The sequence below is a fragment of the Canis aureus genome, chromosome 32 (genome assembly GCF_053574225.1).
Source record: "Canis aureus isolate CA01 chromosome 32, VMU_Caureus_v.1.0, whole genome shotgun sequence".
Classification (NCBI taxonomy): Eukaryota; Metazoa; Chordata; class Mammalia; order Carnivora; family Canidae; genus Canis; species Canis aureus.
This window is the reverse complement of record NC_135642.1, coordinates 35,698,750-35,840,873: the sequence shown is the minus strand read 5'-3', so window position 1 is coordinate 35,840,873 and position 142,124 is coordinate 35,698,750. Positions and strand designations below refer to the sequence as shown.

At 52.9% G+C, this 142,124-nt stretch overlaps 1 protein-coding gene and 1 long non-coding RNA gene across 3 annotated transcripts; both read right to left on the bottom strand.

The window, feature by feature from the left end:
* Positions 1-36,003: 36,003 nt before the first annotated feature.
* SMAD6 (SMAD family member 6) lies at positions 36,004-111,519 on the bottom strand. The gene is made up of 4 exons (XM_077881585.1): positions 109,492-111,519; positions 101,742-101,798; positions 97,945-98,022; positions 36,004-37,099 (listed from the first exon to the last, which is right to left on the bottom strand). Exons 1-4 carry the CDS (start codon positions 110,306-110,308, stop codon positions 36,555-36,557), a joined length of 1,497 nt encoding a protein of 498 aa, XP_077737711.1. The 5' UTR covers positions 110,309-111,519; the 3' UTR covers positions 36,004-36,554.
* A 19,082-nt stretch (positions 111,520-130,601) lies between these two features.
* On the bottom strand, positions 130,602-136,380 carry LOC144303421 (uncharacterized). Of its 2 annotated transcripts, XR_013370482.1 has the most exons (4): positions 135,396-136,380; positions 134,586-134,812; positions 133,337-134,435; positions 130,602-132,194 (listed from the first exon to the last, which is right to left on the bottom strand). It is a non-coding gene; the product is annotated as an uncharacterized LOC144303421 (long non-coding RNA). The 2 variants fall into 2 exon arrangements; XR_013370481.1 differs by having other exon boundaries at positions 134,586-136,380.
* Positions 136,381-142,124: the final 5,744 nt, after the last annotated feature.

The following is a 142,124-nucleotide window of genomic DNA, read 5'->3' as shown; positions in this document are numbered from 1 at the left end:
CTCTCTCTCTGTCTCTCATAAATAAATAAAATCTTTTTAAAAAAAAAGTGTGCAGGAGGAGGTCTACTTGGCCTCTAGAATCAGCCAGCCCAGACTCAAGTTCCTGGCAGCTGTGTGACTCTAGACAAGTCACCTAGCCTCTCTGGGCCTCAGTGTTCTCATCTATCAACTGCAAATAACAAGGCCTACCCCACAGTCATCATAAGGAGCTAATGCAATCACACAGGTGAAGCTGCTGGCTCAGGGAACGGCAGTCATATAAAAATAGATCTCAGTGGGCTCCTCCTTATAGCAGGTGCGATTATTTTAGTTGCAACAGAAACTCTCCTAGCTATAGCAAGAAAAAGAAAATGTTGGGGGGAGAGGCAGGGAGGTTACCGAAAGGAGCCTGCAGGGCCTCCCAGATTCCCAGAGCAGGACCCAGTTGGTCTCAGGAAAGGGTGCCTGTCAGGGCTGAGAGCCCTGTGGGTGCTCAGCCGGCCCCCTCCGTCTCCTACCTTGCCGCTGTCTGCTGGCTCTGTCCACTCCTCCGGTCAGGAGTGGAAAGCACGGCTGTCAGCAACTCCCGGCTTGACGTGGCCTCTAGATGTGAAGACAGCTGGCCTTTCGCCAAGTCTTTTGGTTCCGATTCCAAATTCTCTGCCGAAGACACTGATTGGCTCAGCGAAGGTCAGGTGCTCACCACCTGGGGAGAATAATTGTGGCAAATCCCACCGGAAACGTGTGGTTAATGGTGGTGGGGAACAGTTCCAGCAAGGGGACACTAGGCCAAAAAAAGAAAAAAAGAAAAAAGAAAAAGAAAAAAGAAAGGTGTCTCATATGCTCCAGGCCCCGGGCCCCCACCCCACCTTCCATCACTGCAGCAAAGCAGATGCCACTGGTCCCAGGCTGGCTGATGTTACAGGTTTGGGAAAACATTACCCCCCGCCCCAACATGGACAGAGGAGATAGTGTCTTTGGGAATCCAAATCACAAGGCCTCCAACTGGCCGCTCTGCTTCCCTAGTAAGGGTGCTGTGGGTGCAGCGGATAAAAGCGCTTCGTTTGAATCGGGTGGCACGTGCCTCCCAGCTGGGCGCAGGCCACCGCCCTCGGCGCCACTTCCCCGCGGTGCCTGCCCCGTCCCTGCCGGCCTGTGGGGGTCTTGCCTGAGTACCCGCCCCAGCGCCTGGGCTTCCCGCCTCGCCACGTCACCTCAGGCCACGTCCCAGATGCCCGGGATCCTGGCCTGCCAGCAGCTGCCCCCTGGCTGGCGTCTGCATCCGGAGCTCTGCCCAGGGGGGTGGGAGAGGCTAGGGGGTGAGGAAGGGGTGCGCCTGAGACGCCAAGGCCCCAACCCAGGCCTGCGAGGGTGGGAAGAGGTGGTGCCATGTGGGAGGCCCTGCCTTCCCAGTGTCCACAGTAACACGCGTGTGTGTGTCTCCCACCCACCACCTGGAGGCCTCGTTATGCCCTTGGGAAGTGCATTACCACTTGGCAGATAGGGAAATGGAGGCTTCAAGTCACTCAGCATGTCCAGGGCAGAGGGGGTGCCACGCCTAGACCTCGTACCACCGGAGTCTCCCACTCTTCTGCCTCCAGGCCCAGAGCCGGGTCTGTGCTTCCTCCCGCTGGCCCCAAGATGCCATCCTCTGTGCCTCTCTTTCTTCTTCAAGAGCACTGACACCATGGTCCCAACCTGCCATGACCAGCACATTATGGGTGATGTCATCTGTAGGGACGAGGGCTCTCATCGCTCAAGCATGTGGCCTGTCAGGTCTCAGACCCCCAGAACTAGCAGGACAGCTCTCCTCACGGGCCACCTAAGTACCCTCCCAGCCACCTCCCAGCTTTTATTTACAGCATTCCCCTGGCCTAGGGGCCCTCACAGCCACCTGCTCTGGCTGCCCCACCCTGGGTCAGAGGCCTGGTGAAGGCCTTCAGAATGGGATGTAGGGAGGGACACCTGGGTGGCTCCATGGTTGAGTGTCTGCCTTTGGCAGGTCATGATCCCAGGGTCCTGGGATCGAGTCCCACGTTGGACTCCTTGTGGAGAGCTTGCTTCTCCCTTTGCCTGTGTCTCTGCCTCTCTCTTTGTGTTTGTCTCTCATGCATAAATAAAATCTTAAAAAAAAAGGGGGGGGGCTCTAGGGAAGCCACACAACTCCCCTCACCTTTCCTAGAAGAACAAAACAGAAAAAAAAAAGCCCTTGCCAGTTGTCTGGGAACCATGGGAACAGAGCTCAGGGCACTGGAGGAGGTGAGAAGTCACAGAGACTCCCAGAAACTAGGCATCTGCTAGGCCACCTGTCTCAGTCATCTCTGCCACGTAACAAAACAGCCCACAACTCAGTGCTTGAAATGACAGCACTGTACTGCCCGCCCTCTCAGTTCTGCGGGGGGCTGGGTGGGTCTCTGGCTCCACATGGGATTGGCGTGGCTGTGTTCAGCCACAGAGTCACCTCTACCATAACCTCTTCATCAAGGAAAGTCATGAGGACAGTTGGGATTCAAGGGAAGGGGACACAGGCCCTCCTCTTTCTGGGAGGAGCGTCGTGTATGTTCAGGCAGGGAGAAATTGTTGGTAACGGCCTTTGGGATAGTCCAATCTCACTCCCACATTGCCTCCTATGTGCCAGCCACACTGAGTGACTTGCCGTTACTCAGACACACCTTGCAATCGGACACCTCGGTGCCTGTGCCTGCCTCATCTGCTAGGACACCTTCTTGCCCCTCCATCAAGAGTCAGCTCTGTGTTATTGTTCCATGACTCATTCCCTGACCTCTCAGCTGGGAATTCATCATTCCTCCCCGGCTTTGGATAGACCTCCAGCCTTGCCCTCATCACCTGCAATCTAGAGTCACATTGGCTTCATACACGTCAGTATCTGCCATCAATTGCCATGTGATGCTGCCTAACAAACAAGCCGGACCTCAGTGGCAAACATCCATTTAGCTCACGTGTTTGTGGAGTCCGGCTGATCCTGGCTGGGGTCTTTCCCATGTGGGTGTCTGCTGGATGATCTAACATGGCCTGGGCGGGGATGACAGGGTAACTTGCCTCAGGGCCACAGGTCGGCTCATTCAGCAAGCTAGTTGTCACGTTCGCATGACAGTGGCAGAGGAGAAAGGCTAAAAGGGGAAATGTGCAAGCACTTTGTGAAGCCCCTGCTTACGCTAAGTCGGCTAACATCCCATTAGCCAAAGCAAATCACAGGGCTGAGTCCAGCGCCAAGGACTGCAGAACATTCTAGGAGAGCATTGCAGATTTACTGAGCAAAGCTTGTGGATACAGGGAGGGGTGAAAAATTGTGAGGCCATAAATATCATCGATCTTTCAATCTAAGTGGCTGATTTATCTTCACTGGGCTAGAAATTCTGTCCCAGGTTGGTTGGAGTTTGGTTGGAGGAGATGAGCCAGGAAACTCAGCCATTCCAGCTCTGCGACCTTGAGAAAAACATTGGACTTCCACAAAACTGTCAGTTTCTTTGCTTGTGAAAAAGGGAAGAGGGAAACCCCCTTCCCCAAGATGAAAATGACAGCAGGGACCCAGTGAGTCAACCTCAAGGACTCAGGCTACTGCCGGACACCCAGCAGGTGGAGGCCCCTGCTAGGCACTCCCCCCAACAACAGCTTTCCTTCCTGATAGTTGTTTTTTTGTTTTGTTTTGTTTTTTTAATTTTTTTTTAGTTTTTATTTATTTATGATAGTCACACAGAGAGAGAGAGAGGCAGAGACATAGGCAGAGGGAGAAGCAGGCTCCATGCACCGGGAGCCTGATGTGGGATTCGATCCCGGGTCTCCAGGATCGCGCCCTGGGCCAAAGGCAGGCGCCAAACCGCTGCGCCACCCAGGGGTCCCCCCTGATAGTTGTTAAATGGGAGTTTATACTGATGTGTGCCTTGTTGCAGCTCTTTCTCCCCCCACGTAAATAAAGCAAAAGCCCCATGGGGGCAGGCACCGTACTCAGCATGGTAGCCCCAGAGCCAGACACCAGGAGGGCGCTCGTGGAGTATTTGTGGAATGAGCGGCTGCATGAACACGTGGACAAATGAGAGGAAGGATGAAGGGGGGCATGGATGGAGACCCATTGGAGGGTTTGGCAAGACTAGAAGAGGCTTCATTATGCCTCTTTCAAGGTCCCTGAGCAAGCCCGTTTCTCTTTCCTTCTACAAATCTTAAATTGATAGGGAACTTGCTCCACCCACTCGCAGCCCCCACACCTGGGGATGCGCCCTTCTCCTAGGAGCCGATCTTTGGGGAGTGGCAACAACCCATTCTGCAATCCCATCCCTGACGCCCTGAGCCTGAGGTCTCTCCCCACAGCAGTAGAAGGATCACATGACCAAACCACTGATCACTCTCCCTACCGCTCACACCAGCACCCCCCACCCAGGGAGCTAACACAGTTGCTGTCCCCATTTCACAGAGGAGGAAACTGAGGTTGCTAAGTGGCCAAGCAAGTCAGTTCTACATCCCACAGAGTCAGGGCCCCTGGGTGGCTCAGTGGTTGAGCATCTGCCCGTGGCTCAGGGCGTGATCCCAGGGTTCCGGGATCGAGTCCCGCATCAGGCTCCCTGCGAGGACCCTGCTTCCCCCTCTGCCTCAGTCCCTGCATCTCTCTCTGTGTCTCTCATGAATAAATAAATTTTATTCATTTGTTTTTTTAAAGATTTTATTTATTTATTCATGAGAGACACACAGAGAGAGGCAAAGACACAGGCAGAGGGGGAAGCAGGGTCCTCCCAGGGAGCCTGATGCGGGACTCGATCCCGGGACCCTGGGATCACGCCCTGAGCCACGGGCAGATGCTCAACCACTGAGCCACCCAGGGATCCCCATAAATTTTAAAAAGAAAAGAAATAGCAAAATTACCCTCCCAGAGCACCCAAGTGAGTGGGCTCTGAGCTGAAGTTTGGGGATCCGCTGCCCTGCCTGTGCCTTCCCCCACAGAGAGAGAGAGAACCTCGGGCTGGAAGGGCTGACAGGTGGCCCCAGCCCCAGTTCCTGCCCTAAGAGTCATGATGAGGCCGAGTGGAGGAAGCTTCCAGCCGCTGCTCAAGCCCGGAGATGCTAGGCCCATGGGGCCCACTGGCAGGCCGCCCCCCGCTGTCTCGGTTACTTCTGCCAACCACAGGCTGATGGGCAGCTCTGATGGTCGTGGATTATTTAGAAACGGGAAGGGAGGATTTAATCCATGTCATTTGGGGCTAACATTGACTTGCCTCTACTGAGCGAGGCTCTTCTCTGCACATCGTATAGCCCTAAGCCTTGAGGCAAGGCTCAGTATTTCTTTCTTTCTTTCTTTCTTTCTTTCTTTCTTTCTTTCTTTCTTTCTTTCTTTCTTTCTTTCAGAGAGAGAGAGAGAACGAGCTGGGGGGAGAGACAGGAGAGAGAGAGAGAGTCCCGAGCAGACTCCGTGCTGAGCGTGGAGCCCGATGCGGGGCTCGATCGCACAACCCTGAGCCGAAACCAAGGGTCAGCAGATTAACCGACTGCACCACCCAGGTGTCCCTGAGGCTCATTATTTCCACGGGGCAAATGGGAATCTGAGGCTGGAGGTAATAAGTTATTGGCTCAAAGTTACCCAGAGAGGCAGTGATAGAAGCCGGGATATCTTCACAGGCGGTGACTTTGATCATTTCCCACTCATGGGTGCAAACTCAGTTGCTTGGTCTGCCCCGGGGGAGGAAAAGGGAGAAGGGGTCGCTCCTTTTTTTTTTTTTTGGGGGGGGTCGCTCCTTTTCAATGGTTCTTCTTTAACGATGAGTCTGGCAAACGCAGAAGCTTTTAACACACGGGCTCTGGTGGCCGGGGTGGCGCGAGGTGGGGGGCTCCTCGGTGGATGTCCAGCTCTCCTAGGGGACCCGGGTTCTCCTCTGGAGGCCCCTGGCCTTTGCTGTCCCCCGGGGTACTGGGGAGCCCCCTGAGGTCAGTCATCCATCCTGGCCAAGCGTGCTGGGTTTGCCCTCCCTGGGGCTCCCAGGCCCCGTCGGAAGCGGGGAGGCCAAACTGTCCCCCCCCGACTTGCCTCTCCTTTGCCGAGGCCAGTCGCCTCTCTCCTCCCAGGGAGACCAGATGTGCTCACGTAATGGGGCTGTGGTTTCCACTCTGAGCTCCAAAGGCAGACTCCACGGAGTCTCAAATATCCCCAAGGCCTCCGAGGAGGAAGGCCGCCGAGCCTGTCCAGGGAAGGGGCTGCATCTGGTCTGCGTTACCCAGTAGCTGCCACCGCCTGGAACCCCGTCGAGGAGCGGGGCCGGATGTGGGGAGACCCCGAGGGTGGACCTGGCAGGAGAGAGCCCGGCTGCCCGCTCGCCTGCCCCTGGCCAGCCCAGCCCTTCCCCGAGGACCGCGCCACAGAGAAGGCCCCCGGTGACACGCAGGCCCGATGTCCCATTTCTGAGGGTGGCACCGGTGGTTCTGTGGCGGGTTGAGAGGCGCTCGGGGCTGCTGACACCAGCCAAGAGTTCTGTTCTCTCCCTCACGCCGGATGCTTAAAACCTGGCGCGTCCAGGGCAGGGCCTCCTCCCAGAAGGGGGACCCCAGGCCTCCCAGTCTGTCCCTCCCACCACGTCCCCACGGCAGGGCGGGTGGCCTGCCTGGAGGAAGCGGAAGCTGGCGCTGGGGGTTCACAGGACTCCAGCGTGAGGTGGGGAAACACCAAGTCGGCAAGAAGAAGCGATTCACAGGCCTGAGGCTCCCAAGCCAAGAGCAGAACAAGGGTTTCTCCAAACACATGCTCTTTGACCTGCAAAAGCTTCCCGGGGCCCAGGCCCAGCCTCACAGCCTGGTTCGGCCCATGCTGCCCGAGCGCCTGGCCCGACCTGGTCCTTCCTCCCACCAGGCCCGTGTGTGGCCTCATTTCCCAGAGGAGAGCTGGGGGCTCCCCTCTCTGAGCATGGACCCTATGCTGGGTTAGGGGAGTCTGGCCTCTCCCTCCAGTTGCTTCTCTGCCCTTCTGAGCCTGAGCCAGGGCGCGTGGGGTCCCCCTCCCGGGGTGCGCTGGCTCCGCTTCCCCGTGCTCCCCAGGCCTTCGTTGTCCTGGGACTCCACCCAGGCTCCAGCTGGGCGAGGGGCAGAGAGCAGAATGGTTATGACCCAATTTTGTTTGTATGCTTGTTCTTTGGCCCCGAAGAAGCCTTCAGAACAAAGCTTTATATAAATAAGAAGGAGAGGGGGTGGGGGTGTGTTTTCGGAGCTAAATTTTCTCCCACCTCCCCATCCACACCCCATCAACCTAATGATTCGGCCTTTTTTCAAGTACAATAAGTTTAAACAGCACTGGAAAAATTCAAACAATGCTTGCTCTTTATCTGCCCTGTCTGGCAAAAAAGAAAGAAAAGAAAGTGAGAGGAAGGAAGAAAGAAGGCAAAAGAGAGACAGGCGCCTGCCTGGCTCAGTCGGAGGAGCCTGAGACTCTCGATCTCAGGGTTGGAAGTTCAATCGAGCCCCACATCGGGTGTAGGAATTACTTAAAGATAAAAATATATATATTTAAAAAAAAAAAGGAAGGGAGAGAGAGAAAAGAAGGAAAGAAGGAAAGAAGAAAAAAGGAAGAAAGAAGGGAGGGAGGGAGGGAGGGAGGGAGGGAGGTGGATAAAAATCAAAGTGTCTCCAAACTCAGGAAAGCACAGATTAGAAGGAAGGGCATCGGGAAACCTTGACATCGCACAGTCTGGACTGCGTCCTGGGGATACTGAGGTACGTGGGCTCCCTGTGCGCCAAAGGCTCTTTAAGAAACTGAAGTCCTCAGGGATCCCCAGGTGGCTCAGCAGTTTAGCACCTGCCTTCGGCCCAGGTCGTGATCCTGGAGTCCCGGGATTGAGTCCTGCGTCCGGCTCCCTGCATGGAGCCTGCTTCTCCCTCTGCCTGTGTCTTTGCCTCTGTGTGTGTGTGTGTGTCTCTCATGAATAAATAAATAAAATCTTAAAAAGAAAGAAAGACACTGAAGTCCTCAAGGCACACAGCCCAGTCTAAGGTTAATTTTCTAAACCTTTGGCTATATAGTTTTAATGTTTCCCCATTATGCTTATTTTTTTTTTAAGATTTTATTTATTTATTCATGATAGAGAGAGGATGAGAGAGAGAGAGAGGCAGAGACACAGGCAGAGGGAGAAGCAGGCTCCATGCAGGGAGCCCGACGTGGGACTCGATCCCAGGACTCCAGGATCACGCCCTGGACTGAAGGCAGACGCCAAACCGCTGAGCCACCCAGGGATTCCCCCCCTCATTATGCTTCTGAAACAAAATTAGAAATATGGAGAGAATTGGAAAAGTAAAGTGTTAATACTCTCACCATCTCATCGCAAGCACCTGCGCGCACGTGCACAATCACATACATATACACACGCACGAGATTCAGTCCGTTACCGACCAACAGACCCGCACTGAAATCCCAGCTCCGGGCAAGTCACTTCAGCCCCCCGCAGCCGGTTTCCACATCTGTAAAACCAGGTGACCGGTGCCACCGTGGAGGGCACAGCGATGAAGTGTGGGCAGCGTCCGGCCCTAGCGAGCGAGTGGCTGCATGGTGGTTGCTGTTACGACTGCTGCTGAGCTGGGCGCCACCTCCCCAGGCCCCCTGTGAGCACCGGGCAGCCAGAGGGCCCCGCACCCTTATTCATTCCGCAGACACGTAGAGGGTATGTGCTGTAGGCCAGGCCCTGCGCTGGGTGATGAGGGCACGGAAATGAATGTGACAGATCTTGTCCTCAGTCCAGAGCTCAGCCCAGGAGAGGGGGCAGATATATACACTGGCAGGTGAGAGTGTGGGTGATGACAGCAGGCGGCCACACAGACGGGTGCTGTGGGACTCTGCACAGAAGGTGATGGAGCAGCCGGCTCATGAGAGAAGAGTGAGCACCACCAACACCTGGGAGGAAGCTGCAGGCAGAGAAACCAGCATGTGCAAAGGCCCGGAGGCCCCAGAGAATATGCATTAGCAGGTCATCGACTCTGGCTAGACAGTGGATATTGATGAGAAACATGGTGCAGGGCTGATATGGGGAGGGGGTTGGGGTTCATCCTTATACCAACAAGGCTTTCAGTGGCCACAAGCAGAAAACCCTGATGCAACTGGCTTTGCAAAAAAAAGAGATATTAGGGCTCATGTGTCAAGGAGATGAGAGGAAGGGCATCTAGGTTCGGTTGATTCAAGCACCTCGACCACATCTTCCAGGACCCCATTAATTCCTGCCTCTGCTCTCTGTGGCAGACTCTTCTGAGACTTGTCCCCTCATGGACCTAAGGTGGCTGCCTTAGTTCCGACATCACTTGCAAACACCACAACGTCCAGAGGTGCTCCATGGCGCTCCTCCGCCAAACTCCATCTCTCTCAGTCAATCAGGGAACTCCTTCCAGAACTCGCCTAGCTTCCCTCCACCCATAGGAGGGCCAGGAGGCATCTCATACTGTCCCTGAACCAATCTCCATGATTGGCTGAGACCAGAGCCTCCCCTGGGGAGCTCCAGTGGTGAGACAAGGAAGTCAGAGGAACAGCATCGCTGCTCTATGAGCAAGGGAGACATTCTGGAGTGGATGTGGAAGAGGCATCCAGCAGTGTCTGGTAAAATCCTGAAAGCACTGGTGCCTTCGTTTCCTCAGCTATAAAATGAGAATAATAGTTTCTGCCTCACAGGGTTACTTTCGAGAACAAAATCACGTATCTCCTGGAAAGCCCTTCCTTCCGGGAGTCCCTGACACATATTTATCTGTCATCAGTATCCTCATCACTAAATTAGCCTTCTCCCTAATCAAACCTCTCCTTCTCTAAGTTCATCCAGGTCCCAGAGGGAAACACATGTAGCAGTACGACAACCGTCAGGGGTGGGGGGTCCCTTCTTCCCTCTCTTGGCCTCAATTTGCTCATCTTCAAAATGAGATGATTGTGCCAAGTAACCCCTGTGCTCTGACCTTCTCAGCCATGACCCTTTCTGGGACCCGCAACCCACACCAGACTGCTCACCTGTCCTGGAACACACCGTGCTTCAGCTCGCGCAGGCTGTGTTCTCAGTGTAGAGAGGACACCCGTCCTTGGGAGGCTCCCTCAGATGCCCCATGTCAGAAACACCTGCTCCCCAAGGTTGTACATGTGACGCATCGCCCCGTGTGAACTGGAGGGGGGCCTGTGTTTGAGGCCTGAGTCTCCCAGTGACCAGCAGGAGGTGGTGCACAGCAAGGGCTCCCTACCGGGTTCCCTCTTCCTAGCTCAGTGAGCGAGCAGAGAATATTTATGGAGGCCTCACCTTGAGCTGAGGAAGGCTTAAATCCGTGGAAGGTCTTATTTCATCCTTGTAACACCCTACCCAGGGGGTAGTTACCATTATCATCCCCACTCTGTAGACCTGGGGCTCAGAGAGATGAAGTGACGGGCCCAAGGTCACACAGCGGGTGAGTGACGGAGCCAGACTTGCACCCCATGCCTGTCGGGCTCCAGAGGCCCTATTCCCTAAACAGTAACTTGGTCTCTTGGGAAACGGAACCAAATGCCCATTCCCTAGATGTTCCCCTGATGTTGTTCTTTTTGATTTGTTAAGGTGGGTTATATGGTCCACTATGTGGTCTATCTCGGTGAATGTTCCACGTGAACTTGAGAAGAATGTGCCTTCTGCCATTGTTGGGTGACATATTCTATAAACTGAATCCAGTTGATTGATGGTGCTGTTTGGTTCAACTGTATCCCTATTGATATTCTTCCCACTGGATCTGTTTGTTACTGAAAGAGGGGTGTGAAGTCCCCAAATATAATGGTGGTTTGTCTATTTGTCCTTGCAGTTCTTTCACTGTTTGGCCTCATGTGCTTTGATGTTCTCCTGTTAGGTGCATGCACATTAAGGATTATTATAACTCCTTGAAGAATTCATCCCTTTATCAATGAGGCAACGCCCATTTCGTCGCTGATTCTTTTCCTCGTTTTGAAGTCTGCTTAGTCTGAAATTACCGTAGCTGCTCCAGCTTTCTCTGATTAGTGTTAGTATGGTATATCTTTCTCCACTCCTTTTCTTTTCATGTACATGGGTCTCTACTTTTAAAGTGGGCTTGGGACACCTGGGTGGGTCAGCGGTTACGCATCTGCCTTTGGCTCAGGGTATGATCCCGGAGTCCAAGGATCGGGATCAAATCCCACATCAGGCTCCCTGCATGGAGCCTGCTTCTCCCTCTGCCTCTGTCTCTACCTCTCTGTGTCTTTCATAAATAAATGAATAAAATCTCAAAAAAAAAAAAAATAAAGTGAGCTTTGTCAGACTCTTGGTTTCAGCTCAGATGGAGCCCTGTGTCGGGCACTGCACTCAGTATGGAGAGTGCTTGAGACTCTCTCTCCCTCTCTCTCTCTGCCCCTCCCCCATGTGCTGTCTCTCTAAAATAAATAAATCTTTAAAAAAATAAAAAATAAATGAAGTGGGCTTCTTACAGACAATAGATACTTGAGTCTTTGTTTTTTAATTGCTGTATTTATACCATTCATATTTAATGTGATACTAATCTAGTTGGGTTAATATCAGTCACATTTGTAACCCTTTTCTGTTTGTTGCACTTGTTTCTTTTCTTAATCTTCTCCCTTATTTCTGCCTTGTCTGGTTTTGTATGGTTCCTTTTTCTCCCCTCTTTTAGAATATCAATTAAATTTCTTTCAAAAGCTGTTTTAGTTGTTGCTCTAATGTTTGTAACATTCCTTTACCACAAATCTAAGTTCACTTTCAATAGCACGATACTGCTTCATGATATTTAAGAGCAGCATGCTCCCAGTCCCTCTCTCCCACCCCTCATAACATTACTGGAATTTATTTCACTTACACAAAGGCTATAATCAGCCATTACTTTTTTTTTTTTGCTATTATTTTTGCTATTTTTATTTTGAACAGTTATCTATTAGATCAATTAAGAATAAGAAAAATAAGGGGCACCTGGGTGGCTCAGTTGGTTAAGCATCCAACTCTTGGTTTTTGGCTCAGGTCCTGATCGCAGGGTTGTGAGATGGAGCCTGTGCTCAGCAGGGAATCTGCTTAAGACTCTCCCTCCCTCTGCCTCCACCTCTGCCCCTCCCGCCACTTGCACATTCTCTTTCTCTCTCAAACAAACAAACAAACAAACAAACAAATAAAATCCCTTAAGGGGTGTTTGGTTGGCTCAGTCAGTTAAGCACTTGCCTTCAACTCAGGTCATGATCCCAGAATCCTGGGATGGAGTCCCTCATCGGGCTCCCTCTCAGCAAGGAGTCTGTTTCTCCCACTTCCTCTGCTTCTTCCCTGGCTTGTATGCTTACTCCCTCTCTCTCAAATGAATAAGTAAAATCTTTTTTTTTTTTAAGATTTTATTTATTTATTCATGAGAGACACAGGGAGAGAGAGGCAGAGACACAGGCAGAGGGAGAAGCAGGCTCCATGCAGGGAGCCCAACATGGGACTCGATCCCAGGACTCCAGGATCACGCCCCAGGGCAGAAGGCAGACGCTCAACCACGGAGCCACCCAGGTGTCCCTGAATAAATAAAATCTTTAAAAAAAAAAAAAAAAAAGAAAAGAAAAGAAAATCTTAATAAGAAAAACAAAAGATTTTATTTGACCTTCATTATCCCTTCTTTGATACTATTCTTCCTTTGTGTAGATCTGAGATTCCAACCTACATATTTTCCTTCTCTTCAAAGAACTTATTTTAACACTGCTTGGAAGGCAGGCCTATTGGTGACAGATTCCCTTAGTTTCGGTGACAGGGTGTTTCCATCATGCACAGGTTACATCTGTTGTCATTGTCCCACAGTTCTTGGATATTCTGTTTCTTTTCTTTTTCCCCCCATTCTTTTTTCTCTTTGCATTTCAGTTTGGGGAGCTTCTATTGACATATCTTCATGCTCACTGATTCTTTCCTTGGCCACGTCCACTCTGCTCATGGGCCTATCAAAGACATTCTTCATTTTTGTTAGTGTTTTTGATTCTCACATTCCCTTTTGATTCTTTCTTAAAGTTTCCATCTCTCTGCTTACATTCCCCGTGTGTTCTTGCATGTTATTTCCTTTTTCCACTGGAATATTAATCATAGTTATTTTAAACCTCCTATCTGTTTAATTCCAAAAATCTTTGTGATATGAGTCTGGTTCCATTACTCACTTTGTCTCTCCAGAGTCTTTTTCCTTGCCTTTTATAATTTTTTGTGGAAAGCCAGATATGACATATCAGGTTATAGGAACTGAGGCAATTAGGCTTTTAGTATGAGGTTTTCCGTTAATTTGGTTAGGAGCTAGGCTATGTGTAAGGTTTGCTGTAGCCATAGGTGCCAGGGGCTTTGGCTTCCTAGAATTTCCTTGTCTGTTTGCTTCCTGCCCTGCTGTCTTTGGGTTTCCCTAAGAACTTCTTCTGAAAGAAAAACTGCGTCTTGCAGCTCTTTCCTTTGTAATCCACTATTAGTACTGAAGACCTGCTGTGTTGGTGGTAAACGCTGGGGAGGGGAAGCATTCTGTACTCTTTTATCATTAAATCTCAGATTTTTTTTTTCTTGGCCTGAGTTGCTGGGCTGTGACCTTCAGAAGCATATCTTAGCCTTTTTTGTTCTTCTTAAATGAGACGGGAAGGCTAGAAAAAGCTGAGATTGTCTAATTGTCCTTTCCTCCAATCAGACAAGGCTCTGGGAAAGCAGTTTCTTCTGAAGGGTAGGTCTTTGTTATGGAAAAAGCTCTGGGCATATTTCAAAGTGTTTATTTCTTCTGCCCAAGACAGAAGGAGTTTTTCTCTGATCTTCACCATGTGAACTGGATAGGGCTCCTGAGGGTAAAGCCCATGAAAGTATGGGCATGCCTAGGAGGGGGCCAAGTTTGTAACTTCCAATCCAGTCCATACTCTGCTTCCAGAAGGTCATCAAAATTACCATTTAATAGCAACAACAGAATAATAATAACATATTAATGAAGAGAATGGGAGGAGACGATGGGGATGTTTATGGCATAAATGGTGCTGATGGTTTCATGGATGCATACTTATGTGCAGACTCATCGAGCTGTATACACTAAATATGTACAGTTTTCTGTATGCCAACCATACCTCAAGAATGTGTTTTTGAAATTATCACTGGGGGAAGGGAGGATAAAAGATTACTATTTAAGTGTTCCTGAGAGTTACTGGCTCTGGTGGCTTCTGCTTCAGATGAGCTAATCTTGGGGGATTACTCTCTGTATTCACCCATTTCACCAGGTTTCCAAGGGGCGGCTTGCCCACTGACCCTCATTCTCTGATGCATCTAAAAGCTGTTGACTTTTAGCTTATTCAGTTTTCTCTTGTGGTGAGGATGGGAGTGACAATTTCCAAGCTCTTCATGCATCAGAGCTGAAACCAGAAGTAGCCCCATTGCTGGCATTTTAACACATCCCTCAAACGCCTGCCATCCAGTCGCAGAACAGAGGGATGGGCAAACTGCGCCAGCAGAGTAGATCCAGGAGCAGCTCGACCCACCACAGGTCCATTCAGCACACTTGCCCTGGTCCCTACATGAAGGAGGTGCACCCTGGGGAAACTGAGGCCTAGGGAAAGAGCCATGAACCATGTCCCCAGACCCCATCAGCCTCCCCATTTCTCTGCCAGTTCGAGCCTCTGGGTTCCCCTGTCTCCTCGTGGGACCAGACTGGGCTACATTGGAGGGAGAAGCAGGGGGGTCAGGTGAAGTGGGTAGGAGTCGAGCTCAGGCTGTTGGGGCAGATCCACCAAGCACTAGCTCCACCCTTCACTGGCTGACCTTGGACTGCTCACTGCATTTCTGGGGCCTCAATCCTTTGTAAATTCGGAAGGGAACAGTGCTTTCCAACTCTGGAGAGGAGGGAAATGCCTGGCACTGAGCCTGGCACATCACGGGTATCCTACAAACGCATTTCCTTCCATCCCCACAGGAGCCTCTGTCACTCCCAGAATCCAATCTAGGAGCCCTGCCTTGGCACTGAGCCCCACCCCCCCATCCCGGGGGCCAAGGGCTACTCAGATGAGGGAACAAAGGCAGGCTGAGAGCAAACAGCTTGTGTTAATGGGGTTATGTGCCAAGTACCGCTCTAAGTACTTCTGTGTATCCGCTGATTTAATCTATGCACACACAAAAAGTACGATCTAGGAAGCACTGTTACTCTTATTTTGCAGGAAAGGAAAGTTGAGGCACCAGAGACGCTCACAGCAAGAATCACCATCAGTAAATGACAGAGCCTGGGTTTGAACCCAGAAGAGAGGGTAGAGGAAGTGAAGATCCCTGACCTTGGGAGGAGAACCCCTGGCAGGGGTAGAGACACTCACACTATACTGGTTTGGGTGTGGGTTTTAAGGATTGACATCTCGTGCCACCCCCCAACTCTGGTGCCCTCGAGCTCCAGGGTTTGCTGGTGCTAATGGGGAGCTGGAGCCACAAGGCTGCTCAGGCTGGTAGGGATCCCAGACCCCGTTCTCCGGTTCCCCCACCCCCACCCCACTCTACCGCAGTGGCAGGTAGAGGCTTGGGGACATGCCTATGCACCCCACCCAGTGCTCCTACTGTGCTTCTGGTGCTTCTCAAGCTTGAATCCACACAGGAACCCCCAAGGATCTTGTTAAACTGCAGATTCAGATTTAGTAAGTTTAGAGTGGGGGCTCAAGATTCTGAGTATCTAACAGGCTCCTGGGGGGTGTTGCTGCTGCTGGTGTCAGGACCACACTTGGAGCGACAAGATTTTTGCAAGGCCCCACATCTCTCCAGCCCAGCTTCCTTCTGTCCCTTCTCATTTCTCTCCCTCCACCTGCCTGGTTCCCCCTGTATCCCCACTGCCACCTCTGAGGGGGCAGGGCAGCCTCTGAAGGGCACATAAGAAAAGCTACCCAGCTACATAGGGAAAGGCCAGCCACATAACCCAGCTCCCCAGCCCAGGCCAAGTGTGTGCATCGGGCCCAGCACCCTCCATCACCCCTAGATCCCAGAACACTGGCTTCTGGCTGCAAGGTGGCACTTATGTCACCTGTAAAATGGAGAAATGATCACAGAACCTGCTCTCACTGGGTAGATGTGGGAATTAAATGAGATAGCACGTGTCAAGCAGTTAGCCGGGTATCTGGCACCCAGCTAGCACTACTTAAGAATTACCTCTATAGTTTTTTTTTTTTTTTAGATTTTTAAAAAAATTTATTCATGAGGGACACACACACACACACAGAGGCAGAGACACAGGCAGAGGGAGAAGCAGGCTCCATGCAGGGAGCCCGACGTGGGACTCGATCCTGGAACTCCAGGACCACGCCCTGGGCCGAAGGCAGAGGCTCAACCGCTGAGCCACCCAGGCATCCCGGCCTCTATAATTTTTTGAATGAATAACCAGCACATGTGGGTTCGAGAGTGACTTACAGATCACTACATGCATCAGAACAGCCTGCAGGATTTGTTACAACCCGGGTCTCTGGACTCCACCCCAAGAGTTTCTGATTTAGGAGGTCAGGGCAGGGCTGGGGCCTAAGAATCTGCATCTCTGACTAGTCCCCAGGTGATGCCAGTGCTGCTGGTTCAGGGACCCGTGTTGAGAACCTCCGAACCGGGGGAACTCCCACCCCTGCCCGATGAAGAGGAGCCTGGAAGCCAGAGCTGGCAGGGCAAGGCAGGGTCACACCGGGAGCCGGGAGCCATCCCACTGGCCTGGGTTCCAGGGACACCAGTGAGGGGCTCCCCTGAAGCCAGAGGCCCCTCCACAGGCCTCTCCCCCAAGCCTGCCCCTCCTGTCTGGCCGGGTGCCTGGCCCTCAGAAAGCCCCCCCCAACTGCCTTTGTTTGCATTCCTGGAGACTGCGTCAGCCTGGGCAGTGGGCATGTCTATGCGGGCAGCCCGGTGCAGTCCCAGTGGCTGACCCTGTGCTCCAGGCCTCCCGGGCCGGGGGCTGCAGTGGCCACGCAGGGCTCACTTAGCAGGCCCGGTGACTCACGCTTCCTCCTGGATTCCGGGAAATGCTTTCTTGCTGCTGCTCCTGCCACCGCCTTTTTCTTGTTAAATGAGAACTTCTCTGCAGACTTCCATGGTAACCTCGGGATGGGGAGGCAACGGGAAAAGATGGACAAATCCATTCCCCAGAGGGGCCCCAAGAATTCCCATCTCTCTCTCTCTCTCTCTCTCTCTCTCTCTCTCACACACACACACACACACACACACACACACTCCCACCCTCTTGCCAGCCCTGGCCTGAGCCCCCAACCCACCACGGAGCTCTGGTCCAGCCGGGCCAGCCCCAGAAATGCTTGCTTTTATTAAAAAGGAATGGCCTCACAAAGGCACGACTGTAGGAAAGGTTGTAATTTGCCCAAATAAAACTTAATTTGATCCATGAAATAGCTGTGGTTTATTGTGTAATAGATGTGCTATGTGTTTCAATTTAATAGAAGCCAATATAATAGGGGGCCAGCTGGGGCCTCCGGAGTCCGGCCTCTTTCCCACCGCACACAGTAGGGCTGCACAGCCGCCCCGACGGGGGGACCCTCCACCAGGAGAGGATGCGGAGAGGCTGGCCACAGACTCCTGGCCCAGACCAGGGGTGCCCGTGGGAGCAAGAGCCCTGGGACAGACAAGTAAGAGTGTTTGAAGAGAAAAAGAAAAAAAAAAGGGAAAGAAATGAAAACCACCCTTTTTCCAAAGCAAGGCTGAGAGTGTGTGAGTCTGGGGAGGGGGCTGGGGAGCTGAGTCACTTGGCTGTCCCCTGCTGGGGTGGGTGGACCCCCGCCAGGGGCTGTGGGGGAAGGAGAAATGGTATGTCACCTGGAAGGGATGATTCCGGGGTGTCCCTCTGAGAAAGCCTGCAGGGACGGTCCCCGGGGCAGTGAACCAGGTACTGGGCCCCTCAGAGCCTCTGGGTGCAGGCGGCCTGGCCCCAGGCTCAGCATGAAGGGAGCTGGGGGTGGGGGGCTACCTCGGACCTGGCGAGGCTCCCCGAGACGGTCCCGTCAGCACCCCCTGACCCCAGCCCACCCTGGCAGTCCGACCAAGGCCCAGAATGGGGTCAGGGAGCCGCACAGGGTCCAAGAGGCAGGGAGTAGCGCAGCTCTCACCCCGAAAGCCCTTATGACACATGGGTGTGAGTCAGGGGCAGGCAGGATGGGCACCAGGCTGGTCTTCCAGCCCCCCAGGGGCGTTGAGGGGAACGGAGGGAAGGGAAGGGGCCAGGAGAAGTGGGACCTCATATTTGCCAGATGCCTCCCGGGAGCCTGGTGTCGCTCTAAGCATGTTGCATGTGTGACCTCATTTAACTCTCATGACGTTCTATGGTGGGTATTGGAGGTTGGGGCGGTGGCTTGTCCAAAATCGTAGTCACCCCGGACCTTCTGCTGCCTCCTGTGGGTGGAGACAGTGTCCCTGGAGCAGCCCTGCCCATTCCCTAGTCTTTTTGGGCTCTGGGGGCTCTGATCCTGGGTCGAGGTGGCTCCTGACTCATTCTCCCCAGAAAGCGTCTGTAAAAAGGCCTTCCTTTGGCTCTGTGTGATCTGGGACAAACCTCTGAGTCCCAGTTGTCTCATTTGTAAGATGGCAGTAATTACACATACCCCACAGAGGCCGTTCTGGAGATTAAATGAGATACCATATAAAAGCATCTAGGCCAGGGCTTGGCATTCAGTAGAAACGCATCGAGTCCATCTGTTTCAAACAAGTCGCCCAGAGACCACCATATGCCAAGTACGTTCTGGACATCAGCGTGGGAGAGGGAACCACCTGGATTTGAATTCTAACTCTGCCATTTGCTTGCCAGGTATCCAGACAGGTCCCTTCACGTGGGTCTCAGTTTCACCCCCGTAAAATGGGCAGAACGATATCTAGTTCACAAGGATGATGGACTAATTTAATGAGGTCAGACATGGCATACAATAGGTATTATCATCATTATTACTGTCTTCTAAACCCCCTTCCACGGCCTGACCTCCAGCGTGCACATGACCCATATGTCTAGAGTAGTGCTACCCCGTAGTCTTGCCTGTGCTGTCCCCCCAGCCCCCCACCAAGGATTTCTTAGTCTGTGAACTGGAGTTTCCGTGCTGAGGCTCAGAGAATCCTCTGTATCCCAAGAACCCCCAAAACAAATCACACATGAAAGAGTGAAAAGCAGTAACTCTGGAAGCATCTGTGGGACATGGTCTTCTGTTCTTTGAAGAAAATGTCACCTCTTTGCCAAAACGCTGAAACGAGGGGTGGGGGTTGGCTATGGGGCATCTGGAAAGGCAAGAGCCTCATTAGTCAGGGTGGGGTCCTCTCTGAAAGCCGAGTGAGGGTGAGATGCACCCCATCACCTCCTGAGGACTGTGGGCACCCTCCCCTCCGCCCCTCCTGCCCTGCCAACTCCCACTGCTGCCTACTGCGCTATGGGAGGGCAGAAAGCCCAGTTAGAAAGTCATGCTAAGGACTGGTCATCTAAAGCCACGACATGGGGCTTATAGCAGATTGGAGCCCTCCAGCACTGCGACTTTGCTCCAGGTCCAGCAGACGTGTGCGTGTACGCACGCGTGCGTGCCTGTGTGTACAGTCTTCCCATTATGTTTGGTTGAGTTCCCTTTATCTCAGTACCTTGCAAGGTGGCTACAAGGACCAGGGCAGGCAGGCAGTCGAGTGTGGAAGTGCCCCACTGGATGATACAAAAGTGAGGATTCCCTCCTTGTCATTTCATACAATCAAATTCCAATTAAGCAGAACACTGGCAGTTCTAAATGTTTAATTTAGGTTTAATGCCAAATCCCTTTTGGTGCAACATTTATTGCGGAGAATCTGTTTTTATAATTATATAATTATACGGAAGTTTAACATGACATAATAAAGCTAATACATGCTCACCACAGAAGATTTGGAAAATGTGGGAAAGTGTAAAAAAGAATGTGAAAACCAACCCTAACTCCACAACCCAGAAATATTCATAGTTATGTCCTATATATGTGTGTCAATACCGTAGCAGTAATAGGTATGCGTACGTACATCCAATGCTTTGTATGGACCAGGGACTGAATTCAATGCTTGCTGCATCATCGAATTATATAAGATGTACGTATATATGACGTATATGTATATCATCTGTGTACGTAATATGTGTACATGTTATACATAATATATACACATCATCTATATGTATCATATACCCTATGTAGGTTTATCCCCGGCTTTTTATCCATTCGAGCTTATAACATGGTAACTTTTCCAATTAATTAAAAATAATTCTAAAACATGGTATTTTCCTTCATTAAAAAAAACACACACAATTAAGGTAAATAATCCAGAAAAATACAAAGTCGAGGAAAACAAACCCAGTTGCACCTTGATCACCCCTCCCATCCTCCCAGGTGCAATTGCCATTAGCGGCTAAGCATGAATTCATTTGTTTGAATTTTAAGATTTATTTATTTATGTTAGAGAGAGAGAGAGAGCTGGAGGAAAGAGAGAAAGAATCGGCAAGACTCCTCGCTGAGCGTGGAGCCTGACGCCGGGCTGGATCTCAGGACCCTGAAGATTGTGACCTGAGCCTAAAACCAAGAGTCCGATGCTCAACTGACTGAGTCACCCAGGTGCCCCCAGTCACACATGAGTTTTAAAGGCTGTGTAATATTTTGTCACATAGATGTGCCATCATTTCTGAAATTCCTTGTAATTGAATATTTAGACTGTTTTAGAGTTTTTGCTACTATAATAATAGTAACAAAAATTCTCAGGAAAGATCCCCAGAGGCAGAATTGCTGGAAAAAAAGGGCATAAATATTTTTCAGGCTTTTGAGCTGTATTGAGAAACTTTTCCTGAGCATCACCCCGTTTAGAGTGTCATCGGCACAGAAGAACATTCATCTTGCTCTACTCGCTTTATCTCGTCGAGCACTATTTTTTTTACGTATACATAGTTAGGGTAAAGCAGTAAGTGAAAAATACCATCTCGCTATTTCAACTGAATCTCTTCTAACGAGGTTACACACATTCTTAGTTACTTACTTTGAAACATAAACTTAAAAAAAAAAAAAAGAAAAAAGAACATAAACTTAGTCACTTACATTTTTCCTTTTGCTAATTTTCTTTTCAGGTTCACTACCTATTTTTTTTTTTCTACTGAGGTTTTTGGATTTTTTTCTTCTTCTTGATTTGCAAGTGCTCTTTACATATTTGTTTTTGTTTTAATTCCATCTATGCTTTGCTTGGATGTCCAGAAGTTCCTGATCTTAAGTGAGCAGATGTATACATCTTTTCCATTACAATTTCTTCCATTACTGCTGTGCTTAGAGAAAGGCCTTTCCCATCCAGAGATCAAAATCACCAACATTTTATCCTAGTTATTTCACGGTTTCATTGTTTTCACATTTTGCAGTCTCATCCATCTGGGATTTTTTCTGCTCTATAGTGCGAGGTGAAGGTGTAGCTGCTCTCTTCATCCCCACCTCCACCACCCCCTGTGTGTCCCAAGCACCACTTCCTTCCCTAGCACAAGGGCACATTGGGAAGTACAGCAGCCCCCGGCGTTCTGCAGCCACCACCTAAAGACACACGCAGGCGCCACATTGTCAACTTCTATTCACCGTGCACCTGAGCCCTCTTCCTCCTGCTGGGGACACAGAAACCAGTAGGACACAGTCACCACCCTCAAGCAGCTCCCAAGCCAGCCGATCAACAGATGATCACAGTGAAATGTGCCCAAGACTTGAATGGGAGGCAAGTCTGGGTGTTGTGCAAGACTCAGCTGTTGGGGTTCACCTGAATAGCCGTCAGGAGATGGGTCCCAGAGGAAAGGGCAAGTGAGCTGAAGCATTGAGGAAGGAAGACATGAGAGGACACAAAGGCACCTGACAAACAGGTAACCCAAAGGGGTCTAGGTGGCTGGGGCCTGCAGGGGAAGAGACAATCCTCACTATTCGCTATTGTGTGCCATTGTGTCTCCTAATCAATACACGAAATCGTCCCAAGGATTACTACTTGAAATGAACAGGAATGAGTTTGAGAGTTAAGGCAATGGAGTCAGTGAAGGGCATCTAGGAGGAGGGAACAGCATAAGCCAAGGCTTGGAGTCACAAATCAGTCTGGCCCATTTAAGGAACATTCTTATTTAGGGAAGAGGTTTCCCCTAAAGGGGATGGGAGGGAGGGCTGCAGATCAAGGAGGGCCTTATACATCCCATAAGGGCTTGGACTTCAGTGGGCAGCCAACAGATAGCTTTCTGCAGGGGAAGGGCTGCATTCTAAGATCCCTCTCGCTGAGGTGTAGAGGGGAACACAAGGAGCTCCTGGAGACCTGCGGAGGGACCCACCATGAGACAGTTGTAGCGATGTCACGGAAAGGTTATGACCTACCCAGAACCATGGTGGTCTGGGGCTGCTCCTTCCAGCCCCTCCTTGAAGAGATAGTCCAGCCTGGGAGCACCTGGCCGCCAGGCACTCTGGAAGCCCCCCAGAGGCCTCAGGCTCAGAGTACTTGGCTTCTCTGGGGGTGAAAGCCAAGTGCACAAAAAATAACCAAGGAGCCCAAAGGCAACCAGACTGAATCAAGAGCAATCTCAGCCCAAACCCTGGCTCAGTCCCTTACCTCCCGTGAGACCTTAGGCAAGCTCTTGTGAACCTCATTTTCCACATCTGTAAACTGGGACAGACAGATATATAAAGAGGGTTAGTGAGTGTCCAGGGTGAGCGTTCCACTAGAGAGTGTATGTAGGCTTCCCCCATGTGCAAGGGGCTCAGGCTACGTAAGTACAACCCCACTGCCCTAAAGGAGATGAGTGTTTTAAGGGAAGGGTCTAGAAAAGGCACCCGCTTACTCCACAGGACTGTCCAGGATTTCAGACACAGGAAGGCGGGTGGCATCACAGCTGACAAACGACAGCTCATATGGGAATGTGGACCCAGGCCCTGTGTCTGATTGGCCCTTTCTGCTTTCTTTCCATCCCAGGCCCTCAACCCAGCCCTCTTCTCTCCTCTTGGGCCATGTCTCAGTCCATATCAATGTGCACATCAGTATGTCTAGTTTTCCAAAGCACTTTCTGCTCCTGGGTCCATTAGTCCTTTGCAACCTATCTGGGGTCTTAGACTCATTTCACAGATGAAGGAACTGAGACCATCCTCTCCATGTGGAGAGGTGGTAGCAGGGAGCCCACTGGCTGCCCCATGCTCCCCCAGCTGGCTAAGCCTCCCAACCACGGGGTCCAGAGCCAGGGCACAGGCTGAGAGGCATGAGATTCTATGGACCAAGTGTCCGTGAGTCACCAGAAGAATCCCAGCACCTCGGACAAGAGAAAACTAGTGAGGAACTTGGCAAGCGCAGACACAAGAGCCAGGTAGACCTGGTCTCTAGTAGCCCCACCACTTAGCTGTGTGACCTTAGGCCACGGCTTGACTTCTCTGAGCTTTTGCTTCTCACCTGTCAGGCAGGTATCATCCCACAGATGCCGAAAAATCGCTGTGAGCGTGAAACAAAAGAACTAATTGATGGTGCATTCGTTCTTTGTTGCCGTGTAACACATTACCTTGCATTTAGAGGGGCCACCTCCAAACCTAGGCAGTCCAATGTGTCCTGTCTGTCAGCACCAGGCGCCAGGTGGCACTCATCAGCCCCACCGATGCTGGAGTGTGGGGAGAGGGCTGGGGCAGCCATCTGGAGGGGTTGGCACTGGGGCTACCTGGCGCTGCTTCTCATAACGTCTTGGTTTGGGAAGACCATTCAGGAAAACAACTATCAAATCATAGAGCACCTGGCGGGGGCTGGCTCACCCCGCAGTCGGATACTGAAGGCGCCGGCACCGGAGTGGGAGGGCTGCACGGGCCCTGTCCCTGGTAAGGGAGGTCCCCATGTCTCAGGCGCTCCCTTCTCGGGCGCTGGGTTGGTGCTCTTCCTCCGTGGCTGGTGAATCCTGCACTTCAGCTTTTTGTTTGTTTGTTTAAGATTTATTTATTTATTTATTTGAGAGAGATTGAGAAAGAAAGAGCACGAGCGAGTGCAAGGCGGACAGAGGGAGAGAGAGAAACTTCAGCAGACTCCTCGCTGGGCCTGGAGCCCGACGCGGGCCCCATCTCACCACCCTGAGCCGAAACCAAGAGTCGGACGCCAAACCGACTGAGCCACCCAGGCGCCCCCGCTCGTCACCTTTTTTCCAATCACATCTATTTGTACCCAGACCTTTCTCTCAGAAGGATCAGATACAAGAGCGACAGGGCGTTTTTATGATATTTAACCGGAATTCAGTTTGCACCCTCCTTTGGCCAGACTCCCAAGCAGAGGTTTCGTTAACGAGGCTGGTTGTTCGGGGAATGTGAGAAGCAGCATGTCTGGGAATGGTTAGGGCGGACGGCAGATCCTCAGACTAGGCTTCAGGAAGCCCCCGCTCTTCTCATCCTGGTCATTCCCCAGCGGGTGGCGGAGCAGATGATCCCTTTCTGGGGACAGTCACAGTCCATGACCAACCTGCCTTAGGAGTTCGGACCAAGAGGAGGTGAGGTCAAATTGAGTTGGGAACTTTGACTCGCCAAGACCATTCCTGCGAATGGAAGGGAGCAGGAAAGGTCATCAGATGTCTTGACTGTCAGCTCTTTGTGGAGGGTCCTCCTGGAGGGCGAGGGACACGGCTGTCACACTGTAAATGGCCCAGAAAGCTGAGACTATGACACAATTAGTTTCAAGGGCCACAATGGTGTGGCTGGAATTGGTTGGCTGATCGGCCTTGAATATCACCTCTGTAAGCTAGAAACGTGCCAACAGCAAGGAGGCACCACCCAGAGCCACAAGACGGGGTCAAAGTTTCAGGGCAGTGAATCTGCCTCAAGCAGGCAGGGACCGCGCCCCCTGCGAGTGGGCCAGGTCAGCTCTTGGCAAGAGTTCCAAGGCCGGTGTGTGGTGGAGAAGCAGTCTCTGAGGGTAGGAGTCTGGCCACCTCTGGTAGGATGCTAGGTCCCGGCAGCGACGGGGGTGGGGGTGGGGGTGAAGTCTGTGCAGGGCAGACGTGCGGCAGGTCTCATCAGGGAACACGCCCTAACCACGACATCTATGGGACTGACCCACAGGCTTCATTCAGCATTGTCAACCTGTTCCCATAGCCTGTGACCCTGTGGAGGGGTGTCTTCAATCTACCAGCCTGTAGTTTCCTGAGTGATGGATGACACAGCCAGGTCATCGGCCCAACCTAAAGGACAGGAAAAATCCACAGGGCTTCATCCAAGGGAGTGGCTGGAGCTATGAGAACAGTCTTGACTTCTGCCCATGGAGCAGAGTGACAGGTGCCCCCCATTTTTGGTTCTGCAGAGCTGGCGCAGGTTGAACAGCCACAGCAGTCAGGGGACACCACTGGGACAAACCTGACCTAAGAGTCTTTGGGTCTCGGGCACCTGGGTGGCTCAGCGGTTAAGCATCTGCCTTTGGCTCCAGGGCATGATCCTGGGGTCCCGGGATCGAGTCCCAGGTCGGGCTCACTGCAGGGAGCCTGCTTCTCCCTCCTCCTGTGTCTCTGCCTCTCTCTGTGTCTCTCATGAATAAATTAACAAAATCTTAAAAAATATATATATTAAGAATCTTTGGTTTCCTCTGGGAGTTTGTGTATCTTGGGGTAATTTCCCCAAGAAGTCAACATTCCCTGATGGCAGCAGGACCCGCCAATAGGCCTTTTCTTGTTGTGTCTGAGTGGGTCTGAAGTTGGCACAATGGCCGGTGAGAGGGGCTGGCTCATGATTCTTCCTCAGCCACCCTCTTGTCTCCCCGTGAGCCAGCCAACGTTCTAAGAATCCCTTTGGTTTCTGTCCACAGCAGCCGTGGGTTTCCCTCCCGGGCCCCGGTGTGCGTGCCCATCTGTCACTGCCATCTGAACAGCAGCAGCCCCTCTGGCCCCGGGGCAATCCTAGCAGCAGCTGTTTCCACGGGGAGCAAATGAGACTGGCCATAGACTGCAAAAGAGGTGCCACCACCCAGAGGAGAGTCAGCCACCACCAGGACACAGTTTGGGTCACTCTCTGCACCTCTTCCCCGTGCTCAGCCTGCAACCGCCTCTCCAGTTCCTTCTGATCAGAAGGCAGAGGGTCATTTACCATTCATGGGGCTGTATGATTTGGTCAACATGCTTGCTACTGATTTTCATGGATTTCCCTCAAAATCCCATTAGCTATCTTGTGAGGCCTCGGCTTTCCTCTTCCAACAACCCATCTTTGTCACTGTCAAGAACTCTGGGGATCTGAGATTTTACCCTATTGATGACATAACAAGTCTGCTTGTCCCCTTCCTGGATGCTGGCCGAGGACCCAAGATTCCTGAGTCAGAGACAACAGGTTTCTACGACTCATGGCACAGAGAGTAGCAAGAGCGCCACACTTGCCTTGGCTTCCTTGTGCAAAGACAGAGGGTGACACTTGCACACTTGGTGGGGTGCTTTATAGGGGAGGAACCCAAAACTTTTACTACAGTGGGTGGTCACCAGGCCTGCCCTTTGCACAAAGGGGCATCTTCTAAGGCTGTTGGCTGTCATGCATCCTTGGATTCTAGAATGAAGGAAGTCAGTGCCTTTGTTTGCAAGATTTCCAGAGAGACCCATGGAGACTTGTCTCCCAACGCTACATGCTTTCTCATTTGGTCTCTACGTGGTAGAGGACGCCCTCACCATCTCACGTATGAGAAGAACAAGGCCCCAAAGAAGCACAGAAGGTGCCCGAGTTCACAGAGGCTGGGAAACGGTGGAGGCAGGCTTCAAACCTTTGTCTGCAGGCTTCCACTTCTGTCCACAGCTGGCCCTGCATCCTCCGCGGCAGCAGCCCTGTCATAAGGCCTGACGGAGAAAGTGGCGAAATCTCTGTGTTTTAAGATGGTCGTTAGTGGCTCGGTGGACTTCGGATCCTAAATACCCCCTCCCTCTCCAACCCTGGCAAATTCAAGAGCAGACTTACTTCAAAGGCCTGTGGCTTATTCTGATCCCTTGGGGGCCCACCCCCAAGGCCTAGAAGCTGTCACAGAAGATGTGTGATGACACCGCCTGCTTGGGCTGGAGCCAGGCCAGCCAGAGTCCTCCCCTCGCTGAGCACCCCTGGGACTCTCCAGGCTCGGACTCAGACAGAATGGGATCCCAAATATGTGAACTGATGGTTCCTCAACTTAAAACCCTGTGCGGCTCAAGTTGGCTCTTCTTCCCTGTAAACCATGGTGGGGACACTCTTAGCAGGGCTAGGGCATGGCAGAGATCCTGACCGTGGTCCCACAGGAGGCCAAGTGGTCCCAGGGGTCAGACCTCAGCCCCCCGAAGCCCCAGAGTGCGGAGAGCCCAGGAGACAGCCAAGGCCTGTTACCACGGCAGGCCCGGCGCCACTCGGCTTCCTGGGGGTCTGTTGTGGTTTTTGACGTTCATTGACATTATGTTTGAGGCAGCACAAAGCAGAGGGTTCTTAAAGAGTCAAAATAGCTGCTGCCGGGGCCAGGAATGGAGCCATCCCCGCTGCATGGGTAGAGGAGGATAGGAAACCGGGAGTGGGCGAGGTCACTGTTTCCAAAGGGTCTACTTCCTACACGTGAACTTAGAAAACACCAGAATGGGGCACCTGGGTGGTCAGTCTGTTGAGCATCCGACTCTCGGTTTCGGCTCAGGTCGTGACCTCAGGGTCCTGATCTTAGGGTCATGATGTCATGGTCATGAGACTGAGCCCTGCTTTGGGCTCCGCACTCAGCGGGGAGTCTGCTTATTCCTCTCCCTCCCCCCGCCACTTCCCCCATGCATACTCTCTCTCTCAAATAAATAAAAAATAAATAAAATCTTAAAAAAAGAAAACACTGAGCAGCCTGGGTGGCTCAGCGGTTTAGCACCGCCTTCATTCCAGGATGTGATCCCGGAGACCCGGGATCGAGTCCGGCGTCGGGCTCCCTGCATGGAGCCTGCTTCTCCTCTGCCTGTGTCGTTGCCTCTCTCTCTCTCTCTCTCTCTCTGAATAAATAAATAAAATCTTTAAAAAAAAAAAGGAAATCACCAAAATGCTGCCCATCTTAAGATCATTTTTAAAAAGATTTTATTTATCTGAGAGAGCAAGAGAAAGAGCATGAACACATGTGCGCACGTGGAGGGGCCGAGAGAGAGGGAGAGAGAATCTCAAGCCGACTCCACACTGAGCTCAAAGCCTGTCATGGGGCTGGATCCCTAAGACCCTGAGATCACGACCTGAGCCCAAACCAAGAGCCAACGCTTAACCAACTGAGCCACCCAGGATCCCCTCAGACAATTTAAAGAACTTGACCAACACTGCGTGACCTATGGAAGAGAACTTTTCTCTCTACAAAAGATCACGCATGGGTATGTTTCTGTTAAAACAATAAGAAAGTACATTTAGGGCTGTGTGCACGCATGCAGTGTTGTTTGTGTGTTTTTCTAGGCATTCCTAAAGCCACATTTTGTTCATTGCTCGGTGATGAGAAATAGAAAGCGAAACTATTAAAAATAAACATTTCCAATTTGCTGGTTCAAACAAAACTGACCAGAAAAGAAAAAAAAAAAAAAAAAGCTGGCGACAAACATAATATTTTAAAAATTCAACAAATGCTGAATGTTACTCACTACAAACAGGCCCTATTCTAATTGCTTCACAAGTATAAACTCATTTAATTTAATCTTCCTAGCCACCCCATGAGGTGGGTATTATTTTTATGTCCATTCTAACAAACGTCAAAACTCAGAGACTTTAAGTGACTTGCCCAACACTTAGCTGGAGGCAGAGCTGGGCCTGGAGCCCAGGGAGTTGCCTTCAAAGCCTGCATGCTCAGCATGGAAAAGTCAGGTTCAGAAGTTCTGCAGGGGGTAGGAACACCATCTCAAGATGGGAATCCTAGCTCGGACACCTACTAGCTGTGTGACCTTGGGCAACTTCCTCAACTTCTCTGAGCCTCATCTAGCACACAGGGATGAGGATTAGAAGCAATGATACAAAGTGCATAGAACATAGCACATCCCTCAGTAGGTGGCAACATTATTATGACTATTGCTAAACAAAGTAAGTGTTCTGTTACTAGGGACTGTCCCAGGGCCTCTCAGCAGGTCCAATCTGAAAGTCCGCCCCAGCTGCCCCTCTTGGGACATAAGATTTTGGGGTGAGCAGCAGGGGTTCTGTAGAGGCACCATTGAGCCCTCTAGTTTAGACCTTTTGTTTCCCAGGGGAAACAGGCCCAAAGGGGAGCTCACAGCACACTCAGCCAGGCCTCCTCCAGGCCACGGAGGGTCACATTAAAAACCATCTGCCTTGCACCCTGATGTTTCTAGCAGCAATGTCCACAGTAGCCAAACTGTGGAAGGAGCCTCGGTGTCCATCGACAGATGATGATAAAGAAGCTGTGGTCTATGTATACAAGGGAATATTCCTCAGCCATCAGAAACGACAAATACCCACCATTTGCTTCAACGTGGATGGAACTGGAGGGTATGATGCTAAGTGAAATAAATCAATCGGAGAAGGACAAACATATGGTCTCATTCATTTGGGGAATATAAAAATTAATGAAAGGGAATAAAGGGAAAGGCGAGAAAACGAGTGAAAGTATCAGTAAGGGTGACAAAACATGAGAGACACCTAACTCTGGGAAACGAACTAGGGGTAATGGAAAGGGGAGGTGGGCACGGGGTTGGGGTGACTGGGTGACGGGCACTGAGGGAGGCACTTGGTGGGATGAGCACTGGGTGTTATACTATATGTTGGCAAATTGAACTCCAATAAAAAAATAAAAAAATAAATAAAAATAAAAAACCATCTATCTCTCCAGTCGCACATTCAGGAATTCTGGGCATTTTTTAAAAAAAGATTTTATTTATTTATTTATGAGAGACACAGAGAGAGGGGCAGAGACACAGACAGGGGGAGAAGCAGGCTCCCTGCAGGAGCCTGACGCGGGACTCCATCCCAGGGCCCTGGGATCACGCCCTGAGCTGCAGGCAGATGCTCAACTGCTGAGCCAGCCAGGGATCCCCAGAAATTCTAGGCATTTTATCTCTATTCCACTAGCTTCACCACGAGCTGCTCTGAGAACAGTCAGCGAGGCTGCGAGGCTGTTCTAGCCTGTATCCCTGGTGATGGGGCCTTACAGGACGGCCCCTTCCCGGGCACCTTCAGCCGACCCCCCGACCGGGCCAGGGGAGCACACAGCTTCCTCTGGGTCATCTGGCTGCCAGAAGTCGGCAAAAGCCTCAAAATCCCCGGGTGGAGAGTTTTAAAACTTTGTCTTCATTTCCCTGTTATTACACAGCATAAGGATCAGAATAATGAGAATGCACTCAAGGCCACAGAACTGTGCATGTAAAAAAAAACTATTAAAGTAGCAAATGTTACATTACTCTCACTTTGCCACAATAACATAAAGAAAGGGTTTGGGGAAAATGAAACCATTCTAGAAGTGGTGGTGATAGTTGTACAACAGTGCAAATGTCCACAAGGCCTCTGAACTGTATCCTTAAAAATGGTCAGTCTAGCCCATTATATGTAATGTATATATTTTACCACAAATAAAAACAAGCAAAATAAAAAATGATCTGCGCCTCTGCCTTCTTGCCTCTCAATTACTTTGCTCAGGCCAATGCTGGCTTCGCAGAAGCCCCTGCAGCATCGCTGAGAGGCCAGCTCTGGATGGAGCTCCAGGTCATGGGCTTGGCCTCCACTGGCCACTGTCTTGCTGTGTGACCCTGGTTAGCATGCTGCCCCTCTCTGGGCCTCAGTTCTGTGACAGTGATGGAACTAGATGCACTCTGAGGCCTTTTCAGCTTGGATGTCCTTTGAGTCGATATCCTAAGAATTTGGGGGATATCTCTTTGATGGCCTAAGATAAGGATGAGTGAGGGTTCTCAGGGGTCTGTAAGGAGGAGCCAGGTGGCGTTGTCATGGAGACACATGAGAACAGTAAACACACCCCCCTCTGGAGGCCCTCTTGGTCCTTTAGAGTTTATAAAATGTGCCCACATCCATTACCTCTGTGACCCCTTTATTCCACAAACAGCCAGGGTGTCTGTGCTCAACATGGGGCTGACCCGGTGCCATAGGGGGGCAAATGGGACAAGAGACAGCTCTGGCTTCCAGGAGACTCCCTGGAAAGAAAAAGGGGACAATATGGCCAGAGCTTGGACTGGGCAGATGGGGTCATGGCAGGAGGAGGAATCAGCTTGGGCAAAGGCCCAGGGAGAGAGGTCTGGAGTGTGCCATTTGAAGGGGGTGGGCCAGGTGGAGCTGGGGCATCGCCAGACTCCCTAGGGCCCCCCAGGCACTCCAAGAGGCGATTCTCTATCCAGAGGGTGCAGGGGCATCAGGGAGGTCACCGTCCTGCAGAGGCGGGGCACTGCCACACCGGGCGCACAGCATCACTGCAGGTGGACAGTAGGTTGGAGCAGGCAGGAGGGGGGCAGGAGGCCCGGCTAAGAGGCCACAGGAGGGGATCCCCGGGTGGCTCAGCGGTTTGGCGCCTGCCTTTAGCTCAGCGCGTGATCCCGGAGTTCCGGGATTGAGTCCCGCGTCGGGCTCCCCGCAGGGGGCCTGCTTCTCCCTCTGCCTGTGTCTCTGCCTCTCTGTGTGTCTCTCATGAATAAATAAATAAAATCTTAAAAAAAAAGAGGCCGCAGCAGCTGTCTGGGGAGGCCCTTGCGTCCCCGACTACAGATGTCCCAGTGGATGGTAGACTTCCTTTCTCACTGAGGCACAGAGGGCCACACGGGTCGGGGGATCGCCCAATGCCAACAGCAAGTCGAGGGGTCTGGATCCGAGTTCTTAACACTCGCTCACCCCCAGCCAAAGCCTTCCTTATGGCCCCGAGCTCTGTGCCAGGCCCCAGATTATACTAGTGACTCTAATTTGTAAGTGTCCTTGCTGAGAGTTTGATCCATGTCGGTTCTGAGTGCCAAGCACGCATTCATGCAGTCGTCCTCCCAGCAATCCTAGGAGATGAACACTCTTATTAGCATTCAGATGGGGAAACTGAGGCACAGAGGTTAAGTAACTTGCCTCAGCTCACATAACTGGTAAGCAGCGGTCAGAATTCGAACAAGGCAGCTGCAGCCACTAAGCCCCCTGAACCGTGTGTGGGGGGAGGACGGGAGTGGAATGGGGGCTTCCAGAACAGGGGAGTTCTCGGAGGGGAACAGAGGTACACGCCTGCCCTCCGGAGCACCGATGGAATCTGCCCGAATACACGGGAAGTAGCCTGACCAGGAGACCTGAGACCTGAGGTTTAGGCTCAGCTCCGTCCTGAATTTGCTGTGTGACCTCAGGCTCCTCACACCCTTCTCTGGGCCTTGGGTTTTGTCACCTGAAGCAGGAATCAAGATCTCCAGCCCCCCACTTGCCTTTTTTTTTTTTTTAAGATTTTATTTATTCATTCATGAGAGACACAGAGACAGAGAGGCAGAGACACAGGCAGAGGGAGAAGCAGGCTCCTTGCAGGGAGCCCGATGTGGGACTTGATCCCAAGACCCCAGGATCACGCTCTGGGCCCAGGACAGATGCTCAACCACGGAGCCACCAGGTGTCCCGCCCCCCTTTCCTAGTTCTGCTTCTCTCCCTCCTAGATCAACCCCCCCACTCCCCTCTACACCCCCAGACACTAAGGTAGGGGAGGGTGGAGCTGGGGTTTCTGTGGAACGGAGAGAGGTGGCGGTGGAGGGACTCGCCCGTCTCCAAAAGCCTAGTAATGGCAGGAAATCCCTCCCTCCTCGTTCCAGGCCTGAGCCTGGGTTTGGAGGCGGTGAGGCCCCCCCTCTCCGCCCTGGCTTCCCAGGGCCCGTGGGGACCAGGCTCCCACCACACTCTCCGGAGACCAGGCCTTGTTTAGAAAGTGTCTCCTTTAAAGCCTGAGTCACTGGGTCCCTGGGTGGTCTGGGGGAAACCACAAAGTTACTGCGAGTACCTTACTGTGACTGGGGGAGAGGGGACGGGGTGGGGGGAGGGGGGCAGGCCCCGCCGCCACTCTGTGACCTCGGCTACTCAGCCTCTTATGTCTGGGACTCGGTTTCCCCACCTGTAAATGGAGGGGCTGGAGGTGGAGTCTCAGGCCACCCAAGGACCTCGGAGCAGTCTGCAGCCTTGGGATGGGGCTGGGACAAGAGCTGGGAGGTTGATGGTCCGGGGCCCCAGATCAGCCCCCCGTGCTGGCACACTGTCCCTGAGGGTCAGGTCCACTCCCGCTAAGCCGATGACATCCAGCACCCAGGAGGAGCCCCCAGCTGGCCCCTGACACAGAGGGCTTGTTCCGTCCTCCCGGAGTTTGAGCAAATGACAGCATTCGTGTAAGCCTCAGTCTTTCCATCTGCAAAGGGGGCATGGCTGAGACCCTGCCCGCGGAGGCGCTCCTGGACACCAGGTGCACGGTTCTGAGCGTGTAGAAAGGGCTCACAGTGCCTGTTGCCAGTTATTGACTTGAAAAGAAGAAAAACCCAGGGACTCCCCGCTCACCCTCACGTGGAACAGCTCAGCTCTGCTCAGTGCTCGAGAGGAGGACCAAGGCCTGGACAGTACTGGACGGCAGAGGGAGTCGGGCCTCTGGGAGGCGCAGGCCTGAGAGCGGTGGGGGAGAGTGAGAGGGTGTGGCCTGGCAAGGGAACCAGGGGAAAGTTGTCCTTGAGGAAGAGCATGGCCTGTGAGGCTGAATTCTAGAATTGACGTCATCCAGCCAATTGGGCACCCTGAGAATCCAGAAGGTGGCAAAAGGGTGTCCCTATCTGGTCTGCACAGAGTAGATCCGGTGGTCGGGGGTAGGCAATCCGGGCACATCCAGACATCCATGAGTACGGGATTGAGGGGAGCGCTTCCCTGCTCTGGGCCTCAGTTTCCTCATCTATGAAATGGGAGAGTTGATTCCTATCCCTCTTGCTCCCTGATAAAGGGTTTTGATGATTACTTCCACACCCTGGCATCGTGGGGTGACTGGCCACTTCCTCTGAGAGTGAAGAGTCCCTCTCGAGTCTGGCGTTGGTGAGCACCGGGTGCTGGGGAGCCAGGCTGGGCGCAGGGCTCAGCTCGCTCATTCGGCCTGCAGCCTAGCCCTCCTGCTGGGAAGCCCTTACAAGGAGCTTTCTAAAGGCCCACGATGATCTCCTCCCTGGCCCACTCAGAAACCAGCCCCCCTCCCACCTCCCACCTGTCACCCCAGCTCCTTGTCCTGACATGGGAGGGCTCCAGCCTCCCTCTCCCGTCCCAGCCCCGTATTACTAACAGCGGATACGCACTGATGATGGACCAGGAACTGTGTGATGTCCTTATTTCTCCCAATTTGAACCTACTCCCCGGGCAGGAACAATCCTATCCCCGTTTTATACCACCTCATGGTAACACCGAGGCACGTTGGGAGGTCTCTGGAGTCACTCTGTAGTGGCAGACGCAGGATTTGAACCCACGCAACCTGGCTCCAGAGCACGAGTGTCTGCAGACTACCTTCCCCTGCCTCCTGGGTGTTCCATGCAATGGACACCCCATGGTTTCTTCCATTCCCACGGCGTCAGCCCTTTGCTCCTGTCCCCTCCGCCACCCTTAGCCTGTCACTTGCCTGTGAGGACCAGGGCCCGAGAACCGGCTCCTTATTCCATCTCACACTCTGCTAACTGCCCGAGTCCGAAGCAGCCCCCACACCGACCCCACACCGACCCCACACCAAGAATAGCCCAGGAAGGCAAGCATCGCCGGTGGGCACCTTCAGGACAGGGCCTCGGTGTGCGGTCCCCGGTGCGCGCAGCAGCTGCCCGTGCCAGAGGCGCAGGAGGCCTGGGTGCGGGGACAGGATCAGCCGGGGTGGGGACAAGACTCCATCGGGAAGTAACTTGGGGAAAGAACGTAAAATGGTGTATTTCTCAGGGGATGCGGTGGCCACGGTCCCCCGCCCCGTGCCATTCATTCTCTCGTGCTCCCTCCCTCGTCGTTCGCAGGAGTGGGTCTCGGGATCAGTAGACTCTGGCGAGGAGACGCACGTCACTTTCGAGGTAAGGGGATAAAGGACGGCGGCTGCCCTCTTGGTCTCTCTCCTTTGGACCCTTTGCTCTGGGGGAAGCCACATCACGAGTGGTGAGGGACTGAAGCCTCCAGCCCACAGCCCCTTGAGGGAGCGTGGAAGCGGGTCGTGGGGCTGCAGACAAGCCTCAGATGCCTGCAGCCCTGGCCGACAGCTCGACTGCAGCCCACGGGACCCTGAACCCCAGCACCCCGCGAGCCCTCCTGCATTCTTGAACACAGAAACTGAGAGATAAGAAATGTCAGTTTCAAGCTGCTCCGTTTTAGGAGGATTTATTACGCAGCGACAGATAATACACACGACTTCTCAGAGCATTTAATATGCTAATGTAAATCTCCAAGAAAGAAGATATACAATGTGACATTCCCCTTAGTTATCTGGCCAAGGCAGCCTTTCTTTCTTTTTTTTTTTTCTTTTTTTTTTTTTTTTTGAGTTTTCTCAAGAGAGAAAACTGCTTTAATATGGCTCTGGTCCTACCATTAAATGTGACTTCTAACCCTGATCTGTTATGAGCTAGTCATTTGCTCTTCTAGAATCTCAACTCTCTTCCCTTTTATAGAGTAGAAAGAAACAACCTGCCTTTGCGTGAATCCTAAATACAACCCCCATGGCCTAGTTCTGAGCTCTTTGGTGAGGGGTGGGAGAGTGGCTTGTCTAGGTCCCAAAGGAGCTTCACCCTGGGACTCGGGTGGGTTTTTTGAAGGTGGCAGGTGGGCTCAAGGACCTGTCTTTCTTTCTCAGGCCATTTCCCCAGAGTGGTGAGAGTTAATGTCTTCTGGCTTGTGCACAGTTCAGAGATGGGAGGCATGGACCTGAGCCTCCTCCATCAAACTGGCAGAGCTTACTACCCAGGATGGGACTACCCAGGATGGGTTAGCTCCCCCCACCCCCCGGCCCCCTGCCCCAATCCTGAGGACACAGTGGGGCCATGGCAGGAGGGTGCATCAGAACCTTCTCTGACCTTGACAGTAAACACATGCGCTTCCTTCCTTCTCAATCTATCACTTCTACTCTTTACCTGGTAAAAGACTGAAATCAAGTTTCAGGATGCTGGATCCATAGGCCAGAAACCCACTGAAGCCCTGCATGCCCCCTCTTTGTTAAAAAAGAAGACATTAAAAAAAAAAAAAAAAGCTATAATGCGAATACTTTATTATCAACGAGTGACTGGTATTAGTTTTTTGTTTGTTTTTTGTTTGTTTGTTTTTTTTTTGTCTGGGCATGAGATTTCAAAAACCATACACCAAACCCAGGCTCTTCCACCTAGCTCTGCTGTATCATTTCCTTTAAAAAAAACAAAAAAAAACAAAAACAAAAACACACACACACACACAACGAAACAAAAACAAGACCAAAACAACAAATAATAATAATAATAATAAAGCAGAGGAGGAAGGAGGAGAGGAGAGAAAATATATTTGTATTGAAAGAATGATAAGCCAAAGTGCGTCTTTCTTTTGTCCATATACACACATTGCACCATACATAAATAATTACATTGTAAAAATGACTCCATAATTACAAGTATAATATATATTTCCATATAATATATAAAACTTTATATTAAATCTAGGTAGATGATATTTGGGGGAGGGGAGGGGAGGGGGGTCTCGTCCGTGGAGGGAAGGGGGGCTGTGTCTCTGGGCAGGGGAGGGGGGGGGCAGGCCGCTGCCTCGGTGGCCGCCACTATCTGTGGTTGTTGAGGAGGACCTCGAGCCAGCAGGGGCAGGAGGTGATGAACTGCCGCGAGTAGCAGGGCCCCCAGCCCTTGGCGAAGCTGATGCGCACGCTGTTGGGGTCGTAGGGGCCGTCGGCGGCGTCGGGCTCAGGCCCCTGCTGCAGCAGCCCCGAGCGCTCGAAGTCGAACACCTTGATGGAGTAGCCGGGGGGCACCTTGCGCACCACGAGGGCGCGGCCGCCACCGGGTGCATCGAGCGTCGGGGAGTTGACGAAGATGGGGTGCTCGCCCCGGTTGTAGGCCCACACGCCGTCGGGCTCCTTGCTGAGCAGGATGCCGAAGCCGATCTTGCTGCGCGTGCGGCGCACCGACTCGCTGCGCGGCTCCAGGTTGAGCTGGCCCAAGCAGAAGCCGCTGCCCTGAGGTAGGTCGTAGAAGATGCTCACGGCCTGGTCGTACACCGCGTAGAGGCGGCCCACGCGGGTCCGGTGCTCCCAGTAGGCCACGCTGCACCAGTGGCTCGGCTTGGTGGCATCCGGAGACATGCTGGCGTCTGCGGGGCAAGCACAGGGCACGGGGTGCGGGGTGGGGTTAGTGGGGGGCAGTGGGGTGCAGGTGCACGGGGGGAGAGGTGAGGAGCAGGAGGTGGCAGGGTGGGCTGCAAGGGGGGGGACGAGGGGCGGAGTGGGGGCTGTTTCCAGCATCGGGTGTGCAGAACAGCCCTGTCCCCACGTGAGCGAAGGAGGAACCGAAGGCCGTGTGTGAGCTCACAGGGAGGGCGAGTCACCCACTGTGTGCTCGCTGCCCCGGGTACACAAACACAAACCACACCCGGCTCCTGCCTGGAGAATTTTCCAAGCTCAAGCCAGCAGGGGCGGGACAACACCCCCCCGCCTTGTCACCCCTCTGCCCCACACACCCAAAGGAGGGGCCGAACACCGTGCACCCACAAGGTTGCAGGTGTTGCACACTGCACTTCTGACTCTACACCTGACCTCACTGGGTGTTCAATCACTCCACGACGAAGCCACCTTCTCCTCGGTTTACAGAGGAGGATCTGGGACTTGGCAGGCGGCAGCAGCCTGTCAAAGGCCACCCAGCTAGTGAGTGGCACCGCCAGGATCTGAAGCCCACCAGGCCGAGCCTCAACCTGAACAGAGAGGGGCTGAGCTGTTAGAAGGGGCATAAATCACCACTCCCAGGGCACGCGGGCATGGGAAGGCGCAGTGGGGTGGGGCAGATGGCCCCCAGAATCCCCCTTCCAGCCCAGACTGTTCCCAGCCTTGGCGCTGAGCGTGATGCCTTGTTTCTCAGTGACCCCCGCGGCCCACCCTTCAAGGCGGCTCTCCTGGCATGAAGTGCACATTTTCACCCAGACTGCGGCCCCTTCTGTGAGACACGGAGGCTGAGGGGCTCTGAGCCTTAAAGCAGATTGCCCCGCAGGGCTCCAGAGATGGCCAGTTCTCTCCAAGGTGTGTGCTGCTCCTCTCTGGACAGCCAAGGGGTGGCCTAGATGGCTGCGATCCCTTTCCCCTCCAGCTGGAGGCATTTCTACACGTCTGGATAATTTTCCGACCCCAGACCTAAGACCGGATAGAGACCAGGGCCTGAGCCCCGTCCTTGCTGCTCTCATGTGTGGCCAGCTTCTCAGATTCTGAAGCCTTTGAACATCTGGTCTTTCCTTTGAGCCCACAGCTCTGAGAGGCAGGTGGGCACCCCTGACCGCTCGGAGTGAGGCGGCACGTTCCCACACAGCCCCTGCATGGGGGCTTACTCCTTACGTGCACGGGGAGTTCTCCTGAGAATGTGATGGGAGCACAGCGAGGCACTTGAGGGCATGTCTGCCCCAAGAGAAACGGACCGAAGTCCAACCAAACCCGGGTTGAAAACACTAACAACTTCATTCAGGAGCCTGGGCGAGGTCAACTCCGTCTGCCTGTCGCCCAGCCCCGCCTAGAAGCCCCAGGGCAGCAGGGTGACAGGGCCCCTCAGATCCTCCTATGCGCTGGGAGGCCCGCCCAGCCACCTAGCAGGAAACCGGCTTCCCCAAGGGCCTCCTGTAGGCCGCCAACTCCACTGAGGCCTTGGACTGGGCACAGCCCCAAAGGGCGTGCCCCTCACCCTCTGCCTGGTTGCTGAGGTCCCAGACACAGGTCCCTAGGCCACCCCCTGGGAATGTATTAATTTGCCTCAGAGTCTCCTGCAGGCTCCTCCTGGTTCTAGCCAGTGGGGAGAGAAGAGACTCTGATCCTTGCCCCTTGGCCAGCAGGTAGAGCAACAGGTCTAGCCTGTGGGGGGTGACCGAGCTGCAGGCACTAGGCCAGGCCCAGCAGGTGGGCAGCCAGGGCACTCCAGGCCACCGCCCCTCTCTCCAGGCATCCATCCGGTACAGGTCTGAGAGTTTCTTTTCTTTTCTTTCTTTTTTTTAAAATCTATTTATTCATGAGACACACACGCAGAGAGAGAGGCCGAGACACAGGCAGAGGGAGAAGCAGGCTCCCTGCAGGGAGCCCGATGCGGGACCCGATCCCGGGACCCCAGGACCACGACCTGGGCCGAAGGCAGGCGTCAAACCGCTGAGCCACCCAGGGATCCCTGGTCTGGGAGTTTCTAAGTGCCAGGAAAGCGGTGCTGTCCCAGCCTGGCCGTGAAACCCCAGCGCCAGCCTTCTCGCGAGCGGTGACGCGGTGACGATTCCTCTAGTGCACGAGACCCGGAGAGGTAGGGAGGCAAACATCTGGGCCTGGAGAACGCTGGGGGATAGGAGAGGCAACGTGCATCGCCGAAAGCCTCCATCAGCCAGGCGCCTTCTTCCCAGCAGCCTTGGTTCATTTCTATCATCACCCCATTTTACAGGTGAGGAAACTGAGGCGCAGGGAGGGGCCGTGAGCTGGTCGAGGGTCCAGACGAGCGAGCACCAGAGCCAGCATCGGTGCCAGGCCACACTCCAGAGCGGGGCTCTTGCCCACGCTCCAGGCAGTCTCCCCCCTGAAGCCCCCCCTCCCCGCAGTCTTCCTGTGTGTAATGAGGCTGCTCTCACGGTCTGAGTCCTAGGGGTGCCCACCCACAGCCAGTGAGTCACTCCCCCACCCCACGCTGAAAGGCCTTCGCTCCCGACGGCTCAGCAGCCTCACTGAGTGAGACTTACTGCTTTCCCCACTTTACAGATAAGGCTCAGAGGGCCACCCAGTCGTAAAGTGGCAGCTCTGCCCCAGGGTGGAGCCCCTCCATAGTAAAAGGCAAAGAAGCACTTTGGCAGTCAGAATTGGGGCGGGGGTGGGGAGGAGGGAAGGAGGGAGGTTGAGAGTAATGGAACTCAGGGCAGGTGCGGGGGGGTGGGAGGGGGACACTCCCTGTCCCCCACCCCTTAGCTCCTCCCACCCCAGCCAGGCCAAATGCCCCTCATCATCTACCCCCACCCCAGCCCTGCCCCAGTACTCCTCACAGGACCGGATCCTGTGCTTAGGAGATGAACCCCACAGAGCTACCCAAGGACCCAGCCTGCCCCAAGTGTCTGGCTCAGGGACACTGGCTGGGCCAGGCCTCACCTCCTACAGCCTCTCTGGTTAAGCAGACTGGGTAACACTTCATCACGCCTGGGCTCCTGGCCAAGGCTTGCAAATTCCGGGAGATGGACTGCTGCCTCTGAGAAGCCCTCCCTGATCCCTCCCTCCCATGCACCAACAGCCTTCAGTATGGTCACTTCCGAGGCCTGGGCAGGTGTCTATGCTGCCAGTCAGTGCCCCTGGCTGGTCTAGACTTTCCAGTAGGAAAGGGTGGGCCTCAGTCCTCTCTACCTCTGTCCCAAGACTGCATGTATCACTAGGGTGCTTTTAGAACATGCTAAAAGGGAAGGAGGGAGGAAATAAAAATTCATCCTAAGAGCCCACTGCCCTCACCTCTAGCTCCCATTGGATTGGGGCCGGTGGTCGCAAGCCCCAAGGGATGGTGGACAAGGTCTGAGGTCTCCCGAGAGCAAGCCAGCAAATAAGCACATCACCATGGTCAGGACCTCCCGGTCCCCATCCAGCTTTTGGGGTCTTGGGGCTCCAGAGCTTGGGGGACCCAGTGACATCATCTTATCCAGGGAACCCCAACACTCTGGCCTTTCTCAAACCAATACATTAACGGAGGGATTGTGAATGTACAGGGTTACTACTGTTTTATTTTGTCACGTGTAGAGTTATTACAAACCCCAAGACCATCCACTACCACTAGCACAAAAGAAAGTGTAATTTGATACTAATAAAATAGATAGGGCCTATATCAGAAATGTCAAAGTTAACCAAGTGGATTACAAGAAATTTTCTTCTTTCCTTGTGAATCAGGGAAAACGTACTCCTGAGACTGGCCTGTGGGAACCACTAATTGAATCCAATGTCCTCACGCCACACAGATGGCACCCCAGGGGTACAGGGCGACTCACCTGAGCACACACAGCAGCAGAGGGCAGAACTGGGGCCAGAACTTGAGAACCTAGAATTCTAATCTAATGCTCATCACATGAGCTGAAGGGTTTCAGAGTGAGACGGACCTCAGGCTCTCACCACTGGCCGGATGTGTGGCCATGGACGAGCCACAGAGTGTCCCTAAGCCTCAGTCTCCCACAGGTAAGATGGATTTATTCATAATCCAGCGCCTCATTTATACAGATCATCTTTGGATTTTCGGGAAACTCCAGCAGGAGATCAATGGGGTGCAGAAAGACGTAGCTGTCCATTTACTGGCCCCAGTGCTGGCCCTAACCCTTCAAAGGCCAGGGCTCCTGAGGGGTGTCAGGGGTCACAACCCAGTGTCACCACCAGGGGAGGTTACAACAGGATAGCGGATGGCAGTTCCCCACCTCCACCCCCACCTTCACGAACTGTAACCCATGGTACTGGTACTGTCTAGAACTAAGTCGAGTGCCGCTGTGGCTCTGTTTACACACTTTCACACACACACACGTGCACACATACACACACGTGTGGATTCGGGTCTCATGCAGTGTGGCTGCCACAATCCGACATGCTCTCTGCGAGTGAGAAAGCAGGGCCCCCAAACCTTTGCCCTCCCCGCAGTGGCAAAGCCCCACTCCTCCGCCAGGCTGCCACTCAGGGTGCAAGGGGACAGTCTTTTGCAGAAGATCTTTTTCTCCTCGTGGCTCCAAGGCTGTGGTCCCGCCATCAACCTAATTAGGCACCAGCTCCTTAATTGCAAATAAATACCAGGGAGTCAGACCCGAGTGAACAACATCAAAGATGACCGCGCTCTGACCGAAACTCCTGCTCACTACCCCCTGCTCGGGGCCTGGCCTAGTTCCCAGCCAGGCTCTGGGTCCCGGCTGGGAGGGCTCTGGGGGGTGGGGGTGGGGGGGAGGCTCGGTCTGGTGCTGTGTCTGGGGCAGACCTAGCAGAGTAGCCCCGGGCAGGGGGTCAGGAGTCCTGCGGTCAGGGGTCCGCCTCTGGGCCTGATGCCAGTTCATCTTCCTTCGTGCCCGGCCTCAGGCTTCCCATCTGAACAATGAGCTCGAGATTGCTGTGATTCCGGGAAATGCTCACAGCAGCTCTCCGGCAGTCACCCAAACTCGGCAGAGAGCTCTCAGATGTCCATCAACGGGAGGATGGATATTATGGACAGAATATTAGTGAACCCCTGAAATTCAGATACTGAAATCGTAACCCCCCAGTGTGCCTTTGAAGGCAGGGCCTTTGGGGGGGGGTGCTTAGGTCACAGGGGGGTAGAACTCTCACTAATGGGATCAGCACCTTCATCAGAGGACACAGAGAATACAGCTGTCTAGGAACTGGGAGCAGGGCCCTCACTAAACTCCCAAACTGCCAGCACTTTGATCTCAGGACCACCCCCACCCCCCACCACCCCCCCCCCGCCCAGCCCCAGGAACCATAAGAAAGAAATATGTGTTGTGTAAGCCACCTGGGCTATGACACTTTTGTTCTAGCAGTCCAGGCACACGAAAAAGAATGGAAACGCAAAAATAAGGTACATCCATACAACGGAACACCACTCACCTATAAAAACGAGAGAATTAGTGAAACACGCAGCACTGCGGATGGATCTCAAAGATATTGCGCCAAGTGAAAGAAGCCAGACACAGAAGATAGGCTGTTTGTTTCTATTTATGTAACATTCTTGAGTAGACAAAACTAACCTACAGGGATAGAAATCAGACCAGGAATTACCTCCAGGGAGCAGAGGTGACTGGGGAGGGACGTGTGGGAACGTCCTGGGATGATGTACCTGGATTGGTACAATGGGAACTCGGGGGTATATGCGTGGTCAAAACTCACCACCTGTACCCCGAGGAGCTGGGCATTTCGCTGCAGGTATGATGCCTTGAAGGACTCAAAAGGCAGAGAGAGGGAATGTGCTGCCAGGCCAGCTCCCCGTGGCTGTCCTGGAGTGGCCTCAGCAGGGCTCTGTGGTGGCCCAGGGGACAGCCCCTGCGCTTCCAGACTAGGCAGGGGTGGCCCGGCCTCCCGGTGGTACCCACATTCCTGCCACCAGAGGGTGGTGGACGCCTGCGGTGGGCAAGAGGACAACAGGCCCTCTCCCCTACGCCGGAGCCAGCCCGTCGGGTGGTTGGCATGCCTTCCTCTTGGCCTCTCTGCCCAGTGAGTGTGCTGTGAGCCCAACGTGTAATTGGGGGCGGGGGGTACTAGGGCAACAAGGGGCCCACTGCAGCCTGGGGGAGGCGGGGAGAGCTGAAATCCCAAGAAGAGCCTTTAGCTTCTTCGAATCAGCAGTTTTCTATCAAAACAAAGGGCAGGAACGTTCCTGTGTGCTCCCCCGTGGGCCGCACGCTCCAAAAGCCTGAGCACACGCAGTGCAGCTTGTCTTCCTCGTGATCCCCCCCTTTCCATTTGGCCAAAGGGCCTCGGACCTGGCCATCCTGTGAAGGGAACCAGAGATGTGCCCAGATTCAAGTCTCTGGCTCTAAGAGAGGTGGACATGAGGGCTCGGAGCGTTTGCAGGCTGGGCCCCGAGTCCTCCTGGTCCCCAGGGGCCTGGCCGGGCCGCCCATACTCCTCCGTGTTTAAACTTTGTTGCTGCTTCACACGCTCAGGGCCACAGCAGCCTCCCTGCCTCTCCAGAGGCTGGATGGAAAAGGCCGACCTCAAATAAACACAGAGCAACGCTGGACAGACCCAGACCCCACTGAGGGCCAGGAAGGGAGACTCAGAGGCCCAGAGAGGTGAAGTGACTTGCCCAGGGTCACCCAGTAAGTTGGTGGCGGAAGCCGGAGAGGAGCCCAGCGGCTGGCTCTTCCAACCCCCTTTTCCTGGGCCGCACCGGGGCCTCCTGCCCTCCTGGAAAGCTCCTTTCTTCTGTCCCATGTCATGCCTGTGGCTTCAAGTTCCCGTCCAACCGGCAGCTTTTTCATCTGCGGCTCCCAGGCCTGGGAGTAATTATGTGGCCCTGCATCTGGTTAACCTAACACCCCTTTAAAAGCCCTGTTTGCCCATTAGATAAGTAGTTTTTGTAATCAAACTTAAGGGGGGAAAAGGAGTTTCCACTTAACCTTCCTTTGTCATTTTAAGCTGCAGAAATGGCTTTGGGTTTTGCAGCAAGTCCAGAGATGCAGCATTAATTAGAGGCTCTTTTTTTTTTTTCCTTTGTTAAGGGAGGGGGAGACTGGTCCTTTATCCACTGGGCTCTGGCAGTAGAAGCGGAGAAGGAATGTGCACGGGGCCATGTTAATGGTCAACAGCTTAGAACGAGCCTCTCTGCTGAACTCTTTCCAAAAGCAGGGCTCAGCTGACAGGAGTTTCCTCTTATTCGCTCCCACTCGCCCCTCCCCACCCCCCACCTCAGCTCCAGCACCTTTGGCTCCTAGAGGAAGCCAGGCTTCCAAGAGGAAGTTCCTAATCGGTCATTACATCACGGGCGGTCTGGCCACCGCTGCCGCCTGCACGGAGTCCACCTCAGGGGCTCTTTCAGCTGCTGGTCCCTGGGGCCGGGGACTGTGCTTGCCACCACCCTGCAGACAGTAGGCCGGCCAGCTGCTCTGCTCCGGGGTTTTTACCCCCAAGACAGGGACACGATGGGAGTACCAAGGGGGGATGACAGCAGGGGAGGAGGGAAGCCAGGAAACACAGCCGGGGTGGCCAAAAGTGACGATTTTGCAGATGCAAAAACGGAGGCCAGGAGAGGTAAAGTGCCGTGCCAAGGCACAGTGGAAATACGCCTTCCGGCTGGGACCCCTCAGGTCTCCGGCACAGGGCTGGATTTAAGAGCACAGGCTTCCTGCCTGTGAATCTCAGCTCTGTCACTCACCCGCTGGGAAATGTGGGGCACGCGACTTTACCACCCTGATCCTCAGTTTCCTAATCTGAAAAATGGGGATGCAATCATTGCTCACTTCGTGGGGCTGTCGGGATTCATGTCAAGGGCATCCAATAATGCCTGGTTCAACATGAGCCCTCCGTAAACAACAGCTGTCCTTACTCTTACCAATATTGTTAACCACCGTACAATCTTATCTCTATTATGTGTTATTTGTATATATTATTTAACTGACTGAGTCAGCTCCGTAGTTCATAAAGGTATTCACATTAGGTAATAATATCTACAAAGATAAGACTTGCCAATGGAGTTGAGAATCAAGGGGGAATAACAGTAGTAGGGATAATAATAATAAAAGACACCAGCCAGTAATACTAATAATCCTAATATATACCAGCCATCACTTAATGAACCTCTACCTAGTGGCCGCAGAATATGAAGCACTTTAAACACACTATTTCCGCATCCTGGCAAGTCACTTTCCACTCCCACCACTCCTCCCAGTCATTCGTTCCCATCTCAAGATGAAGGAAGCCAGGCCCGAACTTCAGCCCTCAGCTAGGAAGTTGCAAAGCTGGGATCTGAGCTCGACTACCTGGGCTCGGAGACGGTGGACTCTGCGTTACTCCTGTGGTTGCAACCTAGGACAGCAGGGTAATGTGACAGGGACTGCACGGGAACAACCTAGCCAGGGCCGCTAGGAGCTGGCGGGGAGGGCTCTATAAAGACTGGATATTAAAAGGGGTCCCTGGGGGCGCCTGAGTGGCTCAGTAGGTTGTGTCTTTGACTCAGGTCAAGATCTCGGGTCCCTGGGATCGAGCCCCCCATCGGGCTCCCTGCTCCTCCCCCTCTCCCATACTTATGCCTCCCCCCACCCCCGCCACCTCAAATAAATACATAAAATCTTTTAAAAAGATAGTCTTTAGATGCAGCAGTGCAGGGGGCCACCACCCCATCGTGTGCTGCCCACCTTACCATAACCAGGAGGGCAGTGGGGTTCTCATAGGGCATACCTTGTAACAGTTACCAGTGGCCCCCCGCGTAGTCCTACAAACACATATACCTTCTTAGTTTTTAAGTATAGTTTCTGCCACACACTCCCACCACTCCACAACCCAGTGAGCATCTTCTCGAGGCTACAGTGCAGAATGGTGGCCTTGGGAAAGGGCTACTAACCCAGGCTGAGCCCCTGGGGGTGCGGGGAGGGGCCGGGCACTTCATCCATTCTCTCCTTGGAAACTCCCAAGTCCAAGAGGTGGAATCACTCCCCCTTCTCAGAGGACGGAGCCCGGGATGGAGGGGCCACACGGCAATGCAGTGTGGGGATCCTGGCTGGCCAGCCTGACACTCTCTGCTGAGCCCTTCCTGTTGCCTCATGTGCTCCCTCTGCTCTCCGGGGTGCTCCCCAGAGCCTTTGCCCTGGATGGGCATGGGACGAGGGGTGCAAGGATAGTCGGTGGCCACAGGCCATAACCGGCCTTCTCTAGGGAAAGGCCTTTCTTCCAGCCTTGGCGCCCTGACCCTGGCCTGCCCGGCCCCATGTCTCTGGCGGAACAAAGTGGCAGCCCGGGCTGAGGTGGGTAAGGTTTCCATTCCTTTATCTCGGGCAGTATTCAAACAAGTCCTGAAAAGTGAACTCCTCGTGCACTCCTGGTGGAAAACAAGTTCCCACCCGGCGCCCTAACACACAGGCCTACTCTGCGTCCCCGCCCCCACTTTCCTGGGACCTGCTGCTCCAGGGGAGGCAGGGAGACCCAGCAGAGGAGCCACGCCGGGCCTGCTACCATCAGCATCCATCTCTTTCTCCCACCTGCCCAGAGATTGTTCCAGTCTCCCTGCACTAAGGGAGCTACGGCTTTTCTCCCTGGCTCTCAGTGCTCTGTGGTCCAAGCTCCCTTCAGACAACACCCTGCAGGCAGCTGCAGCCTCAGAGGGCCACCGAGGCTGCCATCAGCCCCGGGGACCAGAGGACACCGGTGTACCTGCCTGGACCAGCCTGGCCCTCCTCAAGGAAACCCAGCCAGCTGAGCCTAGACAGAAGACCCTGAGGAAGCAGGGCCTGGGACAGAGTCCAGGTGGGTGAATCCAGGTTCCCTGTGCCCTGCGAGGGAAGGTCGGAGAAGTGTCTGGAAGGGAGAGACAGCGATAAGCAGCTTATAAAATCAGCCCACACTTTTAGAGAAGGAACCAGTTTCTGCAACAAAAGCTGCTGAACTTTGCTCCCATTCCAAGTCCTCTTTTGTCTTATCACAAAGTCAGACTCTGAATCTGTTTGTTTGTTTTCTTAGCCAGAGACCTACTGGGGTGGGAAAGCCTTGCTTTTCATATTGCCCCTGGAAAGATTCTAAAATAACACTATTGGGGCAAGATAATAAAGCTGGGCACCTCGGTCCCCAGCAGAGAGGTGGTGGTTATGAGAAGGGGCCCCCAAATCCTCCCTGCCTGCAGGTGGGCAGGGTTGATGGCCTGAATTCCCAAATTCACGCGCAAACCAAGCCCCTCCCCACTCTTCAGGGTTCTAGGTCTTTTCATCTTCAGGCCTTAGGTGCCAACATTCACTGATTCAACTCAACCTTGACTCCCCCGTTGAATCCGAGACCACAGAGCACAAAATCGGCCCTGTGGGGGTTCAGACGGGGGTGTGTATGTGTGTGTGTGTGTGTGTGCGTGCGCGCAGCGGACAGCCTGGGCATGCAGCAGAGGGGCAGGGGTGCGGTATGCGGCAGATGGCAGGTGCTTTAGGGAAGCCCCTCTCTGGGCACATTCCTGTCCTGCAGGCTCCCAGAACTGGGAGAATTTGGGGCACCTCTACTTTTATTTCCCAAATACAATTGGCGTTTTTTGCTGGCAAACCTCCTGCCCCCACACTTCTACTCAGACCCAATGTAAAGCCAGAAAAACAAAGTACCTCAAAATCGCCCTCAATCAGCCCATCTCAGCTCGCAGGTGCAGGAACCCAATGCTGGTACAGACACAGCCCATAACCAGGTAAGGTCCCCACAGCTTGGGCCCCTCAAATCCCTGGCCCCGCCATCTCCCGCCATTGGGGTCCCTCAGCTCCCTGTGCCTTAACTCCCTACTCTGGGACTACTCTGTCCATCCTACTCTCGCTCAATCTGGCAGGCTCCTGAGACCACGGGCGGTGGAGAGGTGAACTGGTGCAAATCCAAACAGCTCTGTTACTGTGGGCAGGTGCCTACATCTCTGAGTGCCAGGACCAGCTACAAAATTCTTGGGCTCAATACAAAAATGAAAATGCAGGGCTCCTTGTTCAAAAATTATTCAAGGGGCACCTGAGTGGCTCAGTCGGTTGAGCCTTCGCCTCTTGATCTCAGCTCAGGTCTTGATCTCAGGGATGGGAGTTCAACCCCCAGCGTGGAGCCTCCTTAAAAAAATTATCCAGAATTTCAGCAGTGAAGGTAGTGCATTAAACTGAGCAGAGGCCCCTTCTGAGTGCAGGTCCCGAGCGGGGCACACGCTGCATGCCAGGAAGGTGTCTCTGCTGAGTACTAGCTTCCTCTTGCAGAGTACCTCACTCAAAGCGAGTCAGTGAAGGTCCTAACAACAGTTTCCTCCCCAACATTGGTCAGACTCCTGCTCAAACATCAAGACCCCTATGTCATCTCCTTTGAAAAGCCTTCCTCAAGTCCCTGGGTGTGACCACGTCCTATTTGATGCTGTCATCAGGAGGGCATGCGTCTCCACCCCATTTGTCCCGTGCAGGCTGGCCTGGGATTACGCTGCCCTCGGCTCTGCCTCTCTCCCCCTGGGCCCGACACCATGAGCCTGACAGAGTGCCCTCAATGATGGGGTACTGGGTGGATTTTTACATCCAAGAGCTGGGAGGGTGGCTGGGAAATATATGGGTCTCCCCTGGGTTTGAAAAAAGGTTGAAAGGGGGCAACCCTGATGTTCAGAGGCAGGACACCGAGGCAGGGAGGGAGAGGCATCCTTCCTATTTGCTGATCCTCATGAACCAGCCTGGTTGATGGAATCCCAGATGAGCTCGCTCTGTGCAAGGCTGGTTTCAGGGCTCCCCCTCCCCCAAAACGCCTACAGCCTACAGTCATCCGTCTGGCAATGGGGGTGGACTTAACTTTTCTGGCTTGCTAAGTCTATGAGGGTGAAGGGAACAGAGGGCATGGCTCTGAATGGAAGAGCCAAAGAACAGGGTGGGAGGCTTGTCTCCTTATTTGCATAGCTCTCAAAAATAAGCCTCATCTAATACTGGCCTGTTGTTATTTACCAACGACAGTGTCACGTGACCTCTGCACGTCAAACACACCTGCCTTGATTTACACTAAAGCAGCAGGTTAGGATAAGCACCCCCAAATTAAAGTACCAGAGGCAGGGGCATTCAATTCAAAAATAATCCTCGCATTAAATCCTTTTCTTTAAAATATCCTTTTGTGACATAAAAGTACATAAACCACACCTCTTCGGTGAATACAGAGTCCTGCCCGCTGGGTTCTCTTAAAATGAGGGCTGCCTGGATCATTCTTGTATATTTCTAGAACAAACAGGAGGGCTTTGTAATAAGCAAAAAACTAATATTGACTGGAGAGATCATTAAGCCACAATTAAATACTAATAGTTGCCGTGAAGAATGCAGTAACATGAGATTTAAATGTTCCCTGCAAAAATGTTGCAAAATGACCCACGGGCTTGGCAGAAGCTCACCTTGAGACCAGGTCTCTGGTTTGTGGCTGTGCTACTGTGCGGCTTGAAGCAGCTGAAGCTGCCCGGTGCGTCCCTGCCCAAGCTCCAAGCTCCAAGCTGCCTATAAAGAGCTGGCTTGTTTGATCTGGGGCTGGAGGTGCAGGGGAGGGAGGGAGCCAGTCTGTCTGTCCATCCCGTCAGGCTAGCACGTGGACACGGTCCCACAGACCTGGCCCCACGTTTCAACCCAAGTCTGACACTCGTTTCCACAATAGCAGGAGGCCAAGCTTGGTTCCTGCAGCCCCTACAACCCAGGCCAAGAAAGTGGCTCTATCCCCCAATCAGTGGGATACTGTTTTGTTTTTTTTTTAACTATGGAGGGTTTTCCAATTCTCCAAGCCCATTCATAAGTGACCCCGCTTTATGTTATGGCATCTAAAGCTCAGAGGGGTGGGCTGACTGCCCCACTGCCCAGGGTTAACCAGGAAGCGGGATCAGGGCTTGTCCATGTCTTCTGAGGCTGGAGGCGCTCCTCTACTGTCACTGCCTCCCGCCAGGCACCCCGGGAAGGTGAGCCATCCCCTCAGTAACAGCTTCTATTTCTCAAAGTAATTCTTCAACCTGTGTCTGAATACACACGGGCTCACACTATAGGAATCAGGTCAACGCATCAATGATACGAGAGCGATGTGCTTCACCTGGTCTCCCAAGTGGCTAACTTCAGCTAAGCGGGGCATATGGCTTATTTGCCACGATCCACTTCTTAATCCTTGATTTCTTCCAGAAAAGACAAGAAGCCCAGAAGACATCTGGGCTGAACCCAACTGATGGCAATGCCCAAGTGCCTTCTAGCACTACCTCCCCCTGTTGGGGGGCTGTTTGCAGCTGAGGAGACCTGAGTGCTAGTGAGAGAGACGAGTGTCTTTCCTGAATCACGGGCAGGCACGAAGGGAGTCTTGGGGAAGGAGGCTGAATAATCGGGTCTACCCTAACTAGCAGCACATGCCTGGCACGCATGGGCCCAGCGAACCCTAACAGGGATTTGCTAAGTAATGACCCTTTCGGTTGCCGCAGGTACCCTCTGCCCTTGCTGGGTTGTCACTGACACCTCATCTCGAGTCATGCTATGGGAATCCAGCTGCTAGGGAGCAGCTACTGTCTACGTGCTGCAACCTCATTTAACCCTGATGACAATCCCAGGTATAATCTCCCCGAGGAGCAAACGGAGGCTCAGGGAGGTGACACGGCCAGTTAGTGTGGATTGGAACCCAGGACAGCCAGACTCCTCCTCCACACCCACCATTCCTTCCGTTCCTCCTCAAAGAGCATGTCCCGGTGGGCACTCAACTAGCCCAGCCCGAGCCCCGCCAGGCGGCCGGTGCAGTCCTTCTCCCTGCCGTCTCCCACGGGTGTGCCTCGCGCCTCCTCCGCCGAGGCTGGCGCCGGCCACACTGCCCCCCACCCTTTCCTCCTCCCTTCCAGTGGGCACGAATGGCCCTGCAGGCCGCCAGCGTCTGCATTCCTGGAGCACATGCCCAAGTTGGGCCCACTAAGGAGGATCCCAAGTAATTCAGCCCATAAATCACGGCCATTGTGAATTTCCCTTTTAGCCACAGGCAAAGTCAAACTTTTCCTTCCCCCACTGTAGTTAACCACTCTTTGTTCACTGTATCTCTCGCAGCTCCGCCTGGCTGGGGGCCAGCTCTCAATTATTAATTAATCTGGGAGGCGCAGGTTGCATTCCTGGCCACCTAACCACTTCCTCCTCAGTCAGTTGGAGCTCCCGGGCCAGGCCCTTAGTCGCATCAAGCCTCGCACAACATCCCAGCCCTGTCTTGTGGCCATCGCTGCAAGAAAGGGCGCTTAAAACCAGTTAAAAATACCAGCGCGAACCCCAAATGCCCAGAAGTCTCCTTCTTTTCCAGCTCCACCCCAAGCTGGGTGCCACCATCACCATAACACCCTGACACGCCTCGGTTTCCTATCTGCGCAATGGGGAGATGTTCCCCCAGACATGCAAGGTTGCTGTGTGTGTGTGCACGTGTGCACACGTGCAGGAAGAAGGTAACTGGTGAACCCACCCCTGAGAATTCTCACTGGCCAGAAAAGGAGACCCCAAGACTTGAAGCTGAGAGGCCATGAGAGGCTAGGAAGGTGCTGCCTCTAATTGCACCTGCTCCCTCGCTCTGTCCTCACTGGAGGAAGGAGAAGAGCAGGCAGCTGGGTGACTGAAGGCAGGAGACGCTACAGTTGAGCTCAGGTTTGTTAAAGTCATTCAGGCACCTGCAGACACGGTGCGGAAGAGTATGGAAGTATGGGCCTCTCTTCATCTGGGTCAAGTCTTTGGGAGGCCTTTGCATGGCAACGCCCCAAGAAATCTGGGCATCAGCAGAACAAGATGACCATTCTTGGTGTGAAGTTGGGCCCCACCCCCATGACAGTGAGATCCAGGTGTGAAATCAGAGCACGGGTCTTCTACGACCAGTGCCACACCCTTGGACCAAGAAGGACCTTTAATTCCTAATGAGAAGTAGTGCTACCAGGCTGATGCCAGTGCTGGCTGGCGGGCTGAATGTCGACAGTGAGCCATGAAGACCAGTGAAGGACCAAAATGGTAGAGGAAACACATCAGATCATAAAAAAAAGGATGAACAGTTGTTGTTGCTGGAAAGTGCCATCAAGTATCCCTAAGTCATCTTCCTCCTTTTCTCCTTCCTCTACTGGCCCCATACACACCCCCACGATATGCCAACCTCACCAACAAGTATCCCTTGGTCATCTTCCTCCTTTTCTTCTTCCTCCACTGGCACACTGTTTTTGATCTGATAAAGACAGACAATCTGTCCCTGGAGTCTTCACATAACGTTGACACTCTAAGGAGGAAGGAACACTTTTTGCTTCCCTTACCCTCAGCGCTGAGGCTCTTGGATAAAGCACGCATGCTGCCAAGATAAATGATTGTGCACATACAATAAAGTACCATTAATTAGGACTCCTAAATCCAGAGTTTGTAATAATTCCGAAAGCAGCTGGGTTGAAGTTAAAAAAAAAAAAAAGTTTTGATAAACAAATGCAAAATATAAATAAGGTTCGGGAGAACTGTTTATCCTACGAGGGCTGTATAAACAACTGGCATACCGATTACAAATCGCTCTTATCTGTTCACTCAAGCACATCTCTAAATGACCTCCAACGGGAAACATTATCCGGTTAGCATCACAGTCTGTGGTATTTGAAAATCACAAAACTTGGTTTCTTAGAGAGCAGCCTTTGCAATCACCCCACCCCCCCAATCCAATCTGCCTGCATCGGTGAGGAGTCCCCAAGTTGCCACTATTCCCTCTCCACGTATCTGGGAGAGGAAGCCACTTGGAAGGCTGGACCCCCAGCACCCCGGGGTCCCTCAGCGGCTGCCCAGGAAGGCGTGGAGCCCTCAGCTCCAGCACGCCACCCTGCCACCTAGTTATCTCCGCACCCAGCTTAAAGAAGCAATGTTTCCTAGGGCGTTGGGCCCTGGCGCCCCAGGGCCCCAGCCAACCAGGGCAACTGCACATGAGCGCGGGAGGGGAGGGCCTCACCCCGTGCGGAAACCCCTCGGGCGGCCACTGCAGTAGATGAACCAAGGCCAGTCCTGGCCTCCTTGGTGGCTGACACATCAGCCAGGCTCCCCTGCTCTCAACTGGGGAGGCGGCTGCATTTTCAACGAATACCGTTTCCTGGGGAGCAGGCAAGGTGAGGGGCCCGCAGATAGGCCCAGGAGTGCGGGGTGGCAGGAAGAGGCCCCGGGGGAGGCTGGGAAGCCGTCAAGCTGCGAGGGCGTGTTGGTCCTGGCCCGCGAGGGACAGACTGCAAGGCCCCAGAGAGACGGGCAGGGGGCCAAGCTGGAAATACCGAGGGCCGCTCCAGCTCCAGCAGGCGGCCCTGCCAAGTCGGGGAGGCGGCACTGACCGGGGAATGGCAGGTTCCGGCCGGGCGGGTCCCCAAGGCCACCGAGTCAGGAGCAACCGCCTGCGTCTCCGGGCACGTGGGGACCAGAGCCGTGCCAGGGAGACCCAGAGCCGCCAGTCTCCCTGGGGTGCCTCTGTCCTGGCGCTACCCCGCGGCCAGCCAGCCTCAGCCCGCCCCCCCAAGGAACGCAGAGCCCCTGAAGTGGCACTGACCTTGGCAGGGAGTCAGGCCTGGCCTCCAGGCCACAAGATTCTTCTTCTCCCTCCACCTTCTGTCTCCTAGCTCTGGAGGGGCTCCACAGAGCCCCCTGGGATTGCCGCCCATGTGAGGCCTACTGCTCCTGGCCTTGTGAGCATTTCAGATGTCTTCTGCATCATCAAGACCCTGAGAGCATCCGCTGGGCGATGGAGCCAGCCTCGGAGGGGCTCCCGAGGCTAGCAGGGGCCTCTTGGCTGCATCCCCTGGGGTGGACTCATCTTGTGGGGCAGGGAAGCCGGGCGTACTGGTGGGTGCTTTTTCTCTGCTGCGCCAACTCCTCTGCCCCTCCCTCTGGGGCTTCAGAAATTGTTATCAGTCAAACCAACAAAAACACTGAGGCAGGGGCTTGCACACGCATGCATCCTGCCGCCAGATGGACATTTGGCCACAGACCCCGTGGGCTCTGTAATGGACCCACAGACGGAGGACCTTCATCCGGACGTTTGGAATCTGAGCACGACTTGGTTCAACCCTTGCCCTCCTCTTGGTCGTTACGGTAAAACCAGCAGATGGACCCACTTACTTACAAAGACCCACCAAGAACCACATCCCAGTGGGTCATTCCGCCAGTCTGAGCCTCTCTACCTTCTCAAAGCGCCCCCTCCTGACCGCTCCCACCCAGCCACGAGAGCTGCCCCAAACATGTGGAGCTCCACCCTGAAACCCTGAAAGCAAATTCCCTGAGGGGAAAGAGTGGGTCGGATGTTTTCAGGAACCACTCATTGTGGGTTTGGGGTCCCGCCAACAGAAGTACCACAGAGACGCGAGGAGAGCCGTTTGCTGAGCAGGCTGGCTCCTCCCCCGTGCTCCCTAAGCGCCTACTGTGTGCAAGGGGGCCGCGACACAAGGCTCCCTGGGAGGACAGGGTCCTAACAGGGTGAGGGAGGTGCTGGAGGCTGAAGTGAGGACGAGATGACGGAGATGTCAAAGGAAATCAGAGAGACTCTTATTTTTGTAAACATCATTCTTTCTGGTCAGTTCCAAGTTATTTAGTGGGTTCTACACACATATTTCTTCCCTCAAACCAAAATAGCCCTCCCTAAGACTTCCAGTCGGAGAGGAGTAAAAGAAACAGCATAAACATTCTTTGCAGCTGGCCTATAGGAGGTGAGCGCCAGCCTGGGCCTGTAGCTAACTGCAAGCCCGTGCAAGGCCCCACCCACCGTGAGTTCTGAGGGCTGTGTCCCTGGTCCCAATTCAGAGGGGACCTTGTCACCTGGGGAAGCCATCCACCAGTCGAATGGGTCCTGTGAATGTCCAGGAGTTGAGGGTAAAGGGGGCACGCCACTCTTGGATTGGTGGAAACTCTGAAAATTATAGAGGGCCATGGAACATACCATCTAACAGCACCATCATGCTTATTTTCAAAGCGAAACTTGGAGGACGTTAGGGGAAATCAGGATTCTTGGGGACTTGCTAAATGTCAGGGCTATAGACCCATTCGGCCCAACGCCCTTCCTTTACAGAAGAAGAAACTGAGGCTCTGAGAGCAGAAATCATTTGCCAGAGGTCAGGCAGCAGGGCCAGGCCGCAGAGCTAGGAAAAGCCTTTCTCTGAGGAAAGCCTCGGTCCTCGATACCACTGAGCTCAAGGAACAAATAATCCTGATGAGTCCAGCCAACACGAATTATTTTTGCAAAAGGGTCTGTTTGTTTGTTCTTGTGGGTAACAAGGAGAGAGTCCTTCCTCGCTTCGCAGTCGGAGCAACCCCCGCCTCTGCCTGAGAAGTGACCCGCCCCGGCTGGCCGGCACCACCACAGACTCTCAGGCAAAGGATGTGCGTTGCAAAAATGGGGCAAAGTTTCCTATTCTGAAGATAACATTGTAAGACACAGGAAGTCTGCGAGCAGAGCCTGCGTTTCCAGAAAGGTCTCTGCACACCCATTCGCAACCACTTCCATTGTACAGGGTTGCTGGAGATTCGAGGCTGGGGGATGGGGAAGGAGGTGTGGGGACAGTCCTGGGAAGGGGCAGCAGCCACTGGCCAGGTAAGGGTCCAGAGAGGGCTTTCTAGTTGCCCAGGTTCACTGGGCCTCCCCGCAACGCAGACCCCAATCGGAGGCCTGGCTTCCTATCTTGAAAACTAAAAGGGTTAAGACAGCCTGTGTTTCTCCTGCTTTGGGCCCTTGTGTCCAGATTCCCAGGCCCCGCCCCTGGAGATTCTGATTCATGGGTCCTGGGTGGAGCCCGGGAACCTATGTTTTTTTGCAAGATTTAAGAGGCCCCTTTTCTGGCTGATATGTCATGGTCCCAAGAGTGGAGGGTTCACCAGCCTGGCATGTAGTGAGAGAGCTGGCTTCCTCGAGGGAGGAATGACAGGGACAGGAAGGAGACCGAACCAAACGGGACTTCCTAGCATCAGACGGACGTGGCGGTCCCAGCGCCAGGTCGGGAGACCGGCAGGGAAGGCGACACTCTGGAGCCACCGCGGATGGCCCTGACTCTGTGTCTGGGTGTGTGTGAGGACAGAGCCTCGGGTCAGTCAGTGCGCACCTCCACGTGAGACTGGGAATCAAGGACCTCGGTTCAAATCCCAACAAATGGCCTCAGCCCCTCTGGGCCTCGGGTTCCCCATCTGCAAAATGGGATCAAGAGCACCCACAACAAAGAGGGCAGCCTGGATGGCTCAGCGGTTTAGCGCTGCCTTCGACCCAGGGCGTGATCCTGGAGTCCTGGGATCGAGTCCCACATCAGGCTCCCTGCATGGAGCCTGCTTCTCCCTCTGCCTGTGTCTCTGCCTGTGTGTGTGTGTGTGTGTGTGTGTGTGTGTCATGAATAAATAAATAAAATCTTTAAAAAGAAAAAAAAAGAGCACCCACAACAAAGAATTGTCAGATGGAGACTTCTGTGCTAATAGCTGACATGTCCTACAAGCTCATCATGTGCCAGGCACACCTAGTTCCCATAACAACCCTAGGAGGTGATGGTATTTAGTGCCCCATTTCGCAGACAAGGGGGACCCTGAGGCCTCTTGGCCAATCCAAGGTGGTGCCCAGAATCACAAACATTCAGTCTGGCCTCTCTCTCCGCTCCAGCAGGAGTGCAGCAGGCAGCGAGGCTCTCCACAGATGCTGCCTTCCTCCCACGGGACTGCCCAGAACCTACACTATGCACAAAACTGTCCTCCCGGGGGATCAGGAGACCAGCTGCACCTCTGCCCTAAGAACTCCAAGTCCAGGGAAGAGAGCATGAGGCTACCGAAGGGCATTAGAATGCTCATTTATGAATGAGGGGCACGAGGCAAAGAAGGCTGGACCCCCAAATCCATCTAGGGGTGGACAGCCAAGGGTGGGGGAGGGGAAAGGAAGGGAAGGGGAAAGAAAGCAGTGCTCCAGGGTGAGGAATGGCCTGGGCCAAGGTGCTCCGGCAGGAGAAGACAAGGCAAAACAGTCTCCTGTGGCCAGACAACACAACACAGTAGGGCTCATGGAGAAAAAAGCATACAGACGTTGGCAAGGGCCAGACCATACAAGATCTCGAATATCCAACTGGTGTTGAGCACTTGTGTCGTGGTGCAGGCATAAGGAGCCACGCAAAGGTGGGCACGGAGGGTCAGGGACCTGACTGTTCCCTGCTGTTTCGTGGGTGCACACCCCCCCCCAAAGATCACTGGCTCATTAAGGGTAGGAACGGTGGCCACACCTGGGAGTGACAAATACAAGGCGGCAGGTGGATTTTCTAAGTGGGAATCTAGGACTGCACAAAGCACGCAGTGCTGAAGCTCTGGAGCTTTTTCTTCTGATCTTTGTCAAGCCCGTTTAAGATACGACAGACCGCTCTAGTTTAAAAAATCCGAGGGTTGAGCAAAGACCTGGTATAGTACGGTGAGACAAGGGTCTGAAAATACATATATATCAACAAGTTTACAGTGTCGTTCACGATTCTCTGTGTCTGTCCACTGGATCTGTCAAGTTCTGAAAGCCCTGTGTGATAAAGTCTTATTCTTCTGAGGGTTTGTCAAATTCTTTTTCTGATTTCTGTCGATCTTTGATTTAGATATTTCAAAGCTACGCTGTTAGGTGTATAAAGGTGCTTCGTTATTATTATTTTTTTTAAAGATTTTATTTATTTATGAGAGACACAGAGAGAGGCAGAGACACAGGCAGAGGGAGAAGCAGGCTCCATGCAGGGAGCCCGATGCGGGACTCGATCCCTGGACTCCAGGATCATGCCCTGGGCCAAAGGCAGATGCTCAATCTCTGAGCCACCCAGGGACCCCTGGACCTTCTTATATAATTTTGTTTAGGTGTGTCTCTTCTGGAAATCCAGCATATACTTGAGAGCTTCTATTACATCTATTGTCGCTAGTGTCTAAACTTGCCTTACGTTTGTTACCTGCTTTTTGTTTGTTGTTTGGTTTTTTTAATCTACCATGTTTTGTCGTTTAGAGTAGTTAACTCCCAGGAAGAAAGTGGGATTTGGGGGTGGGGGGGTGCAGAAAGGAAGACTTCTGCTTTATCAGTGTATTTTGAATTTTATATAAAGAGAATGTAAGTCCATTACTTGCGCGATGACACACGATTTTATATTTAACGACAGAAAGGAGCTTTAAAGGACCAAGAGTCATGAACACACAAGGATCCGTATGATGAATTCTAGAGTCAACAAAAGTCCCAGTCACACTTTCCTTCCCACCACCTCCACTCGCAGATACGAAGACAACAACAACTTTATATAAATGGAGTTTATATAATGGGCAGTTTGCTGCAGGGAGGCTCCGGGCCTCTCCGTCAGGCTGACCAGAAACTGGGAAGCGGCTCCCTGAGGTCACAGGCGGCGGCCCTCCCGCCCTGGCCCCAGCCAGGCCATCTCCACGTTTCCAGAGGGCCCCGGCCCCAGTGCCCGGCCCACTGCGCTCCCCGCGGCTCTGTTGTCTTGCCAGCACTTCCTCCAGCTCAGCGGACATTCCGGCATCCAGGGCGTGTGTGCGGAATGCGTGCTCCGGGCAGGCCCAGCCCCGCGCCCCCTGCGCTGAACCACTGCCCCTGCTCTCCTGCCAGCCCCGCCCCCAGGATGGCCTGGGGCTCCCTCCCGGAGCAGGGGCCACATGAGACCTCGGAGACCTCTGAGAGGCTGTGGGCGAGGCCCTGACAGGGGCCTGGGGAGTGGGGGACGGCCCCCCTGAGGGGGTGAGATGCTCCCCCCTCCAGGAGCCATCAGGTGTGATCCCTGGGGAGTGGGGGAACAGGCCCCCCCCAGGGGTGAGATGCTCCCCCCTCCAGGAGCCATCAGGAGTGATCCCTGGGGAGTGGGGGACAGGCCCCCCCCCAGGGGTGAGATGCTCCCCCCTCCAGGAGCCATCAGGAGTGCTGCCCTGGGTAGTGGGGGACAGGCCCCCCCCCAGGGGGTGAGATGCTCCCCCCTCCAGGAGCCATCAGGAGTGCTGCCCTGGCCTCATGCTGTGCTGTCGTCTCTGGGCCTCTGCCCCAAGATGCCAAATATTTGTCCACTGTCTCCTGACGCCACACAAGTCCCTGTCATTCTGGGTGACTCCTCATTAAAGAAACGGTGGCTGGAGGAGGTCCCCAAAGGAGAAAGGGAAGGGGCATTTCCTGCCGTCTCTGACACAGACGCTGGACACCCAAAGACACCTCTCCGCCGGTGTCCTACTCTGGGTACCAGAGTTGAAAGTCCGCGAGGATTTTACAGCAGCATTCCCTGGACACCTGCTGTGCTTTATGCTAGACCTTCTCACATCCTCCTCCTCCCCTTACAACGGTCTGGGAGGGAGACTCTCACCCATACGGTACAGAAGGAGAAACTGAGGCTCGGGGAGATTAAGCAATTTCCCCAGGTCACAGAAGCTAATCGGCGGCAGAAGCTCTGCCCCAAGCCCCAAGGGTCTCAGGACTCTTCGTGGGAGATTTTCCCACTGTGTCACAGCTGCCTCGGATAGACATGAAGTAGAACTTCCCTCCCAGCACAGGATGCTCCAGGCCCAAAGCTCCCTGGGGGAAGAAGTTTCTTCCTGGGGAGCAGAAACAGCCAAAAGAGCCACAAGGCAAGAGCCCTCAGTCCCCCACTCTCACCTCTGTGCAGAGGAGCCAGCTTAGGCCTCAAGCCACCCTGCTCCTAATTTGCTGTGTGACTTTAGGCAAGTCACTTCCCCACTCTGAGTGTCTGTTTCTTCAAAACAAGGGGTTTGGACTGTAAGAAGCTCCGATGTTCCTTCCAGCTCCATCAGCCCAATTCCAACCATTCCGAAACCTGACTGCGCCTCCGCTGGAAGACGCTGCTGCGGCAGGGGACCCCTCCCCTTTGTGGATATGTGGGACCGAGGGGAGGGCGGACAGAGCAATGGAAAACAAATATTTTCAAGGGATGGGAGTAAACACCGCTGTTGGCATGGCAAAGCCTGTGGAGTTGCTGAACCAGAATCCTGAGACCGTTAAAAATAGGAAAAGAAACGGTACAGTTCACATATTTTGCAAAGCTAAGTTAAATCAACATCTGCAAAAAATATCCCCGTTAAACGGAATAGCAGGATTTCATTAAGTAAATTGCAAGTTGGCAAAAATTCTGAAAGAAAGGGGAAAAGCCACGGGCTGGCCTGTAATTTAAACCTTATTTTAACTGTGACAGCATGACTGCAAAGGGCTCCGTTTCCAAACAAAAGGAAAAAAATAAAATAAAACCTAAAAAAAAAAAAAATTTTTTTTAAAGAAGGGCCTCCTGCACTCCCAGGGACGCCCCTCCCCCTAGCTTCCACGGACCCACAATATTTTCAGTAATTATAACGTTACCTAGTTTTCCCATGGATGTAACAAATGAGGGACAGAGAGAAGGGGGAGGTGTGGGGAAGAGGGGGGAAAAAGTGAGCACACAGACAAAGTCACCATTGTCACCTCTAATTAGGTTTTTTTACCAAAATGGCTTGAAGCACAGAACTCTGGGAATCTTTTCCTTCCTCCAGGAGGCCTTTCTGTTTAACCCCACTGTGGGTTCCCCTGGCTTGAAGCCCCATACGGAGGTGGGGGCCAAGCCCCGTGCACCCAGGGAGGAGGGATTACCCGTCCTGTACTGCCACTGCCCTGCCACTCACCCAGACCCTCACCTGGGCCAGGGCTCCTCCTCCTCTGGCCCTCAGCTCCTCATCCCTAAAATGGGGGGGGAGGAGGGGGCCGGCGGGCGGAAACAGTGGCTGCTTGCCCAGGCCGGTGCTGGGAGATGACTGGTGAGCACCTGGTAAAACACGGAGCACTCACAAGCCCAAGGATGTGCTGTGGGCTCTTCCACGTGGAGCCCAGAGGGCCGTTTCTGCAGGTAAGCAGATGGCTGCTGTGGCAATTTCACAGACGTAAGCAATCCCGGATATGGCCCGTAATACTCAGGATCCTGCCCTCCATCCTCCACCCAGCACCCCGTCCTCCGGCTCTGCGGATCCCAGGGGGTTCATCCAAGGATGAGCTTAGCAGAATAATATGTTCATCATAAAAGAGACCGGGTCGGGAAGGGATCATCTACTTGGTTCTTCAAATGTGTTTTCTTATTTAGCAGTGGAATGCCCACCCCGACTCCCCTACACAGAATCTCTCTGTTAAGCCCAGGATCTAAGGTAGTTTTAAGAGTACAGCGACTCCACCCCTCGTGCTTTGGAGCAGCACCCAAAAGTTTGAAAACCACAGATCCAAGTCATCCCCTCTCCTCTCCTGGTACAAAAGAGGAAACTGAGGCCCAGCAACCAAGAGTGGCCGTGGTTTGTGGGTTTCGGGGTGAGTGTGGCCCTGCACTCATGCTGCCAGAGCTCGTGAATCCATGACAGCCCGCTGGGCACCTTCCTGTGACAGGAATTTCTGTCCGATCCCCGGCCTGGTGGTGGCCGCTCGACATGAAGGTGACCCTCAAGGGCTGAGCCGTGATCCCCACACCTCAAAGGAGCTTTTGAAGAGCAAGGACAGTACTGGAACCAATAAAGAGACAGTTCCTTTCTGCACACAACTGATCTGCTGCCAGAGTTTCCAGAAAATCCAAAGAGGGACTGAATGAGTGTGTAATCTTTATAGGCCCAGACAGGGAAAGGGGTTTGCCTAAGGTCACACAGCACGTGAGTGGCAGAGGGGGGATTGGGGATCAGAACAAAGCAGGCCACCCGTAGCCCCAAGTCTTACCTCCTTGGTAAGATGAGACACACGATACCCCCAAACCACAGAAGCCCCCCTGCCGGCCCCACTGCTACTCACTGCTGCCTCTGCAGGGAGCCATAAGCCTTCATCTTGTCCTCTGCACTGTTGTCTCTCTTCTTTTTTTTTTAATATTTTATTTATTTATTCATGAGAGACAGAGAGAGAGAGAGAGAGAGAGAAGCAGAAGGAGAAGCAGGCTCCATGCAGGAAGCCTGATGTGGGACTCGATCCCAGGACTCCAGGATCAGGCCCTGGGCCGAAGGCAGGTGCTAAACCACTGAGTCACCCAGGGATCCCCTGCAGTGTTGTCTCAAACAGACCTTTAACCCTTGCACTGTCACCTCAGTGAATGTGCAACAACATGTGTCTTTTCTCTGAACCTCAGTGAACTCACCTGTACAATGGGGACTATAATTAACTACATTCTTACCCCCCAACCCGTGGTTGTAAGGATTAGGAGGTACTCTAGATAAAATGCCCGACTCTGTGCTCAACAGCTAGGAGGCCTTTTCCCACATCACCCTACAACACCTGGCACAGAAGGCACCCACCTGATAAGACGGCCGAGGGACATAGAATAAAGCGGGCACAAGCATTTACTGAGCTCCTGCCAAGTACTGCCCGTTATATACGTCCCATGAGGAATCGAGTGCACTGTGTGTGTTTGTGTGCAAGCAGCAGCTGGTCCAGGAAGAAGTAAGTGTTAACCCCCGTCCACTTTAAGAGTCTTCCCTGGTGGCTCAGCGGTTTAGCGTGCCTTCAGCCTAGGGCATGATCCTGGAGACCCGGGATGGAGTCCCACGTCAGGCTTCCTGCAGGGAGCCTGCTTCTCCCTCCGCTTGTGTCTGCCTCTCTCTGTGTGAGTCTCTCATGAATAAATAAATAAAATCCTTAAAAAAAAAAAGGCTTCCTGCAGGGCAGCGAGGGCCCGCCCACTCCCCAGGTAGTGTCACCTGCAGCCTGGCAAACTTTGAGCTTTTTGCAAGTAGGCGTGAGAGCTCAACCCCAGTCTTTAATTTCAGGAGAGCACTAGCATGAGGCCAGCCCACTCCGTAAGAGTGGCAGCGGCTGAGGGAGTCCGGAGAACACAACAGAGCCAGATGGACAGAGACGAGGGGTGTGTCTCAGAGGACTGGGTAACAATATTACCCACTTATGGAGCATTTACTATATTCCTGTATTATTAACTCATTCTCATGAGGTCAGACTACCATTATTCCTACCTTTTTAGGACAGATGAGCCATGGGAGGGGCCAGGCTGCCCTGTGGCCCTGGAGCGTGAGCTCCCAAGCACCCTACATGTTGCCTTTTGGGACCCCCTGATGATGAAGGCAGGCAGTACCAGGAAGGTAGACGAGGAAATGGAAGTTTTGCCTCGGCCAGCTGCGGCTCTCTCCCTCAGCAAACCCCTATGCCACAAATCTCCAAAAGAGTGGTGAAGCCCTTGCAAGAAGAAGAGAGACAATTTTTAAAGTTTCCTCCTCAAGTCTGTGAGGACCTTTGCAATGGAGGGTCCCTGAGCTGTGCAAGGTGGGGGCAAATACTGGATCCCATTAACCATCCTACCATGGTGAAGGGCTAGAGGTCCTCCACGGTTGCTCCTAGCCACGGATCTGGCCCAGTCCCTAGTATGATAGGACTTGGAGCAAGTCATTTCCCTTCTTAGAGCTTTCAGGGACCCTGCCTGTGGGATGAAGTCTTGAGCTGAATGAGGCCCGACAACTCAGGCCCATGAAGCCAGACCCTTAGAAAAGGCTGCCCGGGGATTTAGAAGAGGAGCAGGCATGCCGAGGCCACCCTGGCCACACCTGGTTGCCCCTGGCATATGTCAGAGGCTCCCAAGGGAGCCAAGGAAGGAGTAGAGAGGTGGAGAGATGTGCCTGAGGGATGGTGCTAAGGGTTCTGGGGCTCCTTGGAGATGCCCAACTCATAGAAGGCCCAAATCCGTCCAGATCCTACAGCTAGGATGACACCAGGACAGGCTATGGGGACGAGGTGGCTGGTACTGAGGTGGGCACTGGGACTGTCCCCTTCCACCTTGGGCATGCCCTATTTACAGGACCACTCACAGCCTCACCTCTTGCAGATCTAAGATGCTAAAAGTGCCAGGAAGGTCTGATCAGGCCTTGGCACCTTTGTCGCAGTGGCATGGGAGGCTAGGGACAGGCAGGAGGGAGCCAAGGGACTTTAAAACCTGATCCCGAGACCCTAAACAAGCTATCTTCCCTCTCTGGGGGCCGAGAACCTCACCTGCAAAATGGTAGTAATTAAACAACCTTCCCAGGGTTGGCTACGTAAGACACATGCAGAAAGTATGGCATCCTTGGTACATGACTGGCAAATGCTACTGTCATCCCCTGCACCCCTTCCCTGGAGTATCTCTCACTTGCCCCCTGCCCAGAGTGCAACATCACCCCCTCCATGAAGCCTTCCCACACTCGCCTAGGCAATTCCTGCTGGGATCCCACAGCAATCTGTTCAGACCTTTATCACACATTTCTGGACGTAATCTTTAATTTAGGAATCTGCTTCCATTAACTGTGAGCATTTTGAGAGAAGAGGCTAGAGCTACGGCGGGAGGAGGGAGTGACGTGAGACCATCTACCCTCGGGAAAGAACTCAGAGCACAGAGGTGACATGACTCCCAACTGTGACACAGCGAGCCAGGGCCAGCAGAAGCCTCGAACCCCAGTCTTCCAACATCAGCCCACAACTTTCTCCCCAGAACCCTCCCTGCAACAACATCTGCGGTCTATTGTAGAGCAGGGAGGGAACCTCCCAGAGAAGGCTTCTGGCACCCACCTGACCCACCTGACCCACTTGAGTCCTGCTTATGGCAGAGCGATCACTGCCCTGAGCATCCCACGACCCAAGCAAGCTTCCCAGGCCTCAATCACTCCAGCTTGGAAGTGGGCGATGACAGTTTGCCTAAGGAGCAAATGAAGAGCTAAGTTTGAAACTGCTTTCATTTAAAAAAAATTTTTTTTAAGATTTTATTTTATTTATTTGAGAAAGAGCGAGAGAGAGCGAGAGAGCGCACACAGAGGAAGAGGTAGGAGCAGACTCCCTGCTGAGCAGAGAGCCCAAGGTGGGGCCTGATTCCAGGACCCCGGGATCATGACCTGAGCCAAAGGCAGACACACAACCAACTGAGCCACTCAGGCGCCCCAGGTAAACTGCTTTAAAAAAAAAAAGCGGGACCCCCACATGGCTCAGCAGTTGAGCATCTGCCTTTGGCTTGGGATGTGATCCTGGAGTCCCCGGATCCCACGTTGGGCTCCCTGCAGGGAGCCTGCTTCTCTCTCTGCTGTGTCTCGGCTTCTCTCTCTGTGTCTCTCTCATGAATAAATAAAGTCTTAAAAAAAAAAAAAAGCACCATCCAAAAAGAAAAAGGAAAAAAAGGCACCACTAAATATAAGAGATTTTTATTGTTTATAATCGACTACAATAAAGCCTACTTCACACAGCAGCTTGCTACGGAAGGAGTGGGAAGAAAAGCAAGCTGGCCATCCAGGGCCTGGCTGAGCTTCTAGCTGTCAGTAAGTCACTGTGTGACTTGGGAAAGTCACTGGTGTCTCTGGACCGTTTCCTCTTCTCAACAAAACAAAGGTTTGGGCTGGCTGGCAGCCAAAGCCCCTCCAGCACTGCTACCCCGCCAGGGCCAGGGGGGTTCAGACGCTCCTGCGCGAATCAGGAGCTGCAGTTGAGTGCGTAGGGCCCTAGCAAGCTCAGGATCTTGATGCAGCAGCCTGCCCGAGAGGTGAGGGCCACCGCCAGGGGACTCGCCAGGGGACTCGCCAGGGGACTCGGCTGGTCCATCTCCCCACCCTGCTAGGGCTTCCCCTCCTCCCCGCCCCCAGGCTGGCTTTGCAATCTGCACTGACCTTGACACCCACACCTGTCAGGGAAGGCAGTGTGGCCCAGGCCCTCCGGAGCCCCAGGTTTCAGTCTTAGTTTCTATGAACCTCAGTGTCCTCTTGTGAAAGAGGCAGCGACAGACCCCATCCCACCTGCCGCCGCATAGTCTGTGCTCAGTAAACACCGGTTAAATGAGCTGAGCTTCTGCTGGCGCTCTGCCCACGTCCCCCAGGCCCTCACGGAGCCAGCGCACGGCCTGGCTTCCTAATGCCAACACCTGCTTCTGTCCAAAGCCACGCCCTGGCCACCGGGTCCTTGCTTTGCCTGCCGACTGGGAAGTGCTAGAAATGAATACCCCAGGACTGGCAGGCGAATGCCCCAGCTCTCTCGGCCCTCGGGTGGGATAACTTCAAGGGGAGCTGGATTTATTTCCCCCAAGTTCGCAGCAGGATTCAGCTCCAAGTGCCCACACACTACCTGGCTTCCTCATGCTCCTGCCCCCTCCCCGCTCTCCTACTACTGTTTCCTGAGCCCACCCTTTACCCCCATAAACTGTGCACTCAGATTTTTGTCTCAGGGTCTGCTTCTGGGAATAGCCAAGCTAAGAAAACCTTGCCCTGGCACCAAACAAATCATAGCTTGCAGGAGCCATTTCCAAGCCCAGGCTCCTAGAGAGACAGGAAGTGCCACGGGATCAGGGGTCAGGTCTTCTCTGCTTTGCACCCTCCGTGCCAGGCACAGGCCAAGCTCCTGGGGGACGCCTACAGATGGAACAAAATGAACCTGGGACGGCTCATTCCGTGAGTAGTCACTGGCCACATGGAAACACTCAACTCTAGCTGGGATGCAAGACATAAAACAGTTCATGAAGACACTCAGCAAGAAAAAGGTATTTGGTGGGGGGGGGGGGGCTCCTAGGCATCCAGATGGAGGTTATGAGTCTTAGTGACAGACGACTTGCCCAAGGTCACACAGCTCCTCTTAGTGCAAAAACAGATCACGAGGAGCCCCTCGAGGGCAAGGTGGAGCACAGCCTCTCTGTATCCCCCACAGCAGCTCAGAGCAGGCCCCGGGCAGGCCAGGCACTCCGTAAGGGCCACTGGCTAAACTCTGAGGAGAGACCCACAGCCCCGCCTGCAGTGAACAGTCTAGGAAGTGCCTATGTATGCTTCTCATTTACATACAGTAACCTCGAAGGACAGCACCTGGTCAAGGGTGGCACATGTGTGGGAGACCCATGATCTCCCCCGATTCTCTTAGACACGGAGCCCAACCCATCAGTAGGCCCTCGCCAGCTCCACTGTCTGGAACTTGGAACGACGGGGTACACACACAGACTCAACCCTGGGACACGGCGTCCTTCAGCAGGTGTCAGCCCAGGCCACCTCCCGGGATTAGAATCATGAGGTCCCTGGTTGGCTCAGTGGTTGAGCGTCTGCCTTTGGCTCAGAGTGTGATCCCGGGGTCCTGGGATCGAGTCTCGCATTGGGCTCCCCATGGGGAGCCTGCTTCTCCCTCTGCCTATGTCTCTGCCTCTCAGGAATAAATAAATACATTGTTTTTTTTAAAAAAAGAATCATAACGTCCCTAATCCTAGAGGATCCAATGAGGCAACTTGTAGCAAGCACATGGCCCAGCCCCAGGAGGTGCCCAGTGGTCAGTGTGTCCCTGACCTCCCAGACCCGGCTGGGCCTTTAGAAGCTCCTCCGCCAATCATCTTTCACCAGGAAGGCACAACATTAGCACCTGGGGAACCTGAGCACCAGGCACGTGTCCTGTGACAAAGATCCAGAAGCTCTCTAATCCAAGCCCCTCTTTTAACAGAGGAGAAACTGAGTCTCAGGGAAGGGCAGTGACTTACCCAGGCTCCGAAAGCTAACACCAAGTCAGGGCATCTGGAAAAGCCTGCCTCATCTCTACAGCTCTCTCTACAGCTTTGCAAGGGAACTCCCAGCCCAGTCTCCTTTTCCTGATGATCTGGGCAAAAGTGAGTTTGGATGCAGTGGAGGGGGAGGGAAGGGGGGAAAGCCCGGGGAGGGGCAGGAGCGCGACCCCTCCCCCCAGGAGCCTGGCAATCTAATGAAGCGAAGAGAAAGACTCAGGTGGCAGTTCAAACGCTCACATTTTAAAGATGAAAGTACGCGATTCAATTAAATGTTTAAGTAGTGTTTTCTCATACTAAATCACTGAAACGTTGGTGCATTCCTTGAATTTCTCAGGGCACTGTTCATTTTTATTTATTGTTGTAACCCAATGCCCTTAGCAGCGTGAATGGTGCTATTCGAAGGAAACTAGTTTTGCAACGGGGAAAGCTGTCCCAGGTCTCTTAAAAGGTTCATTATGTGCGTGGTAATTCAGTTCTATTAATAATCCCAGACTATATAGGCAAGGGCTTACTTTCCATTTAGCATTATATTTTCCACAATTCTGTAAACAGCTCCTCCACACAAACCCTTTTGATATTCAATTCCTCCGTTTTTTTTCCCTAACCACCCTTCTCTCTGGGCTTACTCCTTATAAAAAAAAAAAAAAAAAAAAAAAAAGGAAAGAAAGAAATCACCAAGCACACATATTTTTTCAATTAAGCCATGCTTGGTGCCAAAATATATGGATCCCACTAATAGCCATAAGTAATCTTAAGGTCTTTTCCCCAAATATTTTGATTATTTTATAAATCCCCCAAGGAATGTGCTCTTAGGGTGATTTATGGAACCCAGGCAGGATTCATGATTTGGGGAGAGGTTTGGATGCAGGGGGGGGCAAGCTAGGCTATGGGGGTGGCTGTGTGTGCCCTCCAAACACAGCCTAGCGCTGGGGTAAAGGGGAGGGGGAGGACCCAAAAAGCCCTCAGGGAAAACTTTTGGCCATGTCTGCAGGAGTGAGAAGGGTGACCCCGTGGCCCCCCACACAGGTCGGATGGTTACAGTCCATCCTCTGAGGAACTGGTGGCTGGAGCAGAAGGGACCACTGGAGATAACCCCTGCTGCCTGATGACCTCCAAGTCTCCTGCATGTACCCCGCATTCCAAGGTGGGGTGTTCTGTTCAACCTCTACCAAATTCATGCCACTCACTTTTCAACTTTTTCACAAGTCTGTGACCGTGAGGGAAACCAGGTGTCAGGACAAAACAAACCCAGAATTAAGAATCTGCTGTGAATAATCTCCAGGTGAAGCAGCAAAGCTAGCGGATGGGTGGGAGGGTGACAACGGCCCGGTGGGCTCTGTAAACAGCATCTCCAGCCCCCTGGCTGTGAAGTCCTTCAACCACTGGGGAACACCCCAGAGAACAAGGCCGGCCAGGGGACCCCTCCAAGACCAGCTGGGATGGGCAGGCCGGGCCCTCCACAGGGTTGTCGAGGAGTCCAGTCCAAGCTTCCTGCTCACCAAGGGGGCCAAAAACCAGGATGGGCTCGTTGGCAGGGGGGCAGATGAGGCTCTCGGGGTGTGTGGCAGCAAGGGCCAGGCCTTGGAAGCCAGAGGCCCAAGCTCATCTACACCCCACTGGCTGGATGCATGACCTCAGCAAACCATGTACCCTCTGCCAAGCCTCAGTCTCCCCACTTGCCAAGTGGAGCTAAGAGTTTTGTCTTCCCAGCTGGAGCCTCTCATAGAAGATCAATTGGATCATTGAATTGTTCTTTGTAAACTGAAAACCAGGCCAGAGGAATGTTGCGTTATGATTATTGTCAAACCAGTAACTGACACACTCAACACCCAAATGCATTTGTATCTCCCAGAAAGTAGCCTGAATATAGCCTTCCCTTATTAACGCTTTAAAACAAGATTAATCTTTCAGAGCCAGTGCCTTTGAATTCTGGGATCACCTCTGCACCCCAACGCCAACTCTGGGGAATTCAATTCTTCACACTTAACACTGACTCAACTGTCTCATTGAATCCCCAGTGGGGAGATGCTGGATTCACCACTGGGGTCACCGGAATGGCTCATCCCTGACGAGCCACCTGAGCAGTTTAACCACCATGCCCACCAAGGGCATGAAGTTGGCCACAGCCAGAAACAGCTGAACCTCAGTTGGACAAAACTCAAGATACATAAGCACAGGCAGTCACTATCTCAGCCTCCCGCATAGCAAGAGAGCGTCCCCAAATGACATCTTCCCTGAATAAGCAAACAAGTGAGCGGATGCCTTTTCACAAGCAGGTGCACACACACCAACCCCAAACCCCCGGCCCCCTGCTGTTAACACCAGGACCCCCCTACCCCCACCCCAGCACAGACCCAGAGAGAGGCTTGGAACCTCTCTATCAGCAGCAGGAACAATAGGGTGAAGTCAGGGTCCTTGAGGATGTGGAACAAACAGCTCACCGGGAAGGGAGACCTTTGACTTCCAGAAACCCACACGTGTCCCATCCTACACATTGTCCTGCAAGCCAGGAGAGGACCCGAGGGTCCCACGGCCTTCTGAATCTCGGGTCTGTTGGGGCCAGAACATTCCCCAGCCTTGCAAACACATAATGGGACAGGAGTCACCATAGTTACACAAGGCTCTCTCTATAGGTCTGGCATTTGCCACGGGATCTCTCACCATCCGAGAGGGCTTGGGGAGGTCCCAGAGGGGGCACGCAGAGGCAGAAGAGACAGGCGCCAGCGTACCCTATCTTCCCCCAGCTCCCAGCACCTCCTGCTGATTCACAGGGAGCCTAGGCCTCTTATCAGGACCCGCCAGCCAGGCACCAGCACACATCCCCACTGGCCGCACCTTCCACCCAGAGCGGGCCTTTGTCTCTGGCTCCAAAGTGGCTGCAGGAAGTGGGGCGCAGGGGAGGGGTGGGGGTGCCACGGGGCCCCAGAGGCACTGCAAGGGGCCTCCCCATCTGATGCCGCATGATCCTCACCTAGAGACAGAGAAGCAGAGGTGGGAAGGAGCTCAAGAGCTCATGTACCACACACCCACTCTCGCTCTGTGGATGAGCTGAGGCCCGGAGAGTAAACAGGACTCGTCACACGGCAAGCCGGAGGCAGAGGCTGGGCTGAAGTCCCAGCCTCCCCGGGTTGATTCTCTGCCCTGTGCCAGGGCCACCGCTGCACCAGGGGCTTGGTGCTGCAGCAAGCTTCGCTCTTCTGGTGCTTAGTGTCCTCACCAACCAAATGGGCTCAGCACTCAGATCTTGAGGCTACAAGCCCAAGATGGCAAAGTAAAAGGAGGAAGAGCTTCTCTTAGCCTAAGCAGAGGGGGAGTGTGGGGAATCAGGTGGAGGGATGGAGAGAGGGAGGGAGGGAAGAGAGAGGGGGAGAAGGAGGCCTCTTTCAAACAGTCCACCACCTTATTCAAAACAGAGGGACACCACTGGAGAAGGGCTGGATCACCTTACTTCCATACCCACTCCTCAGGGAAGGCCACCAGCCATCTGAGAGAGCCCTGCTGAGGGCTGGGGCAGGGCTAGGGTAGGACAGAGGTCACCTGCGGGGCTCCCATCTTACTGGAGGTCTGGGGCCGATGTCTTGCCAAATGCCACCCTTCCCTGACTCCATCTGGTCCACAGACGCCCAGATCCTTGGCCCAAGAGCCACAGGAGGCCCTGAGAACAAAGTTTGGTCCCTCAAGAAAACTGAGGCTCCAACAGGTGGCCAGCTACCCTGGGGACACAGGAGTTGGGGCACAAACCCAGCACCAGACTCCCTGGCCAGTGCCTTCTAGCACCGACGAGACAGGCGAGGGGCGTATGAGCAGCAGCACAGTGACACCTCGTCCCCCTTCCTCACGGAGACCTGGACTGCCCCTTCACCACCTTCTCGGGCTTGTCTGTCCCACGGAGCCTTCGTTCGCCCGGCCAGTGTTTCTGGAGAACGGACACTGTTCTAGGCGCGGAGTACAGCCAGCTGTGAACAAGACTCAGAGCCTACTTCAAAGAGCTCACGCCGGCTTCCGTTGGTAACAAGCTGCTGTTTGTGATTCGACAAATATTCACCGCACGTCTCGTCCCTTCCAAGCACTGGACCAGATGCTAGGGATGGAGGTGGCCCAGGCGGCCGTGGCCCTGCCCTCCGCCTGAACTTGTCCCATGGCCAGGGCTCAGGCTCCGGTGGCCTTTCAGGTGTTCACCGTCTCCCCTGGCCCAGTGGATGGGACCACGGAGCAGCTCTCGGCTTTTCTGTAGGTTCCCAAGTGGCCTGGCCCGAAGGCAGGCCTCAGAGCATCCACTCAAAAACTGGGAGTGGACTATTTACCAAATGCCTCCCTTCCTCTGGCAGGAAGTCGCTCCCAGTGCAGTGGTTTTTTTGTTTTTCTGTTTTTTTTTTTTTTTTTTTTTTTTTTCCAACTCTTTCTGGGCTCACAGTTTGGAAATAGCAAAGGGTTGTGAGTTACAAGATCCGGGCCCTCTCTTCCACGGCTGCTGGGGGAGAAAACGGATACGGCCTTTCCGGAGGGCATTCTGACCTTAACTACATGGCCTTTGACCTAGCAGCCCCACTTCTAGGAACTCATCCTAAATAACCACCGATGCACACAGACATATGCACGAGGATGCTCGCCAAGCCGCAGTATTTATGATAGTTAAAAAAAAAAAAAAAAAAATCTCTGCGACAACCTACATGTCCAGACCTGGGGTCTTGGTGAGTATTGCACAACCGTGAGACAGATACGAAGCGCCCTTTAAAAGTCACACAGAATATTTGCCAAATTATAGACATTCTCGGTGTTGTCACAGGGACAGCTAGATGCACTCTGCGTGGCTATCTTCTTGCCATTTGGCAATAGTATACAGCGGATTTCTGCTGCCTGTCTTTTGCTAACAAAGAGAATAACAAGAAAAAGAGTTTTCCAAGCTAATTAAAAAATAATAATGATTTCCTTTCAGGTTGGTAGAGGTAAGGATAACTTGTGTTTCCTTCGTGCTTATTTTCTAAATGTGCTGTGTTAATCATGTGTTATGTAAAAAAAAAAAAAAAAAAAAGCAAAGAAAGAGGAAGTGCTATTGCAATGGGGCAAAACGTGGGTCGGGCTCCTTCACTAACTGGCAGAATGAACAAGCCACTGGATGCCTTTGGGAGCCTCTTCACTCCTCTGTATATAACGAGAACATCAGTGATGTTGATGGCCAGGAAGAGAGGATCTCCTCAGGTCTCAGCAGGTATCATCTCATTTCCTACTCACAAAAGCCCTTTCAGGTGGAGAGACCCATTCTACAGGTGCAGAAACTGACTCCATGCCAGCCCAGAGGCCTCTTGCTCAGCATCCGAGTCCTACCACCAGCCACCCCAAGAGAATGCCACCCAAGTCAACCTTGTGGGATTGGCTGGGAGTGGGGGATTGGTTGGAACCCTGGGAGAAAACTGGCCTACCACAGAGCCACCAACCCTTCTAAGAAAGCAAACCCGGCTGCTACATTCTCACTACAAACTTGCAAAGGACTCTCAGGATCCCATGGGAATAAGGCCCTGCAGGGTCTCTGGCTGGTGGGTACGACCATCCATTCACTCGGCCTTCCCCGGGGAGCTGGTGCATCCAGGGCAGGGGTAATTCATGGAGGGGCAGGGCTAGAAAGGAACAGTTATGTCCGATGTAGAAACTGAGGCCCAAAGAGGCAAAGGTCATGCAGGAGTGCAGCCCACCACATGCTAACTAACCATGGAGGCACAGCCTCTAGGGACTGCCAGACCCACCAGAGCTCCAAGGAAAGAGAATTTCAGTGCAGATGAGTCAGGCAGGAACTCTGTAAAAGCACCCAAGCCCAGAAGCAAAGCCAGGTCTTGGGCCAGGGAGGCCAGTGGACAGAGGCAAAGGCCACATCTACTGACCCACGGGGGCTTCCTTCAGTCAGGCTGGGGGCTCAGGAAGAGGTGCTGACTGTGGACTGGGTCAGAAATACCCATGGTGACCCTGAGAGCTGTGAGAGGCATCAGACAAGGGGCATAGAGCCATCCAGCCACTCCTTCCCCAGGAGAAGGGTCAACCAGCCAGAGGGCTATGGGTTGAGTCCCCAGAGAGCCTTAAGACCACAAAGCTCAGGGCTGCAGAGGCCCTTGTGCAGGATCTCGCTGCCTGAAGGGACGTGACCCGCCCAAGACCACTAGACACATCCTAAGCCAGAGCAGAGCCTCCTGTGCCGTCTACAGGAAGCTGAGGGTGCATGGGGAAAGAACCTGTCCCTTTCACTGACAAGGTGGAAACTACAGGAACTTGCCCCTACCCCCAGACTCTGTGACCCTTGCAAAGTCCTATCAGCTAGGGGGTGAAGTTCCCAGCTGCCCCAAGTTGCTTGGAGGGCAGTTTGTAGAGGATGGGTGTGGCGTGGGTGGCTCACACGGACCAGGACCTCAGCCCTGAGTGTCCGGAGCAGGGGTGGGTGATCAGGGCAGTGAGAGGATGCCGACACCCACAGAAGTGGGCTGAGAAAGAGGAGAAGGTGTCCTTGGGGTGGGAGGAGCCCCATGGGCCATCACTGTGCAGCTCCAGCCGCCCTCAGCATCCCAAGCTGGAAGTTATAGTCACCAGATCTGAGTGAGCACTGCCTGGCTCGCAAGGTATGAGGTACACTGGACCAGAGATGGGGGAAGAGCCTGTGTTCCCCTCAGAAGTTGTGGGGAGATAAGACCCCCTCTCCCCTGGCCTGGCCTCCTCCTCTCAGAGACCCTTCCACCTTAGCTCACAGAGGTCCTGAACACCAGATTCTCTCAGCAGGGAGTGGCCTCACTGCCTGATACCCCTGGGGTCCAAGTCAACCCCTCAGGGACGCTCGCTTGCAGAGGTACCCAGACGGATGGGTGGCAACAGAATCTCTTGGGGGCACCTATTCAAAAATGTACATTCCTTCTGGAATTCCATGGTGGCAATGTTGCATGACACTGAAAATATACCAAGGACCAATGAATTGCACACTTTAACGTGGTGAATTGTATGCTGGTTTAATTTAATATTGATTTTCAAAATTGCCCCAGAAATGTATACTGCTGAGCCCTGCCCTGGAGATTCTGACTCAGTCGGTCTGGCAATCTGCATTTAACCCATGCCCCGGGTAATTAGGGTTCCTCGACAGGACTGGAAGCTCTCAACCCCTGAACTCCGGTTTCCATATAAGGCTGGGTCTCAAAGTTACACATCCTCCTGTCAATCTCTTCTTTCTTTACAGATGGGGAAACAGGCCTGGAGCAGGAAAAAGACCCAAAGCCCTTGCTGCAGGATCCTCCTGGAATCCTAACAACTCTCTCCTCACTAAGAGCAGGGTCTGCCGCAGAGAGGGTCCCTGCCAGGCGAAGCCCCTTGGCAGTTCTGCTCAGATGGGTAGAGCGGCCCTACCTTTTGGCCGATAAGGGAGGGGAAGCCAGGTGACCTTTCCTGTCTACAGCCCCGCATGGAGTTCACAGAGCAAAGACGCCCATCTCCCCACCTGGGCCTGAAGGAATCAGAGAGCCGGAGGAGATGGAGATTTTTTTTTATTATTGTTATTTTTTAAATACGAATTATTTCCAGCCGGAAGGCAGAGGGATGAGGGCCGTTGGAGGCCTTGGGCCGCCGGCACCCAGCCAGCCTCATAAATGTCTGGCAGCTGGAGGGAGACTCAGCTCATTGCTATCGAAATGAGCTCGTTACTGCTAATTTCCCTGGCTTACCAACTGATGTATCCAGTGTGTTCCTGAATCCCCAAAGACGTTTCCTACGCCACCCCTCAAGGGATCTGCCAAGAGTCATGGAGTGTAGGCAGAACTTCAGGGTGGCCTCAGTTTCCCCAACCAAAGCGGGGGCAGAGGAACAGGGAGCAAAGATAGTTCACTCAACTGTGGCTAAGTCAACTGCCGTTCGGGTCAACCGTTCCCCATGGGGCCGCTCATTCCTGCGGGTGAAAGGGGAGACGACAGGACAGTACAGTCTCAGAGCTGCTGGGACCCAGAATCACCCTCACCACTTATCAAGCACCCACCGTACTCGCTAGGACAGCACTAGGCACCGGGGATATATTATTACGTCTTCTCCTTCACACGACCACCGAACAAACAGGGCATTATCACTCTGATTTGACAGACGAAGAAGCCAAGACTCGGAGAGGGGTTATGGAACCTGCCCAAAGTCACACAGCTAGTGAATGCCACGGCCTTCCTCTAAAGCCAGCACTCGGTGAAGGAAGGAGAGGCCAGGCACAGCAGGGCTGATGCTCACCTTGCATGCACGCACGCACATGCACGCACACGCATGCACACACACACGCGCACGCACACAATCTGGGCAGTGTGTGTGAAGGCTCCTCCTTCCCAGCATTTGAGAGGGGAGGGCAGATACCCACTTGCCACCCCACACTGGGGTGACCAGAGAAGGCTTCTTGGAAGAGCCACACCATTCATGCCGAGGGCTTCTGAAGCTCAAAGGAGGCAGTGATTTTTTTTTTTTTTATGATTTTATCTATTTATTCATGAGATACAGGGGGAGAGAGAGGCAGAGACACAGGCAGAGGGAGAAGCAGGCTCTATGCGGGGAGCCCGATGGAAGACTCGATCCTGGGACTCCAGGATCATGCCCTGGGCCAAAGGCAAGCACTAAACCGCTGAGCCACCCAGGGATCCCCGGAGGCAGTGATTAATGCCACCCATGCTGCATGTCCACCTCCCTGGGGTCAGGCCCCGGGCAGGGAGCAGTGCAGCCCAAAGTGGCCGGAGAGAGCTCAAGGCGCAAGAGCCACAGCCCACCCTGTGGGCAGGGCCCTCCTCACAGCTGGGGCTCATCTTCCCACCTGGGGGGCCAGGGGGTCCAACTTACCAGCTGCTAAGTCAGAGCTAACAGATCCCTAGGCTGGAATAGAACGCAGCCATGAAAAACCATGTTTATGGAGAGTGTTCATGACACAAGAAAATATTTATATAATGCTGCGGGGGAAAGGCAGGATACAAAATTGTATTTTTTTAACAGAAAAAAAAATTTAAACAGAATAAGCCAAATATTAACAGTGATTCTCTCTGGAGGGTAGGATTATGGTCCCTTCCCTGCCTCCCTTTGCACTTTTCTATGCTTCCCCCAAATTTTCCATACTGAGCCATATGTTCTCTGAAAAACAAAAGCCATGAGGTGTGTTTTAAGCTAACCAAAATGATGCCGCTGGCAGCCTTCCCCGGCCCCCTCCCTCATCAGGGGCCCTCAGTGCTGCACCCCGCCACCCTCCCCCCCGCTCCCCAGGTCCCGAAGCAGCGCCACCTGCCTCTGCCTCCTTGTGAAGGACCAGGGAGCCACACTGGGACACAGACAGCCGGGGTTAGGCTCTCTCTGCAGGAGGCCCTGTGAGTGGCAACCTGAAACCCCGAGAAGATGCACACATAATGCCAGACATCCACCAGCCATCTCTTGTGTCCTCAAGGATGCCAGTTTCGGGGATCCACATCTGGGTTCCATCTGCAGCCAAATGAGGGCCTTGGCTCCCCACGGGTGATACAGGATCACGAGACTGATGCCTGTGGATTCACCTGCATGGCCTCCAAGATGCCACCTAAGCATGCCCCGCAGCCACTGTCCAGGACCTTGCTCAAAAAGAAGGGGCCTGCTTCCTCTGCATTTCAGCTCATCATCGGAACCTGTCCTCTGGCCCCACGTGCAGCCAAAGCCCCCACATAGAACCACTCCCTGGGCAAAGCAGGGCTGCCAGGAAACATCTGGAAGCCTGGGGGTGCAACCCGGAAAAGCGATTCTCATGTGATGGTCCTTGAGGAAGGCAGCGAAAGAAAATGTCACCTTGTATGCCACGGCATCACAACGGTGTGAAAATACACACACGAGGACAGAGAGGAAGCTAAGCGAGGTGGCCGTGTAACGGGGAGCTGTTGTTCTACTTCAGAACATCCTGGCTTGCTGTGACCCTTGCTGCATGCACACCCCCCCCAATATTCACGGGGGTCACACCAACAGAGGAGGTCCCTGAGGGCAGGAGGCTCTTTTATTTATCCATCTCCCTGGCCAGTGCTGTAAAAATCATCTCTCAGTTATATTTTCAACAGAATTTAATAGGAGGCTTTAAAAAGCCATCCTCCTTCTGCAAGATGAAGAGAGTTCTGCGAATGGACGGCAGGGGCGGTTGCACAACAACATGAATGGACTTGATGCCACTGAACTGCACACTTAAAAACGGTTAAAACGATAAGTTTTATGTTATGTGTATTTTACCACAATTTTTTTTAAGAGCCATTCTTTTAATACCAAAAGAGCAAGCGCCCTAGGCCTCTCCTAAGTGGGGTCCTGGCCCCCTCCAGCCTCCCCAGCCGCTCAGCCTCCTTCTGGCCTGCTTCAGAAGGGGGGAGGCTGCCCTCCTCACTTCCTTCCGTGTTTATCCAGAGGAGTTCTGGGAAGCAGAGGCTCAGCCCAGGCCGCCGGGGCCCAGCTCCAAGGCTCAGGGCTTGCCATAGGGGCCTAATTTTCCACCTACCCAGGCCTGCAGCTGGCACTACCCAACTTCCTGGCTCACATGCTTTTTTTTTCCCCTCGAGTCATTATAAACCTGTTTACCTTTGGGCTGCACAGAGCCTAGGCTCCAGGCACATGGTCGTAAGCGTCAGCCAGGGAAGAGGGGACCCTCCCGGGGACAGAGGAGTAATGAGGAAAGATGGGACCCCACCTCCTCAACAAAATCCTTCCTCCTCCCTCCAATCCAACACCCATTTACCGAGCACCTCACGGCACCCAGCACCACCATCCGACAGGGACAAGCACCCAGCTAGCAGTGAGAGGGGCAAGCAGACCCCTTGCACATTCCTGCGAGGAAGTGAACCCCTATCACTGTGTCTTTGCCATGAGCCGATGGAGGCTGGGGTGACCAGCTCTGCTGTGGGGGGCTAGGGCAGGCTCCAGAGAGGATGTCCTACGTGACCTGGACCTTTGAAAGGAACAGGAGTTGGCCAGGTAAATAAAAACAGACCGGCAGGGCATTCTGAGAAAAGAGGAAAGCTATGGAGCCATGCAAGGCCTAGCATGCAGGCAGTTTGGGGCAGGGCCTGTGAGCCAGGCCGAACTTCCGCCTGCTGGTGGCAGAGAGCCGTGGGAGGATGCCGAATTGGGGAAGGTGACGAACAGGGCCGGGCTCCCTGCGTCTCCCAAACACATTCCTGGGCCCAAGGCAGGGCAGGGGCTCTGGGGTCCTTTCCAGGCACCAGAGGGCCCCCTCTCGGTGTCTGGTGTATTCCTTTCCACAGCCATGCACACGGAGAGCTGGGGACCCAGGCCAATGATCCTCGGCCCTGGGTGCATGTTAGATTCACCGGGGGTGCTTTTAAAAAGTACTGGGGGTAGAGGTGTCCAACAGAGACTCAGATGGCATTGGTTTGGAGTGGGGCCCAGGCATCAGAATTTTTCAGAGCCGACAAATGATTCTAATGTGCTCTGCCATCAGCAGCACCCTTATGAGGCCAGGGCAGGATGCTGTCTCGGAAAATCCTTTGTTAGTGCTGGACCCATTGGGGATGAAAAACATAAGCGTTAGTCTCAGCCCCGTCTGAGTATAAATCTTAGCTTCCTACCTCTTAAGATTCATGGCCTAGACAGGTAAAATGCAAGACGCCCCATTAGAATCTGAATTTCAAGCACACGACAGATAACTTGTCCCCCCCAGATACAATGTGGGACACGCTTACACCAAAAGGTGTTGTTGCTGTTAATCTGAAATTCAAATATAACTGGATATCCTGTGTTTTTATTTGCTTAGTCTGGCAGCCCTAGACCTAGGGCTACTTAACTTCTCTGAGTCTCGACTACCCCAAAGGGATTGAAGAGATCACCAGGTGAAGGAAGGCAGTGAGGTGCTTGGCATAAAGCCAGCACGCAGGGGCGGGAGCTCCCTTTTTCTCCCTAGCTTCTCAGAAGCTTGTTTCAGCAGGGAGTTCTTTTTTTGTTCCCCCATGATGAAAGTTTTCAGCCATACACCAAAAGCAGAAGGATGAGTCACAAGAGACTCCCATATATCCATGCAGTGGGTGCTGGTTTTGCCCCACCCAGGGCTACTGGGAGGTCAGGACCATTAATGGCTCACAGGTGCCCCTTATGGGGAGAATCATCCTGGTCAGGTGTTTATTAGCCTCCCAACATGGGTGTGTGTGCGTGTGTGCACGCGTGCTTACGTACACACACGTGCTGACAGCCAATGACTGATGTGGGAACAGAAGGCTGACCCCGTGGCTCACCACTTGACCAACTCCGCCGTGCGGTCCTGGCTCTGGAGCTCCCCATGGATGAGGCTGAGGCTGGACTCCAGCTGGAGGCCACGTCCTTGCCGCCGCCCCATCCTGCCTCCCTCACCCCCTTCTCCCGAAAACATGCCCCCCACCCCATGAGCCACGTCTGTCCACATGGTAGGTTCTGCTTCTCAGAACCCAACCTGCACTCATTCTCAGCTTCAACAATGATCAAGATGGCTTCGTGTAGCCCCTTTTATTTAGTGATTTGCTTGTTTGTTTTGGCCGAAGTACCTCAAATTATTTCCCCAACATCCTTCATTATGCATCTCTAAAAAACATGGGCAGTTAGGTTTTGACTTCATTCCCCGATTTCCCTCCCAAAGGGGAAGGCTCTTGTGGGGGAAAGAGCCATCACTGCCAGCGGTGCCAAGGGACAGAGACCAGAGGCCAACCAAGCGGGCACCAGGGCAGCCACTCTGGCTCCAGCCCAGTCCTGGACTATGGCATGGCTTTGGTGGCCAGCAAGCCACGGTCACCCTGGGTCCTACCTCTTTTGTGTGGATCAAGAGCTCTGGGACAGTGTCCCAGCATCCTCTTGGGGAGGCTGCCAGGGTCTATGTTTCTCTCTAACCTTAAAGAGGGGGACGGCGTGCAAAAGCCAACCCGGCTGTGGCTCAGCTGGCCAAAGCCCCTGCCTGACCTTCTGCCTGGAGCCCGGGCAGTCCCACCAACCAGGAGGCCCAGGTGCCAGGGCCCAGACTCTCACCCACACCAACGAGCCTGCTGTGGGGTCAAAGGGCACACCAGATTTTTTTTAATATGAAATTAATCACTTAACCATTTTTAAATGTACAGCTCAGTGGCACTGAGTACACTTGCCACTATCTAGTCCCAGGCCATTTCTATCACCCCAACAGAAAGCCTGTGCCCATTAGCAGCTCCTCCCCATCCCACCAGCTTTGGAGTTCAGAGAAAACTTGGATTCAAGTCACAGCTCCTTCACCTGCTCCTTGAGTGACTCTGGTAGAGAAGTGAAACCTCTTTGAGCCTCAGTTTCTTCAACTATAAAATGGGATAACTCAGAAAGGCACCAGGAAAAATGAGGCAAAGAGACATTAAATGCTGAGCTGCTCCTGGCACTATCCAACAGAGGCCAGGCTGGGTCCTCGATGGCCGAGGACTCGCCTCCTTGCCCTTCCTCTCTTCCCCTTGCTTGTACCCTTCAGGTTCCTGGGCTGTCAGTAGTGCTAAGGGGAGAGGAGGTTGCTTCCCTCTCCTAGAGGCAGAGCAACTGGAACGAGCGCTAACGGGTTCCAGTGTTTTCCTCAGCCATGCCCAGACCCGGTTCCAAACCAAAGAGTTACAAAGGCCTTTAAACTCCACACTTGGGGTGAGGTCAGCCAAAACCCGCATTTCCAAGCACGGTGCTTTTATACTTTGAAAACAGCCAAACGTGAACTGGCCACTTCTGAGGGTCACAGCTCCTGGCAGCCTCATGGCTGCTAGCACTGATGGCCTCCTCCCCAGCCTCTCCCTCCCTCCCAGCTGTGGAGTCACCTCCCGCTGGGCTGCCTTGCTGGGCTGTTTTTTCCCATCTGAATCAGGGGTGAGGGACCGGATTTGGGATTTGGGAACAGGAGACCCATCCTCTCATCAGTGTCAGCCCCAGTATGACCACCCCAGGCAAGTACCCCCTCCCCCCTCAGTTCTGTGAAATAAAGGGAGGGTTCCCTAGGATCCGGACTCAGCTCCCTTCCCAAGCTCCCACCCTGTAGTTTGTGTGAGCGTCAAGCTCAGAGCTGGAAAGGATCTGACCAAGTCATCTGATCCAGTCCTCTCCACTGCTTTCCATTTCACAGACTGAGGCTGTGGCAACTCATCCAAGACGCCACATGTCTTAGTAGGATAAATTCACACTTGAGCATATTAGGGAACTGTCACTAGGCAGAGGTGATATTCCTGAGAGTCCAGGAGAAACAAAAATCTCCATTTTGCAACTCTTCCTCTGAAACATGGGACCCAATACCAGCACCCAAGCCATTAAAATCCTGTGCTTACAAAGTCAATATTTAAAAACCAATTGTGTTTGGGACACCTGGGTGGCCCAGTGGTTGAGCATCTGCCTTCGGCTCAGGGTGTGATCCTGGAGTCCTGGGATCAAGTCCCACATCAGGCTCCCTGCATGGAGCCTGCTTCTCCCTCTGCCTGTGTCTCTGCCTCTCTTTCTCTCTGTGTCTCTCATGAATAAATAAATAAAATCTTAAAAAAAAAAAAAAACTAATTGTGTTTCTATATATATTAGTAATAATTGGAAAATGTTTTATAATTTACAAAAGTACCAAGAAATGTGAATTACATTGGTAAAAATCTAACAATGATAGGCAAGATCTGTATTCACTGATGAGAGAAATCAAAGATCTAAATATATTTAGAGGTATGCCATATTCATCGATGGGAAGACTCAATTTTGTCAAGAGGTCAATTCTGCCCAAATTGATGTATATAGTATACGGATTCAACGCAATCCCAGTCAAAATCCCAGCAGGCCTTTTTTGTAGAAATCAACAACTGATCATACAATTAATATAAAAATGCAAATGTTTAGAAGAGCCAAAACAACTCTGAAAAAAAGAAAGAAGTCAGAAGACTCATGCTACTTATTTCAAAACTTACTATGAAGCCACAGTAATGAAGACAGCATGGTATTGGTAAAGGGAAAGGCAACGTAGACAATGAAACACAACACAGTCCAGAAAGAGAACACGTAACATCAACTGGTTTTTGACAAAGGGGTCAACATAACTCAAAAGAAAAAGAGTAGTCTTTTCAAAAAAAATGGGACTAGAACAATTGGACTTCCATACACACATATACATGCATGCAGAACCTAGGCCCTTTTCTCACACCTTATACAAAAAGTAACTTATCATGGATTAAAAACCTCAATATAAAACCTAAAACTACAAAAGTTTTGGAAGAAAACCCAGGAGAAAAATCATTCTGACCTTGGGTTTGGCAGAGTTATACAACACAGAAAGCGTGAGAAGAAACAATTAATAAACTGGACCTTCAGCGTAATTAAAATTTTCTGTTCTTCAAAAGATTCCATTATGAAAATGAAAAGACAAGCCACAGTCTAGGAGAAAGTATTTGCAAAACACGTATCTTTTAAAGGACAGAGAACCAGAATATATAAAGACCTCTCCAAATTCAATAAGAAAGAAATCCACCCAACAGAAAAAAAATGTGCAAAGATTTGAACAGACACTTCACCAAAGATACACAGATCGCAAATAAGTATATGAAAAAGGTGTTCAACATCATTCATCATTAGAAAAATGTGAATTAATACCTCCAAGAGCTACCAGTATACATCTATTAGAATAACTCAAATAAAAATTGACAGACCCCTGGGTGTTATTCTGTATGTTGGCAAATTGAACACCAATAAAAAATAAATTTATTATTAAAAAAAAAAATTGACAGACCCCACCGAGCGCTGGTCAGGACGTAGAGTAACTGGAGCTCTCCTACGCTGCCGGTGAGGTTACAAAATGGTACAACCATTTGGGAAAACAGTGGAGCAGTTTTTTTGTGAAGTTAAATATTCCTTTAACCATACACCCAGCAATTCCAATCCTAGGTATCTACCCAAGTGAAGTGAAAACTCTCTTTCAGGGGATCCCTGGGTGGCTCAGTGGTGTAGCGCCGCCTTCAGCCCAGGGCCTGATCCTGGGGACCCGGGATCAAATCCCGCATCGGGCTCCCTGCATGGAGCCTGCTTCTCCCTTTCTCTCTGCCTGTCTCTGCCTCTCTCTCTCTCTCTGTCTCTCATGAATAAATAAATAAAACCTTTAAAAAAAAAAACTTTCCTTCACACAAGAACCTGAACACACATGTTCATAGACAAAAATACTGGAAATAACCCAAATGTCCATCCATGAAACAACATGGCTGGGTCTCAAAGCATTTTTCTGAGTTAAAGAAAAAAACCACAAAAGACTACGTGTTGTATGATGAAATCCGTAGGACATTCTAGAAAAGGCCAAGCTACAGAGGTAGAAATCAGATCAGGGGTTTCCGGCAGCTAGGGGCTGGGGTAAGAGCTGACCACAAAGGACACCAAGGAACTTTTTGGAGCTGATGGGAATGTTCTATATCTTCACTGGGTGACAGTGGTTACATAACTCAAAATTCCTAGAACACTTTGAAAACATTTTACTGTATACAGATTGTATCTCAATAAACCAAAACAAAAAATAAATCCTGTGCAGCCTCATGAGGGCTCGTCTGGTTTCTCCAAGCAGTCTGTGAACTCACTGCCAGAATGAGGGTGTGGTCCCACCCGGAGAATGGTAGTGACTTGTCCAAGGACACAAGCTCCGGAGTCAGGCAGATCTGGGTTCAAACCCCACTGCCACTAATTAGCTTGTTGTTCTTGGGTAAATTACTTCTCCCCTGTGAGCCTCTGTTTTCTCATCTGTAAAATGGGATACGTAGTAATAGGCCATATCTACTGAAAGTGTATGAGGAACAAGAAACATGTACGGTGCCTGCCACATGTTTCACCCTCAGATTTTGGCCATTATTATTACTCTTTCTACTACAATTGTTATTTTGGTGAAAGAACCAGGATTGAGTTTCAGGGAACGACTCCAAGCCATGTCTTTCTTCCTGCACGAGGTAGGCTATGCCAGGCAGCAGGGTCACCGGTTTCGTGGTTACAACCCCGAGGGGCAGAAGCAGACCCAGGTCCTGCCCAGAAGGCATTCACACAGTCTGGTTGGGGCCAAGGTTTGATAAACTCAAAGCAAAGTCGACTCCCTGCAAGGGAACAGTATGGAGGTGAAAACCACTGAAAGTTGAGCAAAAAAAGAGAAGCCACTGTGGGCCTTCCAATCCCTGAAGGCTTCCTGGAAAAGGAAGGCTTTTAGTCAGCCCTCAAAGGACAAATCAGATGTAATTAAGTCAAAGGAAGGGCGCTCTCAGGAAGGGGAGAACCCAAAGATCCCTCCACCCCTAACGTCTCCCCCACCCATCCCTGGCAAAAGGCAGCAGGCAGCCCGCGCCTTGGCACTGCCTTCCAAGCAACAGCCTGGGGCCAAGGGGAGGTGCAGGCATGATAGCAGAAGTCTGGGCACCATGCGTCAGCCAGGTACCCACATATGTCCCCACATCTGGGCAGGAGGGTCCGATGGAGGGCTGGCCTGGAATGCTGGGCTTTCACTTTCCCCTCTTTTTTTTTTTTTTTTCCGTGGACCTGAATTTGGGTTTGTCTGGGGAGTGTTTTCTTAAGCCCAAGTGTTTTTCCTGCAGCCGAGGCCCAGCCCCCTCCTGCCCCTCCTGGGCCGGGGCTGAGCAGCGGCCAGTGGAACTGCCTGGCTCTGGAGGGCCGCCTTTGATGCGCGCCCCTCTGCAGACTTCAATGTCGCAGTGTGCACGGCCCCTTTAATAAGTTATTTCCGTGGAAAACCCTGGTAACTCGGTCATGAATCAAGCCTATAAACACCTCCAACCCATCAAAGCACCCAAGAAAGGGAGGGGGTGGGCGGGCAGAGAAAATCTCTTACGGTAACTCACACACTGCTCCCTCAGAAGGGCTAGGCTCCCCGGTTGCCAGAGCCCCCCCTGGGGCACGGCCAGACCACGCAAACAACGACATGTCACCCCGATGCCCCAGGATCCGAGGCCCCGAAGGACACTGCCTGTCTGTGTGTCCGGGGGACGATGCGAGAGTCCCAGCCCAACGCCCAGCAAGATTTACAGCCCAGAGCGGCAAAACCGGCCGACTGCTCCCGGGGTACAGGAATGTAATAGTTTGGCTACTGGTGAAAGGCCCAGTTTATTGGAAACACACTTCTTTTCCAATGTTTGGTTTCCTTTCCCTCTTTTCTCCTTTTTGTTTTTCCCAGAGTGCACCGCCCAGGGCCTTTGGAAAGGGCAGGGAGCTAAAATCCTACCTTAGGGGTGAAGCGGGGAGGTAGGGTGAATCCACTGGGAGGCGTGCGGCCAAGGCCAGGCACTGCCCCTCTCCGGTCTCAGCTGTAAAATGGGTGGAATGAACCGACTGTTCATCCTAGAAGCATTTCTCACTGAACACCATGGTCTTGGAACAACAGCCGGGCAGTGCATGGAATAAAGCTAACCACACATTTAATGCCCAGCCCAGCGATTCCGCTCCCAGCTAGATATGTGTCCTTATGTCCACTTATTGTAACGCCATGGGTAGGAGCCAAAAACTGGAAACTGCCCAGGTGCCCATCAGTACCCAGATGGATACATCAGCCTAGGAGAACCATGGCACGCGCCCATGGAATACTAGTCCAGCAACGACTGAGCGATCGCAGGTATTCACAACAATACGGATGAGCCTCAGGAACATTCTGCTGCATTAAAGAAGAACCCACAGGGCTGGTGACTGCCAGAAGCAGAGGGGTAGAGGGCAGTGGTCCAAAGGGACAAAATTCCAGTCATGAGATAAATATTCCTGGGGATATAATGTACAACGCTGTTAACAGTACTGGATTGTGTATTTGAAAGTTGCTAAGGGGGTAGACCTTAGACGTTCTCATCACAAGAAAGAGAAATTGTCACTACGTGGTTGGGAATGTTAACAAAATTTACGTGGTGATTGTTCTTAATACATGCGTACATCAAAAACCATGCTGCACACCTAAAACCAATACCATGTTATATGTCAATCATATCTCAATTTAAAAAAAAAAAAAAGAAAGAAAGAAAAAAAGAAAAGCCCTTAGTATAGGTTTCCATTTGTGCCAGCTTCAGAAACAGGAAAATTAGCCTATTCTAAGTCAGAATAGAGCTCAGTTACCCATGCGGAGCGAGCGGTGGGGTGGGAAATGACTGGAAAGGCACATGAAAGGGGGCTTTTGAGGTCACGTTATGTTTCTTGATCTGGGCAACAGTAACACAAATATGCTCCGTTTGGAAAAACCGTTCACTTGTGATATATGCGGTTTTCCGCGCACATATTATATACACCAATAAAAAGTTTACATTACACAAACAAAACTCTACACTCTTGGGCCATACAAACCCGTCCTCGAAGGATACAGTCTATCCATCCATCAATCAATCTGGGGCACCCAGCCATGGCCCACCACACAGAAAAGTCTGGCCATCCCCAAAGCGATGTCAAGGGCCTGCCATGGGCCTCACTTACGAATGCTCCGCGAGGACCACTCCCAGAGAAGCATCTTGACATCACCTGGCCTCTGCTCATCAGCCCCGTGACCTGGGGTGCCCTCTTCCCTGTGGCCTGGTGAAACCCTCCATCTGACCTTCGCCCCAGCTCCACTCCCAGCATCCCCTGCAGCCACCCTGGGCAGCTGCTATCTCCCAGCCTCCACTGTTCCCCTAAGAAACAGCATCCCCTGCAGCCACCCTGGGCAGCTGCTATCTCCCTGCCTCTCTAGGAAGTGATTTTCCCCCCAATCTTTCCAATTAGGCTCTGTTTCCTGAGAAGGCCCCACCTTGGATACCTTCTCCTTCATGCAATCCTATCCTGCATGCTGGTACTCGGTCACCGGGGCACCTCATTATCATCTACGGGACACCAAACACGCACCAGGCACCACACACACGAGATCTCCATGGTGCCCACTTGTGAGAAGTGGAGTAAGGCTGCAAAAGGGAGGCTAAGTGATTTACACTGCAGGTCTGTCTGGCCCCAAAGCCTGAGCTTTCCATCCCTGCCTGCTGGGTGCCCAAGCATCCCATCATCGACACACCTCACTCCACACCTTGCTTCAAGGTCCAGAAGCAGGCTTGCGCAGAGCTGAGTGGCCCATTTTACCTTTAAGTAAAGCTACTCACACCAAGGGAGGCGTCAGGGCAACGCGGAGGGCAGTGGGGCTGCCTCAAGCTTTATTGAGCCATCAGAGAACCCACCTGACTGCAGAAGATGAAAACTACACCAGCCTCAAGGAGCAGCTGAGCGAACGTCTGAGTGACTTGAGCAAGTCCCTGGAACTACCTCCCACACTTGGTTTTCTTACTTGAAAACGGGAAGTTACGACACCCGTTTTAAGATGTGTAGCCATCCCCAGAAGTGATCAAGTATAGGCTGGGGGCCTGCTATAGAAAAGGCTCTGCCTTGATGGGAAGATGGCCTGGATGTTCTAGATCCCTCTAGAACTGGGTTCTTTTGTGGGGTCATTTTTTTTTTTTTTTAAGATTTTATTTACTTATTTGAGAGCGAGAGAGCACAAGCAGAGGGAGGGGCAGAGGGAAAGGGAGAAGCAGACACCCGGCTGATCAGGGAGCCCAACTGGGGGCTTGATCCCAGGACCCTGGGATAGTGACCTGAGCCGAATGCTTAACCCACTGAGCTCCCCCAGGCGCTCCTAGAACTGGGTTCTCGGCTCTGGCTGCATATTAGAATTACCTGGGGAATTTTTAAAAATCCTGATGGCCTGACCCTCCCCAACCATTCTGGAAGGGAGTCTGGGCTTTTTAAAACCTCCTCAGGGAACTCTAATGTGTAAAGAGTAGGTCTAGGACCAATGAGATATACCAACTGACCCATTTTACAGATGGAGAAGCCAAAGCTGTTTGAGACCACCAAGAGATATGGGACAGAGCCAGGACTGGGAGCTGGGTCTCCTGGCCCCCAGACCAGTGTGGCACTACCATTAAACTCAGAAGGAAGCCCCTGGGGCTCTCTCTGGCCTCTGCCCCATGAGGAAGAGGGTGGGCAGCCAAGACACAGCTAAGCAGCCAGGAAGGAGGAGACGGGCCCTCCCTGCCATCCTCGGCTCCTCTCTCAGGTCAAAGAGCAGGGCTCCGCCAACCCAAATCAGGGCTTCCTTGAGCCTGAGACAGACAACATGAGCTGAGTGAGTCCAGGGGTGTGGAGAAACCACGGCATCCCTGTGAAACCTGTTCTGTTCTGTTTTAAGCCCTCTGGAGGCCCTTCTGTGAATCATAGACACAATCCCAGTACCTACTGCACACCAGGCCTGAGCCGGGCACAGAGTCAAGCCCCCCAAACCCTACTCCCAGCATTTGCCCCCTGAGAGAAGCCTGGAGTCCTTGCTTTATAAAGGGTCCCCTCTTCTTCCTGCAACTCTGGGGGTGGGTTGGAAGGACCCTCCACACCCCTCAGCCTAGCTGGGCAGACCCTAGGGCCCAGAGCAGATGCATGCTTTGCAGAAGACCACACAGCCTCACGGCAGCTGGGGAGCATATCTTCTTGGTGCCAGATGTAAGGCGGCGGACGAGAGGACAGAAGAAGGTAAGCAGAGACAGGCAGAGGGGGAGAGAGACACGGCCTGGGACTTCCTGATGCAGACAGCCTGTCTACGGAGGTGCCTCTGGGTGCCCCTGCTTCAGCCCACTCAGCCCAAGGGGCCAGGGCCGGCGCTAGAACAGGTGCTCTCTGCCCCCGCTGGGAGCCCAGGCTGTGTGCTGGAGCCCACCTCCCTGCCTTCTCCCCCAGCTGGCACGGAAGGCCCAAAGCCCAGCCGCTTCCCCCCAGCTCTGTCCCACGCTGGCACAACCCTGGACAACTCCGAGATTAAAATGGTTTCCAGGCTCCCATCTCTGAGCTCCTACCTCTCCCTTTAAAGATCAATTAAAGTCCTGGCAATGATTCACCTTGCAGTCTGGGGCAGTAGCTTTGATGCCTCCTCCAGACAGGAGACCTCTGTTTTGCCAAACCCAGGAGCTTCCACCACGGGGTGAGGGTAGCATCCCGCCCTCAGGCCAGGGCAGCCTCTGCTCTGCAGGGATGCCACCCCCAAGGCCTTCCCCTCGCTGGCCGAGGGTGCCAGGCCCTGACTGGGGTGGTGTGGGGAAAGGGCCCATAAACACCAGGAATTCTTTCCACAAAGAGCAACCAGGAGAGCGATGCATCTCCACTTCCCTTGGCAGCCAAGGGCCATGGAGGGAGAATGTTTAATATAAAAACATCTGACAAAGTACCTTCAGGATATATTTTCTGCATCAAAGAAGGAGCTCTTGGCAACAACCACTCTACCCTGACAAGGAAACTTTCGAGTGCGGCTCCCGATTGTTACAGACGCCCAGGGAAAGCGTGCCAGGGGGACAGGAGGAGGGCGAGCCACAGAGCCCGGCACACAGATGGTTGTGATTAGGCTGGATGCAACCAAGTGCATTTTCTGAATTTCAGATCTGCTCAGAAAACCTGCTGGTTCTCCCAGAGACACAGGCCGCTTGAGGTATAGGAAGGGGTGGGGGGTGCTGGCTGCCTCCAGCTCGAGCCAAACCACCCTGGATGGGAAGAGGATGCCCCCTTGACTCCACAACACCCCTCAGAAACCCACCCACCTGCCATGCCACTCATCATTCTTTTATTCATCCGGCAACCATCCGATGAGCCGAGTGGCTCTGGGACCTGGTGATAGTTGTTCGTGCCAAATCTCAGGTACCTGCGGGCACAGATGTGCCAAGAGAAGCAAGAATTATGTCAGTCCTGCATCTTCCAGGGGGCAGGGGGAGCCGTGCCAGAGGCGGGGAGCCCAGCAGGGGCCAGATCGCCACTTCTATTGTTTCCTAGCTGGATAACCTCTCTGAGCCTCAGTGACTTCTGTAATTTGGCTAACAAAAGTCGCTACCTCACAGAGCTGTTGGGAAGATTCCACGAATGAATGCATACATGGCACTTAGAGAGAGCCTGGCACAGAGCTCTGCGTTAACTGTGATTCTCAAATGTGTGTTAGGATCTTATGTGTCCTCTCTCACTCTGGATCTCTTTGTCCCAGGCGGGGGGAAAACAAACACACACACACACACACACCCAAAAACCAAAACCAAAACATTCCTTCCTTCCTTCATTCATTCATTCTACAGTGACCTCCGGCTATGGGCTAAGCCCCACGCTGGATGCCAGACAAGGTCCAGGGCCCCTTCAGGACCGAGTATATCCCGGGGTTCCTCTGATCCCAATGATCACAATCCCTCTGTTCCAGTCCATTCTTCCAGATTCACGACGATCTCTTAGGATTCATCTTTCCCTATTCCCCCATCTCTCACATATTCTAGCCACAAACAAATTCAGAACACACAGGCTACTGCGCACCTCCTTGCCTCTGCCTGAGCTGTTCCTTCTATCTGACAGGCTGTCTATATCCTGCTGTCTTCTTGGTGAACTCCTACCCACCCTACAAAACCCAACCCGGGATCACTTTCTCCTTGATGCTTTCCCTGAACACCCCGTCCCCACCCCAACAGCATCCCCTGCCCTCATTTCTCTGCTGGTGCTGAGCCTTGCCCACATCTCCACAGCACTGAGGACACGTAATCATTCAGCATTCTTTGCTTGCTGTCTACCTTTCCTTCTAAACCATTAGATCCTAAAGGGGAAGGTCCAGGCTTTCTTTGCTTTATATCACCTGCAGTAGGTTCTTAATAAATGTTCAATATTTTGACTTGTCATCCCAAAGCCCAGCATCAGGAAACACACTGGCCCTGGGGTCCTTTGTCAGGGATCCCAAAGGATATAAAAGCCATGTGATCTTGGGCACATCAGCTGCCCTCTCTGGGCCTTGGATTCTTCATCAGTCAAGTGGACCCCTACTCCAGTCCCTGAGGTTTAGTGCTCCAAAGCCGGGAGGACACTGAGCCCCTGCCTCTGCATGGCCTCTGCATGGCCTTGTCCCAGGCACAGTAGCTTTGGGCCAATGATGGGAAGCTAAGCTACTGCAGGCCGGAAGCCCAGTTCCATGCACAACCCATTGTGGCCCTGGAGCAGGTACTCTCTGCCTGGAACACATCATTACCAAGGAGCCCCTGAGATCAGTGGCCCAATGGCCCAATATACAGCTGAGCAAACTGAGACAAGAGAGGTGAGGTGCTTGCCCCAGATCACACCACTGGATAAAGCTCAAAGCCAAGCCTGGAAGCCACTCCAGTGTGCTGCTTGCCATCCTACACTGCTTCTTGGCAAGCCAGGTTGGCCGGACCCCTCCACAGCTGCCTGGTCCTCCAGGGCTGCTGCAGGCACCTCTGTCACGGCTGCCCTTCACCGGTCGCCACCTCTACTCCAGCGCCAAACAAACAGCCCAGGAAGAAGGGTCCTTTTGTGACACACCCAGGAGTTTTGAAGGAGAGAAGGCAGCTTTCCCCTCCCCACTTTGGTTGGTTGGTCAAAACTAACAAAAACACATGAAAGAGGGATCCCTGGGTGGCTCAGTGGTTTAGCACCTGCCTTCGGCCCAGGGCATGATCTTGGAGTCCCTGGATCGAGTCCCACATCAGGCTCCCTGCGTGGAGCCTGCTTCTTCTCCCTCTGCCTGTGTCTCTGCCTCTCTCTCCCTTTCTCTGTGTATCTCATGAATAAATAAATAAAATCTTAAAAAAAAAAAAAAAAAAAAAACATGAAAGAGGCTTGATGCAAGTCCCAAATGCTGCCCACGGTGAACTCAGAGGTGAATGTCCTTCTCCCCCACCCTGCCCTGGGAGAAGGCAAGGAGTCCGGGGCCACTTCTGAATTGGAGATGGCAAGGTGGTCCTGACCCGGGAGTCCAGCGTCAGTCCTGGCCCACCACCTCCAGGTCGGAGCCTGACCTGCGGGGTAGGCAGGGCAAGTGTGGACCACTTGATCCAAAAGCCAGCTCTGAATCTGTCCCCACTTGAACCAATGTGGGTTCAAGTCTAACTCTGTCAGGGTACCATCTGCCTCGAACTCCAGGTAAGACTTCCTTCCTGCTTCCCAAAGCCAAATGAAACCCTCTTTGCAGCTAAAACTCCCCCACCCTCCACGATCCCTCCTAAACCACTCACTTGGCACACAGCACCCCTAGACCTATGGGCAATGAGCACTGTCATGGGACAGCAATGTCACCCAGGCTCTAACTGTCACACAGGCTTTGCTTCCTAACCTCTCTAAATTCTTTGCTTTTTCAGCATGAAGCTGTTTTCACACCTCCAGACCTTGGCACCTCCTATTTCTTCTACCTGGAACACGTCTACTCCCCTCAAACCTTGTCTCTTTTGTAGACTCCTAGTTATCCCATAAAACTCAACTTGGGTATCACCTCTTCCAGGAAGACTTCCAGGACTGCCTCCCTACCACACCAAGGGTCAATCACTAATCTCTTCTTCCCCTAGACTGCCTCTTCTACCACTTATTATTACCATGTCTTCACCTATCTGAGTACCGTGAGAATGGAGATAATGTCATTTTTTATCTGTGCTTCCAGCTATAAGCACAGCAGCTGCCACGCTGTCACGGCCACATCTACCATAAGCCGTCGTGCCAAGCCTTGGCTGATTCACAGGCATCATCTCATAGCGGTTAAGTGCCTGCCACCAAAGTCCCACAACTAGGGAAGGAAGGGCACAGCTGGGACTTGAACCCAGGGCCCCAGGGGTGCACAGCCCATGCTCTTCAGCCGATTAGGCTACAGAGGCTCAGCACAGACAGCCTGACCTGAATGGGGCACCTTGGCGAACAAGCAGCTCTAGAGTCTATTAGATGGGAGTATCCAAGGAGAGCACCTTGGGCCCGAGAAGGAGGAAGGCGCAGGAACCAGCACTGTGCCAACGTGCTCCTCCCCCAGCTTTCGTCGACGCTGACAAGGGGCATCGACCGCACTGACCCCAAAGGGTACCTCTCCGGAGACCACGGAGATGAAAGGAGGCAGGTGTTTGAGCAGTGCAGCCCCACCGGGGCTGTGACCATACTTGCTTATGCCTGCAGTGCGGCCCTCAGCCACTCTTCTAACCTCTCTGAGCCTCTGCTCCCAAACTCCGTCAATCTACAGAATGCAGGAATCCTAGAGAATGGCGGTGTGCCCTCGAGAAGCTTACGTTCTGATTGGTGGAGGAAAGGCACCCACATGCAGCTGAGCTCCCAACCCACACATGATCCCACGTAGCCCCCTCCTTCACTGGGCCTCCCCCTCTTTAAAATGAGGGGGCTCGCTCTCACTGACGCAGCATGCTCTGACGACCGAGATACCAGTACTCACATCCAAGGTCAGCGAAGGGACAGCTCAGTCCCTGTCCCTGGCAGCTTACACCGCATCTAGTGTACAGTAGGTGCTCAATAAAGCATTCGAAGAGTTACCCAATAGGCACTGCAATAGGATACCAGAGGGGAGTCACTGGTCCCTGAAGAACTGGCCTAGTGCTGCACCCCGGGCCCCATGGCATTGGAGTGAAGAAGGCCTGGCTTCTACAGCAACACAGCACTTCAGGCTCTCCTTAAATGGCCCAACGCCCACTCAGCACCAAACACAGAGCCTGATCTGGCTTCTCCTCCTCACCCAGGGCATAATGCTCCTGGTGTGGTGCTCATTCTGTTCTTCTAGCCTAGAGCAGTCAAGAGCCAAGAGAACCCTGCCCTCCTCCCTCAACCCTCCTCACAATGGCCATGCCTGTGTGGCCCTTTATCCTGCAATTATGGCATAGTCCACCTTCAAATTGCCCAGACGGGTTGTCAATCAGCCATTCACACCTTAGTATGAATTTAACTAGCTAACCTTGTTGTCCTCCCCAAACTAAACTGAAATCAAGGGAATGAGAGAAAGGTAGAGGTTATGCCTGGGGTGGCGTGTGGGTGGGGTGGATAGCCTGAGGGGACTTTAGATAGGCAGAGGCAGCACCCAGGCCCTGAGTTAGGCAAGGAATCCAGGGTGTCAAGCATCTGAAGTCACCCCAAAAGGGATTTCTAGGCCTTCAAGACTCTGGGCGTCAGAGTCTTTAGATCTAGCAGAAACTCTGTGTCTACCCGTCACTGAGCAATCCTAGTGGAGTCACTTGTCCCCTGTGAGCTTTGGTCATCTGTTTAGCAGGAAACATGCACCTAGGAGCTGATAAACAGATCAGATGAGAGTGTCCTGTTAACCACTCAGCAGAGAGCCACAACTAGAAAGTCTCTCCTGCCATCCCCCCAACCCTGCCACCCACGTGTCCTTCCTTGCCCTGGCTATTGACTGTGCCTCACAATGCCCACCACCCCCTAAAAGTGGCCCAACAACAGCCAAGAAAGTGAAGCAGCAACCCTGGAGCTGGATAAAAACAGACAGCTCCACGCTGGGCACTGGACTGCCGTGGTGTAAGGCAGACAAGACGGGTCTCTGTCCTGGGGCTGCAGACGTCCTGCTCAGGTGAGGGGCCAGCCTCTCAGCAGCAGCAGCAGCCTGCCAGGACTCAGGGAGACAGAGGGGCTGGGGCAGCTGGCCGCTGTGGCCTCTGGGTAGTCTGCAGGGTTTGTCCAGTGGTGACAAGGAGCACAGAGCTCTAGGCCTCTCGCTACCCCTGCAACCCCGATCCCCGGTTCTAAAACAGGGCCAGGCTGTCCCCGGGATCTTTTTGATCACACTCCCTTGTGCCCCCCTCCCCCATCCCTGGCAGGGTATGTCTCAGCAAAGGGGATGGGAACCCTAGCTGTGGAATGCCAGGCAGGACCCTCAGGGCAGGAGGGCTGGGCAGTCACACCGCTCAAGCTCCCGGCCTGGAGCCTGCCACTTACAATTCAGGAATTTGGGCAGCTGGCCCAGCAGTGAGCCTCAGTTTCCCCACCTATAAAACACAGGAGTCATAGCTGTCTCACTGCGTTGCAATAAGGAGTCAATGAAATGGAGGATGACTAGCTCTTAGCAAAGTGCTAAGTAATGAGTGTCAATAAATGTCAACTGTTGTCAGCAGCAGCATTATTATCTGTCCTTGAACATCAAACAGGCTGGCCTGGCCCAACACATTCTGTCCGTCAGCTTTCTAACCTCACCTCCTGCACTGCCCTTGGGCAAGCCCTGCATTCCATCCTAGCCGGATGACTCCTGCCTTCATCCGGAGACCTGTCACCCCACTGGGCCTTCTCCTCACCCTGTAGGGCCTCCCTCCCTGGGCCTGTCCTCCAGGGTGATGGCATCATAACCCCTATGAGCTCCCAGGAGGCAAGTGTCAACCCATGGGCCCTCAGATTCCCACAGCACGAAGCTGGAAAAGCTGAACAGCGCGAGCCCCCAGAATGGGAGGAGATGCATGATATCCCTGGCAGGTACCTGGGTGACCACGTGAGGAATGCTCCACTCACCTCCTGAGACAAATAACCTCGAACTCAGACCAACGCCCAGCAACCCCATTTGATTCCCCCATCCCCACACCACAAACCCCAAACTTCCTTCCCAGTTCCCTTAGCCCCTCAGAATTTGAAGCCACCAGGCAGCACATTTTCTCATGTGGACCATGCAGCTCTCGTCCACAGTAAGGAGCAGCAGGGGTCTGCTCTCGGGCCAGTATCACAGTGCTCAGGGATGACTGGGTGGTCATCCCAGACATAGGGGCCCTGGAGATGCCCCTCCAGAGGGTGCTCTCTCCTGGTTCTTGCAGGTGCTCTGGGGTCTGCTGCTTCCTGCCTGAGCCACACATCAGGCCAAGCTCTGGGAAGACAGAGATCAAAAGAGACTATATCTGTGAACAGACCCCAATACCTGGAGCTCTAAAGCACCTCGGCAAATGGGAGTTTCCACCATTACTGGGGTGGGAGGGGGGCAGGGGATGTCAAAAAATCACCCATCCATCCAGGCTACCCATGCCAATGCAATCCACCTAAATTGAATACATTCTGAGGGTTGGCAGGGGCACAGAATCAAGCATTCAGAAACACTGCTAAATCTCTTGCTTCAAAATTACATGTGGCTTCCTTCCACACAAGTACAGAAGAAAAAGAATGGATTCAGATGTTGACTTCTTATGCTCATCTGGTAAGGTCTTTCAAGGAAAGGCATTATAACCAAGTAGAAGCCAAAAGGCACAGAGAAGAGAACCCTCATCTGAGGAGCCCCCAGAGACCAGAAGGCAAGGGGAACCCAGAAGACCAGGACGCCGTACCAGCTGTGCCACGAGCCCTACTGTGTGACCCTGGGCAAGTCACCTTCTCCTCCAGCTTCTCGTTTTCCTAGAATCTTCGATCTCCTACGGTTGTGGGGGAATACAGAATGAATGGGGAAGGGGTCAGACAGGGGAGGTGGCCAGGCAGCCGCACGCAGCCAGCATCGCGTCCCCCTTATGGTCACAGGGAGGGGATGACAAGAATGACTGAACTTCATACAGAGGACAGAGGAATTGGAGGTACATTCAGCCCTTATAGGATACGTCGTACGAACAGCAGCCAGGAGCACAGTGGCATCGTGGCGCACAGCTCTGCTGCTATGTGACCTGGGTCACACTTTACTGCTATTGTAAGATGACGCAGGTACAGGGGCCTGAGCAGAGGATGTGGCCCACAGGAAACACTCCATAAACAGCTATGTCATTGCTGTTGCTGTTATGCCACGAGCACGGGGGAAGGACAGCTCAGATGCACACAAACAGAGGCCTTCATGCCGAGAGCCAGCCATGCCCACTTGGGGAAGCAGCTGCGGCCCGAATGGCTGTCACGCCATGCAGCCCAGACCCAGGCCACGAGCCCCAGCTATCTTCATAGCACACCCATCCACCACACTCCCAAAGGGTCCCAGAGACCTGGGCACCAGAGTCCCTCCTGGCCCCCGACGCCCCCAAGTCACCACCAACCTCTCATTTCTTAAGGAAAGCTTGGTTTAGGTTTTCTCAGGAATGTGAGGATCCCTATGGCCAACTCTTCATTGCAGCGGGTTGGGGGACTCCAAACTGGGGTTCTCACTGCTTCCTAGCCCAGTATCCACTGCTCAGGGAGCAGCATGGAGACCACCAGCCTTTGGAGAACTCCTCACTTGCCAGATCCTCCCCCAAGCTCATTCGACCCGCTCCATTTCCCCTCTTCTGACCCTCTCCGTCCAGCCTTTCCCAGAGAGGAGACAGGAGGAGAAACCCACATCATAAATGTATACAAACATGCATGTTGTGGCATCTCAGCAGCTGGGAGAAGAGGCTCCCCATGCTAAAATGAGGGATGGAGAGTTGTGCTGGGCTTTCCCCTGTTCCACGAGAGCCAAGGGGAGACAACGGGTGAACATATGGGGAAACAGGCACTTTCAAAGTGACCATCTTTAGATCTCATTTGTACAGATGGTCCTTAACCCCAACGAAGCCGGCGACAAAGACTATGAGTCTTCCCTTTCAAGAGGTGGGAGGAAAGGGGGAAAGAAGAGGAGGGAGGAATCCAAAACGGCCTCCATCAAGCCCCCCACCCCACCCCCGTCCCCTCTGTGAAGTTCAACACACAGCAGCGTGCAAGGACAGAAATGCCAACCTGAGAATTCACCCGGGGCGGTGATGAGGGAGTTGGTGGCCTCCGTTTCAGTGTAAGACAATGTGGAATCAGAGAGATCTATGGAGGAAAGAGAAAGACAACTTAGTTGGCTGTGGGGCACGCTCCTCTCTTTTCTTCCTTCTTGTGCATCTGCGTGTGTCTATGTGTGTGCGTGCACATGGGCACGGACGTGTGCACATGTGTCCACACGCGGGTGCTTGCAAAGGGTAACATGTCCCTCCCCGCTTTCTGATGCCACTCCATAACCTCGTCCCATGAGGAGACCAGGCCAGCCAGCCCTGGAACTTCTCTGGAAAATGCTGACTCCTGCAGCCTTGGCACCTGAAAAAGTCTCAGCTACCCTGACCACAGAAATAACCCAAGTTCAGGGGACTGAGCAAGTAGCAACTTGGAGCCTCCACGGGTAAGGATAAATTAAGCCCCTAAACAATTCATAGTTGCTGTGCTTAATTACAACCATTAAAATTCTTAAAGTTGTTCCTTCTTGCTTGCTTGCTTCCTTCCTTCCTTCTTTCCATCCTTCCTTCCTTCCTCCTGCTGGAGCTGGGGAAGCTCTGTTTTAACAAGTTAGCAGCCATCCTCCTCTATCCTGCTTACACCCCTCTAATTAAGGGCTCAAGCATTTGCTCCCAGATTAACTTTTTTTCCCTCTTCCCTCCTCCACTCCATAATATCCAAACCTACTCATAGAGCAACTTTCAAATGCCTGGACTGGTTTTTTTTGTTTTTTGTTTTTTTTTTTTTTTTAGGTGTTCTTTATTTTTTAATTTTTTTATAAGTCATTTTAAGTACTTCAAATGGCATGATAATGCACAGGGGAATTTGTTTTCCCCTGTCTGCAGGGCACCGAGATGGGGAAAGGAAACACTCTTGCACGTTTTCTCTGAGCTGCTACTCAGATAAGCCAATGCCTTTCTGGGCAGGTAGACTTGCAAAATTTTTCCTCAGCTACCAGCCACGGGCTGTCATCCGTATGAAAGAGTCATAAGGCATGTCCTGTGAGGCTGACAGCTTGTCACCTTCTTACCCAGCTCAGCCCAGGTCTGGCTCAGCTGGTCCCACCTGGCTCAGGAGAGCCACTCCAAGCTGGGGATTCCTAGGACAGAAACCGTTAGCCAAGGCCCTGGCAAGCTAGAATTCCGTTCAATCCTGCAGGATTTTTTTTCCCCCTTCTACCACAAGGTTTGGGGAACGGGAAGATGAAACATTAACCAATTTGGGGTTTTGTTATGTTTTGTTTTGTTTTTTGTTTCCCACTTGCCAGATGCTGACTGGGTGTTCTCGGTTTTATTTTGTTTTTCGGTCTCATGTGATCACAGAGGCTTAGAAGTGAACTGACTTTTTGTTTATGAAAAAGCAACAATGCAAGGAAAAGAAAATAATACAGAAAATAGCTCGGACTATTTATCAGGGCACAAAAAAGTTATCTGCTGGTAAAACGTGTTAGGAGGGAAATAAGGACAGATAGAAAAATCTCCTTAAAATAAAAATAATACCCACCATGCCCAAGTGGGAACTTAAGTTTTGCTTTTCATATCTAATGTTCCCAGAGTGTTCAGTGTCCTGAGTCTTGCTGCCACTTTTTTGTTTGAAGTAGCAACATCGCACGCTGAACCTTATTTCTAAGGGAACCGCTAGAGAGCCGACATGGACAGCTTGGGAGGGTCCCGGGAGTGGGAACGGCTTCCACCTTTCAGGTGTACATTCTTCCAAACTCTCCCATTTACTGCTTCTAGTGAAGCCCTGACCTCAGAAGCACCGCAGTGGCTGGTGGAGAAAAACACTCCCAACCTTGATCACTGCTCCACCCCAAGGAGGGACACTGTCTGGAAGCTGGAGGTCCAGGTTTGAGTCCCATGTCTGCCATCAGTCATAAAAACCAGGACTCACCAACCTTTTCTGCAAAGGGCCCCACAGTAAATAAAATTTTCAGCCTGGCGAGCCACACAATCTCTGTTACAGCTACTCAACTGTGTCACTATCATATAGAAGCAGCCAGAAACAATATGGAAATGGGTGAACACAGCTATGTTCCAGCATGCTAAACTTGGAATGTCATATAATCTTCACACGAATCAGGAAATAGTATTCTCTTGATTTTTTTTTTTTTTTAAACCATCTAAAAAAGTACAAACCATCCTTAGCTCACGAGCCATTCAAAAACAGATGGTGGGCTGGAGTGTGCAGACTCCTGAGCTGTATGACCACCGGCAAGTTGTCACTTCCTCTTTCTAGGCCTCAGTTGTCCCATTTGTAAAAAAAAAAACCAGGATATCTGTTGATTTCCAAATGGTCGCTCTGCAGGGCCAGGCGGTGTCCTGATTTTTGCTGCTTTATCACAGGCTGACCTGCTATTCCTTGGGGCACTGATCCTTGACATTTAAACCGAGGGGTTACATTTACTAAGAACATTTGGGGATCGCCCCGCCAATGGAACTAGGGATTTTCTAAGCAACTACTGCAATTATATTGACTTGGGAGATGCTGAAACAGGCCCAGGAGGGAGGGATGCGGGATGGCCTAGCTGAATAGGGGGGCTGCTCGTGGGTTCCTGCCTCAACGCTGCCGCTCGTTAGCTGGGGGGCCCCCCTCCATCCCTCAGCCAGATTCCTCCTCTCTGAAGTGCCAGGGTCCCACCAGATGACCTCTCTGGTTCCCTGGAGAACTAAATAAAGGTCCTCCGACCAGGGGATGACCAGCCATGGGGAGAAACAATGAGGGGATCGCCATCATTAGACCACTGACTCACAGGCCGTCATGCTACAGCCTCTGTCCTCCTAGACGGAAGAGGTCAAACTCCCGAAGGGCCCCGGTGGGCACTTCTGACTCCCCAGAGGGGGCCTGGATGCCTGAGAGTCTGTGACACTTGGAAGTGACCTCCCAGATGATGCTGACACAGGCTACTGGGAAGAGGCCTTTACCCAAAACAAAACAAAACAAAACCCACTTCTTGTGGTCACTTGGTGGAATGTATTAGCATCACTGCCGTGCTATCTGACTTTGAAGAGTTTGAATCCCACGGGAACTGCCTGGGTCACGAAGTGGCTCTCCTGGTACTAGTAAAGCCAAACTGACTCGCCCCACCCCTGGGATCCTCCACTGGAGGCTACAGCAGGGCCAGAAAACAAGCCATCGCTACTTGTAAAACCGCATGCTTTGTCTACTCCAGGATAGGAGCTGCTCATCGAGCCCCAACGTTTTCCAGAAAACACATTCCGCCTCCGAACCAGGCCTGCCTAAAGCGACATCACTGCCTCCACTGAGCTCACCTGGGGACGGACCATGCCAGGGGCTCTCTGCACCAATACACAGGCTTCCTACACAGTCCCCACTGTTGCTTCCTCCCAGGTGAACATCTTGGCTTAAAATGGGGGTGGGGGGGACACACCACTCCTCTCAACAGTGACACCATGCTCCACCTATAATGTCACAGCGCTAATGACCACAAGCTAAAGGAGAAGCGACTGAGGGTTGGGGGAAGGAGAGAATAAAAGGGAGAAACACCAACCCATCTCCAATGAGGTGCTTAAGCCAAAACTCATTCATCTCCCGCAGGCCCATGTTTAAAGGTCACAGAGAGGTTAATGATGAGCGGAGGAATTTCAAGATGTAAATAGCCCGCTGCAGAGCCTGGGTCTGCTTTGGCCGAACTGTAGGTGTGTTTGGAAAACTTCGCCCCATCTCAAAGGCAGCCAGGCCTGCTGCTCGCCCCCACCTCCCCGCCAGCCCCTCAGCAGTGAGGCTGGGACCCTGGACTGAGAAGAGGACACACTTACCCAGTGGCTTGTACTCGTCGCGAGGAGACAGCCGAGAATAGGGGGGTGGTGGTGATTCTGGAAGACAGGAGACACAACATGTCACGGCTGGGGCAGGGGAACTTCATACCTGGGGGTTCAGCCAGCTTTTGATTATTGGTGTCCTCAACTAATAAACCCAGCCCCCAGGAAACTCTTGTCTCCCACCGCCTCTGCTGCCCAGCAGGAAGGGCCGCAGGCTTGAGGTTCAGACCCAGACTTAATCCCTCCTCTGCCACCTTTGGCTGTGTGACCTCAGGCAAGTTACTTCACTTCTCTGAGCCGGTCTCCCTTCTCAGCTCTAAAATAGGGATGATAATCATAAAGACCTCACAGGTTTGCCAGGAGGGCAGATGGAGACGATACACGGAAGATGGCTCTTGGTACTCTAGAAAAGTACTTGCACAAACAGTTAACTGTTGTTATTGTAACAAATGCAACGTCGGTGCAGGGCAAGTCCGAGCTAGGGCTGCCTGACAAAACGCAGGATGCTCGGTTAAATCTGAAGTTTGGATATACGTGGCGTAATTTTCAGTGTACGTATGTCCCTTGCACTATTTGGGACATACTTATACTAAAAAATTATGGGCTGCTCACCAGCAATGCAGCTTCAACTAGGCATTCTGTCCTTTTATTTGCTAAATTTGGCAGCTCTAATCAGAACTGAGTGTGAGAGATGCAGGAGCTCCTTTCCAAATCAGCTGCATTACAAGTGACATTCTTCGGGCAGGGAGGAGGGCGAGACTGGCGAGAACCCAGGAAGTCAACCCAGCTTCCCTCCCAGACGGGAGACCTTAGGCCAGTCACTTCCAGCCAGCTCTCAGCCTCAGTCTTCCCCCTTCTAAAGAGACAGGGTGGACCACAAGCTCTCCATGGCCTCCCCCAGCTCAGACCCTCTGTGATTCTTCGTTGTCTACGGTGTTTTTCTTTTAGTTTCCTTTCATTTGCCTAAAATACTCCTTCTTAAAAACATATATTTTGTCTTCAGAAGAATTCCTTAGCCTCTTGCTTTAGGGGAAGTAACAATTTGCTAAACTAAGTAACAATTTGCATGAATGAAATGACCCTTCATTTTCCCTAAATGAAACTAAACACCATCAAATCGCAAACTAAAACAAACTCTCAGTGGTAGTAAAGCGGTAATAACTATTATTAGGCAGGTATCAGTAATGACACAAGGGGTAATAAGTGTTTTTCGCAATTATAATAAGGCACAATTAGTTGTAGGCACATTTGTTTTGCTCCATACACCCAATGCAGCTTCACTTCTTCCCCACCCAGCTTTTCCAGCCTGAAATTATTTCAACAAAGTCAAGGCTCTGAGGTCGAGAAACAGGGAATCTTTTGTGGACAGGAGTTTGGGAGAAGGAAAAGTGAATCATGGAATAGCCACTGGGAGAGAAGCAAACATTTGCTGAATGCCTACCCTGTGTCTTTCTCCATGCTGGACATTTTCAACTTCAAGTATTGTAAGTGATTTTATTCTTTTGGATCTTAGGAACAGCGTGGTTAATCAGGCTTATGGGCAACTATTCTTATTTCATCCTTTCTCGAAAGTAAGTAAGATGGTCATTATTCCCATTTTACAGATGAGAAAACTGACCTGCCTGGTGTCCCCACCCAACCCCCATCCAATCATTCATGGTGGAACTGGAATTTAGGCCCTGGCCTGACTCTGGCTCTACATCCCAAAGACACAGGCAACAAGAGGCACCCCGAATCACATCCCTTCGGCCCAGCTGGACCCAGTACATCACGTATACCGAGAGTGCTCAGTAAACATCTGCGGACAAAGACAACGGTAACCAAGATAATGGAAAGTTGGGGGCCTCTGTAGACAAAGGTGTGGAAGGCAAGGCCCTAGTGGCTGAAAGGGGTGACCCAAAGGGGACCCCACAACAAGTAGGAGCCACTTTGCCCACCGGTCCTCAGGCCTTGGAGGGGCTAGAGACCAGACTTGAGTGAGGACCAGCCTCTAAGGACAAGAGGCAAGATGCAAGCAGGGCTAGAGCCCCACAGGGGAAAGAGAATTGAGGCCGTGCAGTGAACACAGAGGTCGGGCCAGTGGAGGGGACTCCCTCAGGGACACACAGCAAACTGGTGGCAGAGCCAGGAGCTACAGCCAGAAGCCAGGTCTCCTGATCCCCGGCCTCGTGCCCTTTCCACTCTCCCACTCACTTATCAGAAGGCCTGTAATTCCTGTGTTAGGGCTCCTTTTGAAAAATCTGATTGGCTGCGGCTCAGGCCACACGCGGTGGGGAGCTCTGGACAACTGCCCGCCCAGATCTGTCCCCCAAAAGTGAAATTTGGCAGCCGTGGGCAGAGGCAGCTGGAGCCAGGCCACTGTCATTTCTCCCAGGGGCTGTTTATCTGGGACCCAAAACATGGAGGCGGGAGGGCAGAAGGGCTATTGAACTCCCTCTTGAAGGAGCCACCCGAGTCTCCCACCACCCCTGGCCACTCCTGGGCAGGGTGTGTCCTCATGCGAATGAGGCAGAAAGCAAACCTATGTACTGAAACGTCCATCACGCCAGCTGGTGAGGAACTGCAGAGTTTTTAGGAGGGACCTGACCGGGCCCCCACTTGCTGCAGCAGGATGGTTCGCACAGAACTGGGGAGTAACTTCAGAGGCTGGAAGCCGAATACTAAATTCCATCCTGGGCAAGTTAAAAAGTATGAAGGCCTACAAACCCCCACCCCCAGACCCAGGGATTGATAACGTCACACGGTCACCTGGCTCAGGGATTGATAACGTCACACGGTCACCTGGCTCAGCAGCTCTTTTGAACTGGCAGGGTACCTGAGGTCCGCCCAGGTAAAGGACCCATCCACGGCCACATGGAGAGGCAGAGGATGTCGTCTCACTTCTGCTAAACAAAGGGGGAGGCCATTTGGGGACCAGCAGTGAGTTACCTTTTTTCAAACAACTCGGTTCTCATTCACATACCCTAAGGCTCACAGTTTTAGAGTGTACAATTCAGTGGTTTTTAGTATATATATTCAGCGTTGTGAGACCAACACCATCATGTAATTACTGGGCATTTCCCTCACCCCAAAGAAGCCCTGACCCAGTAGCAGAGGGTCCCTATTCCTTCAAACCCCAAACCCTAGGCGACCACAAATCTACCCTCAGTCTCTATAGGTTTATCTACTCTGGACAGTCCACACAAATAGGTTCACATAATAGCATGTGGCCCTTTGTGTCTGGCTTCTTTCACTCGGTGGAATGCTTTCAAGGCTCGTCTGTGCAGCAGCACTCACGGCACTTTTTATGGCTGGATGATATTCCGTTGTATGGATATACCACATTCGGTTAGCCAGCCAGCAGCTACTGGACATTTGGGCTTTTTCCGTTTGGGGTCTATTAGGGTCTATTAGGAATAATGCTGCTCCAAACAGTACTGGGCGACCTTTAATGGGCCCATCCACTTCACTGCCACACTCCCAGGCCCCACTGCTCTGGGAGAGAGGAGCCCCTAGGTCCCTCACTCAGCTGGGCAAGGCGGGTGCTCAAGTGGGAGACAGAAGGTCACAAGAGTGCAGGCTGCCTCCAGGCACTCTATCCACTCCCCTCTTAGAAGCTAGCTACCTTCGTGCTTGCAGAAGTTGTATTGATTTTTTAGTAATAACTCAGATGCTCTAAACTTGAAGGGGAAAGCTCCTAGAGCCTCGCGGGCCCCTCTGAAAGACATGGACGAGAGAGACAGACAGACAGACAGGCATCAGACACTCCAGCCTCAGGCATCAACTTCAAGAATCTCCTCCAACTTCCTTTAGAAGTGAAGAGCAGTCAGCCAGGGGCCGAGTGTACCAGAAGGTTAGTGCTCAGCTCGGCTCAGTCCAGACGCGCCTCTGGTGAGCCCCTGGGGGGTACTTAGCCTTTAGGGATCTAGACCCTAACGTTAAAGCCAGAAGAGTTCCCAGCCTCTCCCCGTGCCTGGGAATGTTTCGGTTTGGGACAATGCCTTCCACTCCCATCTCTGCAGCCCAGCATCTTCCCTTAGGAAAGGATCCACAGGCCTCCCCCGGGGCCTCTCAGTCCTCTCAGTTGCCACCCTCCCAGGGGTGGCTGTAGGTGGGGAGGGGGCCTCCCAAGCGCCTGTCCCCTCTGTTCCCCAGAACCCGAAGGCTCAACCTCCAGCCCGGGATGGGAGCCTCAGAAAAGGAGCTCCTGGCGCTTTAAGGCCGGCTGAGCCTAATTGCCCAGATTCCCCCGGCAGCCAGATAAACAGCGCGGCCGGCTGGCGCCAGCAAGAGGCAAACTGCACATTATCACCCCTTCCTCACCTCCAAGGAGGAGCTCCGAGGAGCAGGGCGGGCGGGCCGAGGGGCCGCCAGAGGGGCGGGGCAGGGGCTTGGAAGCCCAACTTGAAATTGATCTCATTTCAAAGGGATAATGCCAGGCCAAATAAAAGGAAAACTTTTTAGCCCATTCTAATTCCTATAGTCCTGGCCTGGGAACCCTGTGTTTTCCTAGGCGGCCTCCTCCAGTCGTTTAGAAGTTCTCTCTCTCGCTCTGTCTCTTTCCCTGGCGCAATTTGGATAATAGTAATTTACTGAATATAATTACAGAAAAAAAAAAAGTGGTGGAGCAAAGAGCAGGAGATTTATTCCAAAGTTAATGGATACTTTCAGGAGAAAGGAGCTGTATAAACACAGGTTAGAACTGTGATTAAAGTATTTCTCCACATTTCCGTCCACATAGGCACGGAGCTCAGCGAACTGGCTTCTCCCGGGACAGAAAGACACACCAAAGGGAAGGAGAGCTGGGGGTCTGACTCCCACGGAAGCGGAGGTGCAGGACAGAGCCTGACCTGGAGGGAGGACCCCTACTTTCTGAGACAAGTGTGGGAGAGAGGGCAGGGGAGGGGAGGCAGGCCTGCCTCACCTGGAATCTGCCCATCCAACCCCAGGGAGTCTGTGTACCCCTTCACTTTACACGTGGGAAAAGAGGCCCAGAGAAGGGAACGGGCCCCAAAGTCCCAAAGCAAGCTGATGGATGGGAGCAGCAGGGGTCAGCACTGCCCAGAAAGGGGTCTCCTGCCACCTGAGCACCTGTGGGGGTCAGGTGGGCACCGGGGTGACTGGTGGGCGCCCCTCGGTTGGCCTGCTAGGTTGTCCAGTGTACTCTCCAGCCATGTGCCTGCTCTCCATGAGTGTGTCTGTCCGTCATCTGTCTGCCTGCCTGCCTGCCCGACTGCCCGCCCCACTGCCCCAGCCCTCTTCCCCCAGAGTCCTGGAAGGAGCAGTCTCCTTATCAGGATGCGCACGGCTGAGCTCCAGCTATGCACCCGCCCAGCTCTAGGAGCCAGGCTGGCGGCCAGGCAGCAGGGGTGGGGTGGGCAGCAAAGGGCTCCCCAGTGCTCAGTCCCAGCGGCCCAAGCCATCGGGCAGGGGATGAAGCAAGAGGGTCAACCTGGCGCCTACTGAAAACTCTTCCCAGACCATCAGTTCTCCCAACTGCCTCCAGGGTGGCCTGAATGGGGAGAGGGAGGAGAGGGCTGGCCAAGAGGCAGGAGGACAGACACAGCCCCTGTAACAGTGCCTCCTTTCGGGAGGAGGAAGGGAATTAAGTGCCGATGCTCCGTCTAGAATTAGATGTGGGGACTGTTCCTAGAGCCACCCACTAACCAGCAGGGAGACTGTGAGCAGAGGTTACTCATCCAAGGTCAGGCTTACTAGAGAGCCTAGGACCCGGGCCATGGGGAAGACCTGTGCCATCGCAGTTCGCCCCTCAACCTGTAGCCACCCAAGTGCCAAACTCAAACCACCACCTAAGTAGACTTCTAAGCCTGCAGGGGCGGGGTACATCCCTTCATGCTCCCACACCTGAGCGTGCCTGGCACCTCGACTCGCAGCTGGCTCTCTCCTCCTCCTGCTCCTTGCCCACCTCCCCAACCCATCCTCCAAAGCTGTCTCCAGAGAGAGCTATGGAGCTCCTGGAGGGGATCCTGTTACCTACACATCCCACAGCACTCTGAGAGTTCAGACCCAATGACCTGGCCCTTCTTCCCCCATCTCTGCCCCATCTCCCCCCGGGGGCGGGGGTGGGGGGGTGGGGGGGGGATTATGTTTCTTAAGAGCATGGATCCTACTCATATTTCCACTCTCCCCGCTATAGCACCCAGCATGGTGCCTGGCACAGAGTAAGTGCTCAACAAATATTTGTGGAAAGACTGATCTGGTAAGAGAGAAAAGTACCTGCCAGCGCCTGCTAACAGTGCAGCGTGGGTGCCACCAATTCTCTCCCGCTCAACAAAAAGGACCAGGGACAGGCAACCAGAAACAGGATGGACCCCCGTCCCCAGAGTGAGGGAGGAGACAGGGTGAGAGATGGGTGAGAAGGAAGCCACTTCCAGGAGAAGCTGCCTGGAAGAGGAAAAAGGGGCAGAGAAAGCCTACCATGGACCACGGGTCAGGTTCTGCCAAAAGCCCTCAAATAAAAGGCCGGGAGTGACCATGTGGAGACCAGGGCAGCCAGATCAGCGCTGCTTCTCCCATAGCTGCCCCCCCACCCCAATCAGCGGAACCACGGAAACACCTTCCTTTCCCCTCCAGCCACTACCGCACATGTGAACAAGACATCCGACACAAATCCTGAGCCCACCGCCCCTTCCCTACTGGGAGTCCGGAGATCTGTGATCTGACCCTGTCCGCACCACGAGGCTGGACGCTGTCTCTCCAGAGAGGACAGAACTACAGGAACTCAGAGCCCTTCCAATCCCAACAGCCTTTAATCTTCCAGCAGCCCTACCGCCGCCAAAAGACCCCCAATGCCACCTAAGGTGCATACACGCCTAGGATGCCAAGCCTGAAATGTGTGAGCCCTGCAGTACAGAGGTCAGAGCAGGGGAACTGCATGCTTCCAGGGGGGCCAGAAGCCTCCACCTGTCCTCATCTCTGCTCCAGAACTCCCGGCCCACTCAGGTAAGCAGGACTGGGGGTGGGGTGTGGTTCGGGAAATCCCAGGGAGAGAACAAAGAAGGGAGGCAGTTCTCAGAGGTAAATAAAATACCTGGCTTCCTCCCCTCCTCCACCTCGGGACAGTCCTCCAGGACCCTCAACTCCAGAAAGACTGGACACAGAACTGACAATGATGGGGAGGAGGGGGGGGGGAGTGGGGGGCTGACATTTGACACCCAAGGGATGCTGGGAGCAACCAGGGCAAGAAGGTGGTCTCCACTCGGAGAGAGCATTGCTCCAAACTATACAAAGGAACCAGTGTGGCAATTTATGGACACTTCTGACTCTAGCCATGAACTGTCTACGCCCAATTTCACAACTTGTATCTACCTGGATATAGGAAGGTACAGCATAGGTAGGAGCATAGGTGTACCAAATGCTACAGGCCTGGGCACAGGCTGGGGGTAAACCTGGCGGGCGTGGGGTGTGGGGTGTGGGGTGGGGGGCGCGCGGTTGGATGACACTCGTGTGCGGCTTCTCCCGGGCCTGCCCTCCTCCTCCACGGCCTACAGGAGACCCCCGAGGCCGCGGAGGGACGCCAACGCGGACCCTGTTAGGTTTGCAGGAGCCTCGGGAAGGTGCCGGAGACGCGCTTCCCAGGGTGGGCGCCGGGGCCCCGCGCTCCGGGAGCCCAGCCCGCGCGGGTGGAGGGCGGGGGTGGGGCAGAGGGGTGCAGCCGCAGCTCGGCCAGCCCCGCGGGGTCCCGCAGCGGAGGGCTCCCCGCGGCGAGGGGCGCGGAGGGGAGCCCCCCGCGGGCGCGCGCGCTCACCTGGCCCGCAGAGCCGGCTGAAGTGGTAGGGGTTGCAGCACACGGTGGGGCCGTCGGCGGCGGCGGCGAAGCTGTGGCAGCCGCACAGGGGCTTCAGCTCCACGGCGTGCTGCAGGTCGGGCCAGCGGAAGAGGCGGCCGAGCAGCAGCTGCGGCGGCGCGGGCTGGCCGCCCAGGCGGAGGTCGGCGCGCGGCACCAGCACGCAGCCGCCCGGCACGCCGCCGCGGGACTCCACCGCCTCCAGCAGCGTGTCCAGCGAGCGCTCCTTGAGCCGCTTCAGCAGCGAGTACGTGACCGTCTTGAGCTCCTGCTCGAGCAGCAGCAGCCGCGAGCGGGCTTCGCGGCTCCGCCCGCCGCCCGCCGCCTCCGGGGCCGCCCCGGGCGGGGGCTCGGCGGCGTCCCGCGGCGCGCCCGCGGCGTCCCGCTCCGAGAAGAGGCAGCAGGTCACCGTCTCGCAGTCGCTCTCGGGCAGCCAGCCCGGGCCTCCCGGCTCCGCCACGTCCCGCGGGGAGCCCCCGGCGCCGGCCCCCGGCTCGGACAGGGGCCTCGGGGGCCCCCCTGCGCGCCGGCGCCTCCCCGCGCCCTGGGCGCCTCGCTGTCCCGCCGCGTCCCGGGGCCGCCGCGGGGCTACCGGGCGGACCTCGCAGCGGCCGCCGCCCGCGCCTTCCCGTGCCCGCGGGGCCGGCTCAGCGCGGCTGCCCGAGCTCCCATCCTCGCCGCCGCCGCCGCCGCCGCCGCCGCCGCCTTCCTCCCGGTCGGGGACCACACGACTTCGCCAAAGTCGCCGCACCAGCCCCGAGCGTTTGGACCTGAACATACGATATCCTTTGGCGCCGGGGGTGGGGGGCAGGCGGTCTCCGGTTACCGGTGGTCCGTTCGGTCAGCGAGGCGCCGGCTGCGCGGGCCGCAGCCCCACATGAAGCTCCGCCGCCGGGCGCCGTGCAGGTCGCGCACAGCCTGTCGTCGAAGGGGCGCCGCAGGGCTGCAACATGAGGGAGCTCGCCGGGCCGGGACGGCGGGGGACGCGCGCGCGCCGAGCCGCAGTCCGCGCTGGGCCCGCGGCTACATGGACCCCGGCGGCCCGGCTGCTCAGCAACTCCAGCCCCGGCGCTGGAGGGGGGACTGCAGGCGGCGCCGCGCCCCGGAAAGACCCCGCATGGGCCGGCGAGCCTTCAGAAGTTGCGCGGCTGGTCCATGAGCACAAAGCGCCCGCGCCGAACCCCCCCGAGGCGTCGGGGCAGCCCTGCCTTGGAAACCCAAGCGCTTAACTACATGGGCTCTTCCTGCAGGAGCCGAAAGGCAGGCTTGCTGATACCCTCCGCTTCCTTCTTACTCCCTGCAAAAAGGAAGGGGGAGGGGGGGAGAAAAAAGGAAAAGAAAAGAAAAAGAAAGAAAAAAGAAACCCCAAACAAAAACCAAAATCCTGGAATTGCATGCACGGAAAGCCAACTCCGTCTCAGGTCCCAGGCGCTAGATGCACTTGGAGCAAGTTTCTCCTGAACGCGGGTTGTCAACACATGAGTGGAGACTGTAAAAATCCCAAAGAGCTGTTGGGGATCCTTAATTAAAAATGCAATCCACCGAGGCAGAGGTCGCAGCCCGCCCCACGCTGCGCTCGGACGCCCGGGGCGCCGCGGCTGCAGAGGTCGGCCCCCTCCCCCCTCCGCAAAAAGTGCCTCCCGGTGGCCCCGCGGTCCCTGCGAGGTCTGGCGAGGCAGCGCCCGGCGGCTCTTTCTCTCGGCTCGGCTCTCTCGCTCGCTCCCCCGCTCGGCTCTCTCTCTTTTTTGTTCTCCTCAAACGCACACTGAGGGCCCCCGGAGGAGCGCCGCGGAGTCATTGGCTGCCTCCCATCATATGCCAGTCTAGACACTTTGGCGGCTCCGCGGCGCTGATTGTTGCGCAAACAAGGTTTCAAGTTTCTTAACTCTTAAAGGAGAACACGTCCCATTGCAGGGCCCGAGGCTCCGAGGGGCCGGCTCCCGGGGCGGGCCGAGCCCGGGCTCCCGCCCCACGCTCGCCCCGGCACCCCCGCCCCGAGCCTGACAGCGCCCACGGCCCGCTGTGGGGCCCGCGTTGCGCCGCGGGCACGGATACGAGCGAGCACCCGCACACGCCCGCGCGCGCGCACACACACACACACACACGCGCGCGCGCGGGTTACACAAACCACGGGCAAGCGGCGCGAGGGCTCCGTGGACCCACTGAGGCTTGGATGCAAACGCGGCGCTTCGCCTCTCCCTGGCGTGTGCGCAAACTTGCAAACACGCATTGCGCTTTAGAGTTGGTGCAAACCCCCCATCCCCGGGAAGGCTAATTTAAAAAAAAAAAGGGTGTGCGTGAGTGCCTTCCCGGCTGGAGTCCCTGGGGAGAAGGGGGGGAGGCTGATTTGTTGGGGTAGCGGGATCCTCCGGGATGGCACGAGGTCTCCGCACCCCCATGCGCAGTCGGGGGTCGCTGCGCCGGGCCACGGGGGCGACGCGGGGCGCTGGGCGCACGGGGGCACCGGGCTTGCCCGGGGTAGGGAGTTGCAGGGGGTGGGGTAAGAGGCGGGGAATGTCTCCTCTCCGGCTCCTCGCGGTCGCCCCGGCCCTCCCTCGGAGCTAGGCGGACCGCCAGCCGTCCCGGGCCCCCTCGAGGCCGGGCGCTTCCTCCTCCCCTTTCCCCAAATTGATTCTCCGCACCCCCGAGCGGGATGTGGATAGGGGTCGTGCTTCCCCCGCCCCGCGACATCTCCCCCCAGGGAAATACGAGTGAGTTGGGGGCAGGGCAGGGTCCCGCCCCACCCGGCCCTGGGGGGGCTGGGGGGCGCGGCGGCGGCAGCGGCCGCCCGGCGCGGGAAGGGTTAAGGCCGCTCCTGCCCCTGGAGCCGGCGCGGCGGGGTACCTCCTCGGGCGCGCTCGCTCGTCCGAGGGTGGCAAAAGTTCAAGCTTGTAAAGTCGGGATTGGTCCCGCGCGGAGGGAAAAAAGGCCTGGTCCCCCCCTCCCCCCCCGGGCGCGGCGCCGATTGGTCCGGCCGCGGGGCGGGCACCGCCCTCTCCCCCGAAGCGCGGCGGCCCCGCCCCCGGCGCGGCGCCCCGCCCCTTTCCGGGCAGCAGCCCGGCCCCGCACTGAATGAAAGAAATTCCGCTACTCTCATTGGCCCGGGGCTGGGCGCCGGGCCCCGGCGGGGGCCGCTGGGGCGCGGGCGCGCGGGTCGCCCCCGGGTGCCCACGTGTGGGCCTGGCCCTTGCACTGTGCGGCCCTGCGAGGACCCCGCGGGGCGCGAAGTCCGCGTGAGCGCGGGGGGAAGGGCGGTGTGTGCAGGAAGGACTCAGAACCATTTGCTAAGTTTTTACCTGCAGCCAGGTGCTGTGCGCGCTGCGTGGTGCTCATGAAAGGAAGACCGGGCCCAGAAGCTTCCTCACCCCCATCCCCTAACCGCTCTGGCCAAATCAAAAGAGCTGTCAGCTTCTTGTTTGAAAAAATGACGATGCCTGCCCTGCGTTCTTCACTGGACCGTGAAGATCCCAGGAGATAGTACATGTTAAGCGCGCAAATCGCAAGTCAATGGCAAGATGGATTTTCGCAAGAGACTCCAACACTTGCGTAATCAGCACCCAGGAGCCCCTCTCCTGTTTCCTTTCGGGTCATTTCTCAACCCCCGGGGTGGGTGCGGGGCGGGGAGGAAATACTAAGAGACACTCAAGGCAATGCAAAGTATTTTCTTTTACCAGGGTAGTTGCTGGTTTGGCTGGGGATTGCAGCAACCGTAGTTCCCGCCTACTGACTGCTTACTGTGGGCAAGGCAATGTTTCAGGCCTTGTAAGGATTCAGTCATTGGAGTCCCACAACAATCCTGATGGGTTCTATTATCATTTTCATTTTACAGATGAGGAAACTGAGGCACGGGAACTCGCCATTTAATTTGCCACTGACGTGAAGATAGTGTTGAGAGTGCTAAAATGCTGAAACCAGACCCGGCATAAACCAGTATGAATGCTCACCCCCAACAGCTAGAAAGTGGTGTGTGGGTCTGTGTTGCCAAAGCACGACCTTCCAGGGCAGTCACTTTCAAAATGTGGTCCATTGGACTTATTGAATCAAAGTATTGTGGGGTGAGGCCCCAAATGCAACTTGACACTTTGGGGGTAGGTATGGTTGTTGCCACGATTTTACAGATAAGGACACAGAGGCATAGAGGCTTCAATTTGCACAAGATTTTAGTTTGCTGCAGAGGCAGAATTTGAACCCAGCCAGCTGGGGGCAGGGGATATGGTGCAGGTATGTGGGAAGCAAAAGTAACAGGGGCAGCAGGCTGGCGATGGGTTACCTTCTTAGGAAAGGCTACCTTCTTCTCTGAGCGAGAACTCAAATTTTGGCTTCTGCTCTTGCTCATGCAGAGCTGTGACGTTAGGGGTGGGGTGCCATGAGGTACCTGCTGGATGCCACGTGAGGAGCCCTGAAACCAGAGTCTGGTAGGCCTGAGTTCAGTACTGACCTTTCTAAACCTCCCTCGGCTCTCTGAGCCTCTGAGTTCTCATCTGTAAAATGGGACTAGGAATCACGCTTGGGGCCATTATCAAAATTAAATGACATGAGAAAGACGCCTCATTATAGGAAGATGCCTCTTAGCAGAGTAGTATCCAGAAGGGAAAGGCAGTGACCATCAGTTCCACTGTCCTTGGATTTCCAGGGCCCATCCCGCAGAGCACCGGCGTGCACAGTGACCACTAGAGGGTGTGTGAGGGAGGGCCCAGCAGGACAGAGCTGTGAGCTGCAGCCTAAGGGCACCCTTCTAGACTGCCCTGGGGAAAACAAGCTCCAGTTCCATGGGGGTATAGGAGAGGAGGCAAGGGGGACCCCAGCTGCTGCTCCTCAGCTCTCTGCAGCCACCTCTCTCACAAAGTAACTCACAGAGAATAAGTCCTAACCTCTCAGCTTCAAATCTGCTCCCTTCCCATGATCCTGGTATTTTCCCAAAGTACCCGGTGCTTTCTCTCTATAGTCCTTCTCACAATTCATAACCACCTAATTCCGTGTCCATTCTCTGCCTCTGGAACATGAGCCCCACGTGGGGAGAGATAGTGAAGCTATTAGGCCCCAGCCACCTGCAGCAGTGCTGAGGGACTGAGTCAGAAACAGGCCATATGAGAACACCCTGTGCCATCAAAGAAGGTAATTCACACAAGACAGCACCTGCCCGATTCCTTCTCACCAGTCCCTAGCTCAACACCTGCCCTGTAGTAGGCAGTCGGTAAGAATTCGTGGGGTGGGTTGAATTCAAATCTCTCGCTTCGCCAAGCTTCGTGCTCATCGTCATACTGTGTCAAACATCCATATGCACTATCTTGTCAAATCCACCCCAAAAAAATGATACAGTGAAGAAGTAATCATTCTTACTAGACCTGTTTTTTTAGAGAAGGAAACAGAGAGCATAAGTAATTTGTCTCTGGTCACACAGTCCATTATGTGGCAGACTGGGGACTTGAACCTGGGGCTGCTTAAGCTGAATCTTCATCCTCTTAGTACCTGGTCCTGGAAAAGAACATGTGGTCCTTTGCCCTTGGAAAGTTTCCATATTAGCTGGGAAGGCACAAGGCATGAAACAGCAGAAATCACACAAGGCAGCACTTGCTTCTTGGTGGCGGGAAGAGGCAAGCTCTAGGGGCGACTGCTTATGAACAGAAGCATCGCAGAGAGAGTCTGGGCAACCTCCTGCTATAGTCAGATGGATTTGCAAGGTGAATGATGCGTCCTCTCCCACTTCGCCTGGGAGAGTGACGGATAGACCAAGCCCCCACTTATTAACTTTCATAATGAGAGAACAACTGTAGGCCTGACTGGCTAAGTAGTATTTTCTGCTCCTTTGGAAGGTAAATCTACTTGGCCAACATGGCCCCTAATGGGGCAGTCAGGGCACCTGTAGATGGTAGACAACCTTTCCGAGGCTTTGGTGATTGCTATGGACCCTCTTTGAAAAATGCACATGTACAAGAGTGGAACTTTGTGTTTATTCGTTCAACACATCCTTCCCATGGGGTGCCAGGCCATGTTATGAGCGCGGGATCCTGCTGTAAACAAAATACAAAAAATTCCTAAGCTCATAGAGTCTAGTGGGAGGACAGACCATAAGCAAAATAACCAGGTATATGGTATATTGGGAGGTAAATGTGCCAACATTAAAAATAAAGCAGAGAAGAGGAGAGAGGAATACCAAGAGAGGGTAGGTGTGGTTCAGAGAACGTGGTCAGGAAACACTTCCCTGGGAAGGTGACATTTGAACAAAGTCTTGATGGTGGCTGGGGAACCCCTATGTCACTACTTATGAGAAAGAATGTTCTAGGTACAGAGAACACCAAGTACAAGGTTCTGGAGGTGGGAATGTGCCTGGCGTGCTCCAGGACCCTCAAAGAGGTGATACTATGTGAGAAATACTGGGGGGACAGGTTGAAGGGTCACACAGGCCATCGTCAGGTCTTTGGCTAGTCCTGGTGAGCAAGTGGAGCACCCCTGGAGGTTCTGAGAAGGGGGTGGGGGGGGCATGGGCGGCCTTATTTTAGATGGCTCCCTCTAGTGGCCGTGTTGAGACTAGACTGCAGGGGACAGAGCTGGGTACAGGGACCAGTGGGTAATTGTTGCAGTGGTCCGGAGGAGACCACCCTGGCTTGAGGACCGGTGGTTGGGTCCTGAACAGATCTGAAGATAGAACCAGAGGATCCCTGAGTGGCTCAGCGGTTTGAAGATAGAACCACCATGATTTGCTGTTATATATCTGAGTGTGTGAGGACATCTCAACGGTGAACACATCTGTTGACACTTAATGTTAAAAATCAATTCGCTCTTACTTGGCCTTCTCATAAGCAATAACATCCACAGAGTCACATATGTGCTAGTTATATTTATCATTTTAAAATAAGTACATAAGGGGCACGTGGTGCCTCAGTGGTTGAGCATCTGCCTTTGGCTCAGGTTGTGATCCGGGGTCCTGGGATCAAGTCCCTCATCAGGCTCCCCACAGGGCACCTGCTTCTCACTTCTCCCTCTGGCTATGTCTCTGCTTCTCTCTGTGTGTCTCTCATGAATAAATAAATTTAAAAATAAAGACATAAAATATGTTTGTGCATCACTTAAAATTAGCCCAGGGACTACCTGGATACCTGCAATGCTGGGAACACTGATTTAACCAATCGCCAATCTCACCCACTTTCAGGATCTTTTGCTTGTTTATTTGCTTGCTTTTTTACTACTTTTTTTTTTTCTTTTTTACTACTTTCTTGCAGAAAAAAAATGATTTTTTTTTCCTGGTCCTGTCTACAATTATGGGACCCATTACCAGAGACCCAATGCATTAAATGCTGGTTTATCTCTGGCCACTCCAGGCAACCTCTGCTTGGGCAGTAGAAAAGTGGTTCTTCACCATTACTTTGTTCAACCCAATAGACCTGGATTCAAATCCTGTTTAGCCACCTCTTAGCTGTGTGGCCTTGGGCAACTTCTTTTAACTCCTTTGGTAACCCCTACAACCAGGTGGGTGCCATCTTCATTCCCAGGTTATAGATTCCAGATGGAAAGCCTGAGACATAACCTGGAATAAAAATATTGGGAAACAGTTCTGAAGATTAAAATTCTTTGCACTATGTCTGGCACCTAACAAATGCTGAGTAAATGATAGTAGCTGAAATGAGCACGGAGTCGATCTCTACCAGGGTGAGCCTGGGTGCGCAGGGTTGTTAAAACTAGCCTCTGGGAGACTCAGTTTCCTCATCTATAAAGTGGACCTACTTGGCCCGAGGTGGGAACGAGATGAATTAAGTTCTGTGGCACAGTAGGACTCAGCAGCCCACCATGAGAAGTGACCGGGAGAAGGAAGGTCGGCTGTGTAAGGGAACCAAGAGAACCCCCTATGGATCACACCCTCCACTCTCCAAGCAGCCTTTCACAAGTACAGAGCAGAAAGTGGCAGGGATAAGGGATGGCTGGGGAGATTACCCAGTACCCGGGAAGGAGGGTTACTCACTCAAGGTCACAGGGCCAGTTGCAGGGAAGCCAGGAATCCAGCCAAGGTTCTGATTCCTTGAGCTCCTTGCTCCTTCTCCCAGTGCTTACGGCCGTCTCAGCCCAAGTGCCCAGAGGATGTGGTGCAGGAAGTAGGAAGGCAGGCTCCGAGGTCAGATTGCTTGGGTTCGAATTCTGTTTCTGCCCCTGACACAGGGCCTTGTCACTTTACCTATGCTCGCTGAATTTCAGCTCCTCCTCTGTAATGATTGTACCTGTCTCATAGGGGCTGTTGTACTCACTGAGATTATTATGCAAAGCATTTAAAGTTTTTGTTTGTTTTTGTTTTTATTTTTTTTTTATTTATAATAGTCACAGAGAGAGAGAGAGAGAGAGAGGCAGAGACACAGGCAGAGGGAGAAGCAGGCTCCATGCACCGGGAGCCCGACATGGGATTCAATCCCGGGTCTCCAGGATCGCGCCCTGGGCCAAAGGCAGGCGCCAAACCGCTGTGCCACCCAGGGATCCCCTATGCAAAGCATTTAGAGCTGCTACTCTCATTTGGCTCCACATGGATGATGCAGGAGAGGGCAGCGCTCTGCACATTACCAGCTTTCAGAAATACAGAATGAATGAATGGATGGACGGATGGAGGCATGAATGAGTGAAGTGCAGCAACTCTCACACGATTGTTAAGAGGGCTGGAGGCAGTTGTGCAGAGGTCGGGGTGAGGACTGTGGATTTCCTGTGGGGCAGCAGGCTAACCCCCACCCAGTAGCTAACCCACACATCCTTCTCAAGCTGGGTGGGGGTGGTGGCCTCTTGAAGTCAAAGAGTTCATTTGACTCAACGACGATGGAGAAAGGGCCTCTGGTTGGCTCAGTCAGTTAAGCATCCAGCTCTTGATCTCAGCTCAGGTCTCCATCTCAGGTTTGTGAATTCAAGTCCCATGTTGGGCTTCAAGCTGGGTGTGGAGCCTACTTTAAAAAATATATATGTTGGGGATCCCTGGGTGGCTCAGCAGTTTAGCGCCTGCCTTTGGCCCGGGGCGCGATCCTGGAGACCCGGGATCGAATCCCACGTCGGGCTCCCGGTGCATGGAGCCTGCTTCTCCCTCTGCCTGTGTCTCTGCCTCTCTCTCTCTCTCTCTCTCTGTGACTATCATAAATAAATAAAAATTTTAAAAAATATATGTTGGAGAAATTTATTTTTATATTGTAATATAGTCCATGTTTAATATTAAAGCTAACCCAGATATATCAAGGAATAGAATGCAGGGGTCCCATGAGCTTTTGACAGAGAAGGGAGACTTCCGATGAACGGCATCAGACCGTTGCCCCAGGCTTAACCCTGGGCCTCCTGGATGTGGCTCACCCCCTCAGCCTTCAGGGGAATATAGGGACCCTCACTGGAGAGACAACACCCACAGACAACAATGTGGCTCATTTTACTTCAACAGGTTTCTACTGGGCATTTGCTAGAGGCCAAAGGTATTTTGTGAACATACATACAGTTATGTAATGCCCCTCGGGGACTGGGAACTTATTCAAAGAAATGTCTGCGTTCAGCAATTCCTCTACACCACCATGGCCAGGGAGAGCCTTCTAGCATTCCTCTCTGATCCTGAGGCTCCCAGATTGAAAACCCTTTAATGGATCCTCATGACCAGAGCATTCAAAAGGACCTTCTAGACCCTGCCGGCTGCAGGTCCCATCTCACATCCCCCTCCCACCAAAGGGACCCTGACCATGAGAGGGACTGCTCCTCGAACCGCCCCAAAGTTCCCCTGTGTCCTGCTCTCTGACATCCAATCTTCACACATGCTGATCCTTCTGCCTGGAATGACCTTCCTTCTCTGAACAAACGTTCTCTCTCTCTCTCTCTCTCTCTCTCTCTTTCTCTCTCCCCAGTGAGAGGGCCAAGGCTATCTTCCTTGCACTGTCCTAGCGTTTTTACATCCCTCCTTCCTGGGCCAAGAGTGATTTGTCCACACCTGAGAGCCCCTTGAGAGCTCAGCCTGAGTGCTCCTCATCTCTCGACCCCTCATCTAGCACCCAGGAGGTGCTAGAAACTGGGAAGTGGGGATTTCATTTTTGATAGATACAACGGTCCCAACTTGTCTCCCTAGAGCCATGCCCACACCTGCTGACACTACTGCTCCACTTTCTACAGATACCATACAGATGTGCTTGCACGGGAGTGAAATGATGTATACGCACAGTTACATATGCATAACTTACAGTGGGGGATTATGCTCTATAAGGTCACTTTATAAGAAAGAGATTGAACAACCCTAACTTTATCTGTAGAGGATCTAGTTAAGTAATAATGGAAATCACCCAGTTGTGGAAAAGAGGCCATTTTCAGTATGAAAAAATCAAGATAGCAAATGATGCACAACAATGTGGGCAAGGGGCACCTGGGTGGCTCAGTGAGAGTCTGCCTTAGGCTCAGGTCTTGAGATCAAGTCCTGCCAGGGAGCCTGCTTCTCCCTCTGCCTATATCTCTGCCTCTCTCTCTGTCTCTCATGAATAAATAAATAAAGTCTTAAAAAAAAAACAAAAACAATGCGGGCAGTATGCTACAATTTGTGTTTGTTTTTTTTTTTTTTAAGTCTCATGTGCATACACATAAACTATCTTGGGAAAGAGGCAGGATAAGCGGGTCAAGGCAGTTGTCTGTGGGGTTGGAGAGTTTGGCTGGGGGTGGAAGCCAGGTGAGATGGGGATTATTTTTCAACCCATAACTGTTTGGTTATTTTGTTTGCTTCCTTGCTTGTTTTAACTCATTCTATTAAATAGGTATTGCTTACACATGGTGCAAAATCTAAACAAGGCCAAGGTTCAGTCCAAAAGACATGTCCCTCTTTCTCCTGCTTCTAGCCCTCTTGGTTTGCCCTCTTTGGTACCTTCTGAATCTCTGCAACATGGGCAGAATTAGCCACTCAAAAATAATTAAATCCAGTATTTAAAAAAAAAAAAAACAATCAACTGAATTGGGGCACCTGGGTGGCCCAGTCAGTTAAGTGTCCGACTTTTTTTTTTTTTTAAGATTTTATTTATTTATTTATTCATGAGAGACATAGAGAGAGAGAGAGGCAGAGACATAGACAGGGAGAAGCAGGCTCCATGCAGGGAGCCCGATGTGGGACTCGATCCTGGGACTTGGGGATCAAGCCCTGAGCCAAAGGCAGATGCTCAAATGCTGAGCCACCCAGGTGTCCCAGGTGCCCAACTCTTGATTTCAGCTCAAGGTCGTGATCTCAGGGTTGTGGGATCGTGCTCTGCATCAGGCTCACACTCAGCGCAGAGTCTGCCTGAGTTCTCTCTCTCCTTTACCCTCTGCTCCTACACACCCCCACCCTCATACATGTGCTCTCTTTCTCTCTAATGAATAAATCTTTTTAAAAACCTGAATTATGAATATTAGTAAACATTGGCTGAAGAAAAGAATAAATCAACAAAAAATGGTTGGCTGTAGAATTCAACATATGAAACCACTCTGTCACCAAAGAGGGCATGACCTAGTTAGTGACAGACAACATGACAAAGCCAAGAAGAGATAAAAGTAAGACTTGACCACCATTGGAGAGCGCATCCTGTCTTGTCTTGCCCTTGCCTTTCTATGTAATATCTACTCTTCCCAGGCCGACCGAGACACACCTGATGGCACACAGCAGGTGTGTGATAAACATCTCTGGCCTCAATGCCCACTGGCACCAGCCATGCTCGGTCGGGGAAGGGGCTGAGGGGCACAGTGGCCAACGCCTGCCTTCCAGAGCCCAGGACTGTGTGCAGAGCTGCATTCCAACTTCCGTAGGCCCTGGACACTTCCACCTTCATTAGTCATTTCTTCCTTTAAAAAAAAAAAAATGAAGAAGTATATTTTACAAGTGTATTGGTATAAAGACAAATGTAATCCAGGCTAGATTCGTTGTTATATATTTATTATGCATCATTTTTTTTCTTCTGAATTCAGACAAAACTCAAAATTAAGAGGTCACCTGGGTGGCTCAGTTGGTTGAGTGGCTGCCTTCGGCTCAGGCCGTGATCCTGGGGTTCTGGGATCGATCCCCGTGTTGGGCTCCCTTTCAGTGGGGAGTCTGTCCCTCTCCCTCTGCCCTTCCTCACCCCTGCTTATTCTCTCTTAAACAAATAAAATATTCTTTAAAAAAGAAATAAAAATTAAAACATCCAAACGTCCCTTAAAATTATTGTGGCCCCTAGGTCCTGTATCTGCTGTGCCTAAAGGATAAAGATGGCCCTGGGCCTGTGCCCTAGGCATAGCTGGTGGTCAGTAAGCAGGCACTGCTTCCAGGACAGTCAGGCCAGGCAAAGCCACAGCTCCAGCCTCACCACCAGGGCTCTGAAAGCAATCACTAAGGTTTCCTGAGTTCAGCGTCCTCCCTGCGAACATGCAGCACAGCCATGAGGATTAGGTGCTTGATAATCACCTGATATTACTGGTTGATTTGTCCCCAGGATGGAGGAAGACCCCTGGAGGTGGCCTCAAGGACACGGACCACAGCCAGATAAAGACAGCTTAAAATTCTGAGTCAGATCTCTCTGCTCAGGGGTCTTCAGCACCGACTATGCATTAGGATCATCTGGGAGCTTGAAAAAAATACTAAAGCCACTAAAGCCTGGTCCCCCACCCTCTGACCAATTAAATCAAAATATCTGATGGGAGTCCAGGGCTAGTTTTCAGTTTTCAGCTTCCCCGGGTAACTCTAACAGGGGGCGAGGCTGAGCATCCCACCTGTGGGATGGGAGCTGGGGGACACTCTATCTTGTCTAGTAGATGACTTTTCAGCCTGTCAACATCTAAGACCACGAACCCTTAGTGGCTGCCAGAGGCAGTGGGGCAAACATCACTTTTCTTAAAAAGTGCAGCTTTTTGTGCAGCTTTAGATCGTAGCCAGCCTGGATTCACCCTTGGGTGCCACTCCCGGCCCAGAATCTTGCTGGACAGACACACTGACATAAAAGGTCCAGAGGATGCCTCCCACCTAAGACCCAGGGACCTTCCCAGAAAGCACTGAGTGGGCTTCTCCAAGGGTTGGCGGGGGCCCCTCCACCTGGAGATCCCGTGCAGTTAACCTGTCGTCCTGGGCCACTGAATCAGCATCTCTGGGTCAGGTCAGAAGCTGCATTTGTTACATGCTTCTGATGGGATTCCCATGCACAGGAACATTTCTGAGTTAGCTCTACATCTTGGTTTGCGAGGGGGGTTACACGATGTGCACATGTGTAAAAAATCATGAAAGTCGGCACGTAAGGGGCACCTGACAAATATAAACACTGGGGCACCTGGATGGCTCAGTCGGTTAAGTGTATGACTCTTGGTTTTTGACTCAGGTTGCGATCTCAGGGGTCGTGAGATTGAGCCCTGTATCAGGGTCCCCACTCAGTGGCACATTGGCTTGAGGTTCTCTCCCTCTCTCTATGCCCCTCCCCTCGCTTGCTCTCTCTCTCTTTCTCTCTCAAATAAATAAAATCTTTTAAAAATCAATCAATCAAGAAAAAGAGAACCAGCCTACCATGTGTCTGGAGCTTTGGAAGGAGAATCAGGCGAAGCTGCCGGGAGGAGGAGCTCTTTGAGCTAGGCCTAGACACGGAGAGGAGTGGGGAACAGGGCAGAGGGAGTTGGGAGGCCCATGAGGAAGGGACTTGTGGCCATAGCAGTGAGGGTGGCAGGTAGGAACAGAGACAGGGGGTTGGTTCTGGAGCCTTGTGAGGCAGCAGCCTCACCCCCACCCACAGGTCTTTGGAGGCCCACAGGCTGCTGTGGTCAGCATAGGTAGCCCATGTAAACTCCCAACTTGCCTCCAAGTGCACCCAGGTCATTCTCCCCAACAAGACGGCATTGTTTGGGGTTCCAATGCAGGGCAAGAAAAACAGAGAGCCCAATTGTCCCTGTCATAATGGGTATATAATTTATAATAATGTCAGCTATTAAAGGATTTTTAGTAATTAACTGACAGTGGTGTGCTATTTCACTGCATTTTTGCCTGCCATAATGATCTTGAACTTTGCAAGACGGTTTTGAACTTGCTCAAAATAAGCCCCGAATACAAAGAAGGGCAACATCATTCCAAATAAAGGGTGAGAGGGGTTGGACAAAATGGGGCTGTTCTCCTCTCAGAGAGAGAGGGGTGAGCTGTGCAGAACCAGGGAGATCTGAGGCCCACTGTCTTCCCAGGGAGCTGTACAACCGGTAAAATGCCTGCCAGGCCAGAGTGGTGAGCAAAAGCAAGTCAGCTGTTTCTTTTCTTTTTTTTTTTTTTTTAAGATTTTATTTATTTATTCATGAGAGACACACACAGAGAGAGAGGCAGAGACACAGGCAGAGGGAGAAGCAGGCTCCATGCAGGAAGCCTGACATGGGACTCGATCCCAGGTCTCCAGGATCATGCTCTGGGCCGAAGGCGGCGCTAAACCACTGAGCCACAGGGCTGTCCAAGTCAGCTGTTTCTTAATAGTGTTAAGTTGATTTTTTTCAATACACCTTGTTTGCATGATACATAGCTAGGAATATTTTTCTCTTCCCCAAAGAAATATGCTTCCACTCTCATTTTGCTTGAAACATGTGTCTCTGTTGGTATATCTTTTGCTCTTTTGATTTCTAATAGAGACATGGGAATATTTCTTTTTCTTATTAATTCCACTAAGAAAGATAAAGCCAGCACAAGCCCAGTGATAAATAGCAACTGACATTGAGTGGGGTAGGAAGCATTAGGGGGCGGTGGGGTCTGTGGCAAATTGGGAGAGCCCAGTGTAAGCAAAGGATTTGTTCTTCTGGTCCAGGCAATCAGGACTGTAAACCCCTGGCAGAGACTCGTAGGTGCCTATGGCAACCTCAGCTCTTTCTCTTTAATAGTAGAATGAGGATTTATTTTCAGCTGGGCAAATTTTATCCCAAGACTACCTTGGCCTGAGCATAGTCACGTGACTACCTCCATCCTCCCTTGCACTTGGTATAGCCAGATGACTATTTCTGGCAGATAACGTGTGAGTAGAAGCTTTGTGCAGAGATTCTGGAAAGGCAGTAGAAAGAGAGCCAACTCAGCCTAGAGTATGAACATGTGGGCTAGAAGCCATCATGGACCATGAAGCAATCTTTGCAAGTGGGAGTGACACACTGTAGACAACAGAGCAGAGAGGAAAAGGAGCCTGAGCCCCTAATATTAAATCCACAGCCCCGGTTCTGGGTTGCCTATTTATCTCCAGGCTTCTTGCATGTAAGAAATATCTATCTTACTTTAGCTTCTGTTATTTTGAGTTTTCCTGTTACAATCCACCCAACTTAATCCTAATTAATATACCTGGGCACCCTATTACCAAAGAGTCCAATTTTCCAAATTTAGCCAGGATTATACAGATTCATCTATGACATTATCTTAATATCATATAGGTTAGAAAACTTATAAAAATATTTAAAATGCGAACAGGCCAAACAAGCCATATCTGAGCTGCATTCAGCCCAAGGGCCCTCTGACCTATATACCACTGATGGTAGGGGTCAGGATTGCTGACACACTGCCCATCCTCTTTTCTGGGAACAGAGGATTGGGTTTCTCCATCAGTTTGACTCAAGTGTGGCCATGTGATTTGCTTTGGCCAATAAAATATGAGCAGATGTGAAGTGAACCACTTCTGGGAAGGTGACTTAAGAGCCAGTGTGGGATCTACCACATTTTGTGGGCCTTGCTGCTATCATTATAGAAGCATGTCCACATAGAGCTTCCTTCAGCTAAATCTTTGAGTGATTTTGAATAACTCACCGTGTAGTACATAAACAAGAAATAAACATGGTTGTTATAAAACCCCTGGGATTGGAGGGGGTTGGTTGTTACCACTGGCATTACCTAGCCTCTCCTGACTCATCTGCATCCTAGGTATTGATCCTTGGAATTTGACAAAGCCCTCCATTAGTCTGTCTCCCTGTGGGTGAAATCCCTGTCTTTCTAACCCTCTCATTCTTATTTTTCCCGTTTATTCTTTCATTCATTCAGACATCAAACACGTGGAGGGGGGCCCTTTTGTGTGGCAGGTCAAGTCACTGCTATCTGGGAGCTCACATCCTTCCTTTGATTGGGTTCTCTCACCGATATCTCTTTGGACCCTTCCCAACCTCTCTCACATCCAACCCAGCAGTCGAAAGGAATAGGTAGAGGGGTGGTAGTCTTTGCAGGACAGCTTCTCAGGTCTAGGATTCATGTAAGGGTTGTTCGTTGTTCTCTTCTTCTATCTAATTCAACCCTTACCACCTCCAGTGAGAAAACCAAGGCTCCGGTTAACTAATTTGCTCAAAGTCACACAGTTAGAAAGCAGTAGATGTAGACTTGAAGCTGGTTATGACAATCTGCAAGGCTATTGCACCTGCCTCCACGGATATGTGTCTGCTGCAGTCAGTGCTGGAACAGAAGTCATCTGTAGCAACGGGGCAGCACTGCAGAGCAGAGCCCATTGCCTCCTTCTGACTCTTTTCCTCACAGATTGAAAAAGTATTTGCAATTCTGCATTGAATCTGCTGCAGTCAGCAGTGGGAAAGAGGAAGGCTTGGCCTGCAAGCTCTGAGAAGCAAGAGGGTTTGCACATGGGCTTAGAGATAATGCGGGAACAGCTCTGTCCTTTAGGACACCTTGAGCTGCAAGTAATGGGAAATCCAACTCAAAGTGGTTCTGATAAGAAAAACTTTTATTATTTCATGAAAAAAAAAAAAGAAAGAAAGAACCTCAGAGATAGAACCCCTGATAGGTTCTCAGAGCAGTTCCACGAAGTCATCAAGGACCCAGTTCTTTCCCTCTCTTTCCTTTTCCATCCTCAATGGATTGGTTTTGACTTGGGATGGCTCCCCCACCATGACAGGATAGCTGCTGCAGTTCTAGGCATCACAGCAGACATAAAGAAGAACAGCTCTCCTTCCTTCTCCTTTCTAAAAGTCAAGAACCCTCTCCCAAGAATATCCTAGCAGATATCCCCTCAAATCTCCTTTGCCAGAACAGGGCCACCGATTGACTTAAGCTGCAGAAGTTTCATCTGGTAGGTGGTTAGGTATCTTCCATTCACCTGCTCCCCCCACCCCCCGCATCTTGGGAGCCTGGTGCGCAGGGGCTGCATCAACGCACAACTTTGCTGTTGGCCTCAGGTTGGACTCAACTAGTGGGGGACACCAGGAAGTTCTCCCAGGCAGGACAAAGGAGTGGTCGGAGTGCTTCTTCCCATGTCCTCCCTCCCGGGTTGCCACGTATCATCTGCATCTTCTACCGGAGGCCCGGCTCCTATAAGGCAGCCCTTTCTGTACACACTCTCTCCTGGTTCTGGTTGCTGCTCCAGTCCTGGAGGACTCCTCCATCCTAGGGGGTAATAACAGCTGCCCCCCATCGCTAGCCCAGGCTCATTCACCACTCCTGGGCAATGCCCAGATCCTTCACACGCCCTTGTCATTAGGCCTCTATCCACCTCTCTCAGTTATCCGTCTGAAGGTGCCATTCTCTATGCTGCCCGAGACCTGATGGTACACTGTGCAGGGGCTAAAGCTCCCTTTGCAGTCTTGAATCATTATCTCCCAAGCCTCTTCAGCACTGAACCCTCAAATCCATCCTGGCTGGCATCTCCCTGTCCCTCATGCTGACTTCCCCATCTTTGTCAACAGCACCATGAACCATTCAGGCTCCCAGAAACAAAACCTGGACTGGCACTCTCCCGTTGCCCTATCCCCAACCCAATCCAGAACAGACTTCACTGATCCTACCTCTACTGGTCTCTCCCATTCCTCACCTTTTCCCAATTTCAGGCCTCCATCACCATTCATCTGCCTTGTGACAGCAGCCTCCTAGGTGAGCCCCCTACCCCTGATGCAGGCCCCTGCCATAAGAAATGTCCCCAACTACAGCTCTGATCACAATCTTATTCTCCCACTAAAACCTGCCCCTATTGCCTGCTGGTAAGATTCCAAATGCCTTAACCTGGCAACAAAACCCTGCATTTTAAGCCCTTACACAGCTTCCCAGCCCCATTTCCTGCTACACATGTGACCCCTGGCTACACAGATTATATCAGTCAGTTACTGCTGGGTACAAAGTTATCCCAAGGCTTTGTGGCTTAAAACAACAACGTATATTCTTGCTACCAAGTCCAAGGTCAGCTAGAACTTTTGCTACCCTGGGCCAGGCACAGCTGATCCTGGCTTGGCCCACCCACATGTCTGCAAGCAGCCAAGGGCTTGGCTAAGGGCTAGCCGGTCTAGGACGGCCTCACTCCCATGTCCAGTGGTTGTCTGGGTGAAAGGAAGTGACTGGGCCACATGTCACTCATCACCCAGCAGACTAGTCTGGTGATGTATTAGTTATCTATAGCTGCATAACGAATTACGCAGCCAAAAGCAACAAACTGGTATCTTCTCACAGTCCCTGGGGGTCAGGAAGCCTAGTGCCACTTTGCTGGATATCTTTGGCTCAAGGATTGTCACAGGGCTACAGTCAAGGTATCAAGTAGGGCTTCTGTCATCTCAAGGCTCCAAGGGCAGATCTACTTTTAAGCTCACTCATGTGGAATTGGGTAGGTTTCAGGTCCTCGCTACCTGCTGGCCAGAGGCATCATTTCCTTGCCAGGTGGGGTCCTCCATAGGCACTTAAAGCTCAGCAGCTGGATTCTCTCAACAGCGAGCCAGCAAGACAGCAAGAAAGGGAAAGCAAGGTAGAAGTCACGTAGTCTTTTTGTAAGCTAATCTCAGAAGAGCCAATACGTCTCTTTTGCTGCGTTCTGTTCATTAGAAGTGAGGCACTAGGTCCAACCAACCCTCAATGGGAGCAGATTACACAGGGCACCCATCTCAGGCGGTGGGGATTACTGGGAGCCATTTCAGAGTCTGTCTGTCACCCCTGAGCTTGGTCATTGCAGGGTTTCAAAAGCCACAAGAGTGAGTGCAGAGGTGTATAAAACCTCCCGTGGCCCAGGCTCAGAATGTGTAGATGTTTGGCAAAGCAAGCCATAGGGCCAAGCGCACAGTTGAGGCATGGGGGAGACGGACTCCATCTCTTGTTGAGGAGAGTCACCCAGTTACAATGCAAAGGGCATATGAGCAAGGATGGAGAATTGTGTCCATTTTTGCAAAGAACCAAACAGACTTCCCCACCATCCTCAAAAATGCTTTGTGCTGGGACGCCTGGGGAGCTCAGCAATTGAGCATCTGCCTTCGGCCCAGGGTATGATCCCGGAGACCCGGGATCAAGTCCCATGTCAGGCTGCCTGCATGAAGCCTGCTTCTCCCTCTGCCTGTCTCTGCCTCTCTCTTTCTGTCTCTTATGAATGAATAAACAAAATCTTTTTTTAAAAAATGCTTTGTGCTTTCTAGCCTCAAGGCCGTTGGGTACAGTTTCTTCTCATACATCTGAGCCCTGCCTCGGCTTGTTATCATTCTGCCAGTCTTCAAGCACCAACTTATACCCTGTATTAGCTTCCTTTTGCTGCGATAACAAATTATCACAAACTTAGCAGCTTTAAACAACTCAAATTTTATTACCTTACAGTGGGTCCACATTGACAAGCCAGGATAATCTCCCCATCTCAGGGTCAGCTGACTAGCAACCTCAAGTCCAGCAGCAAGCACAACCCCCCTGTCCATGTCACCTTACATACTCACAGGTTCTGGGTACTAGCACATGGACGCCTTTGCTGGGGGCCACTGCTCTACCACCCCCTCCCACGGCCGCTGATGGCAACCACATTTTACTGAGCACATACTATGTGCCAGCCAGTGTGCACAGTGCTCCTTTCCCTGAATGATCTCACCCATTCTCACACCCCTTCGAGGAAAGTTCTATCAGTGTTCTCATCTTGCAGACAAGTTAAGCAACTCCCTAAGGCCACCCAGAGAGCACACGCTGGATATTGGAACTTGAATTCAAGTCAGCCGAGCTCTGAAGCCAGAGTCCCAACCACTCACTTATGGGGCCTCCTCTGAAGCCACCAGATCCCTTCAACTAGATGTCCCTCCTCCCCTGTGCTCCCATAGCCGAGGAAGATTGGGCTTCTCTTTGAAGAGATAGTCGTCTGCAGTCTCAGTTTTGGGCAGACCCCTCCCCAACTCGGCTGCCAAAGTCATAATAATAATTATTTAATGAAAATCTGGGGGGAATCCCTGGATGGCTCAGTGGTTTAGCACCGCCTTCAGCCCAGGGCATGGTCCTGGAGACCCAGGATCGAGTCCCACATCAGACTCCCTGCATGGAGCCTGCTTCTCCCTCTGCCTATATCTCTGCCTCTCTCTCTCTCATGAATAAATAAATAAAATATTTAATAAAAAAAAAAAAGAAAAGAAAATCTGCCATGTGCCAGAACCTTCTCACCCAGCATTTCTCACCCCCACTGCCAAGGCAGGCATCATTTCTACTTTCCAGAGGAGGAAACAGAGACTTGGGGGAGGCTTGGCCTCTGGGGTTCATTGGTGTCAGCTCTGGGTATTGACTCCAGGCCTAATCCCAAATCTGCCTCTGTAAACCAGTCCGAAAGCTATCTATCACTAGTGGGCTTTAAGCTGGATGTGCAGCCCTGTGGTTAAATTGCAGATTCTGCAGCCATGCTACTGGGGTTCAAATCCCAGCCTTCCAACTTTCTGCCAGGGTCTACCTCAATTTCCCCATCTGTAAAATGGACATATTGATAGCACCTACCTCATAGGGGTGGTTGGTGAAGAAGAAACAAGCTAACACATCTCATGAGCTTTTGACAGTCACTGCCACACGGTAAGCACTCCAAGTGTTAGCTACTATCGCGGGTTGGCCCGGTCAGGGGCCATGCTGTCGGCCTCTGCTCCTACCTGCCTACGCAGCTCTGTCCTGTGAAACGTCATCACCCCAGACTACCTACACAGAAGGTTCAGGAAGAGCAAAATAGACAATTGTTGAGAAAATGTCTTGTAAACTGTAGAGGGGAGTGACCGCATTGGCTATTACTGACCTTTATGAAGTACTTAACAAGCAGGCCAGAAAACCATAGACCCCCCCCCATCCCCACCCCCCACGCCAGGACCCAGTAAGGCAGCCTTCTCCATGTGGGCCCCAGGGGAGCAGAGGGCCAGCAGCTGTCCTATTTCCTCCTCCCCTCCCCTCGCCCACCTCCCCCCACCATCCATCCTGGGGTGGCCACGGCTGCAGGAATGCGATGGTATCTCAGCAAACAGACAGTCTGTTCCCAGAGGAGCCGGGGCCGCCCCCAGGAGGCCCCACTCTCCCAGCCACAGTAAACACAAGGGTCTGTCCTCATTATCAGCTTGGCTCAGCAGCAGTGGAGACAGTCTGCCCGCTGGAGACTCTCTGCAGAGCGATAAGCTGCTGGGCCCCTTGTTGGCTGTCCTCCTGGGGCTGTAGCCGAGCTGCCCGGGAATAGGAATCTTAGAGCTGGCCTGGCTCGGGGCCTAAATACCTCATCCAGGGGTTGGGGGCTGAGGGTAGGGAGCTGGCTGCCTGTGTACTGAGGACGTCAGTCACTCAAATGAAGGAAGCGAAGGACCAGAGTTGTGCCAAGGAGCCAGGGCACACGGTCTGCAAAGCTCCCCGTTGCTCTCAGAGACTTCTGGATCCATTAATCACAATGCTCTGTGAGCCCACTTCATCATCTTCACAGACTGTACATATTGATGATAGTTCTCCTTCCAGCGTTTGCCAATCCATGCTCCAGTCAATGAATTACCGGTGCAGAAAGCACTTAGCTCTGGGCCCGGTGAGGGCTCAGAGAAGGTTAGCTTGCAGGAGGCAGAGTGGTTGCATTCTCGTAATCACGCAAGTGGTGCAGGCAACCCCCAGTCCCTCAAAGCCAACAGGGCTCACTGCTCTCTGGGACGGTCAGGCTCCAGGTTGGAGGAGTTGGAGGATGCAAGGGGGTGGGCCTTGAGGATTCCCGGGGGAACGGTAGGGGGAACAGCCAGTGCAAAGGCCCCTGCCTGAATTTATGTTCCCTCAGTTTACGCCCTCAATTTCTTGGCTCACCAAGGTGGGAAATGCTGGGGTGAATGGTGTCCCCACTTGATGGTGAAGCAGACTCGAAAGCCCTGGGTGGGTGACATGCCTTGAAGACTACAGCCAGGACATCTCAGCCACAAGCCCTCAGACTCAAAGTCTCCTGAGCTTTTCCCCCCCTGACCTGTGACTGCCCTTGGCTGACCACTGAGGAACTGAGACTGGGTCACTGGTCTGTGTCCTGGATCCTCTCTGCGGGGTCAGGTGGAAGCAGATCAAGATCCTGTGAGCTGGGCAGCCCAGGTGGCTCAGCGGTTTAGCCCCGCCTTCTGCCCGGGGCCTGATCCTGGAGACCCGTGATCGAGTCCCACGTCGGGCTCCCTGCATGGAGCCTGCTTCTCCCTCTGCCTGTGTCTCTGCCTCTCTCTCTCTCTCTCTCTCTCTCTCTCTCTCTCTGTGTGTCTCATGAATAAATAAATAAAATCTTAAAAAAAAAAATCCTAGGAGCTGAAGATTAGCTGACAGCTTCTCCATCGCACCTTGGAAAGCCACAGTGACTGGAACTCCAAATAGCCAGAGGCTGCTGTGGACTTGCAGGGTGAGCACTTGGCTGGGAGTCCAAAAGCCCTGGGTTCCAAGCAACTGCTATTTTCAGGCTAGTGACCTAGGGCTGGGCACTTACCCTCTATGGATTTGGTCCCAAGATCTTTATTTCCTTATCCATTAAATAAATCCCCTCCTCTGCCTTGACTACCTCTTCTGAGAATAGCTAGGGGAATTAAATACAATAGTTAGTGCATATCAAAACCCCTTGGTTTGGGGCTCCTAAGTCAAAAGTCATCTCCTACGGATCAACTGTCTTTCAAACCCCAGACCATCATTCAGTGCCCAGCTCAGATGCCCTCTCCAGGCAGCCCTCCCTGGTTTCTGAGCTGGGCATAATCACAGCCTCTTTGATGCTATCACATCTCACCCGGGGGCATCCTCTCCCTTACATGGGGTCAAAGTTTAGGACTGATTCCTCTTGGCACCCCCAGGCCCCAGCATAGAGTCCAGACACACTAAGTCAATGAATAGGCCACCAAAGTGAAATGCTCACTCTGCCCCCTTCTCTGTCTACAAGCCCTAGACAGCATGCCGCCTCCTCCTCCCCTTCTGTAAAGATCGGAAGAGACTTCTGAGTGGCAATTCTTCCCAAATGCAGCTTCCTTCCTTTGCTGCTCACGTCCTACTCTCAGCTCCAGAGACTCGTATGTTCCCTGGGCCTCCAGGGTTCTCTACTGACTCCTTGGCCTGGTCTTCAGGACCCTTCCCAACCTGGCCTCAGTGTCTGCTTTATTTCTTCTCTGGCCCTAAGAGTGCTCTCTACCAGGGCCTTACTCTCTGTCCTTGACACTCACAGAAACATCTCTGCTCTGAGTCTACAATCCAGCCACCACCACCACCAGCACAGGGACTCCTGCTGTCTCCTACCTTCTCAACACCTACCCCACCACCACCACCACCACCACAGGTTCTCTCTCATAGGCAAGGGACCTACCAGTGGCCTTTGGTTTTCACAAATGGGTCCACCATCACCTTCCCCAACAAACCAGCAGGGCCCCTGAATCTCCCCTCCTCCACATCAACAGGCTCAGTTTCTCAGAATAGCAGAGGGAAGGGACACCCACTGAGCTGGAATTTGGAGCTTACAGAATGACCCCCAAAATGTCTCAGGTTTTCTCCAGGCCAGATCTTCCTCCCCGTGCCCACTGGAGCATTCCCACCTCCACCATCCACAGCTCATCAATCCCACATCACAGGGCGCTCCCTTAGTCCACGGCTGTAGCCTTGGACACAGACATGGCCACGGCCACTCTGCCATCCACCCTTGAGCACCACCCCATCACCACCATATTCCCAGATACGTACTGAGTGTCCTCCTCTATGCCAGGTACCGTTCTAGGCTCCAGGAGGAGTGGGGTGATGCATGGCAGTGAACAAAACAGACATGGTCCCTTTCATTCTAATGAAGGACATGAGGGAAACATAATTAAAATGAGTAAAATACACAGTATTTCAAGTTAGTTTTATTATAGGTAACTTTACTGTCATTGAAAATGAGGCCTTTGGCTAAAAATAGGCGAGTTCCATGAGTGCAGGTTGGAGTTGCTATTTAAACAAGGCAGTCAAGTGGGTCTTTTAAAAAAAAAAAAAAAAAAAGATTCTATTTACTTATTCAAGAGAGACACAGAGAGAGGAGCAGAGACATAGGCAGAGGGACAAGCAGGCTCCATGCAGGGAGCCCAATGAGGGACTAGACCCCAGGACCCCAGGATCACGCCCTGAGCCAAAGGCAGACGCTCAACCACTGAGCCACCCAGGCGTCCCAAGTGGGCCTCCTTGAGAAGGTGACATCTGCTCAAAGAGTTGGAGGATGCAAGGGGGTGGGCCTTGAGGATCCTGGGGGAACAGTAGGGGGAACAGCCAATGCAAAGGCCCCTGCCTGAATTTATGTTCCCTCCCCTGTGCACCCACATTTTTCATCCCCTTGCTTGGCCTTTAACAGGATTCAAGAGTGTTGAGTTCAAGAGGTGTTCGAGAGGACATTGTTTACTTGGTCACCTGTCCTGCTGTGCCAAAGCTCCTTCAGGCAGGGATCCTGTGATGGCCAACTTCACAGTCATCCCACACGCCACCCTGACATGTCCAGAAGCGCACACACCCAGACCCACGCACTCATGCCCAGACACACACACCCACGCTCATACAGAGAGACCCATACACTGCGGCCATAGAGAAGGGCTCGGTTATTGTCTACTGAGACGAGCTGAATGAAGAGTAAATAATAATTAAATGTGCCCAGCCCCACCAAGTTTAAAAAGGTCTCCCTTGTACCTACTCTTTGAGCTGGGAACTGGGTGGTTATTAAAGTGAGGCTCAGGGAGACCAAGGTGAGCAGACTGGTAATTGGCATTTGCAACACTGGAACCCAGCTTTTCTGATTACCACCCAACGTATGATTTCATTTCTGAAAATATAGGTCAGATGTGAATATAGTACAAAATTCAAAATATCCATGGAGGCATAGAAGTGTCTTCTTTTCTCCTCACCCTCCCTTCCCCTTCCCCCCTCCATCCAGCTCCCTCTAGCTTCCTCCTTAGAGTTTGGGGACACTTACCAGTTTATTTCCAACTTGCTTAAATGGGGACTTAGGTTTCCCTCTTTCTGTGAAAAGAATCTGCTTCGCAAATATAGCTGACCGGTTAGAAACAGGCTGGGAGCATTTCTTCTCTGCTCCTAGAACCTGGGCTCTCTGGAGCCAGGCTTGACATCCACTCGGTTTCCCCAAATCCACAAGCCTCTTGGATCCATGACACGGTCACTGCATGTCCTGTATCTTAGTCCCTGGGGAAGATCCACTCCTCATGAGGAACCCAGTGTCCTCAGTGAGAGGAGACAGGGATGGAGCAAGAAGCAGGGAGGAGTAGGAACGGGCTCGGAAGGGGGACTGGGCACAGTAGGAAAACAGCACTGTGCTGGAGTGTCTTTAAAATGGGGACCCCATTTAACGATCTCTGTATTCTTCCCCAGTGATTTTACTGCTGAGGGACTGTAATGTCATCCCATGAAAAGGATGACATTGGAGTCACTGGGTGGACACCCTAGGACAGGGTGCCCCAGACACAGTCAACTACAGTCAACTACAACTGTAGTGTAGGACATGCCTTTCTTTTACTAGGAGCAGATGAAAATGAGTCATTGGAGGGCCCACTGCCAGGAGCTTACAGTCTAGGGGAGGACAGACAGACACATGGACAGATGGGGACACACACACCAGTGGGGAAGGTGCTCAGGAGCCCGGGGGGATTCAAAAGATGGTGTTTCTCCTGGAATGAGTGAGAGAGGGAAGGAATGCACAGGACCCCAGAGAGAGGGGCCAACATACACAAAGAACAGAGATATTTAAGAAATAGTAAGAGGAACTTACCAAAGTGGGCGGCAGAGACCAAACAGGAAGAATCAGTGAGGATCAGAAGTGAAGGGGGTGTGCATGACTTTATCTTCATCTTATAGGTGGACATTTTCAAGCAGAGTCATGGCCAGGTCCCATTTGTGTTTGATGTGGATCTCACCCAGACTGCGAGCACTGCAGAGGATGGGTCGGAGGCAGCGGATTTCAGAGGTTTTGGAAGCAGGAAATATCAAGGCTTGACTAAAGTTAGAGCAAATAGAATGGATTTATAATGCTTTATTTCTTAAATAGGGTGATGGGAACACACTGTCAGTGTTTTTTATATATATATATATATCAGATGGTTCATAATAAAAAGGAAATTTAAAACTAAAGTCAGTGAATACAAGCTCCAGGAGGGTAAAGATAGCGATAGCTAATAATGAAGATTCTTATACACTTAATAATAGTGCCTAGTAGACACTAGTCTTAGGATTTCACACCTACGCATATATTTAATCCTCACAGCCCTGTGAGCAGGTGTTACTACCAAACTACCCATGAGGATAATGAAGTACAGAGAGGTTGGTTATCTTGCCCAAGGTCACCCAGTCAGTAGGGTGTGAAAGCTACTGGGATTCCGAGGTCACATCCTTAACCAGGGCTTCTATGCCACGTGGGTCCTGGTCACCGCAGCAGCCCCAGCCCCGGGCGCACACCAAGTCTACTGGAATTTTTCGTTGCATGAGTGCAGCCCAGAGAGGTTCAGCGAGTTCTTTTCGGTCACACAGTCCTCCAAGAGGAGGCTCCCATGGGAATCTGGTGGGCCAGCTCCTGGTCCAGCGCTCCTTCCCCAACCTGGCCACACCCCTTCCCCTCCCTCCTGTTTGTCGCCAGTCCCCATTCTCAGCTGTCCCAGGGTCACTATGCTGGCAGCAGAGCCTGACTCAGCCAGACCAGCGGAGCCAGGCAGGCGGCCACACTCGCGGCACCGGCTTGAGGACACCACCCAGAGCGAGGCGGGGCCGCATGCGGGGCGGGGGCAGGGCCGGGGTGCACGGGGCGGGGGAAGGGGGCGGGGCCGGAGCTGTGCGGGGCGTGGCCGGGGCGTGGCCTGTGTTGCGTGGGGGCGGGGGCGGGGCTGTACGGGGCGGGGAAGGGGCGGGGCCTGCGCTGCGCGGGGCGGGGCCGGGGCTGCTTCCCCGCAGAGCTGCGGGAAAGCTCCGCCCCCTGCTCGGGCTCGCTGCCCAGCTGTCCTTTGCCTGCTCCGAGAGACCCAGCTCTTTGGGACCTGTTTTCCAACCCCAAATGGCAGTGCCCTCGCAGGGGCCTGGCCCGGTGGACCCAGGAGGAGGTGCCCCGGGAGCCTTCCTGCACAAAGCGCTGGATGCCAGGGCCACCCAGACCCAAGGTTCTCGGCTCAGGGCCTGGAAATACCCCCTACTAAAGCTGTCACCTTCAGGGCTTCAGTTCCCGTGTCTGCAAAGTGTGCCAGTTGGTGGGGGCGTGACCTTCCACCCTTGAGCCTGGGATTCTTCGGGAGATGAAACAGACCCCTCCCTGCCCGCTCCCCACTGCCCATCTTGGCCTCCAGCAAAGCTTCCAGCGGTTGTCATGTTGAGATACACAGCATTAGCAGGAGCCCCTGGTAATTTTTGAAGTCAGCTTTCTTTTTCTACCATTGATAACTGGCAGTAGGCAGAGCAGGTGACTGCTGCGCTACTGGTTCTGAAACCCTCTCCAGTGATACTCATAACTTGTATTTGCAACTGCCAATGAAAGTGATGAAGGTGGGCACTAAACTTACAGCGCTTGTCAGAAACGCAGATTCTCAAGTTCCACCCACCCAGACCCACTGAATTAGGACCCCTGGGGACTGGGTCCAGCAATTTGGTATAACCAGCCCTCCGAGTGATTCTGCTGCATGCTCAAATTTGAAAACCATTAATCTGTCATTTCCCTGATTCTGACCTAAACCACAGTTACCATCTTTCTTATGCTCAAGGGTATCATGAGGGGCTGCCTACTGCCATAGAATCAAGCCCAAGCCCTTCTTCTATGATCCCAGGCCTTTCACAGCTCAACTTCCCCCCCTGCACTCACCCCCTAGAACCACCATCAGCCCCTAGGACCATCCTAAACAACTCACTTGTCTTCCCCAGAACATATCCTGCCTGTGTTTCCAGGCACTTGTAAATGGCTTCTTTCTTTTGCCCAAAACTCCAAGTTTCTCTTTTCCAGGAAACTTTCCCAGAATTCCCAACTCTTGATGCCTCCCTCCTGGTAGTCCTCAATCTTTGCAGTCCTGCCCAGGAATAAGCATTGGTTGGTGTTTGGTTTGGTTTTGTTTTTTTTTTATAATAAATTTATTTTTTATTGGTGTTCAATTTACCAACATACAGAATAACACCCAGTGCTCATTCCGTCAAGTGCCCCCCTCAGTGCCCGGTGTTTGGTTTTGTTACGGGCTACGTTGTGCCCCTGCCCCCCACCGCCGCACACACACAAAATTTGTATGTGGAAACCCAACCCCTGTGGTACCTCAGAATGTCACTCTATTTGAAGAGAGGGCTTTTAAATAAGTGATTCACTTAAAATAAGGCTGTCACTGTGGTCCCTAATCCCATCTGATTGGTATCCTGATAAAAGGGGAAATTTGGACACACAAAAAGACACAGGGGATGTGTGCCCACAGAGAAAAAAGCATGTGAGAAGCAATGAAGAGGCTATCTCTAAAACACAGAAGAGGGGGATCCCTGGGTGGCTCAGCAGTTTAGCCCCTGCCTTTGGACCAGGGTGTGATCCTGGGGTCCCGGGATCAAGTCCTGCATTGGGCTTCCTGCATGGAGCCTGCTTCTCCCTCTGCCTGTTTCTCCCTCTACCTCTCTCTCTCTCTCTCCCGTGTCTCTCATGAATAAATAAATAAAATCTTTAAATAAATATATACATAAATGCATAAAATAAACCACAGAGGAAACCTACCCAGGGGCACCTTGACCTTGGACTTTCAGCCTCCAAAAGTGTGAGAAGGCTAATTTCTATTAAGACCCCAGTCTGGGGGCACTTGGGTGGCTCAGGTCATGATCCTGGGCTCCTGGAATCGAGTCCCACATGGGGTTCCCCGCAGGGAGCCTGCTTCTCCCTCTGCCTTTGTCTCTGCCTGTCTCTTATGAATAAATCAATAAAATCTTTATATATATGTATGACTGCAGTCTGGTATTTGTTATGGCAGCCCTAATAGACTAATACAGATTTTCAAGTGGTGAATGGCATCTTTCCTGCTGGGCCTGCCCTTTCTAAAGCTTACTCCTCCCCAGGCTGCTGTGGCAGGCTTTGCCATTGCTCCCTAGCAGAACCCTGGAGCCTGAACGACAGCCAGGAGCACAGAGTGATCTCGGCTCTCCCAGGGGAGCGGTGGATGGACACAAGCAAAGGCAGATGGAGCCTATCTGCTCCCGCCGTGTCCCGGCCTCACGAACGGCTTCTGTTTCTCAGGAACAGTACGCTGAGCACTAAATGGGCCCGGACACAAAAGTATTTGCTGGAGAAGTAATTTCTATTAGTGGATTCCACCTTCCTCATTCCCTGCCTCTCCACACTTTCCTCAACTCAAGTCACACTATGAGACACATGACGTCTGTTAAAATGACCCACCTAGGAAACCAGAAACTGGTCCCATCATGAAAACCTGGGCTCCCAACGTGGCCCCTAGTCTGCTGTGTGGCCCAGGCTTAGTCACATCCCTCTCTGGGCTCCAGGCCCCCCTATGAAAGGAAGAGCCTGGCTGAGCAGACACCAAGCACTTCTGGAAGAAGAGGCTCCAACTGAACTGAGCAGATGGTGGGGTGGGAAGCAGGCACATCAGGTTAGAAGGAGAGAGAGACGCAGCTGAGATGTAGAGATCCTTGAAAACCACGCCGGGAGGTGGGAATTTCATGGATAGGCATTTGGGAGCCATGGCAAGCTTTTGAGCCATCAGGGGGCCAGGCTGACCCTGGAGGATGTCTGGCCATGGAGGGGTAGCTACCCATACCCCCGCCTTCCTAACTTCACTCCTCACCACACTCCCCTTGTTTACTCTCTTTTTTTTTTAAGATTTTATTTATTTATTCATGAGAGACACAGAGAGAGACAGAGACACAGGCAGAGGGAGAAGCAGGCTCCATGCAGGGAGCCCGACGTGGGACTCAATCCCGGGTCTCCAGGATCATGTCCTGGGCTGAAGGCGGCGCTAAACCTCTGGGCGACCGGGGCTGCCCACCTTGTTTACTCTTGACCTTGTTCCTCCTACAACATTCTAAGTGCTTCTCCACCTCTTGCTGTTCCCTCTGCAAGAAAGTCAAAGCAGCAGACACTTCTAGCACTTACTAATAATGTGCCAGGCACTGTCTAAACACTTCACTGATATTAACTCATTTACTCCTCTCCACAACCCTACAGATAGATACGATTATCCCAATCATGCAGATGAGTAAACTGAGGCACAGAGAAGAGAAGGGATTGTTCAAGGCCTCACGGCAGTGGCAGAACTGGAATTTAAAACTCTGGGATTCACTCTGACCCCATCTGAATGGCTTGTTGCTCCCTTCACTGCCCCATAGAAAGTGCCCCCCTACACAGCTTGCCCCTCCTACGTCCTGTGGTTCCATCAGAGCATTTGTGCACCTTGATCTGTGTTTCCTTGTTGGTCTCTATTATCAAAGTTGCTCATCACATTGTGAGCTCTGTGCAGGCAGGACTTTCTCTTTTTTTAAATTCTTTATTTAAATTCAATGTAGTTAACATACACTGTGTGATGGGTTCAGGGTAGAATTTAGTGATTCATCAGTCGCATAGAGCACCCAGTGCTCATTCCATCACATGCCCTCCTTTGTGCCCATCACCCAGTCACCTCATCCCCTCACCCACCCCTCCCCAGGACTTTCTCTTGTTCATAGACGCATGCCTAGCTCCCAGCGCCACGCCTAGCACATAGTAGGGACTCCATAAAGGTTCGTTGAATGACTAAAGGGACAGGGATGTGCATGCGTGATGGGGAAGCTCAGCTCAAGCTTCAGTGGATCTCTCTCCTTTCCTGAGCCCCCAACCCTAAGAGAAAGGATGCCTCCCTCCTGCTTCACGGTCTCCATCCCACCCCCCAAGACAGCAACTATGTCTTCTTGATACAAATAATACTAACACATTTTTTGAGCATTATGTGTCAGGCATTGTTCCAAGCTTTCTACATGAACTCACTTACCCTTTCTAATGATCCTGTGACATGTGTAGTGCTGTCCCCATTTCACAGGTAAGGAAACTGAGGCAGAGAGAAGTGAAGTACTTTGCCCACAGTCATAGGCCTAACAAAGGGCAAGTCCAGGATTTGGATTCGGGCCTTTCAGTCAGGGCCCTCTCTTCCCCCCAGGCTGCTGGCAGGGCTCCTCTCCCCTGGGGCTCTGGGTGAGTTGGGGCTTTGCTGGAACTCCGGCCTCCTCACGGGCTGGTCAGCACCTCTTCCTGACCACACGCAGGCCTGAAGGGCCTCAGGACCACTCTTGGAGCATCGGTGCACCTGAAGCCCCACAGATGGAGGCCGTGCCCCTGAATCCACTGGGTTTCCAGTACAGGCAGAGAGCTGGCAGGGCAGTAGCTTCTGGAATAGTTTCCTGTTGCTGCTGTCACAAATGGCCACAAAGCTCCAACACAGGCATCTTACCTTCAGTTCTGGAGCTCAGAAGCCATGGGGACACCTGGGTGGCTCAGTGATTGAGTGTCTGCCTTTGACTCAGGTTATGATCCCAGGGTCCTGAGATCGAGTCCTGCATCAGGCTTCTGGCAGGGAGCCTGCTTCTCCCTCTGCCTGTGTCTCTGCCTCTGTGCGTCTCTCATGAATAAATAAATAAATAAATAAATAAATAAATAAATAAATAAATAAAAGAAGAAGTCTGCTATGGGTCTCTAAACTCAACATGTCGGCAAGGCTGCGTTCCTCCTTCTGGGCCTGCTAGGGGAAGATTCAGTTCCTTGCCTCTTCTAGCTCCCAGCGGCCTCCCGCACTGCCTGGTTTAGGGCCTCTTCCACCTTCAAAGCCATCAACAGCAGATCACGTCCTTCTTAGGCCACGGCTCTCTGCTTCCTTCCTCAGACCTCTCCCCTCCTGCCTCTCTCTTCCATGTTTCAGGACTCTTGTGGTCACACTGAGCCCATCCAGATCATTGAAAGTAATCTTCCCATCTTAAGATCAGCTGATAGTAACCTTAACTTCACCTACAGCCCGAATTCCCCATCTCCATGTAAGCTAACAATTCACAGGTTCTGGGGATTAGGACGTGGGCATTCTGGGGAGGGGCCGGGGAGGGAGCGCTTGGTTCCTTCTGCCTACCACACAGGTGTTTCTCAGATTGTTTCTTGAAACTCTCAGTCCCTAAATATCCATGAGATCACCGGAGCATCTCCAAAGACCTGACAGTGGGACAGCTCGGGCCCCAGTGCCCTCTAGGCCTCCAGTGCTGGGCCACCTCTCACCACCTGCAAGGAAGAACACGTGGGGGCCAGCCGGGGACTCGCAGTGGGCCACTTGGCAAGAAGAAAGTGGCCCCTCAGAGCATTTTCACCTGGTATCAATATCTCACCAATCCTGAGCTGCAGGCCACAAAGAGATTCTTATCCCCATCATAAAGGGCAGGAAAGGAGGCTTGGGGAAGTGAGGTCACGTGCCCAGTGTCTTGCAGGTAGCACATGTGCACATGCTCTGAATCATCTGCTCATTCTCCTGCAACCTTGCAT

What these genes read in the sequence shown, in the direction of transcription:
- SMAD6 (XM_077881585.1), bottom strand. Translation starts at nt 110,308, where the DNA reads ATGTTCAGGTCCAAACGCTCGGGGCTGGTGCGGCGACTTTGGCGAAGT. An exon ending in CGACGAGTACAAGCCACTGG is followed by an intron (nt 98,023 to 101,741) that starts GTAAGTGTGTCC and finishes TTTCCTCCATAG; the next exon opens with ATCTCTCTGATTCCACATTG. An exon ending in CGCCCCGGGTGAATTCTCAG is followed by an intron (nt 37,100 to 97,944) that starts GTTGGCATTTCT and finishes CTTGCCCCGCAG; the next exon opens with ACGCCAGCATGTCTCCGGAT.